Below are 144179 nucleotides of genomic sequence, written 5' to 3' on the forward strand. Positions count from 1 at the left end.
TTCTGTCAGTGGTAAGGAGAAGAGTTGCTTTTGAGGCCGACTGAAGTTTTAGTTATCGTTGTCTTCTGTGATGGGGGTAAAATGTGTATGAAGAGCTTTCTGCTTATCAGTTGGTCATGCTGGGCTTTGGTGGATCCTCAGTCAGTAAAATCAAAAATAAAGTGTAGTGGTTTAAGCTCAGAGACCTCAGATCATATCCTCAATGCAATTCTTTTGGGAGAGAATGAGACCTGCTGCCTGAACGTTATGCCCTTTCCTGATATCAGATGTTTTTAAATTGGCTGTAGCGCTTTGCTGCATATTCTGAAAAGGGCATCTTTTGGTCATATGTAGGAATTAAATTGAGACCACGAGAGCTTCTTGCCCAATAGCCTTCAGAAACCTAAAGCAAACTCTGCAGCTTGTTCCTCTTCCTGTATATTCTCTCTCATCACTGCTGTGTCAAATTTTATGCATTGAACTGTAAGCTTCTTACTGGATCTTGTCATTTCTGTTACCTGTAGAATGCCTTGCAGAGGTAGGATGAGATGTAAATGGAAAGAGTGAGTCATTTTTCAATCTGAGATATCATCCAAGGGGATATTTCATGAGCCCTCCCACCCCCCTCACTATTTTATCTTGTTTTAACTTCTTCAAGCTAGCTAAATCTGTTGGAAAAAACTGCATGAGATGGATGGCAACTCTTTCCATCTGTAGCACAATCCTATGCACATTCCCTTGGAAGTAGATCTGGCTGAGTTCAATAGTACTTCTTAGAATGCTTGCATAGGAAGATTGTTGCAGCATGTTGTTGCTGTTATTCATGTGACCAATAGCACTCTTCCTTCACCAAACTAGTGTGCAGGACTCTTTGGAAATTAACAAGTACTGTATTAAAATAAATTATTATGGCACTTTATTGCTGGCACATCATGACAGAGTGATTGTATTGCGTTCGCATCTTGCAAAGTGCCTTAAGTCCCAGTTCGATGGAAAGGGGAGTTAAAGAAATGCAAACATTTTTTAGCCTCCTTGTTAGTCCCAGTGCCCACTCATTAGCTCCCAAGTGGTATACTTGATACTGCAAAGGTGTCTATTTTTAACAAGTGTCTCACAATTGCTTCAGAAATTGCTAGTTATATGGCAAGTCTAGTGAATGACAGCTTTTCCCCCTTCACTGAACAGGCACCTGGGGCATCTTGGGAACCTTGAAACGATTGTGAGTAATAAAACCATGCTGTTGTGATATGATGGCATTGCTATGCGCTACTCAAAAGTTAGCCTTGTTGAGGTAAACAGGACTAGCTACAAAATAAATGAATATAGTACTTCAGCACTACAGTGCAGTCCTATAAAACCGATTGCATCAGTAGGTTCACGGGGCTTAGTACAGGTAAAAGGGCATAGAATTGAAGCTTTAATATATGATCTCCACCAAGGGGCAGAGACAGAGTCTACATGCAGAACATCCAGCCTTGTTTTGTTTTCTGACAACACATGAAAAACAGAAAGGCATAATGGAGGCACCTAATTTTCCCCATAGGCTTCAGAATGGGACTGTCCCCAGATTGTAAATGATTTGGCAGAATACACGTCCCAGTGAGGCCAAGCGCTTTTGTGCATATTGTTCTGCAGACACTGTTTTTGTTAAAAGAAAACCGGTGTGTGCAGCAGCAGCTTAAATGTCTCATCCATGTTTACTGGGAAGCTTTTTATGAATCCTAATTTATAAGCAATGCACATAGAAGGAGGAGACAAAGGAACAGGAGAGGGAGGAAGTAGCAACACAACTCTTTTGCTCTGGCAACTGGGGTGATTTTCCATGAGTAGGAAGGAGCCTACCATCTGCAAATACATTGCCAAAGAGGCAGGCAGTAGTATTAATTAGTATTAATGATAAATAAAGCCAGAAATAGTAATTATTATCAGTGTCATACAAAGGGAAAAAAGCATTGCATGAGATGAAAGAGAGATTTGCCCAGTTCTGCTTGGAACTTGGGTGAGAAGTGCAGGATGAAGTAGCATTCTCTTTAACTTTAGTCAGGATACAAAGAATTACGAATCACAGGGGACTTTAGACCTCTTATTTTGGGGCAGAAGTTAGTCATGCTGCATTGCACCACCTTCTTGAAATTTGTGCAGACTTTCAAAAGCACTGGGTGACATGGTATGAGGATTAATGATAAGAAGAAAAGTTAATGCAAAAATAGACTGAACTGGTGCAAGCTCCTGTAGGGATGGCTGGAGGAAAAGAGTACATGCATATCTGTAGTTCACACCACTAGACTAATGATACGAATTCCTGTAAATTGCTTTTATCATCCCCAAGGCAGGTGTTGAGTCTTTCTTCCTCTGGCCAAGCAAGTGCAGAGAAGGGAGGACTCTGGGGCATTCTTGACTCAGACTGTGACAAGATGATTAATTTACCATGTAATTGTGTCTCCTGAACCTTCCTCCCCCCACCCATTACTCATTGCAGCCACAGGAGTCCCAGAATGAACTTGAAATGTAGAAATCAGAGAAGGCCTGCTCCAGTTCAGTATTGTCTACACTGACTGCCAGTGGCTTTCCAGGGTTTCAGGCAAGGGACGTACCCAGCCGTACTTGGAGATGTCAGGAATGGATCCCGAGACCTTCTGCATGCAAAGCAGGTGTTCTACCACTGAGCTATGACCCTTCCATGATCTATCAATCAGTCTTTATTGTAGTCAAAGACCAGACAGCAAAGTGAACAGCTAGCAACATATGCCAGATCCACATGGAGAAGCGGATGTAATGAAAAATTCCCTTAAAAACTTATTTACAATAAAAATAACACTGCTTCAGCTAAAGTCTGTATTCCAGAGATTAAAATCAGTACTCATTTGCCAGCCATCACTGTCACCGCAGCCTGCCTTGTCCTTGTTACTACTGATCTGGCTTACTGGACATTTTCATTTAATATACTCCCTCCACAGACACCTCCACAATGATGATGGCATTAAAATATCATGTTTTTTCTACAATAAAGGAGAAAAAAAGGAGACCAAATTTGTCTCAGAGGTATCTTTTTGGGAGATGCCTTTGATTATTCGCCAATGGTATGTGAGAAAATGCTCTGCGGTTTTTTCTTTTGTCCTTTTTGTCTTTTTTCTTTTGTCCAGAATAAAGGATCACATGGCAAAGCTGCTGTCTATTCCAGATCTCATTGGAATGTGAATGGAAAGTGAGGCTACCAAATTCTGTCTCTTTCTCCCCGCCTGCTCCGATTTTCACTGGCAAGGTGCACTATCCTTTGAGCCCAGTCTCCTCACCAGGCAGCAGCAGCTAGACAATCTTTTGGGTATGTTCAGGTTTACATTCCACCTTAGATTGTAATATGAAACACACATTCACCAAATCCTTGCATTCAATGGCTCCTGCTCCCCTCGGCAGTAGACATGGCCAGAATGTGTTTTCTTCATGCTTGGAGGAAAGCATTCATCATCTTCCTAGGTTTGTAAGTGGGAAGCTCCTAAAAGCTTCTGGAAGTTCCTGGAACTACTTTCCCGCTTTTTCTTCTTGCTCATCACCGTCTTGGTTCTTTGTCATTTAATCAGAGCTATTCTCTTATATCTTAATGTTCCTAGATGAGATCTCATTATAACTGGCAATGAGTTACCATGCTTGATAAGACATGTCAATTCTGAGATTTCCTCCCTCCCCCCCCTTTTTTTTTAAAGGAAAGAGATTACTTATTTCATGAAATGGCTCTTTTCATAATGCTGAAATTTAGTTCAGGTGTGCATATGGCAGGCAAACTGACAACATATAAAAGTGTGAGTCTAAGCAGCTCTTAAGACAGCATCCTACATGTGCAAAGCAGCAATATAGCAACTGCCCACTTTAATTCTGTCTTTAGTTCTGTGTATTTGGGACCATTTCAACATTGCATTTTTTGACCTAAGGTAAGGTGTTTTAACTGTGCGCCTCCAAATAGGAACCCTACTTTCTCCATTGCAGGAACTCTTATCAGGAAGTTCTGAACTCAGCAACAGTAATCAAAAAAACAACATTTTGAATTCGTTATAAACATGCAACACCAGATGGTGCCAGAGAGCAAAATAAAATTCTGCATGTTTTTTACATAGTGGTTTTTCTTTCTTTCTTTTGTTATAACGATTTAATTTCTGACTTATTTTTAATGTTTTTCCCCCTGTGTGTAGATCCACCCTCTGATTGGCTGCAGTTCTCTGGGTTTTTCTCTGTGTAAATGCAGACGGACAAATTTATCAATTTTGGCTTCTCTCATTTTCTATTTTTTCCAACCTTAAGTTCAGTTTACCACATTCCCATATCAGTTTGAATTTTTTCTTTCGGTTCTCATGAAAGTTTGTTGGCGTTTTAGAACATATTTCTTCTAATATACATTTCTGCAAAGCGATAATGCATTTTAGTACGCAGTTTTCACTAATACACACATTTTATACACATCTGTATACACATATTTGTACAGGTTAAGAATGGCATTTCAAAATTTGGAGAAGTGCTGATTTTGAAGGATAGTTGTGGATCAGTTTGTATATATTGTTTCAGAAAGTGCAAATTGCGAAAGATTCACATTAAATTGCAAACTGAACCAAACTTCCCCACCACCATACCCAGGACTCAGCTACATTAGTAAAGAAACAATGATTTGAATGCTCTATAAACATGCAATACCAGATGGCGCCAAAGAGCAGGAAATTTTCATACTTATTTTCCATAGGTTTTTTTTTCTTTTTTTATAATGATCTAATTTCTGACTTATTTATAGTGTTCCCCTCTCCACCCCCATGTGTAGATCTACCCCTAGTGTACAATGTCCATTGCAGGGCAATTGAAAGAGAACATGCTTGAGAAGAGGCCACAGGACTCAATGAGTAAATCTATGCCTCAATTCTGTTTGGTCACACCAGTCCAGCTGTCTGCTTCCCTCCTACTTCAGAAGAGGAAGAAACCTTACCAAGGGGAATGTGGTAGCTGACCAAGAGAAGAGGCCCATCTTAGGCCCCTCGACTGGTTAGAAAAGACACACTCATGATGTCTTTTCCCACTGGGGATGTTGGAGCTAAACTACAAACCCCTCATTCTCAAGTGAGATTCAGAGGTGGTTTAGGGTTGGAAATGACATTTCAAACATTTTTTTCCCCCAGAGATGGTAGGACTCATAATTCAGCTCACCATTCCTAGTAGGAAAAGACATTATGCCATACATTTCCCCAGTGCTTTTTTCCTGGGGGTACGCAGGGTTACGCATACCCCTAAACATTTTGTGAATCTTTGTACTTTTGTCCATTTTCCACATTTATTTTTCCCGATTTCAACTATAAAATGGTGATTTTCTTGAGTCAAAATGAGAGTACCCATAAACTTTTTTTAAAAAAAAGGAAAAAAGCACTGCCTTTTCCTGAGGGACATGGGTGGCGCTGTGGGTTAAACCACAGAGCCTAGGACTTGCCAAGCAGAAGGTCGGCGGTTCGAATCCCTGCGACGGGGTGAGCTCCCGTTGCTCGGTCCCTGCTTCTGCCAACCTAGCAGTTCGAAAGCACGGCAAAGTGCAAGTAGATAAATAGGTACCACTCCAGCGGGAAGGTGAACGGCCTTTCCGTGTGCTGCTCTGGTTTGCCAGAAGCGGCTTAGTCATGCTGGCCACATGACCCGGAAGCTGTACGCCAGCCAGTAAAGCGAGATGAGTGCCGCAACCCCAGAGTCGGTCATGACTGGACCTAATGGTCAGGGGTCCCTTTACCTTTACCTTTCCTGAGGTTGGAGCTCTCCTTCCTACAATGGAGTGTATGGACATCTACTACGACAATGACTATCATCTGCACCAAGGCAAAGCTTTTTTCCCCTCTTTGCCTGTGAGGAAGAGAGAGTAGCAGCGGGTGGAGGATTGGCCAGAGCTTGTGCCCTCTTGAGAACTGAGCAAATGCTTCCCAGACGACTTCAAGGATTTGAAAACATTGACTAGAAAGGCTTTCAATGCTCAGCAGGCTTTTGGTAGGAACCCAGTTTGTGCTTGCCCACCACCACTATGTAATAAGCAGCCCTTAGCCCATGCTAATTCAATTATTTCATTTGTTGCAGTCAGTGCCCACTTGGACGACTTTATACCAGCCTAAGAGACAATGTATAAAGGGTCTGGCACATAAATGTACTCACAGCACACTGCAAGGGACTGATAACCTCCGCAGTTCAAAAGGCAGGATGAATCATTGCAAGTGAGGTGGTTGCCAAGCTGATGCTCGAGGCAGGAACCTCATTTGATGCATACATTTTAAATATACACTTAAAACTGCACTCGTCCTTTCTGTCATTTTCCAGTCATTGTTGCAAAAGAACTCACTTCCAGACAGCTGATCATTTGTAAGGATGGGCTAGGATTGCCCTGGAAGACTTGTGCAGGGAATCTTTGGCCCTCCGGAAAACTACAAGTCTCATCAGCTCCAGCAAGCATGGCCAATGCCCGGGGATTATGGGAATTGTAGTTCAGCTAAACACCTGCTCTTACACTAGATAGGTTTTAGTTGCCCTCAATCTATCAACAAATAGCCCATTGTTTCCCAAATTTGGGTCTCCTGAGGTTTTCAGACTACAGTTCCCATCATTCCTGACTACTGGTCCTGCTAGCTCAGGAGGATAGGAGTTGTAGTCCAAAAACAGTGGGAGAACCAAGCTTGGAAAACCCTGAAATAATCAAATGTTGAGTGTCTACATACCACATGCCATTCCAATGTCTTCAGATCCAAATATATGATATTGGTGGCCTGGGATCTCTTGAGAAGGAAGGAAACAGCTGTCAAATCTGCAGCCAAGTGACTGTGAACAATGGCAAAAAGCCACAAAAGATTGGGGAGGGGCCCAACCAGCCTAAAGATAAAGCACAATAAAAATAATCTCAGTTGTCATTAATAGACCATAGCCTGTACAGCTTTCAAATTATTGGTCCTAGCATATATATATAGTGGTACCTCGAGTTAAGAACTTAATTCGTTCTGGAGGTCTGTTCTTAACCTGAAACTGTTCTTAATCTGAGGTACCATTTTAGCCAATGGGGCCTCCCGCTGCCACCGCCACACAATTTCTGTTCTCATCCTGAGATAAAGTTCTTAACCTAAAGTACTATTTCTGGGTTAGCGGAGTCTGTAACCTCAAGCATCTGTAACCTGAAGCATCTGTAACCCGAAGTACCACTGTGTGTGTGTATATATATATATATATATATATATATATATTTGCTTTCGTAGATTTTCACGGGTACAGGAATGCAGGTTTTGGTGTCCTCGGGTGTCTTCCCGTGTAAAAGTTGGGGTGTCTAGGCGACGTTTCGACGAGGTCTCACTCGTCATCTTCAGGCTGGTGCTTTCGGCTTCTTGTTACTGGAACAGAGCGGGATCTCAATGTTTGAGTTCCTATAAATACTGTAGAGGGGGTGTGGTGTCTAGCCTCCAATGTTCTGGGCAGAGAGGAAGTTCCCAGGCTAGTGTGCCTTTTCTTCAAACAGACGAATAAATGCACGTATCGCAGAACACAAGAATGCCGTCAAAAAAGAAGAAAAAACTTCCTCTCTTTTCCAACACATGAAAGAAACAGGACACGAAATTAATTTTGCAGATTCCAAATTGCTCTTTAACACGGAACATCACCACAAGAGAATAATCATGGAAGCCATCGAGATAGAGAAACACCCTCACAACATGAACAAGCGTGACGACACATCCCGCTTGCCAGACATCTGGAAATTAGCCCTCCCCACAAAAACTGACACCAGATCCAGAGGCACACAGAACGCCAACACCAATCAACCACACCAGACCCAAACCCAGACCCTCTCCACAGATGAATTACTGACACCATCCAGTAGCCAATCCATGGTGGCACCTCCGGATGCTGCACCCCCCTGCAATCCCTACACAGATCTGGCTGACACAAGCCACAAAACCACAGCTCGCCCCTATACACGAAGCCAAGCCAAAGCACAACTAAGTGCAATACAGCCATCTTCTCAGGAAAACTCTTCACAAAGTTCAAGAGGTCAAGACACAAAGACTTTAGCAACTAATCCACACCTAATGACCCACCTAAGTGGTACTCAGGATATCACTCAAGAAATCACTCAAGGTATCTCTCAAGTAATTAAGGAACAAAAGAAGAAAAGGCACACTAGCCTGGGAACTTCCTCTCTGCCCAGAACATTGGAGGCTAGACACCACACCCCCTCTACAGTATTTATAGGAACTCAAACATTGAGATCCCGCTCTGTTCCAGTAACAAGAAGCCGAAAGCACCAGCCTGAAGATGACGAGTGAGACCTCGTCGAAACGTCGCCTAGACACCCCAACTTTTACACGGGAAGACACCCGAGGACACCAAAACCTGCATTCCTGTACCCGTGAAAATCTACGAAAGCATATATATATATATATATATATTCTAATGCTGACACAAGGTAATGCATTGTAAGTACATTGTGGTTCCAACAAACTAATTTGTCTCAGGAGCACCCTGTGCACTGATAGTGCTGTCATTTTTATGCTGTAAAAAGCATAGTTCCTTTGCTAGCTCACTTGTGGTGCTCTGTTCCTTTACATAAAAGATAAATGCCTCAAGCAAGCCAGATGAGGTTAAGTGCCCCCCTGTATCATCGCCGGCTACAAATGTCTGAAAGCACAAAAGATTAATTCCTCCACTATAAAGCCCATTTTGTTTTCAAGCCACATGGATTATTGTTGCAACAAACAAAAGAAGGGAAGATGGGATCAAATTGATGCCCACTGAATGGTCTGTTTACATGCATTCCTTTCCATTATAAAGGTGATTTTATACACTGATTGGCAGTGGATTTCCAAGGTTTCAGACAGGGTTCTCTCTCAGTCCTCAGGGAGATGTTGGAGAAAGGACCAGAGGCCGTCTGTATTTGAGCAGGTGCTCTGCCACTGAGCTACCTCCCCTCCCTGTTTAAAATTTATTTACCGCACCCTCTCCTAGAAACAGATTCTTCCCTTAGCTCTGTTTGTTCCATGTTTTTATGATTGCTAGAATCACAGATGCGATAACTGTACATTCCCATTGTCAAACTTGCAATGCCTGCGATCATAAAAGCAATCAAGTATCTATCAGCAGCATAAAACCCAGCTCTAAAAAGTCAGCCCAAATGACATAAAACCTAGCAGCAAAACTAACCATGTAAGATCCATGTAATCAGAGCTGAAAAGGGAGCTTTCACTCCATGAATGCCAGCAACAATTCTGCAACCTTTTCTTGACATAAGTGGTGGGTTTATTCTGCTTTACTTTGTGTTCTGCGATGCTACAGCCCAACAAAAGTGGGACCACAAAACCCTCCCAGGACATTTATGGTATGAAAAGTTAGGGCGTTTCAGCTGCGAGTTACGAGGCACGCTCTGATTGGAAATGAAACAGTGTGATGTATAGGAAACGGGGCTGTGTGTAACCACCCCAGGAGCATCAAGTGCACAAATCATGGACGTGCGATAAAACGGATGTCACCCTAATGTGCCTCCATGTTTAGAGCATGGGTACCACTACAGAAAAGCCCCAAACCCATTCAATCCTTTGAGAATGGCATATTGAACAGTACCACCCCCACCCCCTTCCTGGCTCATCCCAATGTATGGGAGGACATATATGGGAGAATGCACTCCGCAAGTGCTCAGATTGTTGATGGCTTCAAATCACCTGCAATTTGGGCTGGCTCCAGGAGCATATAGGAAGGCGGTGCAGTTGTGCCAGACTTGGAGTCATATACGCCCTGTGGCCTGTCAATATAAAGAGAAGAACCATGGCATTCTGCACGAGCAGTTTTAAAAGCAGCTCTACCTAGAGCACCTTTGCTATAGTCAATTCTTTTGCTGATGGTTGTCAAAAATTACCTTCTTAGAATCATAGAATCATAGAGTTGGAAGAGACCACAAGGGCCATCGAGTCCAACCCCCTGCCAAGCAGGAAACACCATCAGAGCACTCCTGACATATGGTTGTCGAGCCTCTGCTTAAAGACCTCCAAAGAAGGAGACTCCACCACACTCCTTGGCAGCAAATTCCACTGTCGAACAGCTCTTACTGTCAGGAAGTTCTTCCTAATGTTTACGTGGAATCTTCTTTCTTGTAGTTTGGATCCATTGCTCCATGTCCGCTTCTCTGGAGCAGCAGAAAACAACCTTTCTCCCTCCTCTATGTGACATCCTTTTATATATTTGAACATGGCTATCATATCACCCCTTAACCTCCTCTTCTCCAGGCTAAACATGCCCAGCTCCCTTAGCCGTTCCTCATAGGGCATCGTTTCCAGGCCTTTGACCATTTTGGTTGACCTCCTCTGGACACGTTCCAGTTTGTCAGTGTCCTTCTTGAACTGTGGTGCCCAGAACTGGACACAGTGTGAGAGAAGCAGTGTGAGAGATACATTGGGATGAGCCAGGAAGGGGGTGGGGGTGGTACTGTTCAATATGCCATTCTCAAAGGATTGAATGGGTTTGGGGCTTTTCTGTAGTGGTACCCATGCTCTCTTATGTGAGAGAAGCAGTCACCTGAACCCAGGAGTGGTGTATAAAGGGTAGGGATGGGGCAAATCAAGAGCAGCACTCTCCTGCCAGGACCAGAACAGGGTGGAGAGTCGTAGCATGAAGGCTGAGTGAGCTCTGAGGAAACTGCTGGAATGCACCTTGGTCTACTGGCACCATTGGAATTTAAGTGGAGTGTACCCAAGACAGGTAACCACACAGAATAGCTGCCATAGACTAGAACTGCAGTCACCCAGTGCTGCTGCTGGTACTGGTCTGTCAGGTAGGAGAGATAGCCGCACCAAACAGCACCTTAGCTCATATCAGGCATGATAGAATATTCTGGTAGTGTCAACCAGGCCAATTTAAGGCATTTTCTCATTGGTGCAGATCTAGAAAATCCATCTTAGCCAGTTGGGTCCAAGTGAAGGATGATCAAAGTTTTATGAAAGCAGGCAAATATATTCAGTGAGAATTTGACATTTCTCTTTTCTTGTAATACTCTGGAATAATAAATCTTAAGTTCACACAAGGCCGTGCCTTTCGTGTTTCTCTTTGTGGCTGGTACAATCCGTTCAGTCTGCCCCAAACATCCATCTCTAATAGTTATAGCAAGCGCATCCTCAACGGAATGGATATTTATGTTCATTTTATCCTCCAAGGATACTGTATGTTTACCGTGACTGTACAAACAATTATCCTTTGGGCATTTTGCTGTCGTTTAGGGTGAAGCTGTTCATTTGTCTTGCATATAGGTAGAAGTCCTTCTTTCCTTGGCATTCTGTACAAGGCTTTGCTGCTCTTTGACTTAAGGGCAAAGTGCACAGAACATTTTGTGTGTGATCAGTACACAATTGATATGTCTGTTGTTTAGGGAATGGCCAGGCAAAGAGGGAGGAATGCTTTTGCATCTTTAATTGTATAGAAGACGGAATTTCAACAGGCATATCTCGTCATGCCCTCTTTTCCACCTGCAGTTGTTTTTTTAAAATAGTTAAGGGATCAGGGCTGTGGGGCATGAAGGAGAGTTACCGGTAGCTCTTTCCTTGTTGGAGAGCTGTGAACTTTATTCTAAAATACTAATATGTTGGCAAAACTATGATTCATAAAGGTATTTCAGTGCTTTAAGTTGCTTCATTATCTTCTCGTTTTATGATTTCTTTATCATCTGTATGATGATAATAATAATGTACTTTAAAGGAAGCATTGTACACCATTAATCCAATTTATTCATTTCAGTTGCCATTCTCCTGAGTCTGTTATTATTAACTCCCTGTCTCACTGGGTTGCTAATGAGCAAATTCAAACCCTGATTAGAGGATGCAACTGACATGGGCGCATTGGCCAGGAATTGGTTGGGTAAGTGTTAAGACAGATTCGATTCCCCAAATTAACCACATTCATGTAACAAATTACATCTGGATGAGGCACCTAAGGAAACACACTTTCAAATAAAACCGTTTTGTGATTACCTTGCTCCTGCAGCTGGTGCATTTGAGATTAGTCACACTGGTCTTCCAACTCTAGTTGGTTGGGACCAGCATGAGCTCTACCACCATGCAAATCTATGTTAAAATGTTAAGAAATGGGCCCCCAAATCAATGTCTCGGTTAAAAGTGGGTCCTGGGTCCAATAAAGGTTGAAGATACCTTGCCTAGACCATAGGTTCTCCTTGTCCATGTTAGTGTGGCAGTACTTCTGTCAATATAATACAATAGTGTGGCAGTACTTCTGTCAATATAACAATTCATGTGTTCAGGTTTTGTAGATTTCTGCATATTCCCTGTCTACTCTGGAAGTTTCATCTGCAGGTATCTAAAAACTTAACATGTGAATCAGTCCTACTTCAGGAGAGTTCGGGATCAGCCTGCTATTACACCGTATATTTCATTCTGCTGAAAAAAACAAAGACTGCTGTTGCCATAATAGTTTATAGAATTGTAGAGTTGTGCCATATGTTGGTTTAATTGTTGTTAAGGACTCTGCTCTGGGTTCTGTTTGCTGGTTTCTCTTGAATGCAGCTCCTCTTCTGAGGTGGCCAGCCACATTTGGCTGTTTCCACTGTGACCTAATGAGGCAGCAATGCCAGCAGGAGAGTTTAGAAGAGGATTATATACCTCGCTATAAAATCCTCTTCTAGGCTTTTTTGCTGGGTTGGAGCCAAATTACTATCTCTCTAGGTCCGGGATGCCTAACTAATGGTCCTCCAGATGCTGTTAGATTACAGCTCTCATTAAACCTGGCCATTGCCCATGCTGGTGGGAGTCCCAGTACATCTGGAAGGCTACAGCTTCTCCCTTCCTGCCCTAGCACCCAAAACAGCCACAATTCCTGAGAGTTCTATTTTGTATTCTTATCAATAAGTATTTGTGGCTCGGTGCTGAATGGAAGGGTTTGTGTGGCGGCCACGGGCAGTGAAAAAGAGTCTGCAAATGGCTCCTGGAACATACAGGATGTTATGGCGTCCACTCACTTGCACAGAAACTATTTGGCAAAACAAAAAACCAAAGAAACTGTTTCCCACATAGGAAATATCCCCCCCCCAATACACTTCCCATGTGAGTCTCCCAGAAGGCCACAGGTGCTGGTGTCCAGGAGGTTGTTCCATAGAGTGGATGCCACCGTAGAAAAGTCCCACCCACTGGTTGCCATCAAGTTGAAATCTATCACCTTGGGGAAACAATGCTAGAGAGGTCCTGGAGAACAGGAGAGAAAAGGCATGCAATAAGAAGTGGGGGGGGGGGAATGATTTGTGTAATCAAAGAACAATTTTCCCACATGGTTGTCAAGTGCCTGCAAACACCCTGAGCAATGCAGATATACAGAATAAATGTGTAATGTGTTAGGAGTCCTTACAGGGATAATGAAATAAGGATTAATATAGGAGGCAAACTGTGTCCATATATATGTATGTGTGTGTGTGAAAGAAGTATTCTGTGCATTCTCTTCTTCACTGCAATACTGTGATTTGCACATCCTGGCTGAATGAAGAAGCTGGAAGCATGTGCTGCTTTTGTTGCTTGCCTCTGTGTCGCTGCAGCCTCTGAGTGTTTCCTCCTCTCTCCTGGCACTGCTGCTTGCCTCTTTCCACTGGGAAATTCTTGGTATGAAACTGGTCATAGAAGTTGCAGTTGGCACTGGGCTGTTTCCTCACTGCCCACCCCCACCCCCTTGTTTCTCTTTTCTCTGCACATTCTTCTGTCACATAAACTATGGATGGATGGGCTTGATCACAGCCTGAACTACTGGATGGTTGGATTCAGATCCAGAGCACAGCAAATTATGTCTCTAACTCAAGTGGAGGAAGGCTTCCCATCTTGTCGAAACTGGTCATCTAATATAGAGCTGAATGGCACCCAGGAGGCTTTTGGAAACCCCTACGCAGATTATGATGAGGAGGAATTTCTGCAATACCTTTGGAAGGAATATTTGCATCCCAAGGAATACGAATGGGTTCTGATTGCTGGATATATTATTGTGTTTATTGTGGCTCTCGTTGGAAACATCCTGGGTGAGTAACATTTTGTATACTAGACTCCTATAGCTATTATTATTATTGTTGTTATTGGATTCTTTTGATTTATTGGTTTTTTTGTTGCTTGTATGGGATATATATATATTTAATGTTGTGTTTTTATATATGTTGTCAGCTGCCCAGAGTGGCTGGGGAAACCCAGCAAGATGGGTGGGATATAAATTAAAAATTATATTATTATCATCATCATCATTATTATTGTGCTGCCATACCATCTTTTTCACACCACTTGTATACTGTACTGATAAAACTTTAAAAACCAACCGTACAACACTGAGATTTAGAAATATTATTTCTTTTTCTGACTGTGGAAAAGATTTCTATTTATTCTGAGGGTTTTGACATTCATAATCTTTGTTCTTTTCTGTTGGGATATGATAGAAGCATTTGATAACACAGCCACCTGAGACTGTTAGAAATGCAATTTCCATTTTTTAAAAAAAATCTGATGGTAAACATATTTATTTGAAGGATTTCAGTAGCCTTTAACTTGTTGAGGCATCAGTCTTATACTTAGTTAAATGGAGTAAATATCATTAAACTCAACAGATATTACTTCTGTTCAGATGTGTATAGGATTTCACTGTAAGTGTCAATTTCATTAGAAAACATGTTCCTAAATCCAGACCTTGTAACAAGTCAGTAATAAGTGAGGAACACTTTGACCTTAAGCAAATTACATGGAAGTAAGTCATATCAAGTTCAGTGAGTCCTCAGGCAACATATTCAGCTATTTCGTTTATTGGTTTACAGACTGAACTGCTGCCTTGCTTTCCAAAGGCAACTGGTGTGTTTTTTATTGCTGTCCACAGAGGAGGGGTGCTGAATTCTTCAAGCCTCATTCATATAATCAGAACACATTTTTCTTCATATGACACTTTACCCTAGTGGTTCCATTCATACCAAGAGAATTTTGAATGACGAGTTCTACTTCATTCAACAGAATTCTGAATGAAATTCTGAATGAACATTCAGCCTGAGAAAGAGAGCAGCTGTTCTTCACAGTTCTCAATACTGATGGCTCTTGTATCCCATAGTCTTGGTGGTGTTATTTAAGACAATCTCAGAGCTTAAAGCTGCCATTTGCCACATGCCAGTTGCAGTTTGCTGAAGTCAGTGACAACAGTATGAAAAATTGTATGGAGATATGGCACTCCCTGGGAACATATCAATTGCTGTACACATATGGTGTATGGGTTTTGAGGATGGGGAGGGGAGATAAAGTTAAACCCATCCCTTCTATATCATCCAGAGCCTGTTGAGAAGGGACAGAAGAATTAATCACTGGAATTCTGCATCAATCCAACTCACAGCCCTTAGGGGAAGTGCATCTGTGAGAAATGGGAAGATGAAAGTGAAGTTGGGTAAAGCATGGTAGGTAGGGTTGAGATAGTATAAAAATCAGGAACTGAGGGAAGAAGCAAAGAGGAACAAGAAAGGATGAAGCATTAATTCAGGCATTTATAGAAACAAAGGAAAGGTGTGTGTAAATGGGAAGTAAGGGAGCAGATAAAAGCTGATAAAATGATAGATAACGAAATGTTGCTTAAAATGCATGAGATGTTTTGAGGGAATGACTGATCCACATTGTTTGTGGCAGGATCAGGAAATACATAGGAAGAGCAATGTCAAATAGAGGTGATGAGGATAGAAGTTTTAGAACTCTCCGATGAGCTAGAGCTGTTGCGAACATTCCAAAAAGCATGTTCGGGAATGTGTTTGAATACTCCAGTACATTTGTGAAGCAAGCATGACCCAGCTATTGAAATGCAAAGCACCCACTGCTGCTACTCCCTCCCCCTTAGCTAGTGCCTATAAGGACCACAAACCAGATCAAGGGAAGTAATAGTACCACTCTATTCTGCCTTCGTCAGACTACACCTGGAGTACAGTGTCCAGTTCTGGGTGCCACAATTTAAGAAGGATATTGACAAGCTGGAATGTGTGCAAGAGGAGGGAGACCAAGAGATGAATAGAGAGGGGGTGTGGAACCAGGCATCTGGCTGAGTTCAACAGGTGTGAATCGTGAGAGGCAGAGCTCCCCATTCCCCTCATCCACCTTGTACAGAAATCATATCTGAATTCTGTAAAACAGGTTAAGAAAGAGGACCTCACACAAACATCCCAAACTAATCCATTTTTTGAAACTGATCGGTGACAAATCGGTGTCAGGGGAGCAGGTTCAGAAAGGAGACCAACAGGTCAGAAAGGAGACTCAGAGACTCAAAGTAAAGTCAGTTGTTTTATTTAGGAAATCAGTATGCAACAGAGATCACGCAGGCATGAAAACGTTGCCAAGACTTGCTCTTAGCACTTCCTCTTCCTGCTACACCTCTTCTTCTGGACGTCTTCCAAGCAGACACAAACTCTGGCAGGGAGAAAACAAGAGAAAATCCAGCATACCTAAGACAGAAGGGTCCCTAAATGTCAGGAGTGGCTCTTCAGAGGACATAAGAGACTGTAACAGGAAAGAGGAATCTGAACAATCTCAGTGCTCACACAGAAACCTTTTCAGTCTGAGACTCTATCATTGTAAAGCCTAATAATTCGCAACAGGTGAGCCCTAATGTGCATAGTTACAGATAAAAAGAGGCAGACATTCACTCTTGTCTTGAGTCTAATCATTTTGAGCAATATTTTCTCATATTATTGATTTAGGCTGCAGTTCTATACACACTCATCTGGACCTAAGCCCCACTGGATTCAACAGAGCAGCTAACACAACCAATTGCTATCCATTAGAACAATGAATACATTTCTCATTTTAAAACAGTGTTGCGTTTCTATTTTCCCTTCAGGATTTTCAAGGCTAGAGAGGAGCAGATTGGTGCTGCATAGGCTTTAATCCCATAAAAGCAGTGAGACCTTTCATCAGCAAAATCCTCAGTAGATCAATTAATTTGCTTTTGGTAGTTTGAGCCAATTTAACTGGATCCATGTGCTTTGTGGATTAGATGCTTAGGTCAACATTAAACTGCACGGCACCAGCACAGCACGACATGGTTTAATTAAAAAGTAATCAAATCTATATTAAAAGTGTGAGTGCTATCACCCTTCAAAGAAACGTGAGCATTTCCACACTAGGAATTCACTGCACTGGTATCATCGCCTTTATTTCTGATAATCTGCTTACCCTGTTTTGGACTATAACTCTATTGTTCCTGTCCATTGGCCAATGCTAGCTGTGGCCAATGGGGTTTGTCGCCCGAAATGCCTGAAAGGCACGAGGCTGGCAAAGGCTGCTCTGTGCCTTTAACACAGGACTGGCGCAGGGCAAAAGACAAGATGGCAGCCACCACCATTCCACCTACTGAAGCTGGTTGGACCTTAATCCCAACACTGGTGATGGGATGGCATAATCCACTGTAACTGAGGCAGCAGCACAGATTAGAGGGCCCAGGAGAATCTACATGGCAACAGATGGGTATGGTTGAGGATTCAAGATAACTGTGAGGGGGCAGCAACTGCTGCCTCAGGTAGCTGTCTCACTCTGCCTAATGATAGGGCCAGTCCCTCTTTAACAGCTGCCATTGACAGCTTGCCACACACACAGTTTTCCCAGCATGGAGATGCAATGATGAAGGGCTATGCTTCTGCTGAATTATTTCTGGCATATAAAGACAAAGGTTTGTTTCTGAAAAGTATGGCAAGAGAATCACAAAGTCCTAGTGCATGAGTAGGCAAACTAAGGCCTGGGGGCTGGATCCAGCCCAATCACCTTCTAAATCCGGCCTGCAGATGGTCCGGGAATCAGAGTGTTTTTACATGAGCAGAATGTGTCCTTTTATTTAAAATGCATCTCTGGGTTATTTGTGGGGCATAGGAATTCATTCTCTTTTTTTTCAAAATATAGTCCTGCCCCCCCCCCCCAAGATCTGAGGGACAGTGGACCGACCCCTTGCTGAAAAAGTTTGCTGACCCCTGACCTAGTGGGTGTGGAATTAGTTTATTCTGCACATTTACCCCAGCATTTCCCCGGACCTCATTTCCTTTTGAAAGAAGCTCTTACTTTTCTTTGAAGCAGCATTCCTAAACAGTATGAAATCGGCACTCCGGCAGATATCTTTTCATTCTTCCCATTGAATAGTCCAAGTGAGATAGCTTTATTAAATCCTAAGGAAGGTAGGTATTTCAAGGGCGGCTGAAGATGTTTTGCTGCCCAAGATGAAACAGTAAATCACAAGGTAAAGGTAAAGGTAAAGGTACCCCTGTCCGTATGGGCCAGTCGTGTCTGACTCTAGGATTGTGCGCCCATCTCACTTAAGAGGCTGGGGGCCAGTGCTGTCCGGAGCCACTTCCGGGTCATGTGGCCAGCGTGACGAAGCTGCTCTGGCGAGCCAGCACCAGCGCAGCACATGGAAACGCCGTTTACCTTCCCGCTATGAAGTGGTAGCTATTTATCTACTTGCACTTTAAGGGTGCTTTCGAACTGCTAGGTGGGCAGGAGCTGGGACCTAGAGACGGGAGCTCACCCCGCCGCAGGGATTCGAACCGCTGACCATGCGATCAGCAAGCCCTAGGCGCTGAGGTTTTACCCACAGCGCCACCTGCGTCCCTAAATCACAAGGTAAGGGACCTTTTAAAGCCAGGGGGACATGTTCCCTTGAGGACATCTTCTAGGGCACAAATTCTAGTGATCGATAGGACAAGATGCCAAAGTGGACAGGGCAACAGATGTGACTTTCACCTTTGTGCAGAGGTTGCATTTCAGCTATGCAGTAGTCAAAGGGATAGCATACTTATCCACTTATCCATTCTCCATCCAGACATTATCATCACTCAAGGACACATTCTGGTTAGGCAAAAGCCTTTGAGGAGGGTATGGAGCAGGGCCCATGAATGGTGTGACCTGGGGAGATATGTATCCTATGGAGAATCCTGACAGTCAAGCAGAGAGACCTAGAGGCCCCAGTTGTCCTCAGGCCTGAGAGTCCCCATCTCTTCAGTAAATAGTACTTCCCAAGTCAAGGTACATAATGTCTTCCAGCCAGTTCTGAAACCTGAGGCAAAACAAATATCTGCAAGCAGCCCACACTTGCATCAAAAAATACAATGATAATAAATTCAAAAACCAAAAACTCCCTGCCCTTTCATGACACCCAAAACCAGTTACTTCGGGCAGCTTCCTCAATCTGCCTAATGGCAAGTCAGGCCCTGATCTATGTGCTGATAGGAAAGAACTGCACTGCATTCTTCATTCAAATTCTTCATAGGAAGAATTTGGGCAGAAACTGATAGGGAAAAATGCAAGAGAAGTCCTATAAGTCAGTATATGTTGACATCAGTTATGAGGATGAACACAGCAGCGACAGCCAACTGCCAGATTCCAATGATGCAAAGGTATCAGAGCTTCTGATCTGTTGTGGATGCTATTTTCCTGCCTCTCTTGAGAGGGTATCTTTGGGTTATCTCTTTTGTCCTCCCTCTCTCTGAAGCCTCTCAGATTTCATATCCTCTGCAAAAGCAATTTATGGCTTCAATAAAATCAGCAACAATTATACAGAAAACTTCATAGACTTCTAAAAATGAAAGTTCCCTAAGGTGATCACTTGAGACCAGAGGTGGCTAAATTGTGGGTCTCCAGATGTTGAAGGACTACAACTCCCATCACCCCTGACCATTTTGCTGTGCTGACTGGGGCTAATGGGTATTGTAATTCTACAACATCTAGAGGTCCATAGGTTAACCACCCCTGCTATGATTCTGAATAGCAGTTCTGAATAGGAGAAGAGGTAAACAGCAGAGGACTTGTGCTCATGTCCTGCTTTTGGTTTCACATATGCTTCTGGCTGGCCAATATGGGAAGAGAATGCTGGACATCTATTCTGGATCATATAAAAACATCCATAGGTCTGCAATCCATAGAAGCAGCAATGGGCAAACTCCCTTTGGACAGTCCAGTGTTGGGGAAATGTGCTGTCCGCTTGAAAGGGAGCCTCTCTTATGCAAACCAACTTGCACTTTCTGTCTGGTGGTGCAGGGGAAAGAGGGCATGGGGTAGGAGAACATGACAGTGAGGTTGGAAGTAGCCTATGAACCACCATCTGACTATCCATATGCTACATTTTTTTAATGCTATGAATGCTCTATCTCTCTTTTATGTGTGATGTCTCTCATTTGTAGCCCATCCTTTCTCCAAGAAGCTCAGGGGTTTGTGCAGCTTATCCCATGTACAGGACTAGCCATGATGGATATGCTCTGCCTTCACATCTGGAGATAGTCTGCTTCTGAATACCAGTTTCAGAAAAAATGGTGGAGAAGTGTTCTTGTGCTCAGGACCTGCTTGTGGGTTTCTCACAGGCATCGGGTTGGTCGCTGTGAGAACAGGATGCTGGACTAGATAGGCCTTGGAGTGGTCCAGCAAGCTTTCCTTATGTTCTAACAGTAAGTTGATGGCAGAGGAAGGTCAAGCTGATAAAGTTAGGGCATCCCCCAATGAGCTTCATGTTAAGCAGGGATTTGAACTCCTGTCTAGGAGACAGATAGATAGATAGATAGATAGATAGATAGATAGATAGATAGATAGATACGGTTAGAGACCAGCTTATAAAACACACTTGGGGGTACAGTCCCATAAGGAAAGCCCCACACCATCTGGGATCATGTTTAGAACATTCCACAACTGTGAGGGTGAAAGTCTACAGCGGAGGGTCTTCTCTGCTTGAGAATTTAGAACCCTGCTCATGATTCTAAATTAAATTCTGGGAGCCTTGACCAATAGAAGCAGCTCCTCGCTGCTGTGCAGAGCTCCACCCTCACTCTCATGAGATGCTCTAGACATGATAATGGTAATGCACCAGATGAAGTGAGGCTTGAGGTCAGAGAGACTAAATATACCAAATTAACATTCATTTTCAAACCTTCTGACGTTGCCGTATGAAAATTCATGATCCATGTCGAGTAGAAGGTCACAATAAATTTTCCAGTGGCCTTTTGTATCTGCAAATTAATTTCAACTATGGACTTTCCTGAGTTCTGTCAGCTGACTGGAAACTCATAACAAGCGATTTAACAACTGGTGTACCCAAAGGTCACTCCATTCGCTTTGCATGTTAAGGAAGATGAGAATGTTCCATCATCTGCACCTTGCACCAGTTGCTCTGTCCAATTCTTGTATATGTGAATTAACTTGCCTGGACTTTGAATTGCATCCTGTGCTTTATATACCCTCCAACATTTCTCTGACAAAAATAGGGATATCCAATTTAATAATAATAATAATAATAATAATAATAATAATAATAATAATACCCCACTCATCTGACTGGGTTGCCCCAGCCACTTGTGGCAGCTTTCAACGTATATAAAAACATAATAAAACATTAAACAATAAAAAGCTTCCCTATACAGGGCTGCCTTCAGATGTCTTCTAAGGTTGTAAAGTTACTTATCTCCTTGGCTCGAGGCTTGCATAACTCCATACCCTCCAACATTTCTCCAATGAAAACAGGGACATCCCAAGGAAAAGTGGGACACTCTGGGTTCAAATCAGAAACCAGGACAGCTTCTGGGGCTGTCCCTTGGCGGGTCAGGCTTTACAACCATGGTTGACCTCTTATGCAGGTGTCAAGAACCGCTTGCCACACGGAGCAAAGAAAAAGGCATCATCCAGAGAGATTTACAGCTGATATAAAAAAAATTCCATCATAGACGCTGCCAATGTGCTGCTATGATTTTTGTTAGATGGAGCCTTGAAGCAGCCAGTGTTTTGCAAAGTGTGTTGTTACTGCTCCCTTGGAGAGAGGCCTGCTATGTCTGTGCTCCTTACTAACTTCCGATCAGCACTTGGAAGTTATCATGCACTCAGTCAGCAGATTTAATAATGGTTCACCTCTCACCTCACTCGAAACCCATCTAACCACAGAAATCATGAGTGGGTTTTTTCTTTTGGTTACTGTTTAAGTGCACAGACCTTTATAACTCAACAGGCACTTAGTAAGATGTCCTTCAAGAATGGCCTTCATTTCTTCAGAAGATGAATAAAGGCCATATTTTTAAGTGTTCTATTAAGCTAGATAAAGAGATCTACGCTCCCATTTCACAACTGGCTCATGGATGATGGTATCGCAATACGGCTGACTTGGTCATGGTTTTCGCCAAGCTAGCTGGGCATTTTTGCATCCATTCCAAGCCATGTTCCGAAGCCGTATGCTGAAGCTAAGCAGGTATGGGCCTGGCCTACGCCTGGATAGGGGGCCACATGGGAAGTGGGAACTCCATGCATGTGTCCTCGAGTTCCAGGAGGGAAAAAAGGCAGCCAGAAAAGTCATAAATTCATTAAATCTACCCAGTGGCAGCTGGTGTCCACTAGACCTGGTGGAGCAGCTAGGATGCCATGGAGGGGGTATGGTCACAAGGAAGCAGCCATCTTGTTCTGGTTTTCTCCCCATCCATCTTCCTTGCAGACACTTACACTTGAGCATTGAAATTTAATAAATAGCACCTGACAAAACTGAAAAGTGTCTTACTTTGGTTCGGGGGGAGGCTGTTGCTTTTTTGCTGTTGCTGCTGCTGTGGGTTCATGCCAAAGAAGCTGCACATTGCTCCAAGAACGCCATGAAGAGCTTTATGCTCTCGCCCAGGCCACACTTGCTCACCTACCTGACCCACCGTGGCAGAAACTGCCCCTCTCCACATCTCTTTTGGCCTGGCCAGGCAGCAGCTGTGCACAAGGTGAGGAGTGCACCTGAGGAGTGCAGCAGGTCTCTGACCTGGACAGAATGCATTGTATTGAAAAAATATTGTTTAAAAACAAACTATGCGTATCTGTGGGATCTGTGTTTGTTTTACCCTGTGAGTTTAGATATTGTACACAGTACTGTAATGCATGCAGCAATCTGGCAAAACTCTTGCCCAAGACATGCCCTCCGACATCTTCTCACACAAATCCAGGGCACACACACATACCCCACATCATGCCGCCTTCCCACCGCAGCCACCCTCTGCCTGCCACATTCGCTGTGGCTGCCCCCCCCCCCACTTTGTCACCTTATCTTCACCAACTCTTTCTCCTCCTCCTCTGCCACCGAAAGTGGAGTGCCTGCTTCTGGAAGTGTGCTTCCAGATGTGCTATGCCTGTTCCTGGGAGTATGGTAGCGGGACTGTTGGGTGACATGCATGTGAGTTATTCGCACATTTCTTATGCTCCATGACAGCTGGCATTTTATTGCCCTTTGGTAGGTTTAGTATTGGGTATGCAGGTGGTGCTGTGGTGTAAACCACTGAGCCTAGGGCTTGCTGATCAGAAGGTCAGCGGTTCAAATCCCCACGACAGGGTGAGCTCACGTTGCTCAGTCCCAGCTCCTGCCAACCTAGCAGTTCGAAAGCATGACAAAAGTGCAAGTAGATAAATAGGTACCGCTCTGGCATGAAGGTAAATGGTGTTTCCATGCACTGCTCTGGTTTCACCAGAAGCGGCTTAGTCATGCTGGCCACATGACCTGGAAAAACTGTCCGCGGACAAATGCTGGTTCTCTCAGCCTGTAAAGCGAGATGAGTGTTGCAACCCCAGAGTTGTCTGGGACTGGACTTAACTGTCAGGGGTCCTTTACTTTTTACCTTTTTAGGTTTAGTATAAACCTATTCTTGAGCCTGGGGTTAAGGAGCAGGCCTGGACCCCTCACCATCCTTGAATATGTGGTGCTGGTGGCAATGCTGGTGGAGAATGCTCTTCCATCAAGCACATGGGCACCTCTGCTTGTTATTTTGTCACGGAATCTGTCTCAGTGCTGGTATCTGTGCAGCAAAAAAATGGTGGAGAAAGGAATATGGTGGTTGTTTTTTGCACACGTAATGCTCCTTCTGTGGTGTGGGGGAGGACCCATTCTTGAGACCTGTTCTTAGAAGCTGGAATTCCCCTAATGCAAGGACCAGGACTTTGCTAGCGGCAAATCCTCACCATTGTTTTATTGCCAGGATGAAAAGGGGCAGGCTGACACATTGTGGCAAAATGAATGAACTGCAAACACTTCAGATGTTCTTCAAGCAAGAAAGTGATTTCCCCACCTCCCTACTCCCCCAAACTGCAAAATAAATCCTAAGAGGGAGAATAATATTTCTGTTGTCATGATTTTGCTAGTCAAATGCAGATTTGAAAATCTGATGCCAAAAAAACCCCAACTATATGAAAAAATTGTCAGTTATTTGTTGTCTGTTATGTTCACTGCTATATGCATTTTAATGCATACTCTCTTCCAATATCGGTTGGAGAACTGTCTCTCAATATTTGTATAAGTGTGAATTTCACAGGACAGCTATATTTGCATTCATGCGTTGTATTGGAAAATGTGAATTAAGCATGAGAACCAAACCAAGTTCCTTCCCCATCCCTACTCATGAGTAAATCCCACCAAGTTCATTGCGGCTTCCTCCGTAGTAAGTCTGTTCAGGATTGCAGGCATCATCAATAAGCACTGAGCCAAATCCAAGATGGCGCAAATCCCTTCTCATTCTGTAATCCAGCCAAAATAATAATCTCATGGTGGATTCTTGAATTTAAAAATTGGAACTCAATTCAGATAAGGAAACCTATGAGATATGATCACAGTTTACTTTGGAATACCTGGTCCTGGGAGAGCGGTACTGCAGCCATGTCTTGCTTTGTGAGCTGCTCAGAGGCATTTCAATGGACGCTACTGAAACAGAGTGCTGAAGCCCATGAGCCATTATTTGAACATTCATTTTACTGAAATGATTCTAAATCCCTTGGGGAGAGTGGTGTGTGTGTGTGTGTGTTTGTGTGTGTGTGTGCATACATGTGCACAGTAGACCCATGATTTCATGTTCCTGTGCCAGCTGACCTCCATGAATTGAAGAACAGAACTCTGGATTTGGAAGTCCTCTGAACTCATGCAAGTTCCCTGTGCAAAATGCTCCCCCCCCCCCCGAATATTCACAGTTCTAAATCACACAGGGAGCCTATACAGAAGGCTCCTTACTGTAGACCTTCCCCTTACAACTCAGCATGCAGGCAAACACTGGTGGGACTAGACAGCAAGCCTCCACCTTGATATGAGTAAACTGAATGCTTAAATAGAGCCCTGCTGAGCAGCATAATAGTAGGACATTGAATGAGCAAGACTTGAATGAGCGAGAAAAATTCTCAGAGATCATTCACACACCGGCCAGCACCTCTTTAATCTTCTACCCTTGAGCAGGAGATATAGAAGTATAATCAGTCATACCAACAGGTTAAAAAACACTTTCTATCCATGGGCTGCTGAAGGGAAAATAATATAGTGCAACTGATTTTCAGGGTTGGTGTGTTGTGCGACAAGTACACAGAGTGCAATGAGATTGAGTGTTTGTGGGGGGAGGGAGGCTCGGTTAATTTCACTGTACACAGGTTGTACATTGACAATAAAGGTATTATTATTATTATTATTATTATTATTATTATTATTATTATTATTATCAGAGGTACCTTTTTCTCATTTTCATTTTAAACCTCCTGGCAACAGTACTGATGTTGATGGGCATGAGAAGGCTCTCAGCCAAGTCACTAATAATGATAGGAGTTCCCCCATCTGTATATTCGCTTCTGTGTGCCTTCTCCAAGAATGTAGGCAATTGTTCTTCCTCCAAGACAATCATATGGCTTGGGCATCCCAGGCAGATCCCTCCTTTCACTCCAAGATCCTGAACTGATCCTGAGCACTGCAGGAGACATAGAAACAGTTTGAGTGTGCCCAATGAGAGGATCTTAAACTGGGAGAAGGTATGAAAGATTAGGTAATGCTTAGAAGGCACAACTTTGAGAAACTTGGTTCCCAAGCCTTGCCTTTTCTGGTCACTCCTCTTGGACCAAGACAATTGCATTGTTCTGATTTGTTGTTTCCTGATGTCCCTATTGCTTCTTTTTTGCAAATAGTTTGTGTTGCAGTATGGAAAAACCACCACATGAGAACAGTCACCAATTACTTCATAGTCAACCTCTCACTAGCTGACGTCCTTGTCACCATCACTTGTCTTCCAGCAACGTTAGTGGTGGATATCACCGAGACGTGGTTCCTTGGGGACAGCCTGTGCAAGGTGATCCCTTATTTGCAGGTATTGTTTTCCAGGTTGGGGTGGGGAGTGGGCAGGCTACACTTTAATATAAATATGTATAGTGTTATGCATTGAGGTCAGGTGCCTGACCCCTCTAATCTTTGGCTCCAGCAAGTGTTAAAAGTTAATTAAACCTTCTAATTCTGGGAAATAGCCAAACTAGCTTCCTGGCGAGGTGATGGGGGATTAAGGGGCTCAGTGCAAGACAGCAAATGGACCCCTCAACAGAAAAAGGCAGAGTTGGGAGAAGAGGTAGCAATGGTGTAAAAACAGCAAACTGGGAGAGGACAGACAGAGCAATGTTTGGTGCTTGTTTACAATCCAATGCTGCAGCTATGGGAGAAACAGGGCCCTCTTAGGGTGTTAACGCATTCGTCTCATTTATATCCAAAACTCTCCCATTGTTTTATTGGCCTTCTTCCACATCCCTCCATCATGGAATTTCACCCACCACATCAGGCCTTTCCTCTAAAGCACCTACTAGATGAAAAGAGTGCATCCTTTCATTAAACCTAATGTAACATGCCACCCCAAACCCCAGAGAAGTGTGAGATTCCAAGCACAAATTTCCCACCTGGGCCTGTGTTTCATTGGGAAAATGAAGCACGGTGAAGACTGTGGTTTCTTTATGAGATATGGTTTATTTACACACATATACACACAACTTGAGCCTGCTTGGGGAGGGGGCGGTCCCCAGCATTACACTCCAAGGCGGTTTTACCGTCTCCAGAAGCACAGCATTTGATTCAACAGACACTAGCCATTTTTCTCTGCATCCTGCACTTTTGCTTGTCACTGCCGTTCCAGAATGTGGTGGTGGGGGATGAGTGTTCAGACCGCTGGGCTCTCACTTGTGGGGTGCCTCAGGGTTCCATCCTCTCCCCCATGGTTTTAACATTTACATGCAGCTGCTGGGAGAGATCATCAGGGGGTTTGGGGTGGGTGTTCATCAATATGCAGATGATACCCAGCTCCACCTCTCTTTTAAATTGGAACCAGTGAAGGCTGTGAAAGTCCTGTGTGAGTGCCTGGAGGATGGATGGCAGCTGACAGATTGAGGTTGAATCCTGACAAGGCAGAAGTACTGTTCTTGGGGTACAAGGGGCGGGCGGGTGTGGAGGACTCCCTGATCCTGAATGGAGAAACTGTGCCCCTGAAGGACCAGGTGCGCAGCCTGGGAAGTCATTTTGGACTCATAGCTGTCCAGGTGTCCAGGGCAGCTGTTTACCAGCTCCATCTGGTATGCAGGCTGAGACCCTCCCTGCCTGCAGATTGCCTTGCCAGAGTGGTGCATGCTCCAGTTATCTCCCACTTGGACTACTGCAATGTGCTCTACATGGGGCTACCTTTGAAGGTGACTTGGAAACTTCAATTAATACAGAATGCGGCTGCTAGACTGGTGACTGGGAGTGGCTGCCGGCCGAGACCATATAACACCGGTCCTGAAAGATCTTCATTGGCTCCCAGTACATTTCCAAGCACAATTCAAAGTGTTGGTGCTGACCTTTAAAGCCCTAAATGGCCTGAGTCCTGTATACCTGAAGGAGCGTCTCCACCCCCATCATCCAGCCCGGACACTGAGGTCCAGCGGTGAGGGCCTTCTGGTGGTTCCCTCACTGCAAGAAGTGAGGTTCAGGGAACCAGGCAGAGGGCCTTTTCAGTAGTGGCGCCTGCCCTGTGGAACACCCTCCCAGCAGATGTGAAGGCAGTAAACAACTACCCTGTATTTTACTTTTAAAAGACAACTGAAGGCGGCCCTGCTTAGGGAAGTTTTTAATGTCTGATGCTGTATTGTTTTTAATATTCAGTTAGAAGCCACCCAGAGTGGCTGGGGAAACCCAGCCAGATGGGCTGGGTATAAATAAATTTATTATTATTATTATTATTATTATTATTATTATTATTATTATTATTATTATTATACCACCTCACTCAATTTCTGGCCCACATTACTTCCCCTCCCTTCTCTGAGATCTTGGCTTTTATCTCTCCAGTCAAAGGGGCTTATTTCTTTGCACTCTATGGTAAGTTTCCTCAATCCCTTATACTGTAGTTGCTAATGACTCATTGCTAACACCTCACTTGCAGTAGGCCAGTTCTGACTTAATTAGTTGTAACACTTGAATTAATTAAAGGATTAGCAAGATCATGCATGGCTCAAAGACACACTTGATTGATACTAAATACACATGTGTCTGGCCATTTCCTGTCTTTGATACTCCAGACTTAAATTAGAACCTACCACTAGCTTAATCCCGAATTTACTGTGCCTTGCACTCCCAAATTCATAACAAGAATATGCTTTTTTTTTAAAGGGGGGACTGCTTTTCATTTGCAGATGATTGGCACTCTAGATGGCATTTACCTAACCAATCCTGTGCAAAGACTTCCCCCTCCCCCCTCCTCCTATGCACCCCACCCCCCAAATAAATTGGGTATGGGAGTCAGGAAAAACCCCTAACAACACACGGGTGGTCCAGTCCTTTGCTTTTAACAGGACTGAGAGGTGACTTTTGTTAGCTGGATTGTGCCCATGGAGGGGAAAGTTAATGTGATTCTGAAAGAATTGTTAAAAGTGCCAAAGCAACATTTCCCTCCTCCTTGTTTTTACTGATGTTTTGTTGCCCTTCTGTTCCTTTTCCCCCTTCCTAGACTGTGTCGGTCTCTGTTTCCGTGCTAACCCTGAGTTGCATTGCCCTGGATCGATGGTATGCAATTTGTCACCCTTTGATGTTTAAAAGCACAGCCAAGCGGGCCAGGAACAGCATTATCATTATCTGGATTGTGTCCTGCATTATAATGATCCCCCAGGCATTCGTCATGGAGTGCAGCCATGTCTTGCCAGCATTAGCCAACAAAACCATCTTATTCACGGTTTGTGATGAACACTGGGGAGGTGAGTGTTTTTCACCACAGGACTGGAATTGCCCACAGGGACATTATGGAAGGAAAACTGTACAGTTAACAAACCCACTGCATGAACATCTCATCTCCTGAATTATTGGGTATTGGTTGAAACCAGGACTTTGCATGATCTTCTCTGGCACTGGCTTTTAGCTGCCTTTAATCTCTAACTGGATTTCTTAGGTACAAGCAGTAGAAGTCAGTGAGGTGGAGTGGGTGGGTCAGTATTGCTTGTGTTGCTTCCTATAACTGAGAGAGAGGGGGGCAAGGTAGGAGGGAGGTCTCTGCGGTGTGGACGCAGCAGCAGGAGCATCAGATTGGTTCCACCACAGCACTCACACAGTGCTGACCTCCTCACTGGCTCCACCCTTCTCCTCTGTGTCTCAGTTACCAGAAATGATCTCTTCATCGCGAAACTAGGTGAGCTGTTCTCCACCCCACTGAGCAGCACTGCTGGGTACAAGTGTTGGGTACAATGTGGTTACTGTTAAGAGGAAAGCTCTCTACAGCCCAGAAGGGTGCCCTTTGACACCTATGTTGGTGTCTGTGTTGGGCCTATATTGTGCCTATGTTGACATAGCTTACGACTTGAACATGTGAACATAGAAACATGGGATGGGTCTGCTGTTTTCACAGGAACTGGTCATGTACCTATGGGAAACATGCAAACACTCTCTCCCTCCCAACCACTACCTCATCTGTGAAATTTCACAGGCCTTTAGATAGCTCAAAATAACCAAAGGTATCACCAGAATAACCAAAGGTAACTGGATACCTTAAGGACTGCCATCTTCCACAAGACCTTGAAAGCCCATGCATTCAGAGCAGTTTCAGAAGCACATCAGAAGGTGGCATACAAGTGAAATGACTGATCGTTCAGATGGTCTCTGTGTCTCCCTGTCATTAGAAGTCAGGTGAAGATAGGGCCTTTTTGATGGTGGCACTCCACCTTTGGAATTCCCTCTCCGAGGAGGTGTGCTTGGGGCCAAGGAGGAACTCTTCTTGGCTCTGGCATTTTTATTTCCCCAGGCCTTTGGGTTTTTGGTGTGTGGAAGACAGGAGTGCCTGGCATGCTCTGGTCCGTGGGGTCACGAAGAGTCGGACACAACTAAACGACTTAACAACAACAAATGTATTACTTCTGCTGTTTGCTATGCATTTACTATTTACTTTTTTTTGCTATTGTGGTTTTAATTTACTTTGGACTGTCAGGGGATTGAATGATTGGATTCTTCAGCAGCACACACACAAAAAAGGCACCTTACATATAGAAAAAACAGTATGTGAAGGAAAAGATTGAACCCTTTATCCATTTGCTTGGAAGTCAGTCCTGCTGACATCACAGCAACCTCAGCTTTTAAGTCTCCCCTTGCTCCTTATTTCCGGATTGGCCAGTCCAAGAGGAAGAAATTTCTCCATCCCTGCCAGAAGGCGGTGTCAAGCATACTTTCACTTCCCTGGGAGACTATTAGAATTAATTTGCTTTTCAGGCTCCCAGAGATGAGTTCTGTGAGGAAGCTGAAATGTCTCTACTTTTCCAGTGCTCCATTATCCAGCTATGAGGGTCAAAAAGGTTCAATAATACCTCACAACTCCCTATTGGGAGCACATGGGGCTGGCAATGGGATCCCAACTCAACATGGAACACAACCTAGCAAAAAGGATTTCCTCTTTAGGGGCATGCCCTGATTAGCTTGGTCGTAGTATCACAATACAGGGTCTGCAGTTACAAGATCAGCATGTAGTAACTGTTGGGCCATGAGTTCACCACCAGCCTCACATATGCACAGGCAATCACACAGCTGAACCAAGGCACTGAGAGCCATTCAGCAATTTCACCGATGCTTTAACACAGCACCCAGCAGCTAAGGATTTGGGTTCCTTGATGACGAAACCTTCAGCTCTCTCACACTCCTACCCACCCTGTCAGTCAGATGTAATAATTGCTACATTGGTGGAATCTTTAGTTCTACTTAAAGCACAAAGGTCCTTAAGCAACTGTTATGTGAAGTATGTGCCCTGGGTTTTCTTTGAAGTTCTGCCTCCAAATGCATCCCCGCTCTGATTGAGACCACTTCAAAGGAAAAGGCTCGTTCTTCGTCCATCTTGTTCCATCATCGACTTGTACACAGCCTGGCAGCTTCTACATTTTTCTCCCTTTTTTAAAAAAAAGAGAAAAGCTAAAGATGTTAAATTAGAAGCCATAAACCTCCAATGGTTGTTGAAATAAATGCTGCAATCATACTTGCACTATGCTGCCTGAAGGTCACTGTGCAGGCAGGTGGTGACTCTTTATGAGCTTTCTTGAGTCCTGCCGGTTGAGAGCTCAAATACTTAAGATAATGGTAATTTCCCCTGCAGTAAAATTTCAATTACAGTTCTGGCTCCCTGACACAGCAATGTTTCTTTTCAGACCTAGACAGTTACTGAACCTTCTTATATATTCTGTGCACTAAGAGAAAAACGACTCCATCTGGTTCATGTGAAAGATACAGATTTACCCAGATAACATCACAGTTGCAGATGCTGGAAATGAGTAATTCATGCATATTTATAGAACCCTTGGGAGATTCACACCATTGAAGAATTCTGTACAAAGCACTTAAAGCAGGACTACCAACCGCCCAGTACTTCACTGGTCTGACCATTAGGAGGTAACAGGCACTGGGCTTCAAAAGCCTGTGACCTCCCAATTCTGTCTGGCACCACCCCATAACCTGCTGTATGTATTGGCTGGCTTTTTCCACAACCCATCAGATTTGCTGTGGCTCAACCCCTTATATGCCAGATTCCATCCTAGATCTTCACCTCACAGTTCAATACTTTTTCTGACTCCACAAGGTTCCAACCAGGCTGCAAGTGGTGAAGGTAGAGTGGTAGTCCAGTGGTAGAGCATCTGCTTTGCATGCAGAAGGTCCTTGGCTCAGTCCTCAACATCTCTAGGTAGAGTTGGAAGAGACCTCCTGTCTGCAACCCCAGAAAACTGCTACCAGTCAACATCAACAATACTGTAGATGGACCAGTGGAAGAAAGCTTCCTGTGTTCCTAACAATCCTAGCTGGCCTTCTGCCCCTTACCCCAGGGGGCCAACAATTTTGGAAATCTAAGCTTCGCAACCTTGATTTCAAGGTTGCTCTCCATTGTTTTCTACATCCTCATCTTTTAGCAAGGTCTTCAGGCGATGGCGTAACCAATGCCTTTGAATGGCTAGGTGCTTCCAAATGCTTCTGAACATTAGTTTAGTAATCTAGTCAGCTGCAAAGTCAAAGGGATTTATTTATAATATATATATATATATGAGATCAAACCTATCCTTTCTTAAGGAAATCAGCCCTGAGTGCTCACTGGAAGGACAGATCCTGAAGCTGAGGCTCCAATACTTTGGCCACCTCATGAGAAGAGAAGACTCCCTGGAAAAGACCCTGATGTTGGGAAAGATGGAGGGCACAAGGAGAAGGGGACAACAGAGGACGAGATGGTTGGACAGTGTTCTCGAAGCTACCAGCATGAGTTTGACCAAACTGAGGGAGGCAGTGGAAGACAGGAGTGCCTGGTGCTCTGGTCCATGGGGTCACAAAGTGTGAAACACCCTACCCTAAAGGCTTTTCACCACATGCAAAACATGCTAGGATCTGAGTGGCCTTGGTTAATAATGTGCTTGGAATGTTTTGGAGGAAAGGCTCCTGTTTTGAAATGATCCTATCTATTCAGCCCTTTAATTTTACAATATGTTTGTTGCATGCATTAACAATTACATAGCAACCAACAACTTCAAATGAGCGCACGTAGAGAAGATCAAAAGAGATGTTATTCAAGTCCTTTTTGGTTTTCTTTGCAGCTGAAGTCTACCCCAAAATGTATCACACTTGTTTTTTCCTGGTTACATATATGGCCCCACTGTGTCTGATGGTGTTGGCCTACCTACAGATATTTCAAAAGCTATGGTGCCGGCAGGTAAGCTTATTTTGCTGTGAGATCCATCTGTGTGATCCATTTCATGATGCCTCTTAAAGACTGACATATTTATGTATTTCAGTAATGGACACAAAAATATATTAATGGTACAGAGTAGAATAATTGTGTATCATTCACATGCAAGCAATCTTTCACCAAGAAAGGAACACCATGTTGTCCAAAACCATCCAAGCATATGAACTGATATAGCAAAGTAAGTGCTTGCATCCAGTCCACAAATTCTTAGCTTACATTTTCACTCTAAACAAAAAAAATTCCTTCCAGTAGCACCTTAAAGACCAACTAAGTCAGTTCTTGGTATGAGCTTTCGTGTGCATGCACACTTCTTCAGATACACTGAAACAGAAGTTTCCAGACCCTTCTATATAGTGAGAAGGTGGGGAGGGGTATTACTCAGAAGGGTGGTGGGAATTACCTATCTGTAATTTTCACTCTAAAGAGCTGAAATGAAATTATTCCTGCTAAGATAGGATCATTTTCTTCCCTGGCTCTTAGTTTACATTCGGATGAAGGCTTGATAAAAGAAATGGAAAAATCACCTAGAACAGAGAAAGAAAAATGTTGTAAACATTTCAGAAACATTTACATTGCACTTTGGCATGATACATATTATGTTTTCTTGTTTCTTATTTCTGTTGATAGAGTAGATTTAATACATTAGCAGAAGCTGTTTCTACTCCCACTCATGGAAAATAACATATCTCTGTTTTTCAAGTGCAGTTGCCAAAGTGAACAAGGTGTTATATTAAGGAGAATTAACACAGCAAGCCTACTTAACACCTATTAGCTAGTGTGATTTGACTCTTTGCTCAGGTACGTCACATCAAGTAGAGCAGGTGTACCATAGTGGCTTTTTAATATCATTGGAAATTGTGCATAATTGGGCACAATTTTTCAGTGATATTAGAGCTCATTAAGAGAACTAGTTGTTCATCGGTTATCCCTTGTATTTGCCAACTTGATTTTTTTTATTCATAAAAAAGTTCCATATTTTGGACCAATAATCTCTCTGAACATGTTTATGAATCTTTGGCTAAGTTAGCAATATGCTCCCATAAACTAGATCCTTAGGTATGTCTTATGGGTGTGGTACAGTAGTATAGCAGGTATTAAGTTTAAATTTGCTAAATTTGTAACCCAATTTTACAAAGCCATATACAAAAGAAAATAAAAATAAAAATGCAACCAATACTATACAATTTAAAACATCATTTTAAAATTCTGCTTTTAATACTCCTAGACGAACCATCATCAGACAAAATGTCACACAAAGCACAAAAGTTGGCAAGGTTACCTCCCAGTTTTCATCAATTGAGCATCTTTACTGAGTTCCCTCTTCAGGTCTCTCTTATATCTAACAAAAGGGGGTTCACATTCAGAATGGAGATGCATAAGCAAAATGAACACAATTCTGGAAAGGCATCTTTCATTTCAGCCATAGAAAAGAGATTGCATTAAAATCAACATGTGTGTCTATCATCATCATCATCATCATCATCATCATCATCATCATCATCATCTCTGGGCCAGTGAGCCTAACAGATTTTCCCTTTGGGCAAATGGAAATAATGAACATTCCCTTTACTATGCTCTGCTAGATTCCAGGAACTTCATCTGTGATTCAGAGAAAGTGGAAGCCTCTGCAATCCACAGCGCAAACCCAAAGGCAGAAGCCATCGGCAAATTTTAGGATTAGTGCTGTGGCAGCCGAAATCAAACAAATCCAAACCCGGAGGAAAACAGCACGTATGCTCATGGTCGTTCTCTTGGTTTTTGCCCTCTGCTATCTCCCAATTAGCATTCTCAATGTATTAAAAAGGTAACCTTAATACACAATGAGTAATAATATGCATCTGTGTGTGATTTTCTAGTCTTTAGGTAGCAGGATGATTCCATTTTGCAGCTGACTAGCCCTATAGCAAAATTAGCATTTGTTTGTTTGTTTATGAACTGCCAAGTCAAAAAAATTACAATAAAATAATTAGAACATAAAACTTTAAAATCATAAAGTCACAAACAAATGGTCAACAGTGACTCAGATCTCTACAAGGTCTCAGGCAGAAATCCTTTCCAGTTCTGTCATGTGAAATCTTTATTTGCTGAAGATGTTGGAGACTGAACCTCGAACGTTCAGTGGACAAGAAATGAGCTTGAGCAATGAGCTATGGCCCGACCCTGGTATTAGCATGTGGTTTTTAATTTTGCAGAAAGGCAGGCAAAACTGGACCTGATGTGAACATGGCTGGCTTGACTAGTTGTCAACACAGTTGAGCAAGAAGTGTGGAAACACCTCTCTGCTCCTTCAGCTACTGCTTAAGGCTCAGAAGCAGAGGAGAAGGAGAAAAGAGGCAGGGTGGTAGAACCTGCTTGAAGAACCAAAGGGTTCTGACCACAGCAAGCATCTTGACATCTTGCAAGAGGCAACATTGGGAACAATCAAGAACTGCAGGATACACTTAAAGGCACTAGAGGGCACTCCAGTCTTAGGGACTTGAGTGAAGGGGCTTAGGTGAGTTTAGTGTTTCTCTGTAAACAGGAAATTAGAGCACAAGCAAATATTAATGTTGTCTCAGTGATAAGCCAGGTTCCTGAAAGAATAAGGAAAACAACAGAACTAGAGTATGCACACGCAGCAGAGGAGGAGTGCAGCCTTGTACTGTGAGGGCAACCAAAGTAGCAAGATTCCACGTAACTTCTTGTCTCTAAGCAGGTCTCCTTGATCAGGGCTAGTGTGGTAAGGACCAACATTTACCTGGTCCAAGACCAGAACAATCCTTGTTCCCCCATCAGCACCACCATTCTCACATTACACAGAGCATTCAGGCCAGAGGTGACCGGAAATATTTCTCAGTGTGTGGTTATCTGAATCAAGGCATGCGGTAAACTTTAGAAGTCATTTATAAGTTTTGCACTCCCTTGGAGAACACACACAGGCCCTTTCCTTTAATAATAATGAAAACACTGTGTCCTTGTGGTCCTCTGCATTTTGAGATACATATTCTGTGTACAAATCTTTCAAACTGAAAGCTAATTTGAGATTTAATCCAATTTCTAATGTCTTCTCATTTCTTCTCTTTTTGTAAGGGTGTTTGGGATGTTCAACAATGCCAATGACAGAGAAACAGTGTATGCCTGGTTTACATTCTCCCACTGGCTTGTATATGCAAATAGTGCAGCAAACCCAATTATTTATAACTTCCTCAGTGGTAAGTCGTTCAGTTCTGCTGCCTTTTATCAATGCCCCCCCCTCCCCGCATGGTTTAGCTACACAGCTCAGAACTACTAGAAGTCTTTCATTCAATGTAATGGGCTCGAGCCCATGGAACTCTTTCCCAGCTGAGATTAGGCAGCCACCCTCCTTGTTACACTCCAGGCATGTGGCCAAGCCCTTTTTGTTCCAGCATTTTAAGACAGTGTTCCGTCTAACGATTAAAAAAAGGAAAAAGTTTTATTGCCCCATTGCTTTGTGTTCACCACTTAGAAATGTGAACAATTACGCAGTATAGAAATGTCTTTAAAAAAAAACAGTAAATAAATGAGCCTTTGGGCTTCCCTTATCTTCTTGTTGGGGGGTGGGAATATTTTGTGCCTCCAATTGGCTTCCCTGCTTTGAGTTTCAGGCTGATGCGTAATTTCCTATCAGACTATCTGCTGGTGGCTGCCTGAGGGGGTTATGCTTGCACACTACCCTTGCTGCCAACATCAGGACAAGACGGATGAACTCCCTGTCTCTACTGGGTTTACTGATAGAACATGAGACTCTTAATCTCAGTGTTGTGGGTTTGAGCCCCACATTGGGCGAAAGGTACCTGCACTGCCAGGGGGTTAGACTAGACGGTCCTTGTAGTCCCTTCCAACTCTATATTCTCTTCGCTACATGTGCCATGAATCCACCCATTTAACCAAGAGGGGGAATAATACTATGATTTTGCAATGAACAGGTTTTTAATGAAGCTATGTCATTATCTCTTTGGGGTTTACCCTATGGTTACCAGATTTTTTCCAATGAATCCAGGGTGTCCCCCCCCCCCCGTTTTCTGTGTGTTGTTGTTGTTGTTGCTGCTGCTGTTTTTGAAGCTGAGTAGCAACAGGGAGCCAGTAGTGGGGATGCTGAGGCAAAAGACCCTGGGCCTAAGCACACATGCATATTGCATAAAGGTGCAAAGCCCTTCTTTCCCACCCTGTGAAACATAAATGCGCAGAGTTTTTAAAAAATTGGGCAACACCCCCCACCCCCAGCTCCCGAGCCTCCCCCGATCAGTCAAAACAAAGGGGGAAGGAGATCTGTACCGCCGGACATCTCCGGTTCCCCTTTGGCAGTGGCAGCAGCAGCAGCAGTCAGCAGCCTGGAGCCAGCCTGGTAGGGCAGTTGGTTCTGGCTGGCTTCAGGAGCTGCTCATGGTCGTGACGCCCGCCATTTTTCCTCTCTAGAAGTCCCCATATGATGCGTTGCACACAAGACACATCACATGGGGACTTCCAGAGAGGAAAAATGGTGGGCGCCACGGGAGCGGGCAGCGCCTGAAGCCAGCCAGAACCAACTGCGTTACCAGGCTAACTCCGGGCTACTGAGGCTGCCACTGCCACATTTCCTGGGGACAGATTTGCAAATCTGGGGACATTCTGGGGACAGAATTTGTCTGGGGACAGATTTGCAAATCCCGGGACTGTCCCCAGAAACCAGGGATGTCTGGTAACCCTAGTTTACCCAAATTGTATCAGTGGCATTTTTTAAAAAATCAATGAAGTTAGGATTCATTTTCACACATGAATTGTTGATAGGGGAAAAAAATTCCAGTTCATAGTATACTATCTCATGCTTCTGGTGCTGTTTGATTTGCAGGAAAATTCCGAGAAGAATTCAAAGCAGCTTTTTCCTGCTGCTACTGCTTTGGCATTAGCCACCACAACGAGGACCGGCTTCGAGGACGGGCAAGCACAGAAAGTCGGAAATCCTTGACCACCCAGATCACCCATTTTGACCATGCTACCAAGTTATCAGAGCACGTTGCATTGGCCCATATAAGCACACTCCCAACAAATGGCAATGGACCTGTTCACAGCTGGGAGCATCCCAGTTTCTCTGCGGTTTAATACTTTTGTAAGTGGAAATCTGTGCATCCAGTTGTCTCAACCAGTAACCAGAGTACTGCGGACTGGAAAGGAACGATAGTCAATGAACACCTCTTATTTTCTAAAAGAAACCACAGCCTTGTTTGGAAGCTTGCGTGATTTTAACAGCCTTTGCTTTTGAACTGTAAGATAAGATTGTTTGGGAACACATTAATTTTTTTATATACCTTAACTGGTCAGAGCTTCTGACGTATTTCCTTTCTCAATAAAGAGTGGGTGCATCTTGTGTCTCAGTCAAAGTTGGCAGTAAGCAAGGGGGAAGCATCATGATGGAAATCACATTAGGACCAATTTTGCCTCTACCAAGCTGTTCATAAAATAGCATAACTAAACCCTATATTAATATGGCCATACTAATTGATACTAATAGTGACATCATTTGTTGAATGTGATTCCAGTGTGGTGTAGTGGTTAGGAGCGGTAGATTCATAATCTGGGGAACTGGGTTCGCGTCTCTGCTCCTCCACATGCAGCTGCTGGGTGACCTTGGGCCAGTCACACTTCTCTGAAGTCTCTCAGCCCCACTCACCTCACAGACTGTTTGTTGTTAGGCAGGAAGGGAAAGGAGAATGTTAGCCGCTTTGAGACTCCTTCAGGTAGTGATAAAGTGGGATATCAAATCCAAACTTCTTCTTCTTCTTCAAAAGGGCACCAGCCATATCAAGGAAGATATCTGCAGCAGAGGTGGATTTAGGAAAGCACGATTGGTTCTGACGTGCTGGGCATCAAGTCTAGGGGACACTGCAGGGTGTACCAACTATGATGTAGTGAACTGAGCAAAAAGGGAGGTGAGAGGTCGTGTGGGTGCTGAATTTTGACCTTGCACAGGACACCACTGAAATCTGAAAGACTAAAGTCCACCCCATCTGCAGGCTTGGGAAAAATGGCAGAATTTTTTTAAAAAGGAGGGAGAATCCTAAAAAGGGTGGGGGAACATACCCCAAAAGAGTTCAACAAGGGCTACGTAGGCTCAGTGACATACAGTGCTAATGGGACACACACACACAGAGGAATGGAAAACTGGGGAATGGTGTATTCTGGAAAAACCTGACAGCAAAGGGACTCAAAATGGAGCCCTGTATACAACTGCCACCCATCTCTAGGCTGACCAAAGTCTTAAGCCCAGGAGCCAGGCTTGAAATGCATTGCTTGAACAGGTTAGCTTCCATAGAGAAGTTTTGTGTCAGCCTCACTTTGCTTTCCCATTTCCAGACCTGCCTCCTGACCATATGCAAGGCATATTCTATAGGACATCTGACTTCACAAGGAAGTCATCTGATGCCTCCCAACTTATAGAGATGAACAGTGTGTCCAGATGGCTGCATTCAAGGAATCCAATCCTTTGCTCCAAGTTTTGTGCCATCCTCTCTCTTGGTCTTTTCTTCGTTTCCAAAGCCACAGCTGTAGGGCCATAGCTCAGGGTCAGGGCATGCAGAAGGTCCCAGGATCAATCTCCAACATCTGCAGGTAGGGCTTGGAGAGCCACTAAAACCCTGGAGAGCCACAGCTAGCTAGTATCAACATTTCTGTACTAGATAGTCCAATGGTCTGACCCCCATCCACTTCTCCTTATCTAATGCCTTATACCTCCCCTCTTTCTCACAGGTGGGCTCCTGCTATTCAGCTTCAGAAATGTTTGTGTTCCCCCATCTCCCTTTCCCTATCACTGTGAGCCCATCTTTATTGAGCTGTGCCCTCCCATTTTGGTATGCCCCACACAGCTAGAGCATGAATTCATCTTCTCATGTCACCAGGGTTTCCTGGGACCCCAGAGAAGCAGATACTGCAGCAACTCCCAGGTTTTAAAGGTCCTTAGAAGGAACTTTGGAAAACAGCAACCACCCGCCTGCAGGTTTCCACCGGCAAGATTAGATTTTCCCTTTAGCTTTGAAGGAGTGGGAAGCCCCTCTAATAATGGTATCTTCAGGAGGATGAAGAAGGAAATTCTGTTTATCATCATTAACTTGGTATCACGACTGAACTATTGCCTCACCAGGCATTTGCTCAGGAGACTATAATTCATCTGGACTCGCAGGCAGCAAAGTATGTAGTAAGCGACTGTCAGGGCAGCTTTTACTATACTCCGGAAATCTGTAACAGGTGTGAAATGGAGGGTTGGCTTTCCTATCTCTCTGGGATACTTAAAGCAAGCGAGAGCAGGGAGGGGAGTCCCACCAGAACGGGCTAACTCTTTCAGCGCCAAGGTGGACCAATCGCACGCAGCCGGGAGAGAGCTGTCCAGCGCGGCGTGGTGCTGAAACGGCTCGGAGCTTTTGAGATTTCAGAGAGCATCAGGCGACTACCTGCAGCTAAACTGTGCTCAGCATCAATAGCTCAGGACCGCCTTGCGCGATGAACTCCATTTTGTTGCTGGGTAAGTTCTGCAGAGTTCTTCCTCGTGGAACCCAATCCTATACACGCTTACTCTGAAGTAAGTCGCACTGTGTTCACTGGGGCTTGTTCTGAATTAAGTGTGCCTATAGGACAGCAGTCTCAGCTGCCTGTTGGAGGGCACAGAATTGGACATTGTATATGGTCCCTACCACTTATTGGACTGCTCCCTCCTATTGTATGCAATATAAAGGATAGACTTTGTACTCACACATTTGCTATAAGTTAAACTTTATTTTCCTCCTTCTCTGCTCCTCTCCTATTCAAACATAATAAACTTGTTGAAATGGCAGCTGTTTTGTTTGCTTTTAGAAACTTTGCTTTTAGTCTTTGTGACTGTAAAGGGGAACTATTTTCTTTTAAAAATATATAAGCAATGTGCTAATTTAGAGCTCTGTGGTCCTCAGACGAAGGGTGGAATAGAAATTTAATATATAAAATTGAAGAAATGAATATGATCAAATAAAGGTCTGTAGTGAGGAGAGCAGTTTCCTATCCTACCACAGCCCACTGTTCTTAACATGAGCAATTTTGTTCAGTAGATTCAGATAGCCACTTATTATTATTATTATTTTCAATTTTATGCATTTCAATAATTTTACAATAATTTTAACATTTCAAAACTTCTCCCTCTTTCTGCGGTACCTTAATTTTTAAAAGATATTTTCTGCATATCTAAATTAACTTAATTTGCTCATTTATTCATCTACTATAAATGTATACTCTTATAAAACTGCAGGTTATTACAATAATCCTGCCAATGTTTCTATCTGTTTACAGTTTATTTGTAAATATTCAATAAACCATTTCCATTCTTTTATAAAAAGTCTGTTTTCTAGTAAGTTTCGCCATTTCTGCATATTCCATAAGTTTTTGTATCCATTCTTCTTTTGCTGGGACTTTTTCTTCTTTCCATTTTTGGGCAAGTAACATTCCTGCCACTGTAGCTGCATACATGAATAAATTTCTGTACTGTAGTTCTGTCCCTATAAATCCCAAAAGCAAGGCTTCTGGTCTTTTTACAAATGTTATTTTAAACATCTTTTTCAATTCATTATATATCATTTCCCAGGAAGCTTTAACCTTACTGCAAGATCACCACATATGATAAAAAGAACCTTCTTCCTCTTTTGTCAATTAACTCGGTGTTAGGTACCATTGATACTTCATTTTCATATAATTTTCTCTTAGACCATAGCATGCTGTAAATTTTATATCCATATTCCACATCGTTCCCACGCTTCCACATCTATATTATGACCAATATCTATTGCCCAATGTATCATTGAGTCAGATAGCCAGAATTTATCCCCAATTAAATTGACATTTGCAGTTACTAAGAAAATGTAATCAAAGTGAGATGACTGAAGGACCACATGGCTGTCACATGGCTGACTGGTCTCTACGACCATATAGCAGAGCAAAACTTCATTCAGATTTCTATTACCAGTGGGAATGTATCGTGTACTGGGAGGCAAAACTGTTTGTCTGACTCAGCCCATTCACTGTCTCTTTAGCAGTGTGTTGCTTCTTCTTTTGTGCCCAAGGTTACTAGTGCTCTGTGGAACATGGCTAATCCTTTAAATGCTCATGACTGTTGATGCTTCATGAGTCACATGGCTTTCTTGTTCCCAGAGGCAATGTGTGATTGGAACATTCTTCATGCGCTCCTGGCATGGCTGGAAAAGAGCAAGCTGTTGAAGAGCAGGTGCCAGCTTCACACTAAAATGCTATCTCTATGGTGGTACATATTTAATTTTATTTCATTGACTGCCAAGAGTGACACCTAGCCAATGTATTTAGGCTTGAGTGATGACCCGTTCCAGTCTGTAAGTAGTACAGTGGCAGATCACCCTAAAGGTACTATATGAAAGGTAACTTATCAAGTAGATCTGAAAAAGTGAGGTTTTGTTTAAACAAACATATGCTTGTTTGCTCAGGGGAATGTCTAAGTGCATGTCAGGCCACAAGAAAAGCTATTGTTACTACTGTTGACTTTTCCCTTTGGTTTGAGGTAGGTAGGTGAGAGGAGGAACAGAGAAGCCGGCCTATAGGAAGCTGCAGAATAAGAATAAGATGTTCCCATAAAACCCACTTTTTTCAATCCCATTATTTTTACTTATTAACTCTAATCTTCTGAGGAAGAGGAAGAGTTCCTTTTCACACAGCTGTCTTTGTTGCTTCCTGATGAAACTGCAATTGCAAGATGACAGTTGAGAGAGTGGAGATGTCAGATGGAACTGCTGGGTTCCTGCTGCTGTTGCCCAATGTAATAGCTAATAGCCCTGCACCTCAGCACTCAAAGTCCCATTGTTTGCAGGGGGACTTTTAAGAGTGTTGTATGTGCAATGGAAGGGACGCAGGTGGCGCTGTGGGTTAAAGCCTCAGCGCCTAGGACTTGCCGATCGAAAGGTCGGTGGTTCGAATCCCTGCGGCGGGGTGCGCTCCCGCTGCTCGGTCCCAGCGCCTGCCAACCTAGCAGTTCGAAAGCACCTCCGGGTGCAAGTAGATAAATAGGGACCGCTTACCAGCGGGAAGGTAAACGGTGTTTCCGTGTGCGGCTCTGGCTCGCCAGAGCAGCGATGTCACGCTGGCCACGTGACCCGGAAGTGTCTCCGGACAGCGCTGGCCCCTGGCCTCTTAAGTGAGATGGGCGCACAACCCCAGAGTCTGTCAAGACTGGCCCGTACGGGCAGGGGTACCTTTACCTTTACCTTTATGTGCAATGGATTATATCGGCTTCATCTCCCCAGGCACCAAAAACTTAATGGACATATTAACAGCAGAACCTTCCACATAGCTAGACTTATTAGGGACATGAATTGCAAGCTGGATTGAGCCCTAGCAAAGCTCGTTTTAGAACCTGTGCTCTGTGCAAGTTAGCTTGGATGTATACAATATAACAACACATGCACGCATATATATGTATGCATATATATATATATATATATATATATATATATTCTGTATATGTGGCATATCATATGTTGACATATTTAATTTTTTTTCTTAATTCTTGATTGTCTGTTACTATAATATGACATTTTTTCCCCTGTATTGAAAATCCCTGTAACATATGTTTTTTAAAAATAAATTAAAAAACAAAACTAATTATGCACACATGCACACGCATTTTTAAAGTCATGAGATTAAAAGTTTCCTCTAGAACCTCCCTTTGAAATAGTGAAGCTCAGACTGAAGCAGGAACAATGGCAATTGGAGTGAAGCACAGAATGGGGAAACACTTGGCAAAGGTGAAAGAGAAGAGAGCTCAGTCTGCTTAGAAAAAAGACTGAGTTCCTTGTTCCCTGATGGATCTAAACAGGGGTATCTGAAATTCAGCATGGGTAACCTTGTGTATCTCCTTTACCCTTCCATGCTCTCTACAATAAAACATTGGGTAGAAATGCAAAGGATCCACTGCTTATCACCAAGGTTATATTATCTGTTTTGCAGTGCTGGTACTACATTCCATGCATGTAACTGCTTTCCAGACCTCCAGATGCCAAGAGCTGAGAGAGAGATGTGAAGCTGCAGGAAATGGATGTGAAAGTGTCTGGGCTTTGCTTGAAGAAGTTTGTTGCATTTCAGGTAACTACAGAGAAGCCATAGATTGCTCTGTGATTTCAGAGAACCAGCATTCCTTGTCTAATCAGCTTCCATTAAAATGAACACTGAACTGAATTTTAAAAGGGAATTCTTCATTTCCCAGACATGTGGTAGGAGAGCTCATTTCCTGTACCCCTATGGAGGTGGGCATCATCACCACACACTTAAATGGAGGGAGCATTCCATAGAAACACACCCTTCCATGCCTAATTCCACATTCATTGACATTAATGTGAAAGATCTTATAGACTGAGAGGTGCATATGCCTGCCGGAGCTCCTGCTTACACAATGAATTGCTGAGTGGGTTGCTAAACTCTACTTCTTTGCAACTGACTACGTACTCAATGAAAACAGGGACTGGAGTATTAAATACAGTTACTAAGAAGAAAACGCCATTGCATATGGGCTAATTCTGATCATACAAAAAAAAATGTTCAGGGGTGGGGAGGGGTAGACAAAGGTGTGCAGATAGCCCCAGGGATGTGTTTCCATGAAATAAAAGTTGTTAAAGCATCCCCTATACATTTTGTGAATACAGGCATCTCCTCAGTTCAGCAGGGGTTATGTTCCTGGGTACCATGTGTATACATGAAATCACACATAGTGGGGAACACCATCTAATAGACTTGTAAATTCCCTCTAAACCTCTGGAAACCCTTAAAAAAAACCTTTAAAAACACTGCTTTGTTTCAAAATCCACCAAACTCCACTACAATCGCTCCCTCCAAACCTACATTCTTAATATCCAAATTTCCACAGGCCTCAAAGGTCAGTGCAAAGGCTCCTGGGATTGCTAGTGGTTTTCCAGCTCTTTTTGTGCCATTTTTGCAGTTTCCCCATTCTTTTCAAGCCCACTTTGCCCTCTTTGCAGTTTACATTGATTTATTTATTTCCTGGCGCCACACGTATAGACAGAGTCACATGGGTGAGTGGGGAGATGCCTATTGTTGGGAAATTTATAAAAGGAGGCAAAAGGACTACAGAATTTCAGCAGGAAACTACGAGGCATGCACCTATTACAAATCAAACTGAGCCTGCAACACTTTTGCTGGCACAAATGGTTTCCAAGTAATGCATACAATTGACCTGATAACATCATGAGCACAAAGAATAATGAATGTTCAACAAATAGGCTACCTGGAGGGGCTGTTTGTTTGCAGAGGTTTGGAATTAAAAGCTTTGTAACGGAGTGTGATCATACATAATTACTTTGTCAAAAAAATGGGGGGAAATCTACGGTAAGTGGTTTTTAAGATGAGGATCCATGGCTCTGATCCTATGGGTTGCTCCTTAAGTTCAGTAATACATTTGAGACTGCCTCTTTCCCCATCCCCACCCCAGAATATAGCTCTTGATGTTCTTCTGAACCATTTCCTTACACTTACTGACAGATATAACCTATAGCATGTCAGACTTAGGTGTTAGGCTAAGATATACAGCCAGTTTAAAGTTAATAGAATCTATACTAAATCCCCAAAGTAGTAGTATCTACAGTATAATATATACAAAGGGGAAATCTCATACTTTTCATTTGAGTGAATCTACATTGCTAAGAGTTACTCTGCTCAACAATAACAGGAAACTATTATTTTTTTTAAAAACTCCAACTCCTACATAAATGAAATTCTGGCATTTTAATTGAACGGCTGAATCAACAGACTGAATCAGCCTCATGAAACTTGTAAAAGAAATGTACACCAATTTAGCACATGTCCTAAACATGCACAGATTACATGAAAGTCTTGTGACGTTGATAATTGAATTCTCAGTAGCTGCTGATCTTTCTCCTGGAGGCCAGATGTTAACACAAAAAGTGAAAAGATAGGGGTGGGTTGGCACTTATATTTTCAACAAGTGTCTGAGTCTTTAAAAAAAGCAAAAACTAAATTGTCCCCCTGAGCAAGTACATTTTGCATCCTTTCCAAATGCAACCAACAGGCCACAAAGCAAGTGATGCAGTATGAAACAGCATCTTTCAGGATGGTGTCCATGACATGGGTATTTTGAGTGAGAAAACCACCACTTCATGTGTTTGCCATCAGTAGTCACATAGTAAAATGGTCTTGAAAAACGTGAGAGTAAAAAAAAACAGCAACCAGAATGTTCCACACTTCAGGTAACAGTGCAGCAACTTCCTCCCACTTTTTTTTTTAAAGTAATCCCTCTTAGATACACACAGCACATTTACTGATGATTGGAAACTGTTGAGAAAATACTTAATGGAGAGTGTGTTTGATCATCCACAGAAGAAGTACATATGCACCGTTCCACTTTCCAGTTCAGCAGACAGGACTGAACACGCAGAGAGCTCTTTCTTAAAAGCTACACCCAAGGAATATGCTAGCCCAGAGGTGGAGTGTGGGGTTGAATCAATAGGATTTTAACTTTGAAAAAAGAAAATGGGGGCATCTACACGTACGTACTCACAGGGACATGTTCTGTTGGAGTGTTCTTATTTTGTGGTGGTCTAGGGTTTTGAGCCACTCAAATTTCAAGCCTTTAAGGTGCTACGGGATTCCTTTCATACAAACTACTTCATACCGTAGTTTATATTGGGTCACAATGTTTATTCCCACTATACCCATTGAAGTGAATGCCCATGACTAATCAGGTCCATTCATTTCAATGGGTCTAGTCCGAGTAAAAGTTAGTTGAAAAGGCAGGATATAAATAAATAGATATAATAACATTAATGAAAGTATTAAGACTCATTCTTGCATTTGAAATCCAGGCAACAACTACACAGTAAAAGATTCAACCAACTGTAATAAAACAGTCAAGTTCTTAGTTGACCAGTTCCCAGAATTTAAAGACTGCACCTGCACTAACGATAACTGCAGCACTACAGCGTTGCTTGGCAAGCAATGTTTTGGGAATAAAGGTAACAGATTATTTTCTTCTCTAGAACAAAATAATGCAGTGTAATCATGGCCCTGATAAGGCTATTAACAGCTGCTAGAAATGGGAGCCGTATGGTACCTTGAGGATCAGGGGCTCTCAGCCATTTGCTGGGGAATGATTGAGGGAGAGGTCATGTCTTGCTTGCATGATGGACATGGGCATCTGGGTTACCACTGGGGGAAGAAGGATGCTGGGCTAGAAAGATCTTTGGTCTGAAGCAGCAGAGCACTTGCTATGCTCTTATGTTCATTGTGGCTTAGAGGTTTAGCTTTGACAAACTATCGGATTCAAATATTATATGGATCTTTGACCTCTAATTAGGAGACTGTGACTTTCCTAAGCAATTATAGTAGTCATCGGAGTCCAAAATTCAAGACAAATAAAGTACCATTCAAATCCAGACAAAACCAGTGGATTATTCCCTTCTCCCCAAGAACCCCCCCACACACAGCTTTTCAGGTTTTTCAGGGGGGCACAAGAAGCTGCAAAAGGGGAGAGGAGGGGAGGGGGACTTCCTTCCATGAACTTCCCTTGGGATCCAAGCCAATTCATCAACCATTTAAGACCAGCAATAAACCCTGCAAAATGACAAGGGTATGGACTCCAACTACCACCTTGATTAACATAAAAAGCAGAGAGGAAAAAACTAGTCTTCAATTAATGTTTGACGGAAGAAAAAGAGAGATCTAAGAGCACTCCATGAGGCATAATTCCACCCTTGGGTGCTTCTGTAGGGAAGGTTCTATCCTGGATCAGCCTCACAAATAGGCAGAATGAGGTATTCACCTCAGGCAGCATATGCTTAAAAGTACAGTAAGGTCAGAGCCGTGTGTTTCACATGAACAGTCCTGCACTCCCATAGCTAGCCTGCTATCTTCAGGGGCAGTGCGGAGGACAGTGTCAAAAGTCAGATTCAGTTTCCAGTTTAGTTGGCTTTTTTGTAAATATCCTTCGCTTCAGGCAGCAAAATATCTTGGGATGGCCCTGGTACCATCCCAAATAATCATGGGGGGGGGAGGTATTTACAAAGCATAATTCATGTAGCTGCTCCTTTGCTTATCAGTTTTTACAATCAGCCTGATTGCATTTGAAAGATGCAGCTGCGAGCATGATCTATCCAACTGATTTTGCTCACAAATTCTCTTTTGCACAGGGAAATCGAAGCTTTACGCAAGCACAGATGTCCAGTTAGGATTCCTGCCACAGACAAAATTGCAAGAGACTGTGCACCCAGGCATGTTAGGAACCGACTGCGCAGTTGCAAAGGAAATATGCCGAGGAGATGACACCTGTTTCTTGCAGTACAAGAAATTCCAGAGAATGTGCAGAACCAAAGTAGCAAACTGTAGCCTCCGTGTGGTGGTACAGAAATGCCTCACAGCATGGAAGGAGTTAAGGAGAACAGTCCTGGGGAGCTGCATATGCCCAGAACCACTGCATAAAAGATGCACTAAAATATGGAAGCATATATTTAACAACACATGCGTACAATACACCCAGGAATATCAAGCCTCTGCCATTCAGGAGGAAACCTATGCAGGCTTTGATGCAGGTAAATGATGAAGAGTCATCTCTTCAATAACACCAGTTCAAAGATACTGTTCCTAGCAACCTTGAGATGAATAGGTGTGATGGCACAAAGCGCCACTTTTTACATTTTAATTAAAAAACAAATGCAGAAAAACTGGTGGTGGGTTGGGTTGGGGTTCTCCCTGTTGACACCACTGCTCACAAATTCAAGCCCAAAGTTATCATGCTTATACGGAGTCCCAGTGACCTCTGTGTGCATTGCTTACAGGTTCTCATGCATAAGACTGGACTGTTGAAATCGACGGGACTTGCTTCTGTGCAAATATGTGTCAGGGTGTGGCATCACAACTAACTTCTGCTGCATTGTTCTCAAGGTCTTCCATGCAGGATCAAACATAGTCAGCCACAATGTGGCAGGAAACACCCTAGAATCCTACAAGAGATGTAGAGATGGCCACTCACTTGGACAGGAATAGATACATCCATGGAGGATAGGAAGATCAGGAGCTACGAGCTGTGAAGTCTATGTTCCACCTCCAGTGTTGGAGGATGTAACCAAGTGGATTGGTTATATTTCCCTTCAAAATTATAGGAAGGGCTTTGTATGCCAGCTTCCTTCATTTGGTGCAGGTATTTTATTTTCGGTATAAACAGACTCTGTTTTTGCACCTAAAGACACACAAATGCACACCAAAGGTTCCTGTTTCCAAAAAGGACAAAGGGGTAGTCTGATCTCTCCAGCACTTAAAATTGCTCTCCAAGATGTGGAGGGAAGGAAAAGGGAAAACCTGGACATTCTGGGGTCAAATCAGAAACCAAGATGGCTGCTGTAACTCTGGGACTGACCCTGGAAAATTGGGACACTTCGAGGGTATGTCATAGGCAACTGGTTGGGCATGGATAGAACAGATTGCAGGAACAGACTGGTCTTTGGCCCGATGCAGAAGGGCTTTTCTCATGTTCTTGCGTTAATCCATTCTTTTTATAGATAATGGTTGTTGCCTCAGCTAGATACCTCCTCAAATAACCATTGAATCTTGACTGCGTACCTAATCCCAAAGACAGAGAGTTATTTGCTTTCCCTCTGTTTTTAATTCCACGTTGCTGTAGCTTGCTGTTACTCAAACATCATTTACTCAGTTATGTTGTTACTCCTATGTTTGGATTTCTTCTAGGCAATTCAGATAAAATTGAAGCTGATGTGTAAATGCTAAGAGGAAACAGCAGGTGCAGGAGTCAGCAATTGACATGAACAACACTTGTCCCAATACTTGCAGCTGTTGCATTATGCAATCAGTGCATGTGAGTCAATGTCAGACAACGCTTTAAATTCATATGGTTTGCATCTATTCTCCTGCCCTGTTCACTGAATCAGGAGCTATGGCAAGCTACAGTTTCCATCCATCCCAATGGCAATGCTCAGAAGTGTTTAGCCTTTAAAAATGAAATATAAAAGGCCTCATTTGACCATGCAAACAAGATGAACAAAGATGGTAGTGAGATCATCTTTGCTGCCACCAGCAGAAACCAGTAGGTAACAGTCTGGTGTCTGCAGTTTATGGAGGACCCCTCCCCATCCATGGGTCCTATCAGCTGTCTGAATATACTGATTACTGACACCAAGCCTGGTTAAAAGGTAAGGTTGATGTTACTCTGTGTTCCACACTCCAACGTTGTCTTTGGCTATTGGGGTTGATGGAAGCTGGAGTCAAACAACATTTAGAGCACCAAATGAGCCCCACCTTTGCTCTGAACTAGGAATGCCTCTGCTAAAGGCCGTCAAATAACCTGATCGTCATTTTTTTTCTTAACATTGTGTTTCATTGCAAACTGCTGCTTCCATTTCAAATCTACAATTAATTTACAACATGTAATCTGTATAATATGTATCTCCTTCGTTGTAGATCACCTGAAAATAAAATCACAGTGGAAGTCATCGTCTCTTTCAAACTATGGTAAACAGTAGCCTACTTTTTAAACGTTTCTATACCCTGTATCGATTTCAACTTTGTGGCCCACATAAATTATGAGTAATCCAGCTTCCTGACCCCGTGCAGAATGAGACACTGCAAGCTCATTGCAAGAGCTGGAAATAGTGATGGCCTAAGGAAAATTACAAGGGCTAAACTGAGAGGTCTGGAGGGCCATATTAAGCCCCCGGGCCTGAAGTTCGCCACCTCAATGTATGGGGTGTTTTTTTTTTTCCAGAAAATGCAAATAGAAATGGGTTGCCTATGGTAGAGTGACCGCCATGTCACAAATTCAAGGGAGAGTTTGAGAACTGTTGTGCTTTCAAAATCACTCCTTGTACCCTTATCTCTATCATCTTGTGATCATTTTGCTGTTTCCTCAGAATACAAATACCTGCGCTCCTGCTTCCAAGTCAAAGTGGACTGTGTCAATGATGGAGTCTGTAACAGACAGCTATCTCGCTACCTTCAAGCCTGCCAAGCTAATGCAACACAGTGCAATTGGAATCAATGCCAAGCAGCCCTGCGGTCCTTCTATGAAAACATGCCTTTGAACGTAGCCCTGCTGTTGACCTTTTGTGATTGCATGCCGTCAGATGAAAACTGCCGCCAAGCCAAGGGATTCCTTCATGGCACACTGTGTGGAGTCAATATGGTCCCAGCTTCTTCATGCCTCAGTGTAATTGACACATGCCAAAGAAACGAGATCTGCTGGTAAGTGGAAATACATATTTTTGGTTGACTGCTGGCACATGTGTGTTTAATATAAAAATGCACAAGGAGCCCAAGATGATCTCTTATTTATTTGCTCATTCACAATGCAGCAAAAAATGTTTGCTTTCCAACTTACACCACAAGCAAAAGCTGTAAGAGGGTTTTTCTGTGATTTAAGCCTTCCTCCTAACCATCTCTGTCATTCAGGAAATTGATATAGATCTTTTGCAGGACATGTACATTTTAACTGTTCTTGAATGTGCACCCTATAATCCAGTCACTGCAAGGTGGTCTAACCGGAAGATAATGCACTTTAAGACTGTGTTACCCACAAGGCTGGGCATGGGGCTTGGTGCTTTTTAATAGCATTTTCATCCTGGTCCTGGAGATGCTCAGCAGAGTAAAGGATTTGGGATCTTAGCAGGGGCTTCAGAAGGCTGATACACTCTTCCCTGCTGCTGATACCTCTCCAGCTGTTCCTGTTGCCTCTCCAATGACATAACTCTAGTGCTAAAGCACATGAGCACATCTACACAGATGTAAAAATAATCAATATGCATAATTTAACATAGAGGTGCATACAGATTAACACTGAAAACACTGCAGGCAAATAAAGCCATAGGAGATGACAGGACTGGGCCACCAGTAGCAGACAGGACCATTCAAGGTCTAAAAGTTCTAGGCTTGCATTGAGAGCAGAGTTAGGGTCAAGTTACAGCTTATTATGTGCCATTCACCCAGCAATGTCTCTTGTTTATCTTCGATTTTGAGGATCATAGCACATGGAGGCAGGGGAGATGTTAAACCCACCTCCCCAGCTTCAACCTCCCAAACATTGCTCCCCATTGAGATTATGAGGCTTTAGGGTATGAACATGTCCAAGCTATATGTCCCTTGTTTTGTCACTTACAAGAAATTCTTCATTTTTCTTTCATTTTGTTATTTGCTAATCTATCCTTCAGCTCTCCCTGAATTATACATGAAAGGGAATAAAGGTAAAGGTAAAGGGACCCCTGACCATTAGGTCCAGTCATGACCGACTCTGGGGTTGCGGCGCTCATCTCGCTTTATTGGCCGAGGGAGCCGGCGTACAGCTTCCAGGTGATGTGGCCAGCATGACTAGGCCGCTTCTGGCAAACCAGAGCAGCGCACGGAAAAGCTGTTTACCTTCCCGAAGCGGTACCTATTTATCTACTTGCACTTTGACGTGCTTTCAAACTGCTAGGTTGGCAGGAGCTGGGACCGAGAAATGGGAGCTCACCCAGTCGCGGGGATTTGAACTGCTGACCTTCTGACCGGCAAGCCTTAGGCTCTGTGGTTTAGACCACAGCGCCACCCGTGTCCCAGATGAAAGGGAATACCAGGAAGAATAAAATGCATACACATTTCTCTTTCCACAGGGCCAAGTATGAAGCATTTACATCTAAGTGTTTAAAACCCTTCGCCCGACAATGCCTTGAAGATAAAGCTTGTTTCGAATCTTTGAATGCAAATGATCTGATGTGTTCTGACAGTGATGAGTGCCGAGCTGCTTATGTCGGAATGTGGGGGTCTGTCCTTCGAGGAGTCGAGTGTACCTGTGACACAACGCCACTAGCTAAGCAGACTGCATGCAAGTGGTTCCATCATATCCTCCACAGCAAATCCTGCTTCAGTAAGTTGAACTAACCCAAAGGAGCACCTCTCTCTTAATCAACCTGCCCAGGCCTTACAATTTGCCTTGTACCTTTGCCAGGAGGTCCCATTATGTGGGAACAAATGAATGAGTCAACCAGTTAACCATTTGCAGCTTAAAGTTTGCTTCATCTGCTAACAGGGGAAAAAAGATTCCTGTTTTTTATGGCCTTATGATAAAATGGGAATTCTAGCAAAATTTGCACCAGGCACACACAAAAGCAAGGCATCAGCAGGTTTAGAGGATTCTCAAGAGTTGCAGAAGTACACAAAATATTTAAGGGGGAAAAACTTTACAAGAATTTGTGTTTTTTTAATTACCCAATGGGGACTGAAGATGCTCCGTTGGCACAGGTTACTGGCTGGCTGTTGTGGCAGTAGGCAAAGGGACAGAAATCTGAGAGGAGGTGGAATGAAGTATCCTGAAAAAGGGCCTGGATGACAGGGTGGAATCCTGGACAGAAGCACTTCACAATCCAGCATTTTGTTGCAGGCTCTGCTGGCTTTCACACAATTGCTCTCTTTTTATATCCTCTTCAATTTACAGCTCAGATATCAGGTGGAAAAGCTGACCTTTACTCATCACGTATGGTTCTACCTGGAAAAATACTTCCTGTAACTGGAGAACGGTCTTCATTGTACAGTAAGTTTGGCTTTTTAAAAAAAATGAAAAAGCTCCCATCAAGGCCACTGGAGAGCCACAATGTTATGAGAGGCATAGGTTCCCACAGAACAACAACAACAACAAAAAGCACCAATCAAGGGGTCAAGGAAAGGAATCAAACCAAACTTTTAAATATTATTATTAAGAATCCTGGAAGCAAACTTAACATAGAAAACTCCTTCAGAGATAGTTTTTAGAAGCCGAAAGAAAAAATGAAATATGGTGATCAAGACCCTAGGAGATATTAAGCTGAGGACAGTGAATATTTGGTTTTAATTTGTACTATAGTGACTGCATAAAATACTCTTTGATGAATGTTTTAATTCTGTTTCCATAATTTAATTTTTAGCGGACACAATCATTATAATGATATACACCTCTTGCATAATCTTGGTGCTGGCGATAATCCTGCTGACTTTGTTAAAGACCAGGTAATTGCAATGTTTGTGTGGGGAATGCAGGGCTTCAGAGGAAATGTGTGAGAACGTCCTGTTTCCATAGTGTGTGGCTTCTGAATCCTGTGGAACCCTTTTCCTATTTGGTTCCAAGACAAACGGAGAGTTTCACAATTGCCAGTAAAATAGAAAAGACACATGAGGAATGCACATGAACTGAATAAGAAATGAAATGAATTGTGTACTGCATGTATCAGATAAGGCAGTACGTGCTGAGTCAAACTGTAATCTTAAATTTAGGAAAAAGTGTTATTTTATACTGTAAAATAAAGTTCAGAACCATAATACAGTCCCGTCCCCCGTGTGGAATGCAAGAGAACATGGGTGTAGCCAGGATTTATGTTGGGGGTGGGAGCAGGACACCCACCTATCCTGTTCCAGAACCAAGCTACCTGCAATGCGATTGGTCAGTTTGTGGATGCCATGCCTGTCACTCAGTTGTGTTGCCAATTGCATCGCCATAATATGGCCCAACATCATCCAAGTGACCTCAGCGAGCATTTCTAGTTCAAATATTCTGATTATTTCTACTTTTAGTTAAGTATTTTTATTTATTTACTTGATTGGGGGGCAGCTGCCCCCACCCCAGCTACACCCATGCAAGAGAGAAAATTGGGTGACATAGAGAATATTTATGCATTCCTTCAAGCTCCACCCATTTATGGCTTTGGCCCCACCCACCATAAGCATGTAGTTCTGACAGAAAAATTGGCCCTCAGCAAAAACAACCATTCTCCACACATTAAAAAATAAAACACAACAGCAGTTAAGGAGGAACACTTACAATTTATGACCTAAAAGACTCCAGCTGCCCTGAAACAGAAGGCGCATCATCCAGTTAATGTTCAGTGGATTTATTTCAATGACAGGCTGTATGTTTAACTTTCTTCTGGGAATCAAAGGGAGCTCAAAGTGCTTAACTGTGACTGGGTCATACCCAACATTTACACAACAAGTGATAATGGCTATTGATTTCGGTCAAGTAGATTGTGTCGCTCGTGTTTCATGGGTATAGAGAATGATGTTAATGCAACACACACATGTGTTTGTTTTCAGAGCTTGCACAACTGTGTATCAGGCCAAGACTGTTTCGCCAGCCCATTTATCTGAGAAGCTCATGATGCCTCGACGACCATGGATCGCCGACTGCGTCGATAATGCTATTTCAGGCTCTTCTCATTAGCCAACCTGGTGCTCATATGCCATGAAATTTCTCTTCAGAGAACACATGGCCTGTAATACTGCAGTTCCACTTCAGCAAACACTGGGCAACTTACTACAAGAGAGGACACTACTGGAGTTGTAATTGCTTTATTTGCCTCAGTACTGTGTTGCTGTGTTGAATTTAAGATTGACACATATGATATACTACAGGATGACACGTTTGGCCATGACATGTTTCCAGCCCAGCATTTGCCATACCGCTGTGTTGAAAATTTCCTCTCCATTTTTTCAACCATTCTCGAGCAGTCAGTGAGGAAAGAAATTGCATTTGAAAATTATCACAGGGAAGAGAAAATGTCAGTGAAATTCTCATGGACAGGGTACAACATTAGGGTGTACTTCTATTGCTTTTGAGATGACCAAGGCATATTGAAAGTGCCCTTTCATTCCTTTCACAAACCCCAGTTCCAGGCCCTAGTTTATTAATATCTATGAGGGTTTTTACCTCTTTACTGTGACAAAGTCTATTGTCCATTAATATACAAAAAAGTATTTTGCCAGATTGCACCTCTTATTTGCTCATATTTGCAGCTCTAAGCTGAGAGAACGGGTCACATTTTAGTCCAATGCATAGAAAAACAAGTTGCGAAACTTACCAAACGCCAAAAACATACAAATATCTACATTTGAGGCCCAGCCCAAATGTGCATTAGCCCTGCATGTATATCACATTGCAGTTGGAATGCAAATGCTAAAACCTAAATCACAGGACTTGTGTTACACTTCTGGCACAGGGACTGCTGCAACCCTGCTCTTTCCTGCACCTCAAGGAAATTTGAGAGGCGCAGCAGCAACTTCCCCCTGGTAATGCAATTTCCTAAGGTTTTATGCTGGCATGCAAATAAACCATGGCATGAGGGTCCTTTTGGGTGGCCCAAGTCACCTTCTCACATCATACTAGTGGCATGGGAAGGAGTGGTACCACTGTGGTCTTCATATGGCTGGGCTAATTTTACTGACCCTTTGCAGTTCTTCGTTTGATATGCTATTTCGTAAAAGCACTACAAATCTGCTCTGTCTCCTGCTGGGATTGTAATGAGGCCTTTTCAACCAGCAAACCTTTCTAAGCATTAGGACCCTTTCAAGTATTACGCTTTAACACTGGTGTGCAGAATCTCTTTTAGCAAATCTGCACCAGGATGCTTTTCAGATACAGGATATATGCTATCTCTGATCTAGGGGTTCTCCCCTAATTCCCTCCTTCCACCACCTCTCCCGCTGTGTACTGTCTGCTTGATAATTGGTTTGGCCAAACACCTCCTGACTGTGCTTTGTATCTATTCTACTAAAAGGGGAAAGGATCCTTAATCTGAGATACAGGTTTACTTTGGGAAATAGCTGAAGCACTAAAATACACTTCTTGTAGAGTTATTGAGTTTTCATTGGTGTAGGTTTTTTTATTGCTATTAAAAATAAACAAAAGTGATGTTATAATGATGTATGAATTCATCTCACAAGCGCTGCTATGGGAGTGGTGGATCCTTTCTAGCTGTGGAAACAAAGACTAGACAAAGATATGTTGAATCTCTTCTAGCTGTGTAGCTCCATTGGCACCATCAAGTAAGGAGAAAGCAGACACTAAGCAGAAAGGCAGCACCCAAAAGTCAAAAGAGCAGAGAGGCAAGATTATCCATTGTGAAATTTTCCCCACAGGGTGGGGGACAAAAGAGACTTAGTATATCTAATGCTGGTGACAACTTAAAACAAACAAACAAACAAAAAACACTTAGAAGACTATTTTGGCATTAAGCACTCTCTCGCGCGTGCGCGTGCGCGTGTGTGTGTGTGACAGCTAGGGAAGATGTCATCATAAGAAAATGACCAAAACGTGCTGAGTAGATCGCATTTTAAAAACACAGGGCAGCATCCAATGGACTTGTTCCATTAGTGCAAGGATTTACATTCATTTGTAGAATGAAACCTTCCTTCCCTCTTCTCTTCCCACAAACACCCCCATGCACGCCCCCAAATCTGCTCTGGAGGGTTGTATGAAAACCCAGAACAGATTTAGGAGGCACGCACAGGATTAGGAGAGGGAGGGGAAGTTCTGTCAGGCAGCCCAAAGTGCATGTGCTGACAGAATGCATGCATTATTCCACAGTAAAAATCTGTCTGAGGCTTTTTCTGTTTTGCTGAGAGGGAGGGGGAAAGCACTCCAACCAATAATTTGAGTGCAGGTTTCCCACTGCAACACAGAACATATTTCCTAGGAAGGTGGTGGACTCGCTTTCATTGCGGTTCTTAAAGCAGAGGCTGGATATCCAGCTATCAGAAATGTACCTGGACGGGCTTGGAGTAGGTGGACTCTGAGATCATTTCCAACTCAATGATAAAGGTAACCTCGATTTTCCCATTCCGCTTAAATCAGCAACCAAGTTTGACACAGAAATGCTAATCAATCTTTATTCATTTATTGAAGTTGGCACCAGCCAGGAAGCTACAGTGCTGTTGATTCCAATTGACAGTTTTCCCATTCTGCTTAATTGCACTGTCAGTATCCACAGCGGAAAAATAAAGTCAAGAAGCCATTTAAATGGAAAATACAGTATCAACATTATTCAGAACACATGCCAGATTTCTATTGATTCTGTGGCGAGACTGCTTTTTCTTTTTCCTCTAGATATACACAGAACATAACTTGAGTAAGAATGCACTATTGCTGTAAACCAGTGTAAATTCACATTAGGAACCAGTTACGCAGGAAACTTTATATTCTACCCTGAAGTTCTTATAGGCTAAATAAATAGTCAAAGGTGCAACGTGAATTTTCTGGAAAATGTGTAGTCATTGTACACTGAGTTCACCCATTGAGATCTTCAGATTGTACATGGCTATCTACTTTGTCACAGTTGATTAGCTGATTCATGGAAATGGCAGCAAAACTGAGACACTGCTCTGAAGCAAGTAGTCAGTTGTTCTAGAAGAGCAGTCCTTTGACCTGATCTAGGGCCATGTTCGCACTTGATGCATACTTGGGAGTTCCTACACAAGTGGTTTCCCCATTCACTTACGTTGAAAGTGACCAGCTCTGAGTGTGAATCTCTTTGTTTGCACACAGTTGCCCCATCCATTGAAATGAAAGGGCAAGTTCTTGCAGAAGGAAGAGCATCACCTTGAGTGCTAAAATTCTGCAAGAGTTTAAAGGAACAGGACCTCTGCAGCTTTGTCTGTCTCTTTCATAACATAGTCCATACATAACACAGTATGAACCATATGACAGCATGCATCTGAGTGACTTTTCCCTATCCAGCAGGGAAGAGCTGCACAGAAGTCTGCAATCTCCTCATATTGCGCATGTTGGATTGTGGTGCTGCGGTATAAGGGCTCCTCCAGATAACCTGTTTATTGAGCATTCATCCCAATTTGCTTATGCAAAGGCTAGGCTATGTGTAGTCTTTACTGGGCATTTGTTCTGATTGGTTTGGGTAGCGTTTACCCATCTTCCCATTAACTTGCCACACATTTTTTGTGTGTTCAGAGGAGGGTGACCAATTGGATATGTTTAGCTTAAAGAAAGAACGAAAGAAAGAAAGAAAAAGAAAGAAAGAAAGAAAGAAAGAAAGAAAGAGAGAAAGAAAGAAAGAAGGCTGATCACTGAAGAATTGATGCTTTTGAATTATGGTGCTGGAGGAGACTCTTGAGAGTCTCATGGACTGCAAGAACATCAAACCTATCCATTCTTAAGGAAATCAGCCCTGAGTGCTCACTGGAAGGACAGATCCTGAAGCTGAGGCTCCAATACTTTGGCCACCTCGTGAGAAGAGAAGACTCCCTGGAAAAAAAACCTGATGTTGGGAAAGATGGAGGGCACAAGGAGAAGGGGACGACAGAGGACGAGATGGTTGGATAGTGTTCTCGAAGCTACTAACATGAGTTTGACCAAACTGTGGGAGGCAGTGGAAGACAGGAGTGCCTGGCGTGCTCTGGTCCATGGTGTCACGAAGAGTCGGACACGACTAAATGACAGAAGAAGAAGGAGGAGGAGGAGGAGGGGGAGGGGGAGGAGGAGCTTGGAGAAGAGAAGACTGAGAGGTGGGTACCTTCAGATATCTGAAGGCTGTCACAGGGAAGATGGAACAAACCTGTTTTCTCCTGCTCTGGAAGTTGGGACCTGAACCAATGGATTCAAATTACAAGGAGATTCCAATTAAACATTAAGAAGAACTTTCTAAGAAGAGCTATTCGATAGTGGAGCACGGTCCCTCAGAAGATGGTGAATTATTCATTCATTTATTTTATTGAATTTATAGCCTGCCCTTCCTCTCAAATGACACAGGTCAGTGGGCATAGACCTGCAACCTTGGAAATCCTATTTAAATAATAATGCTAGCTAGTTATTTAGCTTTGTGTGCAGTGGAGACAAAGACATGAGATGGAAAACAAATATTAGAGCTTAAGAGACTAAATGATAAGAGAAGCAGGCCCAGCTCCAGGACTGAGGAGGCTCAGGACAGAGTAGATCCCCTGGTGGATCCCCTCCTGCCTTGTATTGGTAGCAGGCAGCATTCTGAATTTGTGCTGGCGGCCATTTTAACTTCCCAAAATGACTGGGTTGTTATGTTGCATCAAGTACGCTGCAGGAAGTTAAAATGGAGTCCTCCCCTCCCGGTACAAGGGGTCAGGGTAGGCATCACCAGCACAGAAATGTATCCTGGCAGCTGCCTAAAGGCACCATGTGCTGAAATCAGGTCTGCTGAGAGCTTTTTCTAAAACAGGTTGGATGAACATATTTTGAATTGGCCAAAACAGCAGAGAGAAGAAATCAATCTTCCCGGTTACATAAAAGAGCTCCATCCGTTGTGAGTCATTACCCATAAAAGCTGATGGAAGAAGTGATTTTTTGGAAAAAAAAACAATCAGAGGTAAATGTACCCTCTCAGTATGGCTTATTACAGCCCAATAATGTCAACACTAAATGGAAAGACAAGCAGATATTAACGCTTTTATGTGCAGGTGGGTCACCGGTAGGTAATGATTGTACTATTTTGTAATATTATCAGGCTTTCTCCTTGTGTTCTTTTTGATTCCTAAGATAAAAGTCTATATATGGTGCAAGGAAATAACAGATGCATTAAGTGAGATATGCTACAACTTTTCACATGACTTAATAGTCAAAGAATGGTATTTATAATAAATCAAAACTTTTGTTTGTACTCCTGGGGTGCACAAATGCGAAGCAGCTTGTTGTACGTTGGCTGAAATAATTCGAGTGGCGCTCAGTTGTAAATAGACTTTACAATTCCTTGTTCATTATATCTGACTGACACTGTTTCTCAGGTGAACCAATAATTCCAAATGAACAACACTTTTTGACAGAAAAAGAACCAAATTAAAATACGTAGAGATGAACAATTATCCAATCTTCTATTCACAGTACTAATAAAGGAGAACTATGAAATATCTTAGGGGCATTTGGTTGAATGGGGTTCTTTTTTTGTTTTATTATACCTTTACAAATATAATTTGAATCAATGCAAATATTAACTGATTCTTAGGAGAGTTGTTTAGAAAGGTAATTTTACCAGATATCATCTGTTAATGATGATAATGGTGGCAATGAGCTACTTCGCCCTCCTCTGCTTGAAGGTGGGTTGCTGTCAGCTCTGACACTTGTTTTGCCCCTCACTGGCAAACAGCAGTCCCCTCAAGTAGGCAGAGCACATCACCTGCAGGAGAGGCAAGGCAAGCCCCCCTTCTCCTCTTGCCCACCTGCACTATAATTTGCTGGGACTTCAGTGCCACCTTTCCAGATTGCCTGGGAGAAGTTGGCACGGGCACATTGGCAGAAGAGGAAATGGGCAGGGAAGTAGGGTGCTGTGGCATTTTATGTAGGCTAACACAAAGTACCTAGGGGTAAACATAACAGCAAAAAATCTGAGTCTATTTAAGGACAACTATGAAAAATGTTGGTCAGAAATTAAGAGAGACTTAGACAGTTGGACAAAATTGAAACTTTCTTTGTTAGGCCGAATTGCTGCTATCAAGATGAATGTATTGCCAAAAATGTTGTTTCTGTTCCAAACACTACAGATTGTGGACAAGACGGAGTGCTTCCGGAAGTGGCAGAGAGACATCTCTAAGTTCGTCTGGCAGGGCAAAAAGCCCAGAATTAAGTTTAAGATATTAACTGATGCGAAAGAAAGAGGAGGCTTTGCCCTGCCAGACCTAAAGTTGTACTATGAGGCCGCAGCTTTCTGCTGGCTAAAAGATTGGCTACTTCTCGAAGACACTGACGTACTGGATCTGGAAGGTTTTAACAATGCTTTTGGTTGGCATGCATACTTATGGTATGACAAGGTTAAGATCAATAAGGCCTTTAAGAACCATATTGTCAGAAAAGCAGTGTTTAATGTCTGGACAAAATATAAAGACTTATTGGAAAACAAAACTCCAAGGTGGCTTTCACCTATGGAAGCTAAGGCCCGAAAAAGACCCAATATGTAGGCCAAATGGCCAAAATATTGGGAAATATTAGAAAAAGATGGAGACAATTGGAAATTGCAGAGTTTGGAGAAAATGAAGGATAAAGTGCGAGACTGGTTACACTACGCTCAGATTAAAGAAGTCTTTAAAAATGACAAAAAGTTAGGGTTCCAGGTGGAGAAATCGAAATTGGAAACAGAACTGTTAGAACCTAAGACTAAGGTACTTTCAAGAATGTATAACTTGCTGTTAAAATGGAATACACAAGATGAAATGGTTAAATCGGCTATGATAAAGTGGGCACAGGATATTGGGTATAATATCATGTCTGAGGACTGGGAAAGGTTGTGGACCACTGGGTTGAACTTCACTGCATGTAATGCTTTGAAGGAAAATGTAATGAAAATGATATATAGATGGTACAGTGGTGCCCCGCAAGACGAATGCCTCGCAAGACGAAAAACCCGCAAGACGAAAGGGTTTTCCGTTTTTTGAGGCACTTCGCAAGACGAATTTCCCTATGGGCTTGCTTCGCAAGAAGAAAGCCCATAGGGAAATCTCCGGGGACCTCTTTTAAATGCTGGCGGTGGGGAGCAAAGCCTTCCCCCCCCTCCGGCCTTCAGAAGAGGTCCAGGAAGGCCGGCGGGGGCCAAAAGGCTTTGCTCCCCACCGCCAGCATTTTAAAAGCAGTCCGGGATAGCAGGGAAGCGCTTCCCGCTATCCTGGACGGCTTTTGAAGGCAGGCGGGGGGAGCAAAGACTTTCACCCCCCACCCGCCTTCAGAAGAGGTCCTGGACCTCTTCTGAAGGCCGGTGGGGGAGCAAAAGTCTTTGCTCCCCCCTGCCTGCCTTCCCGGGAGAGCGGAGAAACGCAGCGTGTTTCTCCGCTGTCCTGGACGGCTTTTGAAGGGGGGGAGCAAAGACTTTCCGCTCTCCCGGGAAGGCAGGCACGGGGGAGCAAAGACCTTTGCCCCCCGCCCGCCTTCAGAAGAGGTCCTGGACCTCTTCTGAAGGCGGGCGGGGGGCAAAAGTCTTTGCTCCCCCGTGCCTGCCTTCTCAGGAGAGCGGACGGCTTTTGAAGGCAGGTGGAGGGGAGCAAAGACTTTCGCCCCCCGCCAGCCTTCAGAAGAGGTCCAGGACCTCTTCTGAAGGCTGGTGGGGGGCAAAAGTCTTTGTCCCCCCTGCCTGCCTTCCCAGGGGCTTTTAAATCGCCCCGGGACAGCGGAGAAGTCCTCCGCTGTCCCGGGGCGATTTTTAAATGCTGTCCCGGGGTTTTTTAAAATGCTGGGGGTGGGAAGAAAAGCCCTTGTCCCCCCCCCTCAGCCCTCAGAAGAGGTCGGGGGACAGACTGTCCCGGACCTGGTCTGAAGGCGGTTTCCATAGGAACGCATTAATTGATTTTTAATGCATTCCTATGGGAAACCGTGCTTCGCAAGACGAAAAACTCGCAAGACGAAAAAACTTGCGGAACGAATTAATTTCGTCTTGCGAGGCACCACTGTACATGACCCCAGTCAAACTTGCCAAAATATACCATTTGTCTGATAACAAATGCTGGAAATGTAAAGGAAATGAAGGAACATTCTTTCACCTCTGGTGGACGTGCCCTAGAGTGAAGGCCTTCTGGGAAATGATATATAATGAGTTGAAAAAGGTATTTAAGTATACCTTCCCTAAGAAACCAGAGGCCTTCCTCTTGGGTATTGTCGGCCAGAGGGTGATAAAGAAGGACAGAACTTTTTTCCTGTATGGAACAACAGCAGCAAGGATACTCATCGCCAAGCATTGGAAAACTCAAGATCTACCCACACTGGAAGAATGGCAGATGCAACTGATAGACTATATGGAACTGGCCGAGATGACCGGCAGAATCCGAGACCTGGGAGAAGAGAGGGTTGAAGAAGACTGGAAGAAATTCAAGATTTATCTACAAAAATACTGTAATTTGGTTGAATGTTAAGAAGGATGCTAGATCATAAATAATTGAGCACCACTAAATTAGATGGAATTAGGACGATAAGTGAGACTGAGGAAAATATAAACCTTTTGGAGAATCATTAGATTATATTCAAATGAACGGGAAGTAAGATTGTAAACAAGATGATAAATTGCTGGCAAAAGTTTGTAATGATGCAAGTGGGAGCGGGAGACGCGAGGGAGTCCAAAGAAGTTATGAAACTATGTGATGATATATGTTATATTGTTTATTATCTTTGCACTTATATTTAAAAATTTTAATAAATATTTATTAAAAAAAAATATGTAGGCTAACACAAAATGTTAAGTGCTAATATATGCAAATGTTTTCTGATGTCCCAGGGAATTTCTGGTTCCCCTCCTTTGCCTCCCAGGCCCCGTTTTTAACCCCAGGCAAGGGTATGCACCACCTATCCTGGTCCCTGTCCCAAAGCACACATCATGATTAATGCTCAATAAAAAGGACATCCAGAGGGCTAAGAAAAACACTTCTACTGAACAAAAGTCTGCACTGTAAAAAGTACTGAGTTTTGGGGGTTCAAAAAGATTAAAACTAGATTGTATTAGATTCTATTATTTTTCAAGTGGCTTTCACTGATTTATATATGATTGTTCAGTTCCTTTGATTGCACTCAAATGCACTCCACTGTAATATTCATCTTACAAAAGTCCACAAAAGGGGAAGTCTTGAATAGTTAGGATAGTTAAGAGGCACTTTCTTGACCCAACAGTGGATTTATGCTAGGTAAAAATGACAGATTAGCAGCCATTGTTAGTCACAGAGTAGACTCACTGAAATCAGTGGACTGAAGTCCATTGTGGTTTTAATGGGTCTACTCTATGAATATGACCTTGTTGGATATCACCTACAATGTGCATAAATGCAAATCCCCCCCCCAGCAAAAAAAAAGTACTGTGGGGACATTTTTGTTTGCTCAAGGCAGGTGGCAAATAGCAGCTGATGGGTGGCCGCAGTGGGTGCAAAGGGTTAAAGTTACCCCACATTCCCAATCCAAGTTGTGGCTGAAATTAACATTGCACAACTGCAAATTATGAGACTAACATAACATCTAGTTTGGCCTGAATTGTGCAATGGAGTGATCCAACGAACACAGCTACCGTGCAACTTCCATTATTTCAATAAGCTTGCATACCAGCCCTGTACTCTCCTACCGAAAAGATGGAAATTGGACAGCAAGAAAGAAAAACAGATTGCAATGAATTTAGTGTATGTAACAACTATAGGAGGGCGCCATAAATTTGCAAAACATGGCAGGCTGCCATCCCCTACAAATTCTTGGAACAAGATAAAGTCATTCATATACTTAACAGATGTCAACTATAGTAAAACACTGCAAAAATGCTACTCATAGCAAATCCGGGTTTGGCTCCCTGCTCGCAGCGTAATTGACTTGGCAAATGAAAAGAGGTAATCTGGAGTAATAAAATGTACAACAGCAAGACCACACACAAGGATGGACCTCATTGACGGCTGCAAATATTTATACAACACTAAAAAAAAATTGGCTTGATTAAGATGTAAGAATATACTTGCTATCATTAGAACTCTAAAGTCAGTTTGCGTCCAACATGGATTGAAATAACAGTTGAAGATAGTGCAACTTGCGACCTGCCAAGCTAAATTTCAACTCAACAAACTCCCTTGCTTTTGCCCTTCCAAGGCAGGCAACAAAGTCAACATCAATTTTCAAAGAGTGTCCAAATTGTTTTAAAGTACATGACTGCTGGCCTGGCAGTCAGCTTTATAAATATGTAGCGCACACACAGTTCCACTGCTGGTCATTCTGTTCCTGACAGGCTGTGCTTTCCTGTGTCGCTATCACAATACATACATACATACATACATACATACATACATACATAATCAAAATCGCCATACTGGGCATGGTCACAGCTGCTATCAAGGTTCAGCACAGCCTGGGCCCCTGCCGAACAACCATAACCCAGAAGAAGGTTTACCAAAAAGAGGTGTTTCAACCTGCTCCCCCTTTTGGCCATTGGGAACTGCTAATTTACCCACCTTTTCCCTCAGCCCAGAGGGAGCAAGCAAGCAAAAACTTGCTGTGCTGATAAAGGGGAGGAGCAGCTGCCACTTCTTGCATCCTTATTGGCTCTCTGCCTGACAAGCAAGCCGATGGCACCAAGGGAGAGGACAAGGAGAAGGAGGAGGAGCAGTTGGTGACAATATTGGTGGAAGAGGAGTGCTCCCCCACTAAGTGTCTCACCCAAGGGCCCCGCAAAACCTGGAGCTGGCATTAAAGCATGGGGGATATTCCTTATGAAATACGATCCTTACATGCTCAGAGCTGCCATTAATCTTGTCTTAGAAGAAGCTTATGAGTCTCTCAAACAAAGGCTATTTAGTCAAAGCTTTCTACCTTTCTTGGTCAGGGTGCATGTCTTAAAACAGGATGACACCAGAAACCACCCACCTACACAATTGTGGAAGCAAACCTGTGGCTTCTTAAAGATGAGCACGCCTGACATTGGCTTTTGTGTTCCTCTCTGCAAGAAACTCACCTCAAGGGGTGCTTAGATAAATACACAGGCATTTGGATTTTCCTCCTCACTCCTGGAAACCAACGTGCTTGTCTTTACGGATCTCCCAAACACTTCCTTGAGGTGGCCCCATGGACAGAGTGTTAACATCACTTCAGGAGCATGATGGGGGCCAATTCACAGAGGCCTTGCGCTTGTAGCCGGGAAATCTCCAGAGGCCCAGAGAAAATACGGAGAGGGTTTTGTCAGGTGACCAGGCCCAGGAACTTACACTGTGATCTTAAATTTTCTGCCACCATGGACATACAACGACTATTCTTCACACCCCCCCCCCCGAAATGGTTTGATTTGTCGTATGCTATAGGTTTACCTTACGCAGCTATAAACAAGGTAATGCATATTGACAGACAAATAGTTAACTTTACAGTTCAGCTACTGAAAGATGCTTGCGCAACTTTAGAATTTGTTTGCTTGTTCAAGGCAGTGCAGATGAAGTGACCGGCTTCCATAACTTTGTAAAGATTCACACCCTAAAAAAGAGACAAACAGACAGAGATTTTATGCCTAGTAATTCATTCTAATTATTTTTTTTTGTGTGTGTGTGTGTGTATATATATATGGGGGTATTAGCAAACTCTACCCTAAGACTAAGATGGGTGAGCTGTTCAGAGAATCTAAAATGCAACCTACTTAATTCGGATTTAAGTTGGTATTCCATGCACACTTACACTCGGAGATGAATATCACTGAAACTGATGAGCTCATTTCTAAGTAACTGTGCTTAAGTGTGTGGTAAACACTCTAAAAATCTGGGAAACTTTGAAATCATGAAGGGATTGTCTTCTCATAGTGTCACAATTTTCTGAGATATGCTGTGTAGCAACTCATGATAAGGCATCCTCCTGTCAGGAACTGGGCAGAGGAAGAATAGTGGAGACCACCTCCTCAGCCTGACCCTTCCAGAGAAGAAGAAGACAGTTCAGAATTACAACAGGGGTTTGAGGGAGGTCACAGATCAGAGGCAGATGAGGGGGAAAGATGGGAAATAATGGGAGAGGAGGAAGAAGAAGCACCAGAGGGGGAACAGCTGATGGACACAGTGTCTTTAGAAAGCATTCCAAACTCCCCCTCTCCCAGAAGCCGGCAGGTATTGAAAGTAGGAGAGCAGAGAGCTCAGAGGCAGAGGGCATTTTCCAGCATCCATAGTGATGACGCATGAAGGGAGAGAGGGAGGAGGTGGAGACTCACTCAGGGCAACACCATTACTTCAGGAGGCTGCATTTCTAAGCCTCTCTCTGTGAATATTGAATAAATAGCATTGGTAAGAACAGGATCTTATCCGTTCCTGGCTACCTGCTTGGGGGGTTGGATCCTCTGACGCCTGACACCTCCATAGGATCAGCCTGACTTTGGAATGCCCTCTCCTCTCAGGTGCAAGCAGCACCAAAACACTGATGGGAGTCGTGATAACAGTAAAAACACAGCTGCCCACCCAAGCATTTGACTCAAGTAGTGCCTCTTGCTTGGATAATGTAGTTATGTTGCTAGAATATTGTCTGTTTTCTACATTAAAGCTGTGTTTAAATGAAATATTGTTTTATTGTATTTTAATGTCTCTTGCTCTGGGGTTGTGTGAACAATGAAGAGAGGTTTATAAATCATTCAAATAGATAACATGTGCTTCAATTTGAAGTGTAACAATACCAAATACTATTTCTGAACCCTGTTGATTTTGGTACACAAATTTGACAGGGTTGGGAAAGAACTTAAGCCACCTCAAATCATATTTTTGCCTCCTGACAAATATCCCCAGATGTTGTAGATCTGTGAGACCAAGCTGACCTTTGGAGCACCGCACACTCTGCCTGCAGATGTTCTCAACATTTCAGTTTTCCTTCAGCTAACTGACACCTCGACGAATCATTTTCAATGCCTTTCTAAAACAGGCATTAGCCGTCACCCCAATGAGCAGAGCCCATTGGAAAACGCTGGCAGGAATTCAAAAAGCATTTCGTTCATTGTGTCCCTCTCAACCCGACTTCAGTCAACAAAGCAAGAACAGGAACATAGTGGTGAGAGGAAGCGAGGAGATAGAACAGATCAAAGGTAAACATGAGGCAATATTCAGGATTTGTAAGTGCTGCCTGCTGTCAAGAGAGAAATGCTACAGGACATGAAAATGATAAATTCTCAGAACTCTCAGATCTAGTGCTAGTAGTTGTTTGGGGAACTGGTGCTTTGGGTTTTTTGAATGGGGGTTCTTTTATTTTGAAGGGACAAACATGGGTGTGTATCCCCATCCTGAATATATTGGCTGGACGTGTATGCAAAGTCATATCCTTATTTACATATTGTTATTTGGGAGCTTGTTGAAGACTTTCCTTTTTCAGCAAGCCTTCTAAGTGGAGATTGATACCCCATACGGTATCTGTAGTAGAGGATTTGAAACTGATTTCATTCGTTCATTTTGTTGTGGCTTGTTTAATTTGTGATTGTTTTTCGCATTTGCTTTGAATTTGTTTTAATATGTGCAATTGTTTTAACTGTTTTTAGATACGTGGTGCTTTTATATACGTATTGCTAACGGCTTTGAGATGCCTTGTGGGAAGTGATTCGTTGATAATAACAATACACGAGACGGGGAGAAAGATGAAATAAACCAAAGAATGAGAGCTGATTTCACACGCCTTTTCCATGGGACTGTCAGTGTTCCGGAGGAATCAGTTCCAGGGGAAAGACCCATGTGAGTGGCCATGCTCACATGTCTGAATCATTTAAATGTTTTCCCAGCCATTGCATGGGCAACTCATGGATAAGCAAGTTCTAATGCAGCCAGGAGGATGCCCAAAGAGAACCTTAATGAATCCACATCTTGGTCGGCTAAGAAGCATCCAGTGCTGTTCCATGCGCATAAGAAGCACAAGAGAAGCAACTCAGTGGTAAACTATTTATAGGGGGGAAATCAAATTTTTATCTCTAACACATCCAGGTAATTGAATGGTTGCAGGTGGTGCTTAAAATAAATTATTGGGAGGGATGGAGGGACAACTATTGTCTTAAAAGTCTATGGGATCACAAGACTTGTCCCCAATCAAGGGCCTCCTACCTTCCTCCCTATTATTTGATTCATGACTGAAGAAGAAGAAGAAGAAGAGGAGGAGGAGGAGTTTGGATTTGATATCCCGCCTTTCACTCCCTTTAAGGAGTCTCAAAGCAGCTAACATTCTCCTTTTCCCTTCCTCCCCCACAACAAACACTCTGTGAGGTGAGTGAGGCTGAGAGACTTCAGAGAAGTGGGACTAGCCCAAGGTCACCCAGCAGCTGCATGTGGAGGAGCGGAGACGCAAACCCGGTTCACCAGATTACGAGTCTACTGCTCTTAACCACTGCACCACACTGGCAGACTTCCATTGCAAGGTGAAGTCAACAGTACAGAACTACAAAAACCAATGGTCTGATTCTATATAAGGCAGCTTCACCTGCTCACATTTTTGCCATTTTCACCCATGTACTCCAGAGTCCAGTGTGTGTTCACATGTACATTCCCAGTGCTTTTTTTCTTTAAAATATGTTTAGGGGTACTCTCATTTTCCTACTCATATTGAAATACCACCCCTCAACGAGGCCAAACTTAGATTCACAAAATGTTTAGAGGTATGCATACCCCTGCATACCCCCAGAAAAAAAGCAATGCACATAGTAGCTACTCTGTGAATGCTAGCCGACAACCATTGTTAGAAAGCAGCATATCTAACTACCAACAGAGAATAGGATCCTATGGCAGCCGCTCAATACAGATAGGAGGCTTTCCGCTGGCAGCAATAGGATTCCAAGCAAGCTTATTTTCTCGTAACAAATGCTTGCAAAGTCATCCTTTTGACAGGATCAAAAGCAAGCTAAACGGTCTGACATTTCCCCAAAATGCATCAGCATGATTCATACCGATATGCCCAGTTGCTTGTGTATGTACTGAAATCAACATAGCGAGCAAGACTTCCAATCCATAGTTTTAAGAAATCTGCAAAAGTTTAAGAGGTACATGAAAAACAGCTTACCGTATTGATTCCCAAGCCATTCAGCATATATAGCACATCTTCTGTGGCTACATTGCCTGTGGCACCTTTCGCATAGGGGCAACCTCCTAAGCCGGCAGCAGCAGAATCCACAACATGAACTCCCATCTGAAAAACAATCAAAAGCAATAATTCTCAATTCAATATGCTCATTGGAGTGGGCTGAACCAAAAAAAAAGAAGAAGGCCAACACACAGAGAGCGTTTTCTGCATTTTCGGGCAATTTCTCTTCATTTTCTATTTTATATTTAAACTTGTGTTTTATTGTGGCTTATTTTAGACAATAATTTGAGTTATCTGGGAAGGTTAACACATTCCTGCTTTGTTATACAGTTGTACCTTGGACGGAATCCGTTCTGGTAGTCCGTTCAACTTCCAAAACGTTCAGAAACGTTCATTCTTTTACTACCACAACCTGCTGTGTGACCATAGGATGAAAGAGATGGGTAAGGAATCCAAATGATGATGATGATGATGATATCAATAAGCTCTAGAGAACTAGTAGCTTAAGCTGATGTGTTCAAAAGCAGGGAAGGAACCTTATATTTTGACCAGACATTAAACACTGTTTTTCTGACAACATGGTTCTTGAAAGCCTTATGTATTTTAACCTTGTCATACCACAGATATGCATGCCAACCAAGGTACCCCTGCCCGTACGGGCCAGTCTTGACAGACTCTGGGGTTGTGCGCCCATCTCACTCAAGAGGCCAGGGGCCGGCGCTGTCCGGAGACACTTCCGGGTCACGTGGCCAGCGTGACATCGTTGCTCTGGCGAGCCAGAGCCGCACACGGAAACGCCGTTTACCTTCCCGCTGGTAAGCGGTCCCTATTTATCTACTTGCACCCGGAGGTGCTTTCGAACTGCTAGGTTGGCAGGCGCTGGGACCGAGCAGCGGGAGCGCACCCCGCCGCAGGGATTCGAACCGCCGACCTTTCGATCGGCAAGTCCTAGGCGCTGAGGCTTTAACCCACAGCGCCACCTGCGTCCCAATGCCAACCAAACACATTATTAAATCCTTCCAAATCTAAAACATCAGTGTTTTCAAGAAGTAGCCAATCTTTCAACCAGCAAAAGGCTGCTGATTCATAATACAACTTTAAGTCTGGCAGGGCAAAGCCCCCTCTTTCTTTAGCATCAGTTAATATCTTAAACTTGATTCTGGGCTTATTGGAAAATAAAACCCCAAGGTGGCTATCACCAATGGAGGCTAAGGCCTCGAAAAGACTCAATATGGAGGCCAAATGGCCGAAATATTGGGAAATAATAGAAAAAGATGGTGACACCTGGAGACTGCAGAGTATGGAGAAACTAAAGGGGAAAGTGCGAAATTGGTTACATTATGCTCAGATTAAAGAAGTTTTTAAGTCAGATAAAAAATTAGGATTCCAGGTGGAAAAATCAAAGTTAGAAACAGAACTGTTAGAACCCAGCTCTAAGACACTTTCAAGAATGTATAATTTGCTGCTAAAATGGAATACACAGGATGAAACGGTCAAATCAGCTATGATAAAATGGGCACAGGACATAGGGTACAACATCATGTTTGCTGACTGGGAAAAGTTATGGACCACCGGTATGAAATTTACGGCATGTAATACCCTGAAAGAAAACATTATGAAAATGATATACAGGTGGTACATGACCCCAGTCAAGCTTGCAAAGATATATCATCTGCCTGACAATAAATGTTGGAAGTGTAAAGAGGCTGAAGGAACATTCTTTCACCTCTGGTGGACGTGCCCTAGAGTGAAGGCTTTCTGGGAAATGATATATAACGAGCTGAAAAAGGTATTTAAGTACACCTTTCTTAAGAAACCAGAGGCCTTCCTCCTGGGCATTGTCGGCCAAAGTGTGCAAAAGAAGGATCAAACTTTTTTTATGTATGCCACAACAGCAGCAAGGATACTCATTGCTAAGGGCTGGAAAACTCAAGATTTGCCCACACTGGAAGAATGGCAGATGCAACTGATGGACTATATGGAACTGGATGAGATGACCGGCAGAATCCGAAACCAGGGAGAAGAATTGGAGGAGGAGAACTGGAAGAAGTTTAAAGACTATCTACAAAAGCATTGTAAAGTGTATGAATGTTAAGAAAAATGTACGATCTGCAACATCAGGGCTCCAACAAATTAATAATCTATATGTGTAAAAGTTAATGTAATTGAAAAATAAGATAAATTGTGGATAAATGGTACTCTATAATTAACCTTTGATAAGAGAAATTTAAAAGACTAAATTTGAGATTTGAATAGTGGGAAATTTTAATAGACAAATTAAATTAAGTTAATAATTTGCTGGTAAAACGTATGAGTTTAGCAACAAGAGGCGTGAGGAAGTCCAAGGATGTTTATGAAATGAGGATATCTGAATTTGGTATGTTTTTTATTTATATATCTTTATTGTCAAACAAAAATTTAATATATTATTATATATAAAAAAAAACAAGTTCTGTTGATTTTAAAAAAAAAAGCAGGGAAGGAACCATCTGCTAGGTGGAAAGCAATCACTGGAACTTCAATGTTCATATATATATGCTATGAATTGCTGCTGTGGACAGAACAGAGGTTTCAAGCTTTTGATCATAGATGAAAATAATTTTCCAAGTGTTTTCAAACAGATCATCCCAGTCATCTGCATCCATCTTCTCTTGCATTTGGCATGTTTCCCCCACTGCAATCAAGCAAAATGGATTTTTTGGCACTCAGTTTCAGCTTAATCATTGTGTGGGCTCCTTCAAATATCTGCAGACAGTGTAATTTGAAGTTTCATTTGAAGCTAACAATTAAACACATACACCCCACTGGTCTGAATAGCTCGGAGTCAGCAAGCCAAGTGCAGCCTGGGCTGAATTCTGGCCTGCCTGGTGTTTAATTACTTCCACATTTTGGCATGCAAATACACCCAAATTGAAATGCTTATGTAGTTTATACTGGACTTCCCATGTATAGACTGTGGTTTTGGGACACGGTGCTATAAATTAAATCTAAATTATTAATCTTTATTATCTGCCTTTCACCCTAAGGTCCCAGGGCAGGTCACAACATTTAAACACAATGTTAAAAGCTGATTAAAACAACTTACAATAAAAAATAAGGTGGATATGCATGATGTGAATAACTTATTTTGCTATGACGCTTTGTTAAAAAAGAAAAACAAGATGAAAACTGTTCCTTCACTGACCACTTGGAGTCACTGTTGCCTCAAGATGTGCCATTTTCTGTTTGTGCTACTGATAAATGGACAACTTTTTCTGTTTAAGCTGCTGGCTAAGTGGACAGTAAGATGTCCCCATTATTCAGCATTGGGTTTTTTGAAGATAGGATGTTCAAACTAGCAGAGGGGGGAATGTGCCACTTCTAAGGGCATAAAAATGGCAGCTTAAATGTAAGCTTGCCATATGTCCTAAATTTCCCAGACATATATCCGGAACGCTGTGGTCTGTCAAATGTCCAGGAAAACCTGGATGAATGGCAGCCCATGTTGGCAGTGCCATTTTTGCTGATTTCCCTTTAAAATAGTTCAAAAAATGGCATTTATTTATTTATTGCCGCCCAGATTTTAACTGTTTGAAATATGGCAACCCTATCTAAGAGCCTGTGCTTTCTACAATACAGAATGTTATAGTTACGTGAGTTTCACGAGCCTCAAAATTCCACATTTTGTTGCATCTCTCTGTGTGTCTAGATATAGGTATATAGATCTAGATGTAAAACGTGCGGAGTTCTACATTTCTCAGCTCCAGACAAATGCTATAATTTTCAGCATGACTGAACCAAGATCAAGAGGGCCGGTGGCAAAATGTCACATTCAGGGATCGTCTCCTATCAATAGCCCCCATCAGTGATGCAGGCCCTGGGCCAATTTTTCATATTTAACAACGCATCCTCCCTTCTCCCCAGTTGTTCCAATGTTGAATGACATCTGACCGCAGTCTTGAATTTTCCCACAGTGACCCAGAATTCAAGTGCCCTGATACTGAGGGGAATGTAGAGAGATGGACATCTATCTGTTTTTGTGAATAAGATGGCTGTCACACGCAGAATACATGGCTGCCGTGGGGTGGGGCTTTTGTGGCATTGGCCATCTTCCTCTCCCCCCTACTTGCCCGCCCACAACAAATCATTTTGTTCTTCAAATCAACACACTGAGAAGTGTTTCACTTTGACTCAATCTTGAAACATTTGATGTAGTACCGATAGAAAATGCAATGTGTGAAGCGCTGCAAAACCTGCTCTGCCCCACCAAAAGGAATGTGTTACCAGCCACTAAATTAAGTATTAAATGAAAAGGGTGCAACTGTTGAGATTGGGATCTAGTCTGCATACACACCAGAAGTTGAAAACACATGTAAAGCACATTATTCTCCTCACCAAGGAATCCTGGGTAATTTGTTAAGGGTGCTGGGAATTGTAGGTCAGTGATAGATAGACTGCACGTCTCAGGAATCTTTGGGGGGAAATCATGTGCTTTAAATGTATGGGGTGTAACTTGGGTGGATGGCTTAGAACTGCACCCCATTTTAAAATGGCAATAACTGGCTCTATTCATGAAGCTGTTATAAGCAAAAGTTTTTACAAATTCCTACAAAACTAAGGGTAAAACCTTTCCAAAGTTTATGCCTGCTTGAGTCCCATTCAGTTCAGACCGAGTGTTAAGCAATCCCCATTCAAACTAATGGGACAGCTTTAAAAGTCCAGACTTCTCACAGCAAAGCCCCCAAAACAGAGTAAAACCTGGCAGCAGGATCTTAGCCCCACAACACTTTGTTGTTTTAGCCCAGGGGTCAGCAAACCTTTACAGCAGGACGCCAGTCCACTGTCCATCAGACCTTGTGGGGGGCTGGACTATATTTTGAAAAAAAGTAATGAACAAGTTTCTATGCCCCACAAATAACCCAGAGATGCATTTTAAATAAAAGCACATTTTCTACTCCTGTAAAAACACGCTGATTCCCGGGCCGTCTGTGGGCCCGATTTAGAAGGCAATTGGGCCGGATCCAGCTCTCGGGCCATAGTTTGCCTACCCATGTTTTAGCCTACAAGCTAAAAGAAACGTTACATTTCCTCCCCCTCTCCCCATATTAATTGGCCTGCTTTTTATGGGGGCTTCTTTCCAGTGTCTCAAGGCAACAGCTGAAAAAAACCCTTATTTTTCCTTTTAGGAGTGTCTAGATGTGCAACCTTGCCCTGAAGATCCAGTCCTGGTCGCAGGTGTTTGGACAAGGCCACCTTCAACATTCACAACGTTATCGTACTAAAAGTTATTCTGGAGTATTTATCCAGCAATGAAAAATTGCACCAAAGACTCCAAGATATATTCTGGTAAACCTGCACTGTGAAACAGACAGATGTTAAAGCAATACAACTCATGCCTTAGACCCTGTGTTTCCAGCTAATCCATAAATGCATCATTTCTGGTTCTTTTTCTACATTGTTTTTAGGTAGGGGATATTTGGAAGCACATTGCAGAGAAAAAACCCCACCACTTTTTATTTATGTGATAAACAATAAAATAAAATAAAATGTTAAACAAAGAGTAAATACTAAGACAGTGTGAAGTGTACATCAGCATGTCAGTGCAGATTTTTTTATGTCTCTCTGGTTCAGGTTTTCACTTCATCAGAACTTACCAAGCATCAATGTCACCTGAGGCTAAGGGAGCAAAATGAACCTTGTATCATAAACAGTGGAACCTCTACTCATGTACGGAATCCATTCCGGAGGTCCATTCGTGAGTTGATCCTGGTCGCTGGTAGAAGCACCATTCTGCACATGTGCAGATGGCAGAAGGCACTTCTGCACGTGCGTGAATCGTGGCAAACCCAGTATTTACTTCCAGGTTTGCCGTGGTCACAAATCGAATTGTTTGTGAGTAGGGACAGTGGTAAGTTGAGGTTCTACTGTACAAGCTATGAATGTGAAACAGTGACTTCCACATCTTAACCACATTTTAGTCTTATGATCAACAGCAGCCTTTCTTTAGCTTGGGTCCCCAGGTGTTTGTTGTTGGACTACAACTCCCATCATCCCTGACCACTGGTCCTGCTAGCTAGGGAAGATGGGAGTTGTAGTTCAACCATGCCTGGTTGGAAAAGGTTGATCTTGAGGGCCCAAAAAGGAGGGAGTTGTAGCCTCAATCCATCAAACAGTGTCAGTGCGGAAGACCTAAAACATTGCAAACAACCTTCACTAATCTTTTCTTTCTTTCATTCATTTTACAAGGATAAAAATAAAGTTGTCCAACTATCTGGCCAGACTAAATGCAACTCCTGGCATTTATTGCAGCAGGAGAACTACACAGGTGCACTCTCATTTTCAGCTCCATTTGGGGAAACAGAGACGAGCGTCTCCTTTCCAGTGCCATTAACTTATTTACAGCTGGACCTGGAGACATTCTATTCATCATCACAAAGTATAAAGCCAAATGTCCCTTCCTCCTCCCTCCTTATTTCTTCCCCCCCTTTTTTTTTCAGGAGCACCACAGATTAACAGGTTAGAATGTTTTCCACATGTCCATTTTTACTGTCAGGAGAATATTAAAGACGTTTTCCAGCTTCCGCAGCTCAGCCAGATGTCCGCGGATCCCACGGTGAGAGCAAAATTGGCAAAGTAGCCTTCTCATGACCCCAGCATTGTTTTATCAAGGATCGGTTTTAAAGTATAAAGGGCCGTTTCTTGCTGAGATCCGTAATGTTTTGCAGCCCTTTCCCCTGCAATTACACAAAAGTGCTGACTTTGTTGAACTACTGATACGCGGTAGTATTTCTTATGACTCCTCTCACACTGTGCTGTAATTGATGTTTGCCTTGGCACCCGAAAGGTACCAGGTCTTATTTCCACTGTACATTTCCGGACACTGGTTTCAGTAACATCAGCGTAGGATATTGTACTGGGCGTATGTTTTGTTGTGTAAACATTCACTGGTGATTTACCCTGTCAATCTCCACAGACTAGCCTCTAATTACCAGGGGCCTCAGATGGACAATTCCTAACATATTTTCTATAGCTGCACCAGTTGGTTTGCCCTTCACTGATGTTGTCAGGAGGCAGAGGAACCAACACCCAAGGCAGGTTGCCACGAACGGATAAGACAAGGAAAACTCATTACCACCTGCTTTTTATTCAATATTCACACAGAGAGGCTTGGGAACTGTAGAGCAGCTTCTTCTTCTTCTTCTTCTTCTTCTTCTTCTTCTTCTTCTTCTTCTTCTTCTTCTTCTTTTACAAAAACAACCAAAAACCATGATTTTTCAATGGATGCCTGATTTCGGAAATTCCCTCTGGACATCATTTCTGCCTTTGAAATCTGGACATATGACAGCCCTAATTCAATTTGTTGTACAAGCATACAAATACCAACTGATTACTACAACTAATACAGCACCCACACTGTAAAGAATTTTTTTCTAAGCGCTTCCTTTAAAAAAATTAAAATAAAAAGCATGGAGTTTGATTCCATAAATCTATGAAACTTTTGGGAAAGGCTTGTTCACAGCATGTGGAAGAAAATTTCTTCTAGTCCAGAAAAAAGTGTTTGTATCTGACCCAAAGAGGGAGAGATGGAGAGGGAGAAAGAGAGAGAGTCTAGCCCTGATCCCTTCGGAACTGGAGGATACCGGCTCTTAACATAGTAATTTAAGCAGTCAAGTTAAAAAAGGCACAGTAAGATGATAAAAGGAGATCTATAAAGAGGCTACTGCTGCGATTGTGTGGGAGGGTGGCTATTAAAACAGCATCGGGGGGCCCTTTCCGCACAACAATCTGCTTTTTCCCTTTTCTTCTAGTGCTATCCTTGCACTACCGTGAATCCAGCATCAGATCCCACCTAGCAAAACAAAGGTACCCTAGTTATAGAATAGATAGATAGCCCTACTGCAGAATACTTTCATCATCATCATCATCATCATCATCATCATCGAATCTTTAAAATTAAAAAAAGGAAATTGCCATAACATGTTGAGGAACTGCTAAGGAAAGAGGAAGCCTTGATGATGCTGGACGCTTCTGTTTGTTGGCTTCTTTAAGGGCTACATCAACCTTCACCAACCGGGTGCCCTCCAAATATTTTAGACCACAACTCCAACCAGCCCAGGCAAGGCTGGGCCATAGGAGCATGTCTGCCTTAGAGTAATATTGCAGGAGTGATCAGTCCCTAACAGCATGATCCTGCACCTGTCGGCTCAGAAGTCTACATGAGTTTGGTGAGTCTTACCTCTAGTAAGATTGCAGCCTAAAGCACTTTAAATATATGCATTTTAAAAAACTTTATAAAGCTTATAATTAAATAATAACAAGGCACTGGAGGATAGGACTTGAGTTTTGGTGCCTCTCACTGGTAAACATCATGGGCACTATCCAATAGAGGTCTACAACACTCACACAACCTTATTCCAATATAGCCAACTCTTGGATCTAAACAATGGGGTAAAGAGGTGGGGGGGGAGCAAAATGACATTTCCCCAGAAGGAATAAGGTAAGGTAAAGGACACCTGGAAAGTTAAGTCCAGCCAAAGGTGACTATGGGGTTGCAGCACTCATCTTGTTTTCACGACGAAGGGAGCCAGCGTTTGTCCACAGACAGCTTTCCGGATCATGTGGCCAGCAGGACTAAACAGCTTCTGGCACAACGGGACACCATGATGGAAACCAGAGCACACGGAAATGCCGTTTACCTTCCCACTGGACCGGTACCTGTTTATCTACTTGTACTGGCGTGCTTTCAAACTGCTAGATTGGCAGGAGCTGGGACAAAGCAACAGGAGCTCACTCCATTGTAGGGTTTCAAACCACCAACCTTCTGATTGGCAAGCCCAAGAGGCTCAGTGGTTTAGACCACAGCACCACCTGTGTCTCCAGAAGGAATATTGTGGTAGGGGCACTCTAAGTGCCATGTTTCCTTCAACCAGAGCTAGGGATGGCGAAGAAATCTGGTTCACATTTTAATATGAAACTCCCTAGTTCACAGTTCCTGAAACAATACGTGAACCGGTTATGTTTCTCAATTTGCACTTCCGCAAATGTGCACATTAGGGGAAATAGCATATAAAAACGTGTATATTGGGAGATATTGGCACTAAAACTCTAGCGAGTTTTCATGAGGACTTTTAAAAAATGCACACTGATGTGAAAACATGAAGAACTGAAATTAAGACTGGAAAAATGGGAGATGGGAGAAAACAAAATTGAGAGATTCATCCATCTCATACCGGAGCTCTGCCTTAAGGAAAGATACCTAGAGTCTGTGCAGCACATGGATAACAACTATACACTTAGTGTACACACACACATATTAAGAAAGGCGCCAGAAAAACAGCAGTGAATGATAGAATTAAAGGAGACGAGGCATCTGTTTGTTATATTTTCCATTTTCCTGTGGAGCTACCAGCCTAATCCCCACTTCGCTTATGCATTAAAGTGGTCAATGTTAAGGGAAAAGGGTGATTTGAGGAAGCCATCAGAGCCAAAATGTAAGCAGAAAACATGATAATGCACACATAAAATTAAGGCTTAACAACTCATCTTGTATGACATGGATCCTACTAAAAGTTTTTATACAGCCGAACTGCAGTTTAACTTGAACCTGAATGGGCCTCTGATGGGATATTGTATGCAGTTTTAGTCACCACTTTGGCACATTGAGGAGAATCTAAGAGGCATAGAGCCCAGAAGAGGTTTTTCCCCCCTTTCTTTTTGTGTTTAAAGCATGGTGGCGGGGGGAGTTTAGAATGCCAGATGTATGAAAAATAAGACTTTAAAATGAGGGGATTTTTTTCCTAGAATGGGGTCTCAGAGTATGGCCTAAACAAAAATAATAAAGTGTATTCAAAGCATTTCCAAATTTCACGAAGAAAGCAGAAGTGACATGGTGATAGTCCTGAGATAGGACAAATGATGGATGCTTCTTCTTCGTATCTGATCTGAGCAACCAACTAGGTACAAGACCAACCTGAGTGACATGTGCTGAGAGCTACAAATGATTTCCAAATATAGAAGCCCTCCTTCGACTACTTATGAGGTGTAAAATGCTTTTCAAAAACAACACAAGACTCCTGAGAAGGCAAAAGCGATTCCTCTTGCTAACAGAAAGGCAGTGATATATGTGACAGATGAGGCTGACTGGCTATGAAGAGCTGAAAAATTCACAGTGGAAGAGTTACATATTTAATTAAAGAGCCTGAAATACAAATTACCTCCAGGAGAAATCAATTTAATAAAGCCCAGAGGAAACCAAAGGCAAAAAAGCCATATAAAGTGGTAGGCCCAAATCCATCCCTCATCTTTCCCCTTTTCTTCAATGAAATTAAGGCGTCTGAATTTTACACAAGTCCCTAAACATTGCATAGATTTTACCCCTGGTCGACGCTGCAACTCCCTGCGGGCCATTTGTTATATATTCTTGAGGAATGCTTATTTCCAGAATAAGAACAACTCTAGGGAAAGATCGTTGAGGTTCTGAACTAAGGTCACATTTGCATCACCCATTTCAAGATCTATGACACCACTTTAAACAGCCATGGCTTCCCCCAAAGAATTCTGGGAGCTGTAGTTTCTTAAGGGGGCTGCAAGTTGTTATGAGACTCCTTCCTGAAACCCTGGAGAACTACTGCCAGTCAGTGTAGACCAAGGGATCCCAAACTTGGGTCTCCAGCGGTATTTGGATTACAATTCCCATCACCTCTGACCTCTGGTTCTGCTAGTTTAGGATGATTGGAGCTGTATTCCAAAAACAGCCGGAGACCCAGGTTTGGGAAACCTTGGAATACTGAGCTAGATAGACCAGTGGCGTGACCCAATATAAGACAGCTTCCTTTGTGTCTCAGGTCATATTGTTTTCTTGGAAGAGTTCAAAAATGAGTTGGGTGGTTGGCAGGGAAACCAACCCAGTAAATGTTATGGACTACTGGATCTCAAGACAAGGGCCTGGATCCAGCTGGGTGCATGTGCAGGAACTGGGCAACATATGAAGAGCTTTCTTTAAAAACAACTGTTGTGGCTGATCAGCTGCTTGATGGGGAACTTCATTTACTTGGCCCCCCTCACCTGCCCTTGTCTTAATCCTGTTTTCTGTGCCTATTAGAATGATTCTTGCTTGCAAGAGAGCCTCTGACATGGCCATTGCATAGCTGTCAACTTACAGATTTGAAAATAAGGGACCAGCAGCCTCGAAAATAAGGGATCAGCAGTCAAAATAAGGGATTTTCAGAGCACAGGTATGTTCAACTTCTGAGCCCCTCCAAGCCAAAGGCAGAAAGGCCAGCCAGCAGCCAAACGAAGCCTCAAGCGGTGGTTCCCACAGCGCAGCAACCCGGCAAAGGGGATGCAGCAAGGAAAACCACTGTCACCTCTCCACTGGGAAGTGCTGAGCAAAGGTGAGTCCCCAGGCAACACGGCCGATTTGATCGGCACAAGGCATGCAAGCTCCATCCCCCAGTCGTTCTTAGACTCCTTATTGGGTGAGCAATGCAGCCAAGCAACACAGTTGGAGCCTCCCTCCTCCCTGGCTGGCAGGGAGGGACAGAGAGGAGCTACTTCCTTTGAAACCTGGGAAATTTAAGGGACATCATCAATAAGGGACAGCACCGGGACACAGCGCTGGGATAAGGGACTTTCCCGCCAAATAAGGGACGGTTGACAGCTATGGGCCGTTGTAGAGTGCAGGGTGAAGCTAGAGGCCCCCTTTCCAGTCCCTGACACTTCAGAACAGTGCAAAAGCCTCATATATTCAAATATTACTAAATAGTGATAATGCCAGTAAGAGCAACAGTGAGTAAACACATCATTTCAAAAAGTCTTTGGAGAACTTGTTAAGGCTATCTAAAGGAAGCACCATATCATTTGATAGCATTCCGGGTTATATAATTCTAGGATAGTTTATTTGCGTTTTGCATTGCAAGGTCAAACTACACATTGCACAAATCCTGATATTTTGAGTTTAACCTTAAAAGCTGCCAGGGACAGGGGGCTTCCAAATTATCCTGTGCCATTCTCTTAATCTAACACACACACCCCCAACGTTGCTGTTAGCTGCTGCGGAGAGGACACATACAAGCTCCTAGACACACCCGACAACCATAAAAGGCAAGAATGCCATGATTCAATTCTATATGTAGCATCAGACTAAGCACCATGTGCTATTGATATGGTTTTCCAGAAGATGCAGGTTTGGGGAATTGCTGGACTGAAAAAAAAAACCTGTGTCTATTTATAAAGTAAGTTCTGTTACACTTACCGTTTTCCTCCAAAATTCACTCTGCTTCCTGAAGGATATATTGGCCATATAAGTAATGGGGATCCAAAAATATCTGGACTCCATTGTTTCTCACGCTAGTCTACTTCCCCATCCCCTGTTAAATACATGGAAAATTGGAAATCTTATCTTCATTTTCCATGGTTCTGTAAGACATATGTTAAAGAAATAAAATCTGGGAACTGGAGACTGAATCTTCCACCACCTTGTTGGTATGATCACAGCAGGAAACCTTTTTTTATATTTACAATTTTTATTTATTTCAGCCACTTAACAAAATTTGTTTATTACTCTTGTCTAATCCTTAAGATTAAGATTTCTAGTACAACACTCTGAAAAATCAAAGCACAGAATGCTCACTACATATTTGGCAATTTTCCATATAGAATTCAGAAGACCAAGCCGTGTGTGTGTGTGTGTGTGTGTGTGTGTGTATCTTAACAAGTATATACAATTGTTTCTCCTAACTTGGTTTGTGAATGCAGAAGATGCTACCAAATCCCAATAAATGGTTATCACTTTTTCATCAAATAATCCACTTTTATTTTATGAAGTCAACACAACATATATCAAATGACACCTATGAATGAGACAGAGAGTATAAAAAGGTGCCAGCGATACAGATCACTCTACATGTAGATATGTTGCTACAGCTGAATACTACCACTCCTTTATCACCCTTCTCCCAAAATCCTCACCAGTTGCCCCCTTCTACATTAGCTCCAAGGTCCTAATGCAGGTCTTTTGAATGGTGTCCTGGTATACTTTGTGTGGATTCTACCTTAGAGCATTTCTTGACGTTGCTCTCAGCTGCAACAGTTAAGCACTGAACTAGGAGCTACAACCTGAAGAATGTCAAAGAAAAAAATACCTCCTCTCATAAATCTTTTGACCTACCACTGGTGCAGTGTATCATCTCTGCCGATTCTACTAATATAAGATGTTGGCTTTCTACATGTGTTGAGTGTGGATGATCACCAGCACTTTGGCTGAGAAAACCAGCCAATCATGTGTGAACACTGCATCTGGGTTGAAAAAAATGTTCCTAAATTGGCCTACACAGTGACAGTCATAACCCACAAACAAATCAAAATATATACCCGATGTTGTCAAATCCCCCTGCAAGAAGATCAGGATTAATGGCCAATAAACAGGTAGCCTGGAAGCGCCCTGAGTATCTGGGCAGAAACTATGCCGTTTTGGGCTCTGTACAAGCCTCCAGCAAGTTGTTAAATCCAAATGTAATGTTGAGTTGTTATGGTAGAAGCAGTAACAATACCGGTAATGGTAGGAGCAACTAGTATCGGTTATACATCTTGTTGGTCCAGATTGTTTCCTTCTCCCTTGGAGGTCGCACAGTTTCCTATAAATAATGGTTTGCCATTTCACATTGCCTTTGACATGTTATCCAGTCTACACATGCAGTTTTACTCAAAGCACTCTTTTTACTCAAACAGCCAGCCACGCCTCCTCCTTCTTGCTGACTTTGTCACTTCTATAAATTCTATAGTCTGATATTTTAATATCCCAGTTTCTGGGTTCAGCCAAGTTTCAGCCACCAAGAAAAGACTTAGCCATACTTCTGTTTAAAATCTTATTGTTTTGAAACATTCCTTCATATGCTTTATTCATTTGCACCAAAAACACACTATTTAGAAAGACATCATATCCCAATTTGATGCCTGACATTTATTCCTTTCAGTGGCATCAACAATTAGATCAGGCTTCAAACTACTTACTCTGGAGAAATCTTTTTATTTTTATTTTAGCAATGCCTCTTCAGGGTAAATGGCTTGAGCACTGTAATCTTAACCTTTGAATGTTTTGGCTAAGCAGTCAGCCATCTTTCACTACTTACTCTTTCGTTAGAACAACCCTTATAAAACCTCTTAGGTAGTTTCTTATGCAGATTCAGTGACTTCGTCCAATATCATTTGGAGTAGGGCACAACTGAATGATGGAAAGTTATCTTCATCAAATACCATCAAAGTATTGTTATTTGCGGAGGGGAGGGGAGGGGAGGGGAGGCTGAGTACTATCTCTGCCAGAACAAGAAAAAAATAGCGGCCACAAACATGCTGAGCAGAAGAAGACAGCAAAAATCTAGAGAACTGGTGAAAGAATATTACAGCCTACAGTTCGCTAAATAATGTTGCTCTGCTTTCATTCATTCAGGAATTGTCTTTACAGGAATTGTCTTTAGTTATCATGCTAGTTTATTTCTCCTGCTAAATAAAGATGTTAAATTTATTCAGGCAGGGGTCAACAATTTTTACAGACATGTAAAGCCCGACTGTATACATACCCTACCCAAAGCTTAGAGCTTATGCAGGTACATTGCAGGCAAACACATACAACTAAGGGAGCCCCTTTTAAAGGGGTGGGTAACAAAAAGACTTTCCAGAGAAGTCACAACCCTTTCTTGTCTACCATTTCACCTCTCCAATGAAAGAAAGAAAGAAAGAAAGAAAGAAAGAAAGAAAGAAAGAAAGAAAGAACAGACGGATGGACAGAAGGAAGGAAGGAAGGAAGGAAGGGAGGGAGGGAGGGAGGGAGGGAGGGAGGGAGGGAGGGAAAAGCTGTTTACTCTAGCTTTTCAGAAGCGTGCATTGTTCAACTCCAGAGAAAGTATAATTTTGTCAGGCCAAGTGCAAAGTTGTAATGTGCCCCACCTCCTACAATCCTGTTTTGAAAAAGTGAAGGCAGTGGTGTAGCGTGGGTTGTCAGCACCCGGGGCAAGGCAAGTAATTTGCGCCCCTAACCCGTGGATTTGCGCCCCCTAGCCCTAACCCCCAGATGTTGCGCCCGGTGCGACCGGCCCCCCTTGCACCCCCACGCTACGCCACTGAGTGGAGGACTGACTTTTGCCCTTCCACTTTTCCCCATTTTCTTTAGGCTCCCTGCATTTCTAGGTACCCACATTGTATTCCTAGTCCCAGCAATACGGTATGTATCCATCTATGTATATACCTATGTATATTACACACACATGACAAATGGCCTTTCAGTGATGCTCCCTGTCCCTGGGAATCTGCTGTCAGTTCCCATATCTATGCGCTCCAGGGACCAAAGGGCTCATTCATTTACTGACATGTGTTCAGGGGCCTGTAAATTCAATCAGCAGCACTGGCTCCCACTGTCCTTGGGGTTTCAAGGTTCCCTGATTTATTCTGGTGCTCATCCTTTCCTCCTGCTGCCATTCCCTGTTGGCCCTGCCTGCCTAGAGGCAATGCCAACAGGGATCAAGGAACCTGGAATTTCTGGTTCATAAATATCCTCTGGCGCCACCTACAATTTAGCCTCATCTCCCCCATCCCACTCTCTGCTAGTACAAATGAACTTTCTCTCTGTGCTAATTGAGAAATGTGTTTTATTCCCAGCCACTGAATTAGCTACAGCAGTAGCTGAAAGTATAGAAGCTCAAAGGCAATATTTAGGCAGCATAATCTATTGGTCCAATTCAAGGGATGCAGGAAAGTGTAAATAATATTTAGGTTGGGGCCAGCTCATTCTTCTCTTCCTTTCTCCCAGTCTTTTCTGGTCTTTCCCAATCCTGCTTATCCTCTTCAGGTTTCATTTCTTAGATTACTGCATTCTCATTCTTCTACTTATAGCTATCTTGCCTCTGGGGACTTTCCCACCTGACTCCTATTTTGTAGGAGCATCATCCACTCAGTTTTCTACTGGTCCGCAGCTTCCTTTACTATACACAACTCCTGTTTTCAAGGTCAGTTTTTGCATTGCCTCACAGTTAATCTATCTATCTATCTATCTATCTATCTATCTATCTATCTATCTATCATCTATCTATCTATCATCTATCATCTATCATCTATCATCATCTATCTCTCCACCCATCCACCTCAATCTCCAAAGCTAGGCTGTTTAGGACAGGTATTCTGGAAGGTTCCATTCCCTCACAATTTAGACATTGCAGCTCAATTAACAGCCATCTAGGATTCCCCACTGCCACATTTTGGCTCGGCCACAGATAGCACGATGCAAATTGCCTTTCATAGTTGTTCATCAACAGTACTGCAGTCACACTGCCAGAAAACAACACACATAAGACCTCTTTGGGAATTCAGCCTGTACATGTGAGAGGGGGAGTATGTGCCAGCCCTTGACCCACTATGCTTCTGGGTGTGTCGGGTGAATCCACTCCACACTGACCTTCCCACATTGAGCTGGAAGGTCTTCTAAGCACACATGACTGAACACACTTCAAAGTCTTTGGAGGAAGGGCTGTAGCTCAGTGGTAGAGAACGTCCTTGGGATGCAAAAGGTCTCAGGTTCAATGTCCCAGTTGCAGGAAGACCGCTAAGCATATTCAGCCAGTTCCCATCAGATTTCTGTGCTGAACATGTCAAGACTGGCACTGGAGCGGGCAGCGTTGACATATGGCCCTGCTCCACTATATACCTTTCCCCGCATGTGTTCATGAACATCTTAAGAGGGCTACAATATCCTGCATTTTTTTTTAACACGTTGCTATGAAAAATTATAGAACAGAGCTAAGATCTTCAGAAAGAAAAGCGGTTCTGTTAGGGAAAATGCTTGGAGTATCCCAGTTAATGAATTCCACAGGCTCTGAGGTTTTTTGTTTTTAAGTCTCCTTTATCCACATGCAGATTAATTCTTGTCTTTCTAAGTTAAGAGGCACCACAAATGTGCACTTTGAAACTAGTTAGCGTCGGACTCTGACTGTTGCAGTCAGTAGCAAATGTCGAAATAAAACCCACGTCCCCATCGTTTCATTTGGAATTATAATTTAACAGCACTCTGCCTAAAAGGAAGCATGTCTAATATATTAGTGAGTTTTCATATAGTAAAGCTCGGGCAATTCATCATGCAGCAGGTTTTCAATACGACAATTCAGTAGTCACCAGCTGGGACCAGAAAAAAATATTTTCCTGAGGACATTTCCAATTTCCACTCTTCCTAAAGCCTTGGAAATAGCACTTAAAGTAGCAATATATTATGTTATGATGCAGAGTGGTACTGAAGAAACTTCTATATTTGTTGCAAGATGCCTGGGTTACTCTTGAACTGTTAAGAGTCTAACAGTACAATCAATCCCATGCAGAGAATCCAAGCCACTAGATTGCAGCCAACTCGGCTACAGATTCATTTGCAATGTTTGGGTGCAAGATGCTTGGTAGGGTATAAAGTGAAGAAATACACAAGAAGGCATAAACAAATCAAATATCGTATGCATAATAATTCACAGGTTGCTATATTTTGATTTTGCACCGGCCCATGGTGTTCTATCCATTTCTGTCCACGTTTGCGATCTTTTCCCGTTATATATTTTTGCACATGTGCAACTGAACTTCTTGTTTTTGAATAAGATTGCGGACAAATATGTAAAGTGTGCCCATCAATGACAGCCATCCGCAGACTGATGCAGTGCAGAAATGTGCAACTCGCATTAAGCTATAGCATGTGATCCTCAGCTCATGACTCACACCTGGCCTGGACCCAACCCAGATCATACATTAGCATTAGCAGTGAGAGAGTCACTGCAGGCAGCTACAGCTACCTGCCTATCTAGGTAACCTTGGGGGAAAACTGATCACATGGGTGGGGCAGCAGTACAGTGGCTTATGAGCATTTAAAATAGCCTTACAGTGAGTTGGAGCACAGGGGCACCCAGTCTAGTACAGTGGCATCTCCAGGGAGGGCAAAGAGATAAGTTGCCTGAAATCCTGAAAAGTCATTAGCAGTCAGTGGAGATAGCACCAAGCCACTATCCAGGATCCACGGCAGAGCTCTTTCCCATCAACTGCTACCTGGGATTGAATCTGGGAGCATTCAAAGCACACTGTCTACCAATGAGCATCTCCCTAGCATGGGAGCAGCCATGCCCAAGAGGCTCCCATTCTGCTCTGGAGGTTATGCAAACCAATCCTTAGTCCCAAAGAAGCTGCTCACTGCTGCTAAAACGAAGTGAGGAACTTTGCATATGCCCGTGCTTGCTCTTCCTCTCCTTTCTGGAGCCTACGTAAATTCAAGGATGAATGAGGCTAGCGCAGAGAAAACTGTATTTGGATGATACCAGAGACTGGACCTTACCTGCATCGCTGTGAGGATATTGGCTAAAGCCTGGCCGTACGTGTCATGGCAATGCACTGCAATTGCCGCCACGGGGAGCTCCATCATAACAGATTCCAGCATGCGCTTCATGCTGCCTGGGGTCCCCACACCTATGGTGTCTCCAAGGGATATCTCATAGCAACCCATGCTGTATAGCCGTTTGGAGACCTGGGGAGGGAATGGTAGGAGAACCAAACGTAAGCAAAAGAAGAACAGGGAAAGGAGAAAGCAGTTTCAAGTGACTTTTACCAATGCATGATTTCTGAGGAACGGAAAAGACTAACACTAGGATCCTAGTCATCTCCTTTTTGTGTTTTCCTGCATTAATCCTGAGGGGGTCTGTTTTCAACAGGTGGTTCTATCCTTTCTAGAACAGCCTTCCCCAGCCTGGTGACCTTTGGATGTTATTGGACTACAGTTCCCTTCATCCCTGACTATTACCCATTCTGGCTAGGGCTGATGGGAGTTGTAGTTCAGCAACTACAAGGAGGGCACCAGATTAGGGAAGGCTGTTCTAGAACATCTTCTGCTCTGGGATTTTTCAGGCTATGCCTCTCTGCACAGGGCTGCATTCTTTATCTGATTTTCAAGCTTTTCAGAATTAAGTTCTTTTGTTGAACATTAACTTAAGAGTGCCAGGTGTTTTCAACGAATTAAACAAATTCACAGTGAAACAAACACCTGGCATTTATTTGCCTGCTTAATACTTCCATGGAAGTCAAAGAGATTTTCTGTTGCAGATGGATTACAAGCACTATCTCCCCAGCCCAGCCCTTTCTGCCTACCTGTGTTTGGGAATCTGAAAAGTAATATATATTTACAGAAAAAATTCAGGGAGGCAAATGTAGAATGAAGGGTGCATTGGACGCACCTGAAAGGTATTTCTCTGTGCTGGCATCCTAGGCCCAGGTGGCATGAGCATCGTCTAGTGCTTGAAAGCAAGAGTGCAGTCACCTATCAGGAGCTTTTAACCAGTGGTGTTCCTGGAAGCGATCCAATGTTCACTCCTGCTGTTCAGCTCAAAGCAGCAGGACTGGGGTTTTCTCTCTGCATTTACTGCATTCAGGCCTGCATCCTAAGCCCAGCTGGGTCCAGCATACAAGCACAGGAGAAAAGCCCACTAAAAATATACAGTGTCCTCCAGGACATAATATACCATTCAGCTTTTAGAAATTTTAAAATTCAGAGCCAGCTATTAACTATAGAGAGCTGGTGTAGACCCCACAATTCTTAAGCATTCAAGGCTGTGGAATCATGCATTCCCTGAACCTACCCCTTTCTTCCTAGACACTGAAAACACCTATATATTTCTTAACAGGCCATATAATGTCACTCGGAATTTGCAATGTATAACGCTTTTGCCACATACTTTTGATTCAACAGATGTCCTACAGTTTTTCCTATTGCACTTTATTGCCAACTGCACCGTGGTCCCCAAGTGCAGAGATACAAGAAACAGCTACAGATGGATGACAAGTGCTAAATCGGTAAAATACCAAAGATAATAATGGGTTTTGCTGGTGGGACGAGTGTGATAAAAGCTGACAGGGTGCAAAGCTGCTAGTCCCTGGTGTCCCTCATGATTATATGCTTAATCTAAAGGCCAGAAAATAAATGACACAAAGTCTGCAAGGAGGATGGCTATTTCTTTTAGTTTGGCATAACTGTTCCATGACTTACCCGGAAAAAATCAGGCATACTGTATACAATTTCTGCTGAATCTTGGGAAGGGGGAGATTGTTCATAGCTTTCCAAGGCCTGCTACTAGTATTATTTATTATTATACTATTTATTATTGTTATGCAACTTGTATGCCACTTTCAAAATTAAAGCGCTCCCGAAAGCAACTCATAATGACGATAATGAGGACAAAATCTGACAAATCTTCTGTAGAAGAAGGCATTAGATAGAAAAACAGAGGATATTTGTGGAATCAAAATGAAGAGTTGCATTCCTGCTGAAATGCTGAAAGAGGCTTTATTGACAAGGGGGTGGGGGATGCGGGAACTTGGCCTGAGCATCATATCAAGGTCTTTTGGAGAACAAACTCCAATATGGTTTTGCAATAGGAAATATGGGAACAGCACAGCTAAACCTGTCACCATCAATACATCTAAACATATGTCACATGCAGCTTGAGGGGAAAACCAACTGAATCAGAAAATTGCTATTCTTAATAAATGGAAGTTGTATCTGCTCTGGGAGAAGTACCGTGATAAACTCCATGTAAACAGATACTCAGGGCTAAGAGGCAGGATAAAATGGAAGAATTTTTATTTGGGGGGGGGGGACTACCGTAAGTGGAAACAAACTCTAGCACTGTAATGGCAATAACAGAGAAAAAGAAAACATTGTCCCTGGATTTTTGCAATGTGGCTAGGAGCTGCTGCTTATTATTACTACTACTACTATTATTATTTATTTCATGGTTACACACATTTGTCCTATCTTACCTCTACTATTAAAGGGCTGGTTTAAATATTGAGGTGCATCATTTGACAGCGCTGTGAGAGGTACTGAGAAGTAATGCATTAAGATGGATGCCAGGTGAGATGAAAACTCTGTCATGAGGTAACTCCAAGTTCCAAGGGTGTTTTTACACATGTAAGTCATCACTTGATGCTACAGTTATCAAGTGATGAGCTAACAATGTGTACACACACCCCAGATAGGCCAACAGTTTCTTAGAAATTTTCAACTTTGATCTGAAGTCTTGGGTTGTGCAGAAGTGTTTCATAGCACATGCTGCAGGTATGAGTAATGCTATCAAGTGCCATCAAGTGAAGAATTTAAAATCTATTGTGTAACCTGACTGCTTCCTCAATCAGTTGGTTAGCCAAAGGTGGTGGTTATTCTATAGTTCTAATGACGACAAAATGCTGGTGGCTACTAGCTATGTAGTGGGACGCGGGTGGCGCTGTGGGTAAAACCTCAGCGCCTAGGACTTGCTGGTCGCATGGTCGGCGGTTCGAATCCCCGCGGCGGGGTGTGCTCCCGTTGCTCAGTCCCAGTGCCTGCCAACCTAGCAGTTCGAAAGCACCCCCGGGTGCAAGTAGATAAATAGGGACCGCTTACTAGCGGGAAGGTAAACAGCGTTTCCGTGTGCGGCTCTGGCTCACCAGAGCAGCTTCGTCACGCTGGCCACGTGACCCGGAAGTGTCTGCGGACAGCGCTGGCTCCCGGCCTCTAGAGTGAGATGAGTGCACAACCCCAGAGTCTGTCAAGACTGGCCCGTACGGGCAGGGGTACCTTTACCTTACTTTTACTAGCTATGACACAGTCTGTATGCATGGCCAGGAGCAGGAGAGAGACAATTAAGAACTGCAATGCAGAAGGAGATGCAGAGAACTGAATGTGCGGCTGGGGTGTAAAGGTGATGAGAGGTCTGCTTTTCACTGTGATGTGAGAAACTGATACTATTTCCACCTGGCCTTTGGTTTGGACTTAGTCTGACCCTTATGTTTCCCTACCCTTATGATTTTGATCTATGGGCTACTTTTAAAATGAGGCTGCATTTTAAATCGCATTTTAACCTGTATTTTAAATTGGTTTCCCCCCCCCCATTATGTTTTTACTTTAATTTTACTGGTGTTAGCCATACTGAGCTCTGGCCGGGAAGGGCGGGGTATAAATAATAATAATAATAATAATAATAATAATAATAATAATAATAATAATAATAATTATTATTATTATTATTATTATTATTATTATTATTATTATTATTATTATTATTATTTTACAGATTAGAACTGTGGAGATTCCTGTTCCATGCTCAATGGGCATTATTTCTGCTAATGCTCTGAGTTCTCCTGTTTTGATATGGGGATATTTTATGTTGGATTTTTATTTTGTCTGTCTGTTCTCTACATCAGTGTTTCCCAACCTTGTGCCTCCAGATGTTTTTGGCCTACAACTCCCATCATCCCTGACCACTGGTCTTGCTAGCTAGGGATGATGGGAGTTGTAGGCCAAAAACATCTGGAGGCACAAGGTTGGGAAACACTGCTCTACATAATCCAATAAAATCATACAAAAATGAGAATAAGAAAAAGCTGTGCAAATAAAAAGCCCTCAAGTCACCAGTGCTTTCCCTAGACAAGAAAACGGATCCCCAGGGAAGTAAAGATTTCTGGGCTGTTTGTTTTTGTTTTTAAGTGGCTTACTTCCGCAACTTTTGCTGGCTCAATACTTCCTTCGTAAGGGCATCCCAACGCACAAGACACATACCTAAACAGGAAAAAAGAATACAGACGCATTGGTAATATGCACACATCAGTGCCCCACCAGAAGCATTCTTCAACTAGCATGTTGAAACATTCTACTAGGTTGTATGCATTTTACTAGGATGAACAATTAAGCCAGGAAGATATCGGATCCTCCCTTAAAGAGGGCACGTGTTGTGGTGAGACCTGGCAACCAAACCCTGTGTTGTGGGTGGGGATGATTGGATAGCCACAACACCCAACTGGTAGGTCCCTTGATGCTGGGTTTAATCAGGCCAATGGGATGCAGGCTAAGCGGATCAAGGGACCTATATATACCTATGCACGTGACCCAAAGCTTCCTCTTTCAGTGCGTGCACCCGCCCACCTCTCCCTACTTTTAGGGCTTTGCGCTTGACCTTGCTATGCCATCGTGTGTCATCTGTCATTGGGACAGGGGCATGGCAGGAATTTTCCCCACTTGGCTGATTGGCTGTTGCCATTTGGGTTTCACCTGCCACGTAGCAAATCGTCACAACTTGTAAGGTTGCGGATAGGCTCTGGTTCAGGTGATAGGGATGGAGGAACGCTCTCGCCATCCCTATGTGAAGGGTATTCCGTTAAAGGAATCCAGGGACTCAAAGGTTTGGTCAACCCTGTGAAGGGATTGTGCCCGTGCCTGAGTCCAGGGGGACATCTGGGTGGTGGACATAGCCTGTTCCCGGCTTTCCGCTTATCCCGCTGTTCACCCTAGGCTGACCTATGCTGCTGCCCTGGGTCAGCGCTACCTGCAACGGTGCAGGCAGCTAGTCGAAGCAGAGCTTATGCAACCACTCACATGCTGTAATCAATAAAGTTGTGGCCTAAATTCTGCCAAAAACCAAACCAAAATTTGAGTCTTGTCTGAATTTATTTAAGGGAAAGGTTTAAAGGTCTGAACACGCAATAGGAGAATCCTTTAAAAAACAAGTTTTTATAAACAGTTATATCTTGAGTTTGCCAAAATATTTTGTCACTTTAGAATCATAGTATTGTAGAAAGGATCCCAAGTTTACAAGAATGGAAGGCAACAATCAGAACAGCCTTCCCCCACATGGAAAATCACCCCCACATTGAAAACTTATTTTTGGATCTTACAGAAAGCCTTGACATGTGTTATAATGCACCAACAGTATTCTTTTCTCAACTACAGTAGAAATGAAGGGCATAATGAAGAGCTAACTTACAAACGATATTAGACAACATCTTGCTAGTATCTGTATTAACTGTGTCCATTTTGCCTTCCGTAAAAAGGATGAGATGAAACTAGATAAAACTCCCTTTGATAATACCAGCATACCCTTTCCTCCTTCCTCCAGTATCAAAGTGCACGTCGGCTAAATTTGTGCATTAATTGGCAAATGAAAAGGTTTTCAGCATTTTAAAGGATGATCTCGGATGCCCTGAAGGGAAGGGAAATGAAGCTGTTGCTCGTCTTCTTCTGGGACAGAAAATGATGCTTTTATTGTGATGTGGGACTTGGAAGGGGAACTTGTACGGAGGATGCATGCAGCTGAGGGTAGCTGTGCAATTTATCACCATCAGCATTCAGCAAAAGTGCAATCAATCCAAGCAGAAACTCAGCTCTGCACAGGAGCGCCAGCCTCTTGTAGGAATCTGTCGGAGATGGTTACAAAACCATACACACACACACACAGAGAGAGAGAGAGAGAGAGAGAGCTGCTAGCACAGCTGAATGCAAAGAGCCCTCTGAGACTCTTGCCATAGACACAGATGCTGCCTGCTTCCTGTTTATTATTACATTGTATGTTTGCATGTAATTTACACTGTTCATTGCAGGGTGATTCAATTGCATTGGAAGTTCATGTCAGAAGAACAGGGGATCTATCCCCAAAGCAAATTCTTAAATATAGCAGTTGACGTATCCACGGAGGAAGCCATATTTTAAAAAGCAGCCAAATGGTTGCTAAAAATGCTGAGAATTGGGAAGAGAGAAATGTGACTTGTAAAGGGCTAGAATACTCAGGCAAACTCTCCTAATCAAAGTCAAAATCAAGGACTTTGGATTGCCAAGAGTCCGTTTCAAATCTGTTCTTTGCACATAGTACTCAGCACATAGATTACCATTATTAATAATGAAATAATAAGAACATAAAAACACAAGAAAAGCCAATTGTATTGGGCCAATTGTCTATCTAGTCCAGCATCCTATTATCACAATGGACAATAAGATGCTGGTTTTTTTGTTTCTAATGTCTTATGATGGGTTACATTTTGCTTTTATTGTTATGTTAACATTATTATTGTGCACCATCCTGAAATCTATCTAGATGAATGAGTGGTTAAGAGGTTTTTTTTAAAAAAAATAAGCCTGCCTAATGCTTTTTTGGTCTACCTCTTAATCAGCTACACCAAATGTGAGATATTACTGACTTCAACAAAATATTTAAAGAGGCTCTTAAATCCTTTGGATTTCATTGGCCTTCAAGCATTGGTGAATGTGTGCTGGATTGTGGCCATTATGAGTAACCATTTCTTTGACCCAAAAATACCTAACAGTTGCTAAAGAGATGCAAATAACTTTGGTTTCCTTTAGGCAGACTTGATGTTACATATTTCCATTGGATTCCATTCCATTTCATGCCACAGTGAGTTGTAGAAATGAGGGGGGTGGGAATTGAATTTTACTGTAAGTAAATGAAGTAAAATCATTTGTGTGAACCACAAGTGGATCACTTCTTGGTAACATCCACACCATCCATTTAAAGGACATTTAAAAGTCATTGCTCACCCCTGAAAAGAATCCTGGGAACTGTAGTGTACACCTGTCAGAGCTACAATTCCCAGCACCATAAGACAGCTTCATTCTCCATGATTCTTTGGGAGAAGCCGCGTGCCTTAAATGTATTTTGAATGTCAAATGTATGGTGTGAGTGTGAATCTTGACCTGAGGTGGGTTACACTAATGGCAACACAGTTTTCTTTTTAGTTTAGGGTTTTGTTTTGGTTTGTTTTGGTTTGGTTTGGTTTGGTTTGGTTTGGTCAGAAAGAAGAAATGTGGGGAAGACAAAAGAAAATGAAGAATGGCAGAGATAGAATAAAGTACAATGGAAAATAAAACTAGATCCCAAGTGACAAGCAGGGCTGCTAGCTGTGGGCCTGAGTCACACGGTCTTGGATCTGGGTCACATGGTCAAGTTAAAGAGAGTTTGGAATAGTTATGTATCTCTTCTTGCCTCTCCATGCCATATCGCGTTTGAGGACTTATGCTGCTGGTCTAGGTTTCACTGGCTTAAATTTCATTGGCAGAGCAATCTCCAGCTATGCTGGGATTAAGGGGCTTCCCCCAGCTGAGCTGGGAAGCCTCAAGATCTTCCAAATCCAAATCCTAGAGGATTGCACTCTTAATAACTCAACAAGAAAATCTCATGTTCCAGTGAGCACGGGGGCTTCCTTGTTTATTCCAAGATAGATAAATAGCAATTAAAAATATCAAGCAGATTTCTTAAATCTTCAGCTACAGTTATGTATCTGTTTTTAACAACAAGAACCAGCTGGTTTTAAAAGACATCGGAACTTGCATTACAAAGCAGCGTTTCAAAGTTAATGTAAGTATAAAAGACTCTTAAAACTGAATCTTGGCCCAGTCATCTCAAACAGGGAAGGTGTCCAGATTTTGTTGGACTACAAGTCCCATCGTCCCTGGCCATTGACACCCCTCCTCAAGTGTTTTTGCCTGGCTGCGCTCTGTTAGAGTTTGTTGTTTGCTTGGGTGGAGGATTCAGAGAGGCTGTGGGGGGTGTTGAAACTAGCCTACTGCACAAAAGTAAAGTTTACATTTGTTGCTTCACCCATTTTTTGCCTCTGGCTTCAGCCACTGCTGGAATGCAGTCCTCAGATGATGATGATGATGATGATGATGATTTATTGCAGGCTTTCTACTGGACGGTAGGATCAGAGACCAGCAAGTCGTCATAGGCACCCCAGAAGTATCATCCTTTATCTGGCCGGGATAACCTGAGCTCTGAAATATGCTCCATTTTCATATTATGGGCATCTTATCTAGAAAAACTCTTCCAGCCTTTGTTGTAAAGCAGGTCAGCTTCAGTAGGGAATAACCAGCTCTATGGCATCTGTCCCCAAACAGCTTTTCAGTGCTCTACTCTAAACAGACAGGAAGTGGATCTCATGAACCCAAAGGAGTGGGGTGGGAACCATCAAGGAGCTATGGAAAGCATCCTAGCAATCAGTAAATGTATTTACAAAAACCAAAATTGTGCTTTACAATTCTTAAGCCATTTCCCCTTCATCATGCTGCGAGTGAAACAGATTAGACAGAGAGATGCAGTTACTTGCCAAGACCACCCAGGGAGTTTCCTGGCTAAGCAGGCAATTGAATTTACCAAACTATAACATTTTATCCACCTGCACCGTCCCGGCCCCTGCCTAACTGCAATAGTTTTACTTAACCTTTTCTCTATTTATTACATTCACATTTCCTAATAACAATAATAATACTCATAAGCGACTGACTCCAATAACATGCAGTCTTCTACGGGGAATGACCCTGGTTGGTATTTAATGAATCCAACAGTATACTTGGGTTTTTGTGCACATTCTGAATTACACCTCTGAACAGCAATATCTCAAACTGAGAGACTTAAATGCAATTTAATGTGTAAAATAGGAGCAACTACACTCATCAGATTCTTCTAACAGCATCTATTGTCATCTAATAGATGCTATTAGAAGAATCTGATGGAATGTTCCCAAATGTTAATAACGTAGAGAACAGCCCCTCTGAATCACAGCTCACAATAGCCAATTAGTGTCTTTTTATGAAGTTCATTCATAGAGCATTCATATAATTCTCGAGTTGGAAGGGATCCTATGGGTCATTTAGCCCAACCCTCTGCAATGCAGGAATATGAAGCTGTCCCATGCAGGGATCGAATCTGCAACCTTGGTGTTATTAGCACCACACTCTAACCCAGTCTTTCCCAACCTTGGGTCTCCAGCTGATTTTGGACTACAACGCCCAACATCCCTAGCTAGCAAGGGCAGTGGTTAGGGATGATGGGAATTGTAGTTCAAATACAGCTGGAGACCCAAGGTTGGGAAACACTGCTCTAACCAACTGAGCTATCAGAAGCAGGGCATGAAGGCAACAGCCATCTCCTGCTGCTGCACCTCCTGGGCAATGGGTATAACCATGGAGGCATAATGCCTTTGAATGTAGAGGCTCCATATAACAATGGCAAACAATAGCTGTTGATAGATCTATTTTCTATGATTTTCCTGAAACACATTTTAAGGGAAGAAACCAGCTGCTGTTCCTCCAGATGATTCCAATTGCCATCAGCCGCAGCCGGCAGAATCAATGGCCACGGATAATGGAAGTTGTAGTCCAGACATCTACACCAGAAATTTATAGCACTATCATGTCACTTTAACAGTCATGGCATCCCCCAAAGAATCCTGGGAATTGTAGTTTGTTGTTTGGAGTTTGTTGTTTGGAGACCCCCCCACCAAGCTACAGTTCCCCAAGATTCTTTGTAAAAGTGACTGTAAAAGTGATATAAGAGTGCTTTAACTGGATGTGACTGTAGTCTCAACAACATCTTGAGGACCACAGTTTCCTCGTTCCTGTTTCTAAGCTATCTAAGCTATTGGTCACCACAATTTCTTGCTGCAGTGAATACTGTCCATTAAATATGCACTACAGGTCCCAGGTATTATGCTCCCCAGTCGCCAACACCACAGAGAATTAAAGTAACATGGAGACTGGTTTGGGGATCGAAACAGGCAACAACTTTCCTGGATACAGATGAAAGAGGTTTGGCTTGGGCATGGGGCAATCAAAACACTACCGGCCTGCCTGCCGGAAGTGACACATAGGTCAATCTGGGCAGGGGGTTCCTAAGACTTACATCAAATAGGGTAATGCCTGCAGGGACCACCGTCTGGGGGAGTGTCATTGGCCCTGGTTCCCAGCTGGGCATGAGGACATGGCAACACACCCCCCGCACCCCTTTAACGGGATACCCCAACACTTGGAGGGGCAGGCAGAGACTACAACTTCCCCTCCATCCAAGACAAGGATTGCCACAATGCCCAACCAGTTGTGACGACTGCTATGAGGTAGGCAAAACCACCAGGAGAGGACGCCAATGTCGCGATTCCCTCACCAGGGCCTTGGGGGAGTGTCTACTCTACTTCTTGAATCTACTTCTAATCAACTTCATTGGATGTGTCCCTGTAAAATCATGGAGTCTGTATACATAAAAATTTATTCGTGGAATTAATAGAATTAAGGTAGTAGTAAAGGTATTTGATAATTACTTAATTAGAAAACTAATCAGTAAAAGTACTAAGGGAACATACCAGCTTCCTTCCTTTCTTTTTAAAATGAGCCCTTGAATTCTTCCAGTAAATACTTAAATATTTTAGTGCGACAGCGGGCAACATAGAGCGCTTTCTGTGATGATTTAGTAAATGCTGCTCCAGCTGTAGCAACACAACAACAGAGTGAGGCTTAAGTTCTCAGCGAAGTTTTCAAGCACATTTTCCATTAATTTCACCCACTGCCGTTGATTTACGCTTACTACATACACATCAGGTTGCCAGTGAAAACAGAAAACCAAAACTGAAACCTTTAAAATTATTTCTGAAAGTAGCTCTTCTTCTTTTTTCTTTTTCTTTTTTGCATCGCTTCCAATGGGCTGTTACGTGGCAAATGGGAACGCCACCGGGCATTTCTTATGACAGCAGTGGCAAAGCTTTTTCCCTTTCATGTTGCTGCGGAACACAAATTAAAAGGACAAAGGCCTCTGCCCTCATTCCCTTTCCCTTCACTTATTCCACTTATTGGCAACAGCTTACAAACACAATAAAGAGGGGGTGACAATAGCCCGCACCCCCTTCCTCTTCCACATCTGAAACAATTTTCCAAAAAATACTGTTGGGGCAACAAAGCTTGGGCATTTCATAGAATCATAGAATTGCAGAGTTGGAGGGGACCCCGAGGGTCATCTAGTCCAACCCCCTGCATTGCAGGAATCTCAGCTAAAGTATCCAAGGTCCATGACCTCCTGAGGGAGTCAGTTCCACTGTTGGACAGCTCTTACTGCCAGAAAACTCTTCCTGATATTTAGTCGGAATCTCCTTTCTTGTAACTTGAATTTGTTGCATAGGGAGGTTGGGTGGCAAAGTGAAATAACTGGAGCTACAATCCTAAACACACACTTTATGGAAGTAAACCCTGGAACGACAGTGTGGTGGGGCTGCGCCACAGAAGAACACACACCCCACAGCAGCAGCCCTACAGGGGCTTATCTGGATGGGCCCCGACCTTGGTTATAAGTCTCCAAGGCCAAAATTTGACACAGAGAGAGAGAGCCCTCCTGCCTCTTTCCCAAAGCTGGGCAAGTGCCAACTAGGCTTTGGGAAGGAGCGTTGAGGACTCTAGGACCCAGTCAGAGCCCTCAAGACTCCTTCTCCAAGCCCAGCGCTTACTAGGCTTACTTGGGAATGAGGGGGAAAGGCAAAAGCGCCCCTTCAGCTCAAGTGAACCGGACCTAAATCTGCCTCTGATCTGGATGGTGTGATTACAGGTGGCGAGATCAGGGCTGTGCAGGCATACCAGCAAAGCCCATTTGGCTCTACCAGCTGTGTGCCAGTCCAGCTGTGGCCTAGCCACCCCCCAGGCCACTCCTGAATTGAACACAGCAAGCGAGTCCTTCCGCTGTTCCCCCCATCATACGCGCCACAGTCCATTTCTGTTTCTAAAAAAAGCTTCTCAACATCATGAACTTATAGGCAGCTTTCACAAATTTGCTAGCTTGGTTAAACGTGGCCTTTTTCATTTTACCCTCGCACTGGAATGTCCATCTTCCTGGCAGACTTCACGACGTCTTCAAATCTTTCCATGCTTTCGTTAATGCTGCAGTTAATATTCATTTTGCTGAAAGACTCAGAAGCTGCACCAAAGACGGCCACTTCTGTTGCACCGGCAGCAATCTAAAAATCAAACAGGACCAAAAAACAGAACAAATGTGGTTGGGTTTTGTTTATTCCCCCTTCCCCAGTAAATAACTTTACATCTTTCTTTCTTTGTGCATGCTATGTTTAGCAGTAAGCCTACTATCTGAAGCATTAGCTAACAAAGGTTGGTCCAAAAGAAATCATTCCCATTGATTTAAATGGAAAATGACTTCAACTGGTACCACGCCATACTTGTTTGTTTACTTCAAAGCAAGTCCCACTGTGTTGCATGGGATTTACTCTCCTGGAAACGTGCATTTGCACTGCGGCTGTAATAAACTAAACTCATTGCCTCTGTTGGTTCATGACGCTATTATCCTAATGATCACTCCAGGAAGCAACACTGATTTTGCTTTACAGAAAGCCTCTTTCTCCACATGTTTAAAATGAGTTACGAAAGCACAAGTGAGGCACCGGCCCTAAAATTATCTAAATGTCCTTTCGAGCAAACCTGTGTCATTGAAATAAATGGGAGTCCTTTAGATGATGAGTTTCCCACATGGAAGCAAGTGAAGGTTTTGAGGCAGAAGGCCATGCACTTTGCACAGTCACTACGGGGCTCACAGAAAAGCCTTAACTGTTTATGTGAATTAAATCTCTTTTCTCCTCTAAAACTAGGGTTGCTGTATTTCAAAAAGTGAAAATCTGGACACAAAAGTTGTTGAGCTTTTGTAGTTTTGCTAATGAAAATTGCCAAAATCTACACTACTGGCAGGGGCTGCCATATATCCAGAATACCAGCTATGTCTGGATGTATGGCAACCCTACTAAAGCAGAATTCTAGAAATAAGACGGTCCTGTTTTTTGTAAACACTCCTACCTGTGCCTAGATCACAGAAAGCTGTCAAATGCAGGTGGAAAGCAAAGATGAGGTGTAACAGATTGTTTTTTGGCATTTCATTTTTAAGAAGACACCAGAAACCATAATGTCAACTTAGAAAATGTGTAGTTTACATCATTCCCTCTATTACCAATTCAAGTCCTCCCACACCAAGGGTGGGCGATTCTCTCAATTTCATTTTATCTCAGTTTCTCATTTGACCAGTCTCCAAATAAGTTCCACATTTCCACATCAGTTTCCATGTTGTCCTCATTAGAATTTGTCAGCATTTTATTGTGCATTTCTCCTGATTTACACATTTTTGTATGCAATTTTGCCCAATATATGTAATTTTATAAGCCATTCCCTCTAATAGAGGCAGAGGCAAACTCGGCCCTCCAGATGTTTTGAGACTATAATTCCCATCATCCCTGACCACTGGTCCTGTTAGCTAGGGATGATGGGAGTTGTAGTCCCAAAACATCTGGAGAGCCGAGCGAGTTTGCTTATGCCTGCTCTAATAGAATGCATTTATGCATTATTTTTTACTAATATATGCACACTTCCCCTTTATTTTATGCATTCTTAAACATTTTTTCAGTTGCAGAACTGCACCTCAAAATTCAGGGAAGTGCAAACTTTGACAAGCAGCTGTGTTTCAGCTCACATGTTGTTGTAAGAAGAGTGAATTAGAAAGATTAGTATTTGAATGCAAACTGAAACTAATTTCTTCCTCACCTTTTGTTTCAGGATCACACAGATATAGCCAAAGGCACAACATCCACAAATAGGATTGAAGAACCCCTGAAGAGCTACAAATCTGTTTTTAGGAAAGGGACTCCAAAAACAGCCCAATGAGGACTGAATATGTTCAGAGACCATGCATTGCTGGTAGCAAAGAAATGGAAAGGGATGTGTGCAACTGAGTTGCTGGAATCCTGAACAGCAGCACTCAACAAAGCCATGTTTTGTTGCAGACCCCACTTGTTATTCACCAAAAGTTGTTGTTATGTACTGAGTTGAAGTTGTTCATGTGAAATTTAGCATAGATTTCTGATTGCGCTTATTTATTTCTCTTTGTTTGTTTCTTCAATTTGTATACTGCCCTTCATTTGAAGATCACAGGGCAGTCCACAACATAAAAATGCAAACTGAGAACACAAAATACATAATAAACCAAGAAGAAAAGCAAACCAATAAGCCCCACTCCCACAAACACTCTTTAAAGGGCACAGAATGTTCTATCAGGTTGAAGGCCTGTTACAGAGAAAAGTTTTTGCCTGGCACCTTAGTGAAGGCACCAGGCAAGCCTCCCTGGGGAGAGCATTCCACAAGCAGGGAGCCACCACAGAGAAGGCCTGCTCTAATGTTGGCACCCTCCAGACCTCTTGTAGCCTAATTTATGCCACAGATAGGGTTAGATCATGCAATCTTGACTTCTGATAAAAATAGCTAAATATGTTTAAGACCCTGGAGCTTCACTGAAAGATAAAGCCATGCAGTATACGTACAGCAGAATGGAAGCCTTGAAGATTAGGGGTAAGGACTGGATAACGGACTCCAGGGTAGCATTCTATTCCTCTCATGACTTCTGTGTGATCAGCCATCTTCAAAGACAAAATGTAGCTTTAGCTTCTTAAAGTCATATGACAGTATCAGATACTTATTCATTGGTTACTGACAAGGTAACTGAACCGGTTTTTTAAAAAAATGACGTAGCAACACAGGACTGAACACAATTAAATATCAATAAAGTAAAACTTTGTTCATTTCACAAGAAGTCACATAGAAGTGATCTTTGCACCAAAATGGACTGAACTTCCATGTCCAATTTTGCCCCTTCCCTTTATGCCAGCGGTTCTCAACCTGTGGGTCCGCAGATGTTGTTGGACTACAACTCCCATCATCCTTGAGCTCTGGCCTTGCTAACTAGGGGTGATGGGAGTTGTAGTTCAACAACATCTGGGGACCCACAGGTTGAGAAAGGCTGCTTTATGCAAAGGACTGGATTGTTTGGATCTCTGGGTACCTATGTTTAGCATGAAAACAATAGCATTTTTTAATTTTTTTAAGAAGCTTTTTTAAAGGAATAAAATAACTTATTTAATGGCCTCATCTCGTCTTTTTTGTGTGTATTTCAAAGCCATGGGCGAGGAAAGATTATGCATGCTAATTTATTATTATTATTATTATTATTATTATTATTATTATTAATTATTATTATATTTATTACTTCATTGTTAAGAGACTTTGGGCACTTCTACACAGCAGCGTATTGTGTGCTCAGATAAGCTGATCCCTTTGCAATTTCGTCCTTGTAGGGAGGTGAATAAACGTGGCATTTAAAAAGGCTCATGACATCATCCTCATCAAAATGCCACCCCATATTATGTCCTATTTAATCTGGATTTACCATTTCTGTAGAAAACCCCAATTTTTAAATACACACACATACACCTGCCACCCTCCTTCAGTGGAGCATCCCATGAGTAGATTTTCAATCATGGGGAGGGGGTCCTGGATTCAACACAATAACTGCTTTTACGTTGCATAAAAACTTTCACATTTTATCCCTGTGGCACTAGGTGATTTCTCATTCCTGTTTTTTCCCCCCCTCTCCAGCCTACAGAACCCTTGTAATCTAATATTTCCAGGCTAAAACCCTATGTGCACTTATTTGAAAGCAGGGCTGCAAGCACACTATAAAGCACATTCTGACCCTCCGAGAATTCTGGGCATTGTAGTTCATCCCTCACAGAGTTACAAGTCCCAGCAACCCTTAACAAACCACAATGCCCAGAATTCTTTGAGGGTGGTGGAGGGGGATGTGCTTAAAGTGTGTTTTGAAGGCATCATATATACATAGCCTTAGTTGTACCAGATTCAACGGAGCTTGCTTCTGAGTAGCCATGTATAGGATTGCACTGTTCCTGTTGTTTTAAATATTTCTAACGCTTTATAGGATTGGTATTATATTATTGCTACCTGGCAGGGTATCTACTTGCATTCTAAGAAAGCAGGACCAAAGTGGGGTAAGTAAATAATCACAGAAATGAACCCTGACTTCTGCTTCCCAAACCTTTAATCCCTTAATTAAACAAAGAATGTTGCCCACACTTCCTAGGCTAAGGAAAACCTTTGAAAGCAAATAGTTAACGTAATGGTACACCAATGTGACAAAATCCTGCACTTTTTACAGAGTGAAGGTGCAATTCAAGCTCCATGAAACTTAATCATTGCAAATAAGGTTTATATAATGTATTTGTCCTCTCAATATTTTCCTTGTAAGCAGACTCTTACTTTAACATGTACTTTTAACATTTAGGCAATTAAGTTTCAAAGTGCAACAGGATACTTAAGCAATAAGCCTTTCAATGGCAGCCCTTTATCATTCTTGGCGATTTTGATTATAGGTGTGGGATCCTGTTTTAGATGGCACCTTTGCTACTGCAGAACTTTTTTTTCTACGTCTTCTGGCTTTTTCTAGTCAGAAGGTCTCTGCCAAACAAAACATTAACAGGGAAATGGTAAAAGGGCTTTAAAATGCAAGGCAGACAGACAGAAAGGAGATGGAAACATAACTAGTCAATCTATTCTCAGGACCAGAGAAAATAAAGTGCGCTAAGAATTTTGAACTCCATCTCCAAGTTAACATGGCCATGGCATATAAACAGAATGTAATCTAAATATCAACTAAGCCATTCAAACAAAACACTCAGGCTTGAAATGGGAATAAAATCCCCTCTCTCAACATCCAAAAAAGCCCAGGCCAAATTTGCTACCCAAAAGGGCTCACAGGAAAAGGAAGAAATGAAAAACACATTTCCAAAAAATAAAAAATCGGGGGGGGGGGGGGATGAAAAGGGAGGTATATGGTTGCTTTAGATTGTAGATATTCCTTGAAGGAAGAACCTTGTCCTCTGTTCTGATTCAGCTTTCCCTGACCTGGTGCCCTCCAGATGTTTGTGGACTCCAACACCCATCAGCCCCTGCCAGTGTAGCCAATGATCTGGAAAAGTGGGACCTGTAGTCAAAAAACAGCTGGAGGGCACCAGGTTGGGGAAAGATGGAGTACAACATGAGCTGGAGTAATTTATTCTAGCGTAGTGAGCTAGACAGTGTTCTTAGTGTGAGCTTCTAGGAAAATATGGAGAACACAAGATAGCAAGACAGTTCACCGGGTTTGGCAGATTTCCCTCCTTTGTGTGGGCCAAACTATACAACTATACATTATGACAGAGATGCATGAATACAATGCCATACCCCTCAACTGTCCTGGGAAAACACCCCGTTTTGTCACGCAAGAGCATGGTAGTCATTTTGGGCACCACAATCTTGCCCCGAAAAAGTACTTTGGCCATGGTCTTGCATGGGTCACTCACCCAGGAGCATGGCCTGGAAGACATGCATCCCGGTTTTTGACCCAGACATGTTAGAGAGTGTGCAATTCCGCCCCCTTTTTCAGATAGTGAAGGCGTGGTGATGTTGACTGGGACCACTGCATGTGTGCTGCAGGGGTTGATTAACTCTTCCTGAAAACCAGGCATTGGCAAACTTGGCCCTCCAGATGTTTTGGGACTACAACTCCCATGATCCCTAGCAAACAGGACCAGTGGTCAGGGTTGATAGGAATTGTAGTCCCAAAACATCTGGAGGGTCAAGTCTGCCTATGCCTGCTGAAAACTGTTTTAAGCACTGCATACAACCAAGATTTCAAGCTAAGACCAGATTTTCTCCTGAACTGTTCTGAGTCATCATGCTTTATAGCTGGGGGGTCAATGGGCTTGCCAGCCCCATGATCCCTCATTGCAAACGTCTGACAACGCTGCATGGCCCCTCCTGCGCTGCCCAGAGCGGCCTGATCTGCTCTTCACCAGCTGTTCCTCCCGTTAGGCTTCCCAGTGATTGGTTTCATCCATTGTTTGCAGTTCAGGGTATTAGGCAATAAATCTTGAACTACTTGGATGGGAACCTCATGAAAGGAAACCAGTCGCTGAGAATGTCCTCCTTTGTGCAATCATGTTATTATTTCGCAAGAGAGCCCTGTAGACACTGGTTTGGCTTAACGGGGTGGGGCTTTTTCTACAAGCAGCACTCTATCCATCTTCTGGCGGCAGAGGTTTAAATAACCAGGTGAACAAGAATGATTCCAGATCCTGTTCTCCCTCCCTCAACCACCCTAAAATGCAAAAAAAAACCCCAACGTTTTGGATCAACATAAACTCTCCAGGTCCAACTTTCACCTGATATTTGCCGTTCTTGGCCTCCATTCTGAAAAGTGAGATTGAGCTCTAGAGTGCAGTCTGCAGCAGCAGCAGCAGCTGTCTCTTTTAAGGTGGCTTTCATCTCAGGCAGGAGGGCACTGAGATGAGTTCTTTTAATTTAAAATAGATTACCATGGCATCAGCTAAAATCACTAATATGCTTTCGGAGGTCTGCTTAGTTGCTGCGAAGTCTGGGGCTGGAGAAGAGCTCAAGGGGCAGGATCTATCATATTCTCTGCTTTCAGTAGGACTTCCTTGGCCTTGTCGGCTGTAGCTTCCTGCATCTGAGATCAGGAAGAAGTATCTTAGGCTTTTAGATGGGACAAAGTAACCACTTGCTTTACCAGCCATCCCCACCTGCCCACTTTCATGTTGTGTCTGGGTTTTGAAGATTATTCGGGCTTTTTATTAAAGCAGCAGTAGATAACTTCTATTCTGCAGGACTATTTAGGCCTGCTAGTCGTCCCCATTTGGACTGTGGCATTGTTTGGTCCAAACCAAGTTCTGTATTAAAGTTTTAAGAGTAGAGCAACTGACCTAACTGTTTGCCAGGAAATGGAACTCATGGAACTCCCATATATTTTCCCCATTTTAGGAATATTTGGGTAGGTAGAATATCCCTCATGGGAGCAACACACCAGAGACACCTTTGCAGTAATAAAAGTTCAAGCTCCATCAGTGTAGTGAAAAACTGGTGGTCTGCAAAGCCTTCAATATTAGAAAGACAGATGTAGGCATTTCCATCTGAAAGGCAAATTGCCCTGGTAGCTTTACATACAAAATTTTAAAGTCTCTTTTTCTTCAAATTTGGCACAGTGAGGAAAGAGTTGGGGTACAGGTGCAGCTTGCATTTTAGCTCTGCATTGACTGACACAGCTGTCAAACTGCGCCAATTAAGTAACTAAGACACCAAATTCAGGCCACAATCTTCACCAACAAACTACCTAAATTCAAACCCATTCTGGGATCCTAATATAGTTAACAGACACAGACCTACCTATTTCAAAGGCCATTCATTGCTTGGTAACTTTATAATAAAAATCAACATTTACTCTATAGATTAATCTCATGAGGAGTGAGGACAGGAAACTAACACAGAATCTCTCTGTGGCATGACACACACTACTAATACTAGGCTCTTCCCAGCAAAGTACAACACCAGGAATATTTCTGTTTCACCCAATTAACATTATTGATACGGAAAAGGCTGCCAAGTCCCATTCAGTCCAGGAAATTGTCCGAAATAAATGAAGGCTTTTGGTATATTGAGGATCACTTTGGTCAATTACTTGCTATTATAAGCTTACTGAAGACAGATGTATTTGATATCCACAGTGGCTGATTGCTTTTGCACCTCCACTGAATGAACGTTTAATTCTTATTCCAACTCATTGGGCCAGCTGATTTAAACCAGGCTCTGCTCCCTTGTTGCTACAATAGTAAAATGTCAGATTTGACATCAACTGTGCACTAGAGGCTCCACGTAGAAATATGGAATGACAACAGTGGTGTCTTGCCAGCAGAAGACCCTGAGTTTAATGCCCATCAACTGCAGGTAGAGCTGGGAGACACTCCCATGTAGAATGCTAAAGGACCACTGCTGGTCAGCGTAAACAAGATTGAGCTTGATGTGTCATGTGACAAAGGTATTTGAGAGCGGAAGCAGTAAAGGAGTCTAGAAATATTGCAAAATGCTGAAAAGCTGCAGAATCGTTTAGCATGCTGAATCACTGTGACTCATCTTGAGGATGACTCATTCTCTGTATAAGTACAGTCAAACCTCGTTTTGCTGACAGGATCCATTCCGGAGGCCCGCCCACAAGCTGAAAATGACGCACATTGAAGCGCGATTTAGCGCTACTGTGCATGCGCAAGCAGCAAACCTGGAAGTAACCCATTCTGGTACTTCTGGGTTAGCTGTGGATGTTCGTCGAAGTGGACACAAGGGGAAGCAGATGCAGATTGAGGTTTGACTGCATCTGCTTGCAGGCAGACTCAGTCTGTGTGTCTGTGAGTGGTGGAGCCTGTGCTCTGTGAAGCTTGTGCTCAGTGGAGACTGTTGATGCGTAATGTGTGACTCAATAACTCCGTGTATGCTCTGAAGCTAGTTTAATCTTCTGTTCACCATGCTGTTATTTGCAAACAAGTTCATTTTAACTCAGTAAAGCTTTTATTCTTTTACCGAAGAAGAGTCTGTGTTATTAATTTACACTGCACGTAATGATGGACCAATTGAGCCAGCATGGTGTAGCGGTTAAGAGCAGTGGACTCGTAATCTGGTGAACCGGGTTCGCGTCTCCGCTCCTCCACATGCAGCTGCTGGGTGACCTTGGGCTAGTCACACTTCTCTGAAGTCTCTCTGCCCCACTCACCTCACAGAGTGTTTGTTGTGGGGGAGGAAGGGAAAGGAGAATGTTAGCCACTTTGAGACTCCTTCGGGTAGTGATAAAGTGGGATATCAAATTCAAACTCTTCTTCTTCTTCTTCTTCTTCTTCTTCTTCTTCTTCTTGACTTGGCATAAAGCAGCTGCTACGTTCCTCTGTCCTGAGTGCCAAGTGTGGACAAGGCAGGGCAAAGTCACGTGGGAGGTGACTAGCAGGTATAAGGCATAAGGTGTAGGGGTATGATGGTTCAGAAAGACATTCCTGCTATGGGGAATCTACATAGCATAAAAATGCTGGATCCTTCTGTACGATGCGTTTTTCATTTTACCTACCTGAGGTACCCATTTCGAAGAAACAAAGCTCGTCACTTCTATGACAGGCAAGCCTGTTTTGGAAAGTCGGTTGATGAATTCAATTTTGACATCTGTAGGGACTATAGCCTGTGGGAAAGTAAGGGGGAGACCGGTATTGGTACAAAATGTAGCATGTGGCAAAAGCATTTTGAACAACAATAACAGGTATTTTTAACGCTCTAAAATAAAAATGGCAGATACTGCAGACGGGTGCTATTTTTTTTCAGGCAAAAGCAAATTGGCACACCTACAGGGATATGAGTATGACAGGGAGGTGGGGAGGTCAGGGCAATGTGAGCACACCAGCAGTGACCCTGGTCCCAACTATGTTCCCACGCTGCCCTCGCAACATCCAGGTACATGGTAACAATGAATGTGCTGGGAAGCCAGGTCTGTGGTGGCCCCTGCTGCCTGCCAGTGTTCCTGGCTACAGCTTCCCCCGCATGCTGTAGAAATGCTATAGAAAGATATTAAAAGCCCTCCATAATCAATTAACTACACATGTGTTTGTGTGCGTTTGAAACCAAAGTTCATGCACACACTGAAGCACTTCAGTCATACGTATTTCAGAAGATCCATTTCATGCTTTAAACTTCCTGGCTTTCATGCATAACTCAGCACTTCAACTCACATTGTCCACTTACCTTTTCATTCTGCAATCCATCTCTAGGCCCGACTTCTACTATTTTAACAAATTCAGGGAATCCACTTGTGAGCAGTTCCTGAAATAGAAAAGTGTGTAAATAAATAAAAGATAATTTGTGCTAGGGCTCCCACTCTGGGGCACTGCCCCAAAGAGTTTTGTTTCAAGTACTGAATTCGTTCCGGAGGTCTGTTCTTAACCTGAAACTGTTCTTAACCTGAAGCACCACTTTAGCTAATGGGGCCTCCTGCTGCCGCCGCGCCACCGGAGCCCGATTTCTGTTCTTATCTTGAAGCAAAGTTCTTAACCTGAAGCACTATTTCTGGGTTAGCGGAGTCTGTAACCTGAAGCGTATGTAACCTGAGGTACTAGGGATGAGTCCAGGAGTGGGCAAGTTATAAAAAAGAAAAAAAATTCAGAATATGTGCAGAGTGCTCTTCAAACCACCAATAATAACCACAAGGTGTTCCCACAGTGTTAGGATTAAAGAGTAGATATTTGTCAGGAAACATGTGATAGATCATACCTCCTCCAAAAATAAAGTTTACACAGCCAAAACATATATGTGAACTTATTATTATTATTATTATTATTATTATTATTATTATTATTATTATTATTCCTATCTAAAACCAACTGCTTTGCATGCAGAATGCCCCAGGTTCAATCCCTGGTATCTCCTGAAACTTTGGAAAGATGTTGCCAGCCAATGTAGACAACAGTGAGCTAGATGGACCAATGGTCTACCTCTGCAAGGCAGCTTCTGTGTACCTAAGGCTTGGTGACTGGCAGCACCTGTGGCAAATCTGCTCCAGAGTTACCAGTCTAGAGGGGATGCTTGCCTATGACCATTTGTCTTGTTGGCAGGCTACTTTGAGAAGTGGGGGTTGGCCATTAACACCCCACTATCATTCCTTTCCTTAAACGTCCCTTCAGAAAAAAACCAAAAACATTTTCAACCATGGCCTTAGACCAGAGGTTCAGAACTTGATGTCCTTCAGATTATGTCCCCTAGGCCCCAGACAGCAGTCAATGCAGGAAGTTGTAGTCCAGGGACATCTGGAGGATCACAGCTTGCCTTATATTAGAGTTTCCCAAACTTGGGTCTTCAGCTGTTTTTGGACTACAATCCCCATCATCCCTGACCACTGGTCCTGCTACCTAGGGATGATGGGAGTTGTAGTCCAAAAACAGCTGGAGACTGAAGTTTGGGAAACCCTGCCTTAGACAGAAGCCAATTGGGAAGGGGTGGGGGGAGAGAGAAACTAAAACTTGGGAAATTCAGAAAGAAAACGAAGATGGGCCTATGACAAGTAAAGATTTCAGATTTGACTAATAAGGCTATCCAAAGAATTCAAAAAGCCATAGGGTAGAATTAAGCTATTGTGAAGTAGTTACCACAAATAATCAAGCCTAGTTCAGTATGCAAAGCCAGTATGCTAAATTCAAACAGGTCACAAATGAAGGGAGTTGTAGTTCAGCATGTGGAGGACCACAGGTTCCCTTCCCTCTCCTAGACCAGAGCAACACGAGCAAGCAGACTGTAAAAGTTGCTGCAGCATGGTGAAACATAAGGTTCTTGCTTCAATATCTGAAGCTCTAGCCATTTAAAAGGTCTATGCCTTCTTAACTATGACCTTCATTTCATTAAGTCCCAATTAACCATGGAAGTATCAATGAGGAGGGGAAGATTTGTGCAGACAGAAGACAAGACTTGCAGGACAGGTGCCTGGGTAGGAGTCAGGAACTGATTTCTGTAGGTTGGGCCGAATAGCAGCTATAAAGATGAATGTATTGCCAAAAATGTTATTTTTGTTTCAGACCCTACAGATCGTGGACAAGGTGGAATGCTTTGGAAGGTGGCAGAAGGATATCTCTAAGTTTGTTTGGCAGGGCAAAAAGCCCCGAATAAAGTTTAAGATATTAACTGATGCGAAAGAAAGAGGGGGATTTGCCCTGCCAGACTTGAGGTTATATTATGAATCCGCAGCCTTCTGCTGGTTGGAAGATTGGATCTTACTGGAAAACACTGATGTCCTAGATCTGGAAGGGTTTGATAACGCTTTTGGGTGGCATGCATATTTGTGGTATGACAAGGTTAAAGTGCACAAATTGTTTAAAAACCACATTGTCAGGAGAGCAATTTTAATGGTCTGGACAAAATATAAAGACTTATTGGAGAGTAAGACTCCGAGGTGGCTCTCACCGGTGGAGGCCAAGGCACGTAAGAGACCTAATATGGAAGCCAATTGGCCTAAATATGAGGAAATTATTGAAAAGATTGGAGACAATTGGAGGTTGCAGAGCTTGGAAAAACTAAAAAACAAGGTGCGAGATTGGTTGCATTATGCACAAATTCAAGAGGTCTTTAAAGTAGACAAGAAGGTTGGATTCCAGGTGGAAAAATCGAAACTAGAGACAGAACTGTTAGAACCAAAAAGTAAACTACTTTCGAGAATGTATAACCTGCTGCTTAAATGGAATACTCAGGATGAGACAGTCAAATCCGCCATGATAAAGTGGGCGCAGGATTTGGGGCATAACATTATGTTTGAAGACTGGGAAAGGTTATGGAACACCGGAATGAAATTTACGGCATGTAGTGCCTTGAAGGAAAACATTATGAAAATGATATACCGGTGGTACATGACCCCAGTCAAGCTTGCTAAGATATATCACCTGTCTGATAATAAATGCTGGAAATGTAAAGAGGCGGAAGGGACATTCTTTCACCTCTGGTGGACCTGCCCAAAAGTGAAGGCCTTTTGGGAAATGATTCATAATGAACTAAAAAAGGTACTTAGATTTACCTTACCTAAGAAACCAGAGGCCTTCCTCCTGGGCATGGTGGACCAGAGAGTGCTTAAGAAGGACAGAACCTTTTTTATGTACGCTACTACAGCAGCAAGGATCCTGATTGCAAAACATTGGAAGACACAAGATTTACCCACACTGGAGGAATGGCACACGCAGTTGATGGACTACATGGAACTGGCCGAAATGACTGGCAGAATCCGAGACTTGGGAGAAGAAACAATCGAGGAGGACTGGAAAAAATTTAAAGACTATTTGGAAAAACATTATAAGTTGTATGAATGCTAAAAAACGCACCTTTAAGGAAATTCTAGCTTCAGTAATGTTAAATTAAAGAAATGGAAATTAAGGTACAAGAAGTCAGAGATAGAATAATGAAACAATTTTATTGTGTTAAAATGAAAACGTATATGATTTGGGTCATAATATATTTGAAATTGGGTAACATGATAAAATGGAAGATACAATAAGTATTGAAATAAGTTAACAAATTGCAGATGTTATGTATCACAGAGAATGCAGGGTTGGGAGGACGCGGGGAAGTCCAGTAGATTTGGAAAAAAGAATAAGAAAATTTGTAACTTTCTTTTTCTACTTTTATAATATGCTCTTTATTCTTTTTTCTGTATTTCATAAAACTAATAAAAATATTATAAAAAAAAGGAACTGATTTCTGTAGGAGAGGACACTGACAAGCATTGGGAAATAACTGGGGAATATTAGTTAATCCTGAAGTCCCACGTGTGTGGGAAACTACAAAAGAATAAACTGCTGACTACCTGAAATTCAAAAGAGACTCACTCTCTAGCCGAAAAACCCCCCAGCAGAGTTTAAAACAGAAATATGTGCAGAGTTTGCAAAGTGCTGAAAATTTAGGTTGTTGGAGCTCAAAATGTCCCAGTATTAAGTGCTCTCAAATGTGCTCCCCCACCTCTACCCTTCTCCGAGTGAATAGACCACCACCTTAAGTAAGTTTAAATGCTTTACTTACAATAATCAGAGCATTGTTCAACCCTACAGCAGTAACAACACAGGGAAGGTGCTCCTGGTTACAAAATACATTAGTTGGTCTCAAATATGTGGTCTGAGTCTGGAGCCCCAGCCTCAGATGTCTAGATGTCTGCTCAGTTACGTGGTTTAAAGTGAAGGGGAGAGAGAGAGAGAGAGAGCGCAGAAAAGAAAAGAAAAGAAAAGAAAAGAAAAGAAAAGAAAAGAAAAGAAAAGAAAAGAAAAGAAAAGAAAAGAAAGAGAAAAGAAAGAAGCCTTACTTCCTACCTCCCCAAAAGTGAGGGAGCATGACCTAGCCTTCTTTAGCAATTCACAGCTCTATGATCCTTAACCCCCTTCATTTACTAAAAAAGCATACGCATGCACTGTTAGGTTTGACTGCAAAATCTTCCACAACTGGAACTCGAAATGTGCACAACGAAATGCATCATTGTTTACCCAAGGCACATATTTTGACATGGCTCACACTGGGGGGGGGGGGTTGGCGGTGGGAGGGGCAGGTGTCTTAAATTTTTCTCTCTAGAATCTGAAGGGGAAATGAGCCTCACAATGCTGTGCCTTTGGGTATATCTCTCGCATCCACCATCGTGGGTGTCACCTCCCTTGCCACAAACTGCTTTGCAAGTTAAATTAAATCCCATGTAGTAACATCCTTCAATGACTGCTAAAGTATAGTTTTTTTTAAAAAATCCAGTACAGTTACTATGCATTTATGTGAGCGGTGTAAAAAGAAATGGGAAACAGCTGCACAACATCTCTGATCACATACGGCATCTGGCAGGCTAAACCTTCCTTGGACCAATCTAGGCCCACACTTGCGGAGAACATAAACCTATTTTATTTAAATATAAAGGCAAAACTTTCACATCTGCTCAGTAACATCTCCCACCCCTTTCAGAAAGTGATTTTTCTTATAAGTGAAAGCCCTCCTGACAAAAGGGCATTGCATTTTGAGGTTTTCCATGATTATCAGATAATTGCGCTTACAAGGCAAATGCCACATTCGTGATATAAACACATCTGTGAAAGAAGCAAGAGGATCTGAAGTGTGCTAAACGTATCATACCTTAAACAGGATGCGTTCGAAACGTGCATAAAGCTTTTATTGTCATAATAATTTTCAACCGTTATGAGCAAATCTTGTCACATTGACTGGCACAGGCACACACCCGTAAACCTGCGTGTACAAGTGGAGTCAAAGGTCAGGAACATGTTATTGCATATTGTAGGGGGTGACCAATGTGATGCATTCCAGATGCTGCTAGACTACAACCTATAAATAAAAAATATATCCAATATTCTCTCATCCAATGGTTGTATCCAATGGTAGTCCTACCCAGAGTAGACCCACTGAGAAACAACACATGCTGCATACCTAATGGACATTTAAAGCACATGACTTTAAAGAATTATGGGAACTGTAGTTTAATGGTGCTAAGAACTGGAGCCCTCTGAGAAGCAAATACAGTTCCCAGAATTCATTAGAGGAATCCATGTGCTTTTAATGTGTGTTGGATATTCTTAAATGGAGTGGATCTGCAGTGGAATCAAAATGGTGGAGCCACACACCAGCCTCTCCTGGAGAGCCAGCATGGTGTAGTGGTTAAGAGCAGTAGGCTCGTAATCTGGGATACCGGGTTCGTGTCCCTGCTCCTCCACATGCAGCTGCTGGGTGACCTTGGGCCAGTCACACTTCTCTGAAGTCTCTCAGCCCCACTCACCTCACAGAGTGTTTGTTGTGGGGGAGGAAGGGAAAGGAGAATGTTAGCCGCTTTGAGACTCCTTCGGGTAGTGACAAAGCGGGATATCAAATCCAAACTCTTCTTCTTCTTCTAGTTCCATTAATTTAATGGGTCTACTCAAGTTCTAGATTGAAGACAACCTCTAATCTTGCTGTGCTGCCCCTGAACTTCTCACTGCTCAGGAAACCGGGGTGTAACAGACTAGTGCCTGTAGTATCAGAATAGCAGGAATTTCTTACACAATATTAAATAACCTCTGTTCCTTGAAAAGCTCAAAGCGGCACTCAAAATTTAAATACATAAACATCAAAATGTGCAATTGGCAAAAGTAGAGAACAAACCTGAGGAAAAATCACTCCTGTCAACCAGAACTTAAATTTTAAAAATCACATTTAAACTTAAGCCAGAATTTAAATATGAAAATTAAAAGCTAGAGGAAATTTCTTTTAAGAAAAGGTCTTAATTTGGCAGTTTCTGCACAAAGCTGTTGTCTGATGGGCTGTCAATGTAACATTTCTTCCTAAATTTGATCCTGCAAAAATGCATGTCTGATGATTAAAGATAATGACTGGTTATTGAATTAGGTATTAGCTCTGTGAAGTGAAGTGAGCACCGTGGCTAAATTATGTTGAATATCAACAAGGAAACAGTTTACATGAAAGCCTAAGAGCCTCAAGCATTTTCCATTTATCAGGTGTTGCCAAAGAAGAACAAACAGCTTGTAAAACCAGCCATTCCCACCCTCCCCCCAAAATAAAAAAGTACTGCCATGTAAATCGGAAAGTAAATTTCAGTTCCATACCCCTCTTCTGCTACCTCATTTGAGCAAGAGAGAAAAGCACTACCAGGGACTGTGATCATGTTGTTTGCCAAATACTTCCATGAAAACATTCCCCTCCACACATACACACACATGCTTAGTTATAAATTGATGAAAATAGAGGTTTATAACAGAAAAATGCCAGTGACCTTTAATCATGGAATTACAGCCTTCTTTAAACTTATCCCAACTGTAAGTGAATAAAGCAAACAAACTTGAGACACCCACATGCAGATACAAACAAGCACAAGCAGCTGCCTGCTAGTCACTTCCTGGGATGTGAGATCTGGCATTCAAGGAAATCAACAGAAGATCCACCTCATGGGGAAGGACCATCGCTCAAGGTACAGCATCTGCTTTGCATGCAGAAGGTTGCAGGTCCAATCCCTGGCATCCACAGGCAAGGCTGCCAGAAGCTCTGGAGAACCGTTGCCAATCCAAGTAGACAATACTGAACTAGATGGTCCAAATGTCTGACTTGGTGCAAGACGGCTGCTTCTGGTCCTATCATCTTTGCCCATCACGGCTTGTAAGGTCAAGGGGGTGGGTCAAGGAAGCAATTAATGCCTCATTGCAGGAGGGGTAGTGCTGCCCCTTCCTTGGCCTCTGGGGTAAATGGACAACTACTACCCTACCATGAATGTCCCTTTCCTGGGCAAAGTGATTGAGAGAGTGGTGGACAGCTAGCAGTAGATGGTCCTGGATGCAACAGTTACGTAGACCCATTTCCATCTGGCTTCAGCGCTGACACACCACTTGGTCACCCTGATTACCGGGAAACAAATGGGAGAATGTGTCACCCTGTTGATTCTCCTAGATCTCCCCACAACTTTCAGTAGCATTGACTATGGGGTCCATACAGAGCAGCGCTGTGAGTTTCCAAACAGGGACATTGGGTTACAGTGGTTCGACTCCTTCCTACAAGACTACTCCCAGAAAGTAGTGTTAAGGGACTTCTGCTCAGCCCCATGGAACTTTTCCAGTGGGTTTCTGCAAGGTTCCATCTTGTCCCCCTAGCTATTCAATGTCTATTTTTAAAAAAAATCACAGAAATTAGTCATTTGTGGATTCGGATGGTGGTGTCACTAGCATGAGGATGACACACATTCCACCTGGCTCAGGAAAGGCTGAGCATGGGATGGACCAACAACAGTAACAATGATGGAAGTACTACAAGAGTATACACAAGAAGAGAAAGAGAAAAATAAATATGTGGGGACATAAACAGATAGCAAGTAGCCAGCCTGAGAATGAAAGCATGATGGAAAATACACAGCAATAAAATGGTTCCAAAGATCTAAGACTCTTAGCAACCTTAAAATTAAAACCATACTTTTTAAGGACATCTTCTGATTACCAGAAGTAATAATGGCTTCTAAAATCCATTAGATCAAAACACTTCTGAAATAATAGAACGCTCCAAGGGATATTTGCCAATTTGGAAACTACTTAATTTGGAAAATTAAAGTCCTCCAAGGACTGAAACTCATCAGGAATGTGTACATAAGAGGAAGCAGATTTTCCTCTGATGTTTAGAGCTTGGCTTATCTCTGTTTTACTTCCTTGTGTACCAAAGAAAAACTTCTGCAGATCTTCTAAGGGCAAGTTCACACACACACAATCTATATATCTATATATGCTGTGCCTCTAAAGTGCTTTAAAGGTACCCTAAAAATGTAAAGACTCAATGTGTGTCAAAACAGTCCATTACAGAGCCGAGCCATAATGTCCAAAATACATTTTTTTCTGATAATATTTCTAGATTATTCTTTTCCTCACTTTCTGTCCCTCCAGAAAAGTCACTTTGCATAATGTTCTCTAAATTCTCTTTTTTGTGGAGTCCACACCACTGAAGCCACTTGAGCCTCAAACAACAGCAAAGAATCCACAAGTACCTCCAAGCTACGTGCCCACTCCTTCAGAGGGAGTGTAACTCCATCAAGAGCAGGCAATCTCTCATCCATCCAGTCTAGGAAACCACCCACTAACAGTGTCTCCATCTTACTTGGATTGAGCTTCAACTTGTTGGCTCTCAACCTTAAAAACACCCTCTCTATACCTAGCCATGGGACGCAGGTGGCGCTGTGGGTTAAACCACAGAGCCTAGGACTTGCCGATCAGAAGGTCGGCGGTTCAAATCCCTGCGACGGGGTGAGCGTCCATTGTTTGGTCCCTGCTCCTGCCAACCTAGCAGTTCGAAAACATGTCAAAGTGCAAGTAGATAAATAGGTACCGCTCCGGCAGGAAGGTAAACAGCGTTTCCATACACTGCTCTGGTTCGCCAGAAGTGGCATAGTCATGCTGGCCACTGTACGCCAGCTCCCTCGGCCAATAAAGTGAGATTAGTGCCGCAACCCCAGAGTTGGTCACGACTGGACCTAATTTTCAGGGGTCCCTTTACCTTTACCTTATACCTAGCCAGTGCATACCTGCTGCCTTATATCTGCTTGTGAAAAGGGAGAGAGCTTTGGGGTAAAGTTTTTTGCAACTTTATGTCAGTTGATATACCCCTTTCTACATAACTCAAATGTTTCCAATCCCAAAAGCTATGCACTTCTGCCCACCCAAGGGTTAGACCTTTGTAACCGGAGGCTTGGATTTTTCAACAGATGTTTCCTATATCACAAAGTTCATATTGAAGAATATTCAATAAGGCAGAAATAATGATCCACACCATATGGCAATCCTGTCCCATTGGCTAATTTGGGGGGGGAGCTGTCAAAGTGGCTTTACTGACATTATAAGAGGTGACAACACACCGGGGGCAGGGTGGATAATGACTACCCTGGGCTTTAGCTACCTGCACAGTGCAAGAGATAAAAGGAAAGTATAAATTATAGTTGTCTCTCAGAGATGAGTCAGGAAGTGTGGCTTCCTGACTGCTTTGGGGTACATGGTCCTGCTCAACTCAAAAGAGGGCTAGCTATCAAACAAGAGTAGTGACCTCTGGCCCATAGGCCAAATCTGGCCTGGCACAAGTCCCAATTTGGCCTGTGAGTCCATTTTCCCCAAACTATGCCCATTTACCTTCACATCCAGCTTGCACTTGGGAAACTGCATTAGAGATTTTGACAGGTGCATGTGCCAACCTGATGCCCTTCAGATCTTGCCAGACTACATCTCCCCTAATTCCTGACATATGGTCATGCTGGCTGTGGCTGATGGGAGCTGGAGGCCCACAACATCTGGACAGCCACAAGTTCCCCACACCTGACCCAGAAGGCAAGGGGATGCAGCGGTTATGGTTGCTGCCTCTGCTTGCTTGCTCATCTCAATCTCTCTGTCTTGGTGGCACACCAGTGAAGACTGGACCTGCTGGTCCCCAATTCAAGCTGCTGCTGCCCAGAGAGACTGGCAAGTGATCAGATGGGCAGCAAGTGGCCACTTCCAACTCTGCTTCCTCACCCTTACTGGGTGGCAAAGAAAGAAGTTACCACGCGATCCAAGGGAGAGCAATTTCAACAACTGCACTGCCCAGAGGGAAAGCACAGGTGAGTGTTTGAAAGCAAAACTAACAGCTAAAACAAGAGAACTTAATGATGTCTGTTTTATGGAAGAATGGAAGCCTTTTCATACTATTTAAACAAATATTATAGTATGATGAATGCACAAGCGGGATTTGAACAATGAGCATTAGAAAGAATGAGAGATTATTGTATAATGGTATGGTATTAAAGCATGAAGACAGGGTGGGGGGGGAAAAAACCACCATGGAAAATGGGATGGGAAGTCAATAAAACAAAAGAAAAATGTATTATGCAATCTTATGTGACATTTGTGGAAATTTAATTATATGTATGTATGTAATATAGAGGAGGCACCTCCAAGTACAAAGTAAGTAGGGACCCCCACCCACTTGACGGGGGCCTAAACCATCCAAGGGGGCTTTCCCACTAACCCGGTGGTGGTCAGGATCAGGGATCGGGTGGGTCCCCCTAAGAGCAGGGGTGGAGAGGTGAGGGCACCTGCTGCCCTACATCACCGCCGACCCCGTCCCTGCGTGGCGCTCAGGTACCTGCCCGGGATGCTGCAGCGCCGTGGGCTGCGGCGCCGCTTCTCCGATCCACAGCTGCTCCTTGAGGAGATGCTGGTAGCTGAGGCAGTGCTTCAGCGCCGACGGCATGTTGCCCATGGCCGCTGCTTCCTCAAGGTCGCCCGCAGCGCCGTCTCCTCCCCCCGCGGCCGCGGCCAGCCATCGCCGCTGCCGTCGCCGCACAGAGACCCGCGCCGGAACCGAGGCCCGGAGAGAGCGGAGGCAGCGCGCCCGCCTCAGCCAATCCGAGGAATCGCCGTCGTCAGCGGCGGCGCTCATTGGCCGAGAGGGGCTGCCGGGAGTTCGCTGGGTCGGCGTCGTGATGCTGATGCTGCGGATGCTCAGGCAGCCTCAGCATCCTTCGCCAGGTAACGCTGCTGGGGTATAAGCGCATCCCAGAAAAGGCAAGAGAGAGGGCCAGGCTGCGCTCTCCACCGCGGAAGCCGCGAGGGGTTGACGAATAGCTGGATCATGCCATGCAGAGTTAGGTGGGACTCATTCCTTAGATTGCCGTCTAGTAAGGAAGGTTGCAACCGTTCTGAATTTTAAACTGGAGCAGACAGAGGGTACGCGCAGTATATGTGGTGGTGGGGAGTCTGTTTAAGCAATATTTAGTTCCTGTTCCAGTAGGTGGCGGTCACAGAGCCTCTTTAAGCGCTGCTCACGCCATTAAGAACTAGGAGAAGAGAGAAGCGATAAGGACCAAAAAGACATGACTTAAGAGTATAAAATTTCCAGCAGGGCTCACTAAGACTTGACTTTGGAGCACTTTCATAGTGAGAGAGCTGTGATCTGGGAGCAGGTGATATCAAAAAAGCAGGGATTTTTTTGAGCACGCTAAGAGTGCCTGTGCATCAGGACTGATACTGTATTGCAGAACGCTGCCCCTTGGCCTATCTGCTTCAGAGTTGGATGGCAGCAGGTTTTTGATGTTTCAAAGATTGGCACTGAGTTCAATACCTTGGACGAGGTAAAGAGTAGGATGTGATTTCTAAGGAAGGGTAATGTCAGTGGCGAACCTTGAGCTCTCAAATTTCAGCGGCACACTCTGCAACACTGAAATTTGATGCATGCACACCACACCTCTCTCGCTCCATTCTAAAGAATAGTTGCAGCGTCCCCTCAGTGCCCCCGAAATTGTGGGGGTGGACTTCTACTTCTTGGCAAGTCCACCCGACCTTCATATTAACTCACTGTTTATTAGTGTAAACATGTTCCTTACTTTGATTCTATAAAATCTGCAGGTTGACAGTTACATTTTAAAACAAAATTAAATGTACCAAAACACCTGAGAGGACTTGGATGTTTTAAATGATACTAGGACTATGAAAGTGTTTTTGGATGTTGTTATATCTCTGGACAGCATCTTAAAAAGCAGAGACATCACCTTGCCGACATGGGTTTGTATAGTTAAAGGTATGGTTTTCCCAGTAGTGATGTATGGAAGTGAGGGCTGGACCATAAAGAAGGCTGATCACCGAAGAATTGATGCTTTTGAATTATTGTGCTGGAGGAGACTCTTGAGAGTCCCATGGACTGCAAGAAGATAAAACCTATCCATTCTTAAGGAAATCAGCCCTGAGTGCTCACTGGAAGGACAGATCCTGAAGCTGAGGCTCCAATACTTTGGCCACCTCATGAGAAGAGAAGACTCCCTGGAAAAGACCCTGATGTTGGGAAAGATGGAGGGCACAAGGAGAAGGGGACGACCGAGGATGAGGTGGTTGGACAGTGTTCTCGAAGCTACCAGAATGAGTTTGACCAAACTGCGGGAGGCAGTGGAAGACAGGAGTGCCTGGTGTGCTCTGGTCCATGGGGTCATGAAGAGTCGGACACGAGTAAACGACTAAACAACAACAATATCTCTGGAATACATCATAGTATTTGCAACACTTTCTTGTCAATGGTTTTAAGATGTTTTTTGTGTGCATGTGTATACACAAGCATAGATATAAATGCTTAAGTTAGTCACAAGTCTTGACTAACTTATGCCCCAATTGCTGTCAATGCGTTTACTCAAAATGCAGCTATGCCTGGATCCAACTCATTAAAATGTGATGAATTATATTAAATAAGAACAGCATGTGTGTGTTAAACAATGTAGTGTACGATTTCCTGAATTATTCTAGGCAGCATGATTTTTATTTATTTATTACAGAAATATTACTTAAGCTGGATGTAGAAGTTTTGTCATGCAATCATTACCAGCAGGATGACCAAAACAGTGGGATTTTTACTCTCTCTGTTGCTAGCTTCTAGCCAAGAACAGCAGGGTAAAAATAGATTTATTGTTTGCAAGCGCTCTTATATCAAAAAACAAAGCAAAGCCCTGGGGTGTGTGAAGGGGCAGGGTGGCTGATGACAGTGGGAAAAGAATCAAATAAGGGAGTTAGATGCCAAAACTGGCAAGTGGCCAAGGTACCTACTAAGCAGGGATCAAAGCTACATATGGTCAGTCTCAAGCAACAAAAATAAGCCATAGGATTTTGGCAAGCACTGCGAGGGTAACAAAGTCCAGCCTTGTAGGAAAAAGAGAAAACAATGGAGCTCACCAATGCTTCATGGGACCTCTAGGGAGAGCACAGCTATCATCATCATCTCTGTTTTATTGGAGCAAAAAAATGTAAATAATTTCTCACATATGTTATGTCTGGCTGATCTGAATTGATGGGAATGAGAAGACAGCACTTGAACACATCTTGCAAGTCATGACAGTAAATCGGTGGTTCTCCTGTTAGCTACAGTGCAGCTCCGAGACAGGATTCTTTTAAGGGTGACTAACAGCTGCCAGTTGCCAAACTCAGGCTCCAACTTGTGCCTGATGGACACCTGGCATTCACAACAGATCTTCTCCAAAGAGACTCTATCCAGATGTTGATACGTAGGCTTCCGCTCTTTTTTGTCTTTATAGCAGCACCTAAGAGCCCACAGTTATAGGAAAGTGGCTTTCCACAATCTGAGACACTTCTCTACTTGAGTCTTCAACTACTCATAGAAAGCAAGCCTGTCAGGAAGAAAAAATGCTTTGTCCCTTACGTCCAGTTTTCTTTATCTGGGGAGTTTTTGTTAGTTTCCCCCATCTCCACACCACATGATGTCCATGTAAGGAAACTCCGTATGTTGTGAGGACATTGTACATCACATCCTGATAGTTCCTACACATCAGTTAGGCTCCTAAGGTCAGTTAGATTAAGGCAGCTTGTGGAAGGAGAGTTTCCTATCCCTGACTCCCCAAAATGCCAGCCCACTTCCGGAACCGTGTGGAATGGAGTGTGGACCATGGGGAACTGCTGGGGGAAGGAATGGGAAACTTGCATTCCAGGGATTTCCTTATCTTACGATATGATATGATAATCTTGATTGTTATTGTCCCATACAGAACAAAGAAATTGAAAAAAAATTACATCAGACATTCAAAAACCAACAATCCTGTCATCCCAGCTATCCCAGCCTTGTTAACCCCCTAAAAACTCTGATACCCCATAATTATCTACACTATACTGCCATAGAGACTACCTTACACTGCGTTTAAAACCCAAATCGCATTTGGATAGAAACTGTTTCTCAGGCAGCTAGTCCTAGTCTTTATAACCTTGTAACTTCTTTCCAGACGGCAGAAGCTGAAAGAGATCATTTCCAGGGTGCGCACTATCCTACGCTATCTCTGCAGCTTTCTTATGGCACCTGGAAGCATAGATTTGATCCAAGTCTGAATCTGTTAATTTTCCCTCACCCATTTGTCATTTGTGAGGATTCCTTGACCCACCAGAGAAGCTTTCCAGGATGCACAGGTGGTTGCAGGAAGGAAACATACTTGTATTATTGGGGTAGAAGCAGCTGGAAAGAGGATTGGGCAAATTCATGGAAAATAAGACTATAAATTGTTATTAGCTACAATGTTCCACCTCCACTGTCAGAAGAGGTATGCTTCTAAGTTCTGGGAGTCACAGGTGCAGAGAGTTCTGCTGCTCTCGGTTTCTGCTTATGGGCTTCCTGTGGTCATCTAGTTAGCTGCTGTGAGAACACGGTATTGGACCAGATGGGCCTTCAGCCTGATCCAGCAGGGCTCGTTTTCTTAACCTTGGAGTGGGCAATTCAGCACAGTTGCTTGGGGGCCAGTTCATCCATGCCCTTTGCAAGGGGAGACAACGGTAGCCTAGTAGGTGAAGGGTTAATGACGCTACACAGGGCTGGGAAAACCTCCTCAATCAGTTTCGACAATACTGGGCTAAACGTTGGCTTGGTATCCTTCCTATCTTTCTCAGGGCTGGTGGAAGCTTGTTTTTTTCATGTATAAATCACTCCCCATGAGGTATCCCAAAGTGATTCATAACACATTCAAAACTTATATAGCGCTGTTGTACATACAAAAACAATTGCATGTGTATTTGCATGTGTAAAAACAATTTAAAAACAATTGCACACACACGCACAATTTAAAACAACGTAAAATCTACAGTATACAGATACCAACTGAGTTTTGTTTGTTTTTTAACACTTAGAAGGCTTGTTGAAAGAGAACGTCTTTGTCAGCCACTGAAAAGACAATAGAGGAGAGGCGGTTGCTGCAGGATAAGGGATTAGCTTCACCAATGTATTCTTGCCCAGAATAATGAAGCCTTCAGTCACACATGGTCAATCCATTGCTGAAGAATATTGTATGCATGTGAAATAAAGTATATTTAGAGAATGGTCGTGTTTATGGAATCTTTAGAATCTCTTAAATATTTTTTGTGTAACAGCAGTGATCTGTACTTTTCATGACTCAAAAAATGAAGCATTTTAACTTAATACTTGCTTTTGAAATAAATGGTACATTGTATCTCAAACCAGCCACTTTACTGGGAATGGAGAATGGAGTTCTTTTAAAGAAAGCATCTTCCTGAGAAAATTAGTATGACTTGTTAAAATAAGTTGTGTGGTTAGTCTGAGAGGAAAGGGGTGGGAGATAATTGAAAACACATTGCCAGAGGAATGATATCTGAAAACAGTGATTCAGCTTTTGAAAACAAACTGCAAATTATATTCCCATACAGTTAACAAAGCAAGTAATTCCTTTGATTCCTAACACATGGAATCATGACAAATAAGTAAAATATGAGTGTGCATGTTTTTTTTTTAAAAAAAATCAGTGTTCAGATTAAGTATATCACTTTTTCATACAACTGTACTTAATTTAATTTGTGCACAATGTGCAATTCACCTGAAGAGGATGAAGGTTTACAAGACAGAGCAGCATCGTATGCAGAGTAAAGCTGCCCATAATATAAATAATGAAAATATCTAGGGGTATATTATAGAGGATTTAAAATATATACAAGGGATATGAACTTCCATGCTTCAGGAAATAAACCAATCACAAGCTGACAAGGGTTAAAGGGACTCACGCTATGGACGATTAATTTGATATTTTTTTCCCCTACAGGCAGAGTTTGGGTTTTGTTTTTGGTTTTTTTGCATGAAACATCTGGTTATTGAACACTGCCATAAACAGAATGTAAGATAACAGGGCCAAGATTTTATTCAATTCGCCATTCATGCTTTGCATTCCTGTTTTCAGAGTCAATACATCTTTTATGTGCTCCACAAGACATAATGGAGGAGGTACTTCAATGTGCTGGCTAGGAGCTCATAGAGCAACTCAAAACCCCTTACACCAAATTAGGGTGGGTTGGGGCTTGGAAAGGACAGAACTATGATTGGCTAAGCTGGCCTCCTGCTGGCCACTGCTCTGTCAGTGCGCACTCCTCATTCCACCCACTGAATGGGTTGGCAGAAGTGGTGGGATCCTCAGCACTGGTAGCCATGGAAGGTCCAGAAATGGAGTGAGTGGGGGCATTCCAGAGGTTGGAGGCAGGGTCTGAGCAAGTCCAAGATCTGTTGGATCCCAAACCAGTCTCAGTGCTGTTGCCGGATGGGATTGTGACTAATTTGGACATGATGAAGTTGGCACAGCAATCTCACACTCCCACCACTGTGAGTGGCAGGCCTCTGAATCCACAACAGCTCTGCCAATCCATAAAGTCCCAACAGTAGAGGGCGAGGGGGAGGTCTGAATCACACCCCAAGTCCCATTGAGCTTAGTGGGACTTCTGAGTAGATGTGCTTAGGACCGTGCTGTAAGCTTGCAGGCAAAATAGTGACTATGTTGTTGTGCTGGCATGCCTACTGGGTTTTCTCTTTTGTTGGCAAGCCATTTTTCTCCTTTGCTTTGCTCCATTCTTCCTAAGCAGCTTCTCAAATCTATCTCATTATTTCCCACACTGTTCTACTTAGAAAGCTACTGTTGCATGTTACTCTTAATATTTTACTTGCATGCAGTTGCTGTGTCCAGTAACTGAGGACTCACGTCTTCCCACCAATTATCATGTTATGTTTCATTATCTCTCGCTTTTGCTAACAGCAACAGGGACTTCCGCCCACATCGCCTGCAGTTTGGAAAAAGAGAGAGAGAGATTCCGGCTTCCTAAGTCTCAACTTCCAAGCTCCCACAACTTATTCCCATGGTTGAAATCATAATGTGAGAAGGATTTATACCCTTCTAATGAATATTCTGAAGCATTCCCAGATTCTTGGCATAGCTGTGTCTGATTCATAGTTAGGCATGCAGATCAACCCTTCCCACATTTTGAGTTCAGTCATGGGAATGAATTGTTATTGCTATAGAGCCTTATGGCCACAATGTTCAACACATTTCTTTTAAACTGACAGCTTATCCACACCAGTCCAAAATCAGCCCTGAGCACATGGCAAATCCAAGGTGTGCGCTACATAGTTGTGTGGAAAAAGCTGCTGTCTGATTGTCCCATCTTGGGGGAGGGGGAATAGTTCTCAGCATATTGTCATCTCTCCTCATCTTACCCTGAAATTTGGTGTGGTGGCCCTGAGATGGAGCCATGAGCTCTGCAGCCAGCTGCAACATCCTTGGGATATTTTTTTTACCACAGATTCCAAGACAGTTTGGATCTTGAGACTGCTGTTGATCTTAATCCCACTGTAATCAACAGAACCAATTTCTGCATTCATGTGTCAAGGCTTGAGGTTCCAGTCTCAGATGGGAAAGTTCTCCATTCCCCTTGCCGGACCATCTGTTTTTAAGGTATCGAGCCCAACCAATGCACTGCAAAATATTGTCAACATCACAAGGAATGGAAGCCTGAAAACACTCTGCAGCAAGAAGAAAGGCAAATAAGGGAGTTCCATGGCTGAGTCATGGTAACAGAATGAGTCACAGTAACAGGATTTAATCAATTTGAAAGATTTGTGCCCATGGTAAAACAAATAACTCTTCCAGATATCTGCCAAGGAGAGCTAAAGCTGGAGAATACTCCAAAGAACAGAAAACAAAGACTTGAGGATTCTCACTCTCTTCTTCATGATCTTCCATCATAAGTTGCTTCCAGGCAGTCACTATTTTCAGGTGGGATTCAATCCCATACAAGCAATTTCAGGTCAAGTCATTCAAGTGGATTTGCCACACTTGTGCAACACACACACTTCCACACACACAAAAACACTCCCCCCATTGACTTTTTGCAATAAGGAAAGTGATGAGGAAGCACACTGGGAAGTGTGGGACAACTGCTTGCAACCATTCTGCAAACAAAACTTGGGATGAATGCTCAGTAAATAGCTGACAATCAGGATGAGTGCTCAATAAGCCAGTTGTGTGACAGTGGGCTAAAATCCACACAAAAGCTTTGCTGAATCAAATCAAAGGCTGCATATACACCATACATTTGAAGCACATTTGAAGCACATGACTCCCCCCCCCCCCAAAGCATTCTGGTAACTGTAGTTTGTTAAGGGTGATGGGAATTGTAGCTCTGTGCAGGACAAACTACCGTTCTCCCACTATTGCTCCCTACATTGGTATTCAGAGGCATGCTGTTTTTGATCCTGGATGTAGCATCCCCTGGCTTGGTTGTGGTTGTATTCACCATGCAGAAGGCAGCTTCACACCACTTGGGCAGCAGACTGAGATGTAGGCTGACTCTAAGGCCCATGCAGCCCCATAGGAGCTGGGACTTCCTGCTCCTCAAGAAGCATCCCACTTATATCAGAGCCCTTCTTAGGTTGCCATTAATACCACACAAATGTCTGGGGTAGGGCAGAATGATTAGAATAACAGCAGAAAGAAAGTGTTCAGCCTCTCTCTGATGCCCAGCATTGCTTGTTTTTTGTTTGAATAATATAACTATAGCTTGCATAGGTTGTGTATCTAGTTCAGTATTAAGGTACGTACAATTGCTTTCTGGCCTTCCACAGCTGCTCTCATAAGCCGAAGCTGTTACATTCAACTGGAAGCTAAATACTTGATGATCTAGATTCCAAGTGTACGGATTCATATTTCCAGCCCCGAAGCAAAAAGATGTTGCCTTTGGGGACGGTTTTTAAAACAACACATGCCTAATCCATCTGCTGAGAATGTGAGTGAAAGAGGGGCCACAGATCCACATTAGGTCCCCAAAGCCTTTTTCTCATTACTCTTGCAGACAACACCGAATCATATTTTAAAAATTCAGTCCAATAACAGAGAAGGAGGCTTGGGAAGCAACTTGATGAACTGCTTAACAAATTTAATAAAAAGAAACAAGGCTGCAAGACAAAGAAATTTGACAGGATTTGTCCTGGTGACATTATTTATGTTTGACAGACCCACCTGCGGTGAAAGGAGATACAAGGAACTTTCCTGCAGAGATATAAACTTTGAAAACCCTGATCAGGAGGGCTACACCATGTTGAAATAATGCTGGCAACAGGACTGAAGACATGCTGCTACACTGCTAAAATACCAACTCTGGTGCATATGGTGTCATATTAATGTTTATATTTATTAAGTGTGAGAATTCTATTTATTTCAAGGGGTGGGGAACCTGCGGCCTTCACGTCATTCCTGATGTGAAGTTCCCATCATTCCTGACCATTAGCATTGCTGGCAGGGGTCAACAGGACCTGGAGTCTAACAACACCTAGAGGACTACACATTCCCCCATCAACAAGAAAATTGGCATGCTTGTTAAACCAGAAAACAGAGCAACAAGGTATGGATGGAGCTGAATGTTCAGAATGGGAGGGTGGGTATTCCCACCTGGCATCCAGCAAAATATGGGAATGTTTATGGGAAACTGTGCAGTGTCATAGAGGTTGAGTCAGTCCAAGCAGGAGCAGAGTAGGAAGAGCAAACAATCTCTCCTATACGCATAGCTGTCAAGCATCCCTTATTTGGAGGGACAGTCCCTTATCCCAGCGCCATGTCCTGCTGCTGTCCCTTATTGATGGATGTCCCTTAAATTTCCCGGGTTTCAAAGGAAGCAGCTCCTCTCCCTCCCTCCTTGCCGGCCAGGGAGGAGGGAGGCTCCAACTGTGTTGCTTGGCTGCCTGGCCCGGCCCCCTCCGGCCTCCTCTCACCAGCCTCGGCCCCTGGGAACCCCTCCCCGCCAGGACTGGTGGGAGCCTTGGGCCCTTCCGCCAGCATCCTCCTCGTGGCCGCTGACCTGGGCGTCTCTGTCTGGGGCCTCCCCTCTGCCCATCACCTCTGCTCCCGCTAGGCCATACTGTGGCTGCGCCACCAAAGGACCCGGATGAGATGGGCAGCCTGGCATGGTCTATGAATTGATGAGGAGCCTTGAGAGGAGAGCGAGGGCAACCATAGAGAAAGCAGTTCAGAGAGAGGAGGAAGAGGAGGAGGTGGAGGCGCAGGCAGGTGTTCCAAGGGCTACAAGGGAAGGACCGCAAGCGCTTCTCCCATAGATTTGTAGTGGTAGACTACCATAAATGGTCTGATCTGCAGGTTCACTTCGGGCGCTGTTTCCCCCCCTCCTCCTCCCACCCCACATGATGGAATTGAGAGCTGCAGATGGAGCACGAGAGAAAAGATACAGAACTGCAGCAGCATCTTCGTAGCTTGGACTTCGTTTTGTGCGAAAAGTGGTTGCTGCTTGTAGTTGTTTAATTGCAGTGTTTCATCAGCTGGTGTCTTGAGCAGCAACCTCTGGAAACGGGCTAAAAACCGGCACTGCTCTCCAAAATTATATGGTCCCTTTTAACTGGTTGACTAAAATCCCTCATTTTGGCTGCTGGTCCCTTATTTTCAAGGCTGCTGGTCCCTTATTTTCAAATCTGTAAATTGACAGCTATGCCTATACGGTGGATTTTTGAGGGAATACTTACTGAGACCTTTTGTGGATGTTGTTGCAGGCACATCGGCGACTCCTGTTGTAGATTAACCAGGAAGGTACATACTACACTTTCTTTTTTAAAAAAGAAAAAAGCCATTGGGTACATGTGTCAGGGGATTAAACGAAAAGTTTAATCCCGGTTAGCTGTATCAAACAAACTTTGATTTCCAGATAAGACACACACCCCCTATAGTCGCTACGGCCTATTGTGCTAATTCGAGTAAACATATATCCACAAACACTCAGCCACATAAATCACAATTTGTCAATATACATATACCAGAGGGGGGAAATTAGAAAGGCAAACCATAGCCCTGAGGACACTCTACCATTTCTTGTACCCACTCAGCATAAGAGTACAAAATTATGAAAGAGTGCTCCTTCTCAAGCCTTCGCTAATTTCTTTACTGTGTAATGGGATACCTTTGAAATCGCTGAAAAAGTGCAGGAGACTTAAAGGCGGAAAATAACTCTCATGTTGGCACAAAGTGGGAGTCTGTGCCACAACCTGAAAGGCCCGCTGGTTTCATAGGACTTTTATTGGTAGGGAAAGTAACAGAATTTCCCAGTTCCCCCACACCTCAATTTCCTTCCTCCATACCATTCCAACTCTTTTTCAAGTCTCCCACATGAACAGCATGGCATATGAACATTCCTTCTGTCCCTGGCCCCCCAACTCAAAACCAGTATTTCTTACTGACTGTTATGATCTCATCTGGAAGTGTTTTAGCAGTATATCATAGTGTCTCCTTTTATTAGTCACATTTCGCGGCTTACTCAAAATAGTAGTCAAAAATCAAATCGAAGCTTTCCCTCAACTAACACCCCCCCTCTCTCATTTCACAGTGCATATTATGTATATAGGCCTAAATATATATTTTTAAAAAAATACCTGAGTTCAGAATTCCACCCTATTTAAGAACACACTTCGCTCTGTTCATGGTTACTACTGCAAATGAAGCAGGGTAGAGCAAAGGAACTGGAAAATTTACACCTATATACTTGCTTTAAAAAAAATAATATATCAACATTGATCTTTAATGAGAACAGACTGCCTCACTGTGTTGGGAAATAACCCTTATGGCTGCAGAATTTTGATGAGTTGTTCATACCTTGTGCCTTTGAAGATTGTAAAATCTTTTCCTTTCTCCGGAAATTTTGCTGAACCATTTGTCCTCTCTGTAGAGTGAGAAGGCAAGAGAAAGGACGTGAAACCTAATCTTGCTCACCTTTATTCAGAAGCAAGTTATGCTCACGCGGTTAAATGTTCACAGGATCACAGCGTTAACATCTAGGTTATTTAGATCAGGGCTGCAGTCAGGGTGGGGGCTGAAATCCACCAGTTGTTGTTGAACACCTATCACCTCAGGCCACTTAGGTACATGCTGGCTTGGACTGGTGGGAGATGGAGTCGAGCAACCTCTGAAGGGTGCCCTGTTCCTCATCATCCCTGTTTCAGACTCAGACCCAGTTGATAAGAATGAGAATGATATGAAGACCTTCCTCTTTCAATAAGCCTTTTAATTTGAGATCCTTCCTAGTCTGCATCATGGTATTTGCAATTATTTTAAAGATTTTTTAAAATTGTTTTGTCACTACTTGTTTGCCACCCTGCACTCCTTTGGGAGAAAAGGCGGTGTAAAATTTTAATAATAAAAAATAAAGAAATATGTTACAAGTGCATCATGGGAGTTGCTTTCTCATTGGCTGGTTCTGACTTGTGCTTGCTCTTCACCACGATTCTTAATCTCATCCAGAGTCAATCCAGATTCCTGGGGTGATGCAAGCTGTTCTCATAATACGACAGGAGATTCGTGCGATATTGATTTCAGGTAAGATGAAGACATATAGGGGAAAAGGAGTATAAGGCTGCAATCCAAATCCCGTTAATCTGGGTATAAACTCCAGAATTACTTCTGAGTAGACACAGTTATGATTGCACTGTATATCAACTCAAGTATCTGCTTGGGCTTCCTTTTCTCCCAACACATATGCACCCCTTTGTTCCAAATCTCACGCATATGGCTCTCATTTTGCAAGGACAGTGCAAGATCATGAATGCTCTCCCATAAACTGGACTCCTTCTCTCTCTCTCTCTCTCTCTCTCTCTCTCTCTCTCTCTCTCTCCCTCTCTCTCTCTCTCTCTCTCTCACACACACACACACACAGAACCCATGATCTTGGTTTCCCAAACTTGGGTCTCCAGCTGTTTTTGGACTACAGTTCCCATCATCCCTGACCACTCATCCTGCTAGCTAGGAATGATAGGAGTTGTAGTCCCCAAACAACTGGAAACTCAAGTTTGGGAAGCCCTGCTTTAGCCAGTGTAGTGTAATGGTTAGAGGACTTGGGAGACCAGGGTTCAAATCCCCGTTCATCCATAAAACTCACTGGGTGACCTTGGCTCAGTCCCTGCCTCTCAGCCTAACCTGTCTCACAGGGTTGTTGTGGGGATTAAATGCAGAGAGGGAGAATCATATATTCCACCTTGAGCCGCTTGGAGGAAAGGTGTGATATAAACGAAATGATGGAATAATAACATCCCTGATACTATAAGGAGTAAAAATTGTTATGAATGTACAAAAAAAAAAAAGAAGAAGAAGGGTGTCTGGAGGGGCCCAAATAAGAAAAACAAAAGGAGAAATCCTTAATACTCCCTCAGGAGAACAAAGGTTTTCGTGGAAAGGTTGGCGCTTGTAAGTGTGGTTTCTTTCCATAAACAAAAGGTAGACTTCCCTGGGAAGGGAATTCCAAAGAAAAGGTGCAACAGCAGAGAAGGCCTTGGACTTAGAGTCAACCTTTCAGGCATCTTAAAAAGAGGCAACAGACAGTCTGTCCTCCCTGGCAGATATTAAAGAAGAAGGGGGAGAATGCAGGAGACAATGTGCTGTAAGAGCCAGGAACATGCTCCTTTAGGGAGATTGAGAGCTACTTCCAGAACAGGCTGTACCGCTGCTTCCAGATCCACCATCAACATCTCATTCTCATCTGGATTTTATTTCTATTTCATTAGCTCTTATTTGTCCCATCACCACTTCCAGACACCTAGGGATTCTACAGCTTCACCGGCAATGGAGAAGGAAAGCTTTAGCTTGAGTGACAATTAGTCAATGGTGTGCACCCAAATCCCTATAGCAGGTGGCGGCCAACACAATGCTCTCCAGAAGTTGTTGGACTCCAACCCCATCAGCCCCGTCCAGCATGGCCAATGGCCAAGCATGATGGGAGTTGTAGTCCAAATCATCTGGAGGGCATCACCTTGGCTATCCCTTTTGTATCACAGTTAGTATAATGGAAGAGATCTGGGGCCAGCATTTAGCCAGTTGTAGCCCGAGCATTTCTGAAAGAGTTCCGCTGCTCTCCACATGCAGTCCATTTGGAAGTCTTCAGCGTCACACCCATTAAAAGATATTTCGAGAAGTACATTCGCAAGATGCAATGTGTTTGTTTTCTGCCGGTTTCCTATGAAAGAAAAATCACTTTCAGAACAATGCTAATAACTTCCTTTTTATGTAAGTAAAAGTACATAAATGCAAATAGTTTCCACATGCTGGGGGTGGGGGTGGGGGAATGCCACAGTGTGGCTTTTGCATTGACTTTGCGCTTGGGACTTATTTATTAGTTGATATACTTGGATGCAGCAGCAGTCGCTACAGAGTTTAATGGCAAAGCCATGCAGCATTCTCTAAGAAACAAATGGCGCTCTGCAAAAAGCTCAAATTCACATTTAACATCACGGAGCTTGAATTATTATTATTTTTCTACAAAGAAGTAGAATGCCACCTGGTAGGCCAATAAGTATCCTTGCATCAATGGATCTTAAGTGTTGCATGGGACTTGCTTCTAAAAGGCATGAATGGCTGCCTTATCACAGACTGCCACAGGTACTGCTACATTGGCAGTCAGGAATATCCCTACTATGGCACCTACCAGACCCTCCAAATGTCCCTATTTTCCAGGAACAGTCCCAGATTTACAGAAGCTGTCCCAGTTTCTGATTTGATCCCGGAATCTCCTCCTTTTCCTTAAGACGTCACCATTTTCATCAGAGAAATGTTGGAAGGTTTAGAGCCAAGGCGATAAGTAACTATACAACATCAGAAGACATCTGAAGGCAGCCTTGTATACAGAAGTTTTTTTTAATGTTTGACGTTTTAATTTGCTGGAAGCTGCCCAGAGTGGCTGGGGCAACCTAGTCAGATGGGCGGGGTATAAATAATAAAAATAGGATGATAGTGATGATGGAATAGGACGTTCCGCTTTTCATCCGAGAAATGTTTGAGGGTATGTTCTTCACCACTGGTGACAGCCAAAGCTGACACCATCTTGGCCACAGGACACAAATGCTACAATTCCTCTAAAAGTGAGTCCTATCTATCTATCATCAAGGGACACAGGTGGCACTGTGGGTTAAACCACAGAGCCTAGGACTTGCTGATCAGAAGGTCGGCGGTTCGAATCCCCGCGATGGGGTGAGCTCCGGTTGCTCGGTCCCTGCTCCTGCCCACCTAGCAGTTCAAAAGCACATCAAAGTGCAAGTAGATAAATAGGTACCGCTCTGGCAGGAAGGTAAACAGCGTTTCCGTGTGCTACTCTGGTCCGCCAGAAGCGGCTTAGTCAAGCTGGCCACATGACCCGGAAGCTGTACGCCGGCTCCCTTGGCCAATAAAGCGAGATGAGTGCCACAACCCCAGTCACGACTGGACCTAATGGTCAGAGGTACCTTTACCTTTACCTATCTATCTATCATCTATCTATATCTATCTATCTATCTATCTATCTATCTATCTATCTATTTTTTTATTTTCCATGGGGTGCTAGAACACCAAAGAACATGACACCTCCTCCAAGGCCCTTATTAAACCCAGTCACAAATCTCCATGTGTAGACATGCTATTGGCAAATGTCAAAACACTCTTGTTTGTTTGGAATGGCACAGAGAGCAACTTTCAGCCTGACTTGTATTATCCGCGTTAGGATTCAAACAAGCCCTATCTTTCTGGGGCAGGGAAAGGGAAGAGGAATAGGTCTGGTTTAATGCTCTTAGGCTTATTTATTTATTTTATCTTAATCCAGGCCTTTCATATAAAGCATTTCCCCTTCTCTTTGATGCGGCACAAATTAAGTGAAAACATCACCCTTTTGTCCTGGAAATGCGACCGGCATTTCTTCCATGCGCCCCGATGTTCGCGGAGGAGATGGCCTGCATGACTGGAAGGTATCCATGATATTAAACAGCTCATGGGGGCTGTGAAGTGCTGAGAGTGATCATGCCGAGCAACAGGCCACAGGAATGCAAATCAATCTGAAACGCCAAAGAGTGGAGCTATCAGGTGGCCTCCCTTATTCATCTGATGTCAACACGCAGCTCAGAACGAGCCCTTTCAACATCTGCGTGGGCCCACCCTTGCCTTTAATTAAAGATAAATGCAGGCAGCCGACGGGCTGATGTGCAAAGTAACCACGTTCCTATACCTACGAATGTTTTTCTGTCTATGGAGGGTGGCTATAATTAATATGATGTGTGTGTAAATAGCAAAGTTTGTGTAATGAGGATATGATTATTCTTCATTTGAATTCCCTGAATTCCTGTTCTTATTTGGGGTTTTTTAAAATATGTTTTTATATCACTGTTTTACTTGTTTTAAGCTGTATATTTGTTTTAATGATATTGTTGAACGTTATTATGTTTGGTTGCTGCTTAGGGTTTTTAAAATATTAAACAAACAAACAAACAAACAAATACATTGCTTTGACTCCCCCTCCCATTATTTTTCTGTACACCACTCGGACTGTTGGTATTTTCAACAGTCAACCATGTTTCAGTGGGAAAATGCTCTTGTTCCTTCATAGGATTTCTTGTTTCTTTTCTTTTCTTTAAAAAAAGACTTTATGATGAATTTTTTTTATACCTTGGAAACATTTCCTCTGAGAAAGGTATATGAACAGAAACATTTGCTCTGGAAGAGTTTTTAACAGAGTTAAATTCTTGTTAGTCATGGAAAAGATCGTAATATGTAAAGACATTTTTCCTCTGCCCCTCCATCATGCCAATCAGTAGTTTTAAAAAAACCATCTGCAAGTGTAATACTACTACCTCAAAACTCCTAATTGAATCTGTTCAGTAATGGGTAATAAAACATTGCAAAACACATCCATTTGAGCTGCCACTGCTTTGAAAAACGGAGAGCCTTCAATATTTTTCCCCAAGTATAATAAATCCTGAAATAAGGCAAGAGTAATGTGAGCACCAGCAGTGACATTCTTCAAACTATCTTATTAAGATTTTATTTCAAGGGTTTGTGCAATTAAGTTAAATTTCCCTTTTGAATCTTCCTTGCAAAAAGTAACTCTTCATGGGGACCCAGGTACAGAAAAGGCAGAGGCATAGGAGAACACCCTCGGCATCCCCACCACTTTGGAGCTGGCCAACCCCAACATTGAAATCAGGAGAAAAATTTAAGGTGGGGAAATGGTATAGTGGAGAAACACTAGGTAAGCAGCTCCCAAAACCTCTTGCCCTGGGTGTCCTGAGCACACCCAGCCCAAGGAGAATGAACAGGTGGTAGTTTAATTCTTTATTAGCAAAGAACTCAATTACAGCATCTGCCCAAGGTGCACAGGGCATACTCACCACTCCTGCTACATAGCTAGCTAGGCATCTACTCTCCTGAACTGGACCATTGGAGCAACAGCATGACCACACCTTGTCTTGAGCTGAGATCCCCTTGGTTGATAAGGGCGCATGCCAGCCACCTGTGACTTCTCCTGCATGGTAGTTGCTGCTGCACCTGGTGCTTTAAGCTGCTCCTAATCCTTCTTGAGGGACGTGGGTGGCGCTGTGGGCTAAACCACAGAGCCTAGGACTTGCCGATCAGAAGGTCGGTGGTTCAAATCCCCGTGAAGGGGTGAGCTCCCATTGCTCAGTCCCTGCTCCTGCCAACCTAGCAGTTCGAAAGCACGTCAAAGTAGATAAATAGGTACCACTCCGGCGGGAAGGTAAACGGTGTTTCCGCGTGCTGCTCCGGTTTGCCAGAAGCGGCTTAGTCATGCTGGCCACATGACCTGTACGCTGTACGCTGGCTCCCTCGGCCAATAAAGCAAGATGAGCCCTGCAACCCCAGAGTCAACCATGACTGGACCTAATGGTCAGGGGTCCCTTTACCTTTACCTTTAATCCTTGTTGACACTCAATGCATGGGCATCAGGAGTGGGGCTGGGAAAGCCATACAATGTGTGTGCATTGAGTGTGGGGAAGCCTACATAAGTAGACCTCTATGTTTGTAGGCTACCATGGGAGCTGCAGTCCTTCACAGTCAGGCTTCCCCTCTGCAGACGTCCACGATCAACACAGGTAAGCCGCATGATGCCATGGATATGGCCAGCAATGCAGCCCTCCCGCTATCCCTTGAGTCACATGGAATGTTTTCTTGCAAGTAGTGATGGAGAAGAGATTCAATTTTTATTTGCATCTTAATGAGGGACTTCCTAATCTGCCCCTCTCAAACCGTTATGCAAATTGAAACCCAGCTGTAATTTGGAACTCACACTTCTCTGAATTTTGTAATGAAGTTCTCCAACCAAACACTATGTACAAAAAAAGAGAGTATATATTGAGAAAGGAGGAAATGTGCAGGAAAATGTATATATTGGTAAAAACAAATATATACAAAACTGCATATTACAGGAGATTGCTTCCGGGGGAAATGTGTATATTAATCAAACTACACACAAAAATGTGCTTATTAGGAAAAATCTACAATGACGATTGGTGTGGAAATGTGGAGAACTAAATATAAGGATGGAAAAGTGAGAAACTTAGAAAACCCCAAGTGTCTAATTTGTTTGCACCTTCTTGCAAGTACAGTAATGCTGGAAAGGGCCTTTTATTTGGGGAGGTGGGATTTAAAAATGAGTGATGCTAAGGGATCACCACGCCCAGTCCACAGAGTCCCTGCACTACAATTCCGAAGTGGCATCATGAAAATGTGCATGCACCAAAGATTATGGAACAAATTATTATTATTATTATTATTATTATTATTATTATTATTATTATTATTAAAAAACTGCCACCCATAACTTCTCCAACAATGCTCATAATTGCAGCCTAATTCCAAATCAAGCTGAAAATAGCTCGCCCCTCCACTACTAAAATATGAACTTACATGGAAACGTCATAATTTCACAAATGCCATCACAATCTGAGCATTTATTTTATAGGCAATTTGCACTGCAGTAAGCATTCCTCAGGGCAGGATCCTTTGCTTTTGGTAGGATTCAGTCTAGTGTGTCTAGGATTGTAATTGCATTTCATGGCCTGTTTTTTGGGGGTGAATGCTGCTTCACTCCCTCCTTCCTGTGCCTCTTGCAAAGCAGTCATCTCACACATCCCATCTTTCCATCATCTTGAAACATCCCAACAGCTAGCTACCAAAGTTTACAATGTGTTATATGACAATTCCCATGCAAACCTGTTCCATGCCTGCTTCAGCCATTGTTCCTAACCCTTTCTGGAAAATGAATAACATTGGTATCCAGATGTGGTGTGTGTGTGTGTGTGTGTGTACACACACACACACACACACACACACACACACCCTGAAGGAGGGTGTCCAGACATGTATAGTAACTTGCAAGAGCCTATCTTCCAAATGGAGCCTGGGGGATTTTCTTGTGCCCAGCACAGAAATATAAATCTTGAGGGCAACAAAGAGGCTCATGCTGATTCCATTCCAAAGTGGAAGTGGCTAGTGCTGGTGTTAGTCAGCCTGACTCAGAAACATAAGTAAAGGTCATGCCTGTAAGATATTTTCAAATAATTAAGGCTGTTCCTGGTGAAACCTGCTCCCCAAAGATTGTGACTGATGGACATGCCTGCCAGTAAAGCATTTGGGTAAGATTTGCTTTTGTATTGCTACTTCTTTCAATCCTCTCTTACTTTTGGCACTACAGCCATGCAAATCATTAATAAAATCACTGTATATTCTGAATTACGAGTCCACTGGATTTCAGTCCATTTGAAAGCTTAGAAATTCTCCACCATAGTCCAAGGTGACTATTTATAGCAATCCTGTTGCCTGACATGTGTAGAGAATGCACTAGTGTGATTTCAAATTTGTTTGGGGAAATTTATGAATATGAAATTCATTCGTTCATTCATTCATTGTGTTTATATCCCACCTTTTCCCCCAAGAAACACAAGGTGATGTACAAGAGTCTGATCAGGTCTGGAACCCTAGCTTCTTAGGAGAGGGAGCTTTCACTCTTTGCTCCCTGCTAAGGGCTGTGTCAGGGCAACCCCACTAGAAAATTGTAAAGTTTTTCCCCTTCCCATTCAATCCCATCCTTTTGCAAATCTATACTTGCGTCTCAACCCACACTGGCAATTTGTGGGTTGCTTTTAACTTTGTGTCTAGCTTGTCCCAAAACGTCCTAACGAGAAATCCATTGGTAGAACTAATAACTGAAGGCAAATCACATTACTTGGGAAGACAGGCGAACTAATGTCAGTGTACTGGAAGAAGCAAAGATCACCAGTGTTGAAGCAATGATTCTTCAACATCAACTTTGCTGGACTGGTCACGTTGTGTGGATGCTTGCTTATCGTTTTCCAAAGCAACTACTCTATTCCAAATTTAAAAAATGGAAAGCATAATGATGTTGGTCAACAAAAGAGGTTTAAAGACTCTCTCAGGGCAAATCTTTAAAAAGTAAGGTAAACACCGACAACTGGGAAACACTGGCCTGTGTGTGCTCCAATTGGAGAACAGCCTTTACAAAAGGTGTCATGGGCTTTGAAGATGCTCAAACTCAGGATGAAAGGGAGAAATGTGCTAAGAGGAAGGCACACTTGGCAAACCCTCACCGTGATCAACTTCCACCCAGAAATCTATTTTTTTTTAATAAAATTTTTATTAGGGGTTTTTACAGAATAAAGTACAAAGACAATAAACAACCTTACTTTTATCTCAACAGAGTTTCATAACTTCTTTGGACTTCCTCACATCTCCCGCTGCCATTTTCATCATCATAGATTTTTTCCATGCAATTTATCATCTAGTTTGCAAATTTTATAACCGCTTATTTAAATATAGTCCTCTGCAAATTTATTTCTCTTAATCTCACTTTACATCCCATTCCGATCCGATTTTGTGGTGGCCAATTATTTATGATCAAACATCCTACTTAACTTTCCACCAAATCACAATATTTTTGTAAATAAGTCTTAAATTTCCTCCAATCTTCTTCAACCCTCTCTTCTCCCAGGTCTCGAATTCTGCCAGTCATCTCAGCCAGTTGCATATAGTCCATCAGCTGCATCTGCCATTCTTCCAGCGTGGGTAGATCTTGAGTTTTCCACTTCTTAGCGATAAGTATCCTTGCTGCTGCTGTTGCGTACAAAAAGAATGTTCGATCCTTCTTTGGCACCATCTGGCCGACAATACCCAAGAGGAAGGCCTCTGGTTTCTTAAGGAAGGTATACTTAAATACCTTTTTCAGCTCATTATATATCATTTCCCAGAAGACCTTCACCCTGGGACAAGTCCACCAGAGGTGAAAGAATGTTCCTTCATTTTCCTTACATTTCCAACATTTATTGTCTGGCACATGGCATATTTTGGCAAGTTTAACTGGGGTCATGTACCACCTATATATCATCCACCCAGAAATCTATGTCCCCACTGTGGAAGGACGTGTGGATCCAGAATTGGCCTCCACTGTCACTTATGGAATCACTGTTAAAACTGTGTTCATGGAAGACAATCTTACTTGGCTATGAGTCAAAACAAAAAAAAAAATTCCTTCCAGTAGCACCTTAAAGACCAACTATGTTAGTTCTTGGTATGAGCTTTCGTGTGCATCTGAAGAAGTGTGCATGCACACGAAAGCTCATACCAAGAACTAACATAGTTGGTCTTTAAGGTGCTACTGGAAGGAATTTTTTTTGTTTTGACTATGGCAGACCAACACGGCTACCTATCTGTAACTTGGCTATGAGTGATCGCCAAAGAAGAAGAAAGAATACCTTTAATTCACATTGGAAACACATTTCCCTCCCCCCATCCAAAGTATTACCAGCATGCAGCTGATGGACTATATGCAGCTGGCGGAAATGACTGGCAGAATTCGAGACCTGGGAGAAGAAAGGATTGAAGAAGATTGGAAGAAATTTAAGATTTATCTACAAAATTATTGTAATTTGATGGAATGCTAAGAAGGATGCTTGATTATAAACAATTGGCCATCACTAAATTAGATGAGTATTATTAGACTATATTGTAATGATTGGTTATAAGATTACAAATAAGATGGTAATTTGCTTGAAAAATTTTATGAACAATGTAAGTGCGAGCGGATGACGCGAGGAAGTCCAAAGATGTTATGAAATTTTGTAAAGACACAAACAATGCTGTTTTTCATTTTTGTATCTCTTTTATTAAAAAAACCTAATAAAAATGTTGGAAAAAAAAAAAGTATTACCAGCATTACCCAGCCTTGTGCCCTCATGGTCCTTTGGACTACTGTACAACTCGCATCAGCCCCAGCACGGTGCAGGCTTAGTGCAGATTTAGGCCAGTGCTTGAATTATTGAGCCATCTTTCCTTTCAGGTGCTCACTCAGAAAAAAAACAATGTTAGTTAATTGGTCAATCTGCCCCCAAGACATTTTCCTGGACTAGCATCAGCGTAGAGCTTGTCAGCAGCACTGCACAAAGTCCTTTGGACCAAACAAACCCATAAACATTATTATAACAGGGCTTCTTTATTACATTTCTGGGAATGTTTATTCAGGCGTCCTGGCTTCCATGCTGTTCCCCTCAATGCTCCCACCAACAATGTCCTGCCCACATACCTTCATCTGTTGTTCACGTTCCTATTAACTTTCCCCCCTATTAAAAAACTACACTGTGAGCCACTTAATGCTGCCTGCTTTGATTTCCCTTTAACATAAAAGGCTAATCTGACGTCAGCCCGGCCCTGCAAGCCCTTCATGAATAGAAGGGTGGTGTATCTTTTCACCAGCCCCACTCAGTCATGGTATTGCACAAGCAGGGCAAAATGAAACAAATGCTCAAGGTGCCAAAGAGTTTTCAAGGTGGAGAAGAAGGAATGTATCAGAAATGGGATGGAGGAGTAGTGTTGTTAGACAATGGGAGGTCTGCCCAACTCTGTCCTTAAGTTTAAAGGGGGCCTGCATTTGGTAGGGTTCTGTTAGGTGTAGCTAATATGCTAGTCTTTCCTGCAGATGTTTATGCATTAAATGAAGCTGTGGTCTTTAATCCGATAGGCTATCTTGTGTCTTTGTTCCAAAGGGTGGGCAAATAATAAAAGAGAATACAATTGCAGTAGAAGCAGCAATAAAGCAAAGAACTGAACAAGGGCATAAAACGACAGCCCTATATTCTCATCTGAATATCATGGTTATAGCACTTTCTAAAAGCTATTTACTGCAGAGGCCAAGCGAGCCAAGAAGTTCCATAGTCTACCGACCACCACTAAAAGTCTCTGAGCCACTCGCTGCACATTGAAAGGCAGGCAAATACAGAGAAAGAGCATACTCTAGGTCAGGGGTAGGCAACCTAAGGCCCATGGGCTGGATGCGGCCCAATCGCCTTCTCAATCTGGCCCATGGAGGGTCCGGGAATCAGCGTGTTTTTACATGAGTAGAATGTGTCCTTTTATTTAAAATGCATCTCTGGGTTATTTGTAGGGCATAGGAATCCGTTCATTATTATTTTTTTCAAAATATAGTCCGGCCCACCACATGGTCTGAGGGACGGTAGACTGGTCCACAGCTGAAAAAGGTTGCTGGCCCCTGCTCTAGGTACAAAGTAGTGACCTCTATCTCTTTGTAAGGGGTCTTCACAATCCCATCCAGTATCCACTACATTTCAGGGCATTAACGTTACTTGCATTTCTGTGTTGCAGATCATGAAGAGTTAGTGCACTGGTATAGAGCATTTTGAAAAAAGGAAAATAGAACCAATTTGTGAGCAGAATCTTGAAACGACGTGGGTTCCAATGCCATTTTTTTATAGCGTTGCACAACCATGTACTTGGAGCAACATTAAGTCATTAAGAAGCCAGGCTTGAGTTCCATGGATGACATTGCTATAAACATTCCCAAGACTAATTATTGACCTCCTGCAGACACCCGTGCCCCTGTATCACAACATCTACATTTCCAGCTAACTAAAATACACTAAACCAAGGAAATAATTACATGTAAGACATTTCCTATGCAGGTAGGCTGCACAAACAAACCCAAGTCATCTTAACTGTAGGCATTTGAACC

At 43.0% G+C, this 144179-nt stretch overlaps 3 protein-coding genes across 6 annotated transcripts; 2 read left to right on the plus strand and 1 right to left on the minus strand.

The window, feature by feature from the left end:
* Positions 1-13550: 13550 nt before the first annotated feature.
* HCRTR2 (hypocretin receptor 2) lies at positions 13551-38587 on the plus strand. Of its 2 annotated transcripts, none has more exons than XM_083730530.1 (7): positions 13551-14011; positions 25905-26083; positions 28736-28979; positions 32826-32941; positions 34561-34781; positions 36047-36168; positions 37806-38587. In XM_083730530.1, exons 1-7 carry the CDS (start codon positions 13717-13719, stop codon positions 38054-38056), a joined length of 1428 nt encoding a protein of 475 aa, XP_083586656.1. In that variant the 5' UTR covers positions 13551-13716; the 3' UTR covers positions 38057-38587. The 2 variants fall into 2 exon arrangements, with proteins under 2 accessions (XP_083586656.1, XP_083586657.1); XM_083730531.1 differs by having other exon boundaries at positions 25905-26065.
* Positions 30625-120923, minus strand: HMGCLL1 (3-hydroxy-3-methylglutaryl-CoA lyase like 1). 3 transcript variants are annotated; one of them, XM_083730656.1, is made up of 9 exons: positions 120682-120923; positions 110284-110361; positions 109619-109726; positions 103149-103244; positions 100645-100793; positions 92736-92799; positions 88549-88737; positions 70203-70328; positions 30625-31144 (listed from the first exon to the last, which is right to left on the minus strand). In XM_083730656.1, the coding sequence occupies exons 1-9, from the start codon at positions 120796-120798 to the stop codon at positions 31064-31066; spliced, it is 1008 nt and encodes a 335-aa protein (XP_083586782.1). In that variant the 5' UTR covers positions 120799-120923; the 3' UTR covers positions 30625-31063. The 3 variants fall into 3 exon arrangements, with proteins under 3 accessions (XP_083586782.1, XP_083586783.1, XP_083586781.1); XM_083730657.1 differs by lacking the exon at positions 30625-31144 and adding an exon at positions 33423-33501; XM_083730655.1 differs by lacking the exon at positions 30625-31144 and adding an exon at positions 64552-66677 and having other exon boundaries at positions 120682-120893.
* On the plus strand, positions 40079-56654 carry GFRAL (GDNF family receptor alpha like). Its single transcript, XM_083730433.1, has 10 exons — positions 40079-40469; positions 43943-44077; positions 46828-46977; positions 48151-48549; positions 50432-50482; positions 50881-51211; positions 52612-52865; positions 53433-53528; positions 53899-53980; positions 55061-56654. The coding sequence occupies exons 1-10, from the start codon at positions 40448-40450 to the stop codon at positions 55185-55187; spliced, it is 1647 nt and encodes a 548-aa protein (XP_083586559.1). The 5' UTR covers positions 40079-40447; the 3' UTR covers positions 55188-56654.
* Positions 120924-144179: the final 23256 nt, after the last annotated feature.

The sequence above is a fragment of the Podarcis gaigeae genome (genome assembly GCF_964106915.1).
Source record: "Podarcis gaigeae genome assembly, chromosome: 3".
In the NCBI taxonomy this organism is placed as follows: domain Eukaryota; kingdom Metazoa; phylum Chordata; class Lepidosauria; order Squamata; family Lacertidae; genus Podarcis; species Podarcis gaigeae.

What these genes read in the sequence shown, in the direction of transcription:
- HCRTR2 (XM_083730530.1), top strand. Translation starts at nt 13,717, where the DNA reads ATGGATGGGCTTGATCACAGCCTGAACTACTGGATGGTTGGATTCAGA. An exon ending in AGGTGATCCCTTATTTGCAG is followed by an intron (nt 26,084 to 28,735) that starts GTATTGTTTTCC and finishes CCCCCTTCCTAG; the next exon opens with ACTGTGTCGGTCTCTGTTTC. An exon ending in AAAAGCTATGGTGCCGGCAG is followed by an intron (nt 32,942 to 34,560) that starts GTAAGCTTATTT and finishes ATGCTCTGCTAG; the next exon opens with ATTCCAGGAACTTCATCTGT.
- GFRAL (XM_083730433.1), top strand. Translation starts at nt 40,448, where the DNA reads ATGAACTCCATTTTGTTGCTGG. An exon ending in AGAAGTTTGTTGCATTTCAG is followed by an intron (nt 44,078 to 46,827) that starts GTAACTACAGAG and finishes TTTGAAATCCAG; the next exon opens with GCAACAACTACACAGTAAAA. An exon ending in CAAAGAAACGAGATCTGCTG is followed by an intron (nt 51,212 to 52,611) that starts GTAAGTGGAAAT and finishes CTCTTTCCACAG; the next exon opens with GGCCAAGTATGAAGCATTTA.
- HMGCLL1 (XM_083730655.1), bottom strand. Translation starts at nt 120,798, where the DNA reads ATGGGCAACATGCCGTCGGCGCTGAAGCACTGCCTCAGCTACCAGCAT. An exon ending in ATGGACATTCCAGTGCGAGG is followed by an intron (nt 92,800 to 100,644) that starts GTAAAATGAAAA and finishes TTTCCTGTTTAG; the next exon opens with GTATGTGTCTTGTGCGTTGG. An exon ending in ATGGCTTGGGAATCAATACG is followed by an intron (nt 66,678 to 70,202) that starts GTAAGCTGTTTT and finishes TCTCTTTTTTAG; the next exon opens with GGTGTGAATCTTTACAAAGT.